Source organism: Rhineura floridana, chromosome 11, assembly GCF_030035675.1.
Source record: "Rhineura floridana isolate rRhiFlo1 chromosome 11, rRhiFlo1.hap2, whole genome shotgun sequence".
Taxonomy (NCBI): Eukaryota; Metazoa; Chordata; class Lepidosauria; order Squamata; family Rhineuridae; genus Rhineura; species Rhineura floridana.
In genome coordinates this window covers 10,179,165-10,281,112 of record NC_084490.1, presented here as the reverse complement: position 1 = coordinate 10,281,112, position 101,948 = coordinate 10,179,165, and the positions used below count along the sequence as shown (strand labels likewise).

At 41.0% G+C, this 101,948-nt stretch overlaps 6 protein-coding genes across 6 annotated transcripts; all 6 read left to right on the top strand.

Annotated features, from left to right (window-relative positions):
- Positions 1 to 5,827: 5,827 nt before the first annotated feature.
- Positions 5,828 to 26,283, top strand: LOC133367316 (vomeronasal type-2 receptor 26-like). The gene is made up of 6 exons (XM_061591416.1): positions 5,828 to 6,045; positions 8,276 to 8,567; positions 10,818 to 11,669; positions 13,351 to 13,578; positions 23,615 to 23,741; positions 25,382 to 26,283. Exons 1-6 carry the CDS (start codon positions 5,828 to 5,830, stop codon positions 26,281 to 26,283), a joined length of 2,619 nt encoding a protein of 872 aa, XP_061447400.1.
- Positions 26,284 to 46,597: 20,314 nt separating this feature from the next.
- On the top strand, positions 46,598 to 57,590 carry LOC133366577 (vomeronasal type-2 receptor 26-like). The gene is made up of 6 exons (XM_061589824.1): positions 46,598 to 46,722; positions 47,885 to 48,062; positions 50,377 to 51,228; positions 53,025 to 53,252; positions 54,923 to 55,049; positions 56,689 to 57,590. The coding sequence occupies exons 1-6, from the start codon at positions 46,661 to 46,663 to the stop codon at positions 57,588 to 57,590; spliced, it is 2,349 nt and encodes a 782-aa protein (XP_061445808.1). The 5' UTR covers positions 46,598 to 46,660.
- An 11,120-nt stretch (positions 57,591 to 68,710) lies between these two features.
- Positions 68,711 to 71,182, top strand: LOC133367315 (vomeronasal type-2 receptor 26-like). The gene is made up of 2 exons (XM_061591415.1): positions 68,711 to 68,854; positions 70,307 to 71,182. The coding sequence occupies exons 1-2, from the start codon at positions 68,711 to 68,713 to the stop codon at positions 71,180 to 71,182; spliced, it is 1,020 nt and encodes a 339-aa protein (XP_061447399.1).
- Positions 71,183 to 73,924: 2,742 nt separating this feature from the next.
- LOC133367314 (vomeronasal type-2 receptor 26-like) lies at positions 73,925 to 75,425 on the top strand. The gene is made up of 2 exons (XM_061591414.1): positions 73,925 to 74,033; positions 74,524 to 75,425. The coding sequence occupies exons 1-2, from the start codon at positions 73,961 to 73,963 to the stop codon at positions 75,423 to 75,425; spliced, it is 975 nt and encodes a 324-aa protein (XP_061447398.1). The 5' UTR covers positions 73,925 to 73,960.
- Positions 75,426 to 83,016: 7,591 nt separating this feature from the next.
- LOC133367313 (vomeronasal type-2 receptor 26-like) lies at positions 83,017 to 86,857 on the top strand. The gene is made up of 4 exons (XM_061591413.1): positions 83,017 to 83,234; positions 84,798 to 85,089; positions 85,815 to 86,669; positions 86,798 to 86,857. The coding sequence occupies exons 1-4, from the start codon at positions 83,017 to 83,019 to the stop codon at positions 86,855 to 86,857; spliced, it is 1,425 nt and encodes a 474-aa protein (XP_061447397.1).
- A 165-nt stretch (positions 86,858 to 87,022) lies between these two features.
- LOC133367312 (vomeronasal type-2 receptor 26-like) lies at positions 87,023 to 92,480 on the top strand. The gene is made up of 4 exons (XM_061591412.1): positions 87,023 to 87,082; positions 87,596 to 87,817; positions 90,563 to 90,689; positions 91,576 to 92,480. The coding sequence occupies exons 1-4, from the start codon at positions 87,023 to 87,025 to the stop codon at positions 92,478 to 92,480; spliced, it is 1,314 nt and encodes a 437-aa protein (XP_061447396.1).
- Positions 92,481 to 101,948: the final 9,468 nt, after the last annotated feature.

The window sequence follows — 101,948 nt, the reverse complement described above, 5'->3', positions numbered from 1 at the left end:
TTATTTTGCTATCTTACAGAAAACCAACAACTTCATCTATTGACCTTACAACTCCTATTCATGACACTCATTTTTGTAAAAAAACCCAACTATATCTACTAGGGTTATGTACAAACAACATTATTTTCCCTTTGGAGACATTAATGACTGTTTCCAATGCCCAGACAATCAATATCCAAATCACTACATGGGTATTTATTTATTTATTTTATTAGATTTATATACCGCCCAACTAGCATTAGCTCTCTGGGCGGTGAACAACAGAATATAAAAATACAAAACATCTCAGGTCCCATAATAAATACAGGATAAACATATATAAAACAATAAATCAAAAACAATTACAACAAAATTTAAAACTAAAATGAGTTACGTATTAAAATGCCATAGCAAAGAGGCAAGTCTTAACCTGGCGCCGAAAGGAGAGCAATGTCGGCACCATACGCACCTCTTCGGGGAGACTGTTCCACAGTTCAGGGGCCACCACTGAGAAGGCCCTAGATCTTGTCACCGTCCTCCGAGCCACCCTATGAGACAGAACTCGGAGGAGGGCCTTCGATGTGGAGCATAGTGTACAAGCAGGTTTATATCAGGAGAGGCGTTCCGATAGGTATTGTGGTCCCATGCCATATAGGGCTTTATAGGTCAAAACCAACACTTTGAATCTAGCCCGGAAGCATATCGGCAGCCAGTGCAAGCGAGCCAGAACAGGTGTTATGTGTTCCGACCGCCTGGTTCCTGTTATTAATCTGGCCGCCGCATTTTGGACAAGCTGTAGTTTCCGAACTGTCTTCAAAGGCAGCCCTACGTAGACCGCATTGCAGTAGTCCAGTCGTGAGGTTACCAGAGCATGTACAACTGATGTTAGGTCCTCCCTGCTCAGATAGGGACGTAGCTGGGCTACCAGCCAAAGCTGGTAGAAAGCATTCCGTGCCACCGATGCCACTTGGGCCTCAAGTGACAGGGAAGGATCTAAAAGAACCCCCAGACTACGAACCCGGTCCTTTAGGGGGAGTGTAACCCCATCCAGGACAGGGTGTATATCCACCATCCGATCCGGAAAACCGTTCACCAGCAGCATCTCAGTCTTGTCTGGATTGAGCCTCAGTTTGTTAGCTCTCATCCAGTCCATTATCGCAGTCAGGCAATGGTTTAGCACATTGACAGCCTCACCTGAGGGGGATGAAAAGGAGAAATAGAGCTGCCTGTCATCAACGTACTGGTGGCAACGCACTCCATAGCTCCTGATGACTGCAATCAACGGCTTCATATAGATGTTGAAAAGCATGGGAGACAGAACCGAACCCTGCGGGACTCCACATTGCAGAGCCCACGGTGTCGAGCAATGTTCCCCAAGCACAAACCTCTGGAGATGACCCGCTAAGTAGGAGCGGAACCACTGCCAAACAGTACCCCCGACTCCCAACTCCGCAAGCCTCTCCAGAAGGATACCATGGTCGATGGTATCAAAAGCCGCCGAGAGATCAAGGAGGATCAACAGAGTTACACTCCCTCCATCCCTCTCCCGACATAGGTCATCGTACAGGGTGACCAAGGCTGTCTCAGTGCCGAAACCGGGCCTAAACCCCGATTGAAACGGATCTAGATAATCAGTTTCATCCAATAGCGCCTGGGTAGTTGTATTGCTAGAAGTATATGCTTACTGTCTTATGAAGAACCTTTGAGCATCAGTTTGGCCATATTTCTGCTCTTCTTTTCTTTCATGACAGATTGGGGATCTTCATTAAGCACAAGGACACTCCCATCATCAAAGCCAACAATCAAAATCACACCTACAGTCTTCTCATTGCCCTCCTGCTATACTTCCTTTGTCCTTTGTTATTTATTAGTTGACTTGTGAAAGTGACATTCCATTTTCAGCAAACTGCTCTGGGTGTGATCTTATCAATGCCAGCTTCTTGTGTGTTAGCCAAAACCACCCTTGTGGTTCTTGCCTTTATGCCAGCTTCTTGTGTGTTAGCCAAAACCACCCTTGTGGTTCTTGCTTTTATGGCCACCATGCCATGGTCCAGCATGTGAAAATGGGTGGGGAAAAGTCTGACAAATCGTCATTGTTCTTTCCTGCTCCCTCGTTCAAGCTGCTATTTGTACTCTGTGGATAGCAACCTTTCCAGCATTCCCAGTTTTTGACATGTGCACATAAGGGAATGCGGCTAACAGGGCTGGAAAAATGTCCCCCAGTCATGTAATAGAAACACCGAAGGAATTTCCTCATCTCAGTTCATGAAGCATGCTATTGGAATAGGCAGGGAGAGCTGAATCTGTCATGGATAAATAGGAATCACCCTAAGACAGCCTGATCAAACTATGAAACCATGGGTTAAAAAAACCCCACACTTGTTGCACACAAAAGCCCTGTTGAGTTTTATTTCCTCCCACATGATCACCAAATGCATGAGAGCAACAGTGGGGATACATTCCCTGGTCCTGCCCTCATTCACTATCAACGTCCCTGCAGCCCTCTACATACTGAGGCAGTGGTTCTCAAACAGTGTGCCGCGGCACACTGGTGCATCGCAAGAGGTGACTAGGTGTGCCGCAAATATTATGAAAGTATATTTTAAAAATGAGAAGAAACCCATTTGTATAGTTATTTTTATTCATACTTTAAAATATATTAATATATTTTTAATTTTGTACACGAAGTGCACCAGAAATTTTTTTATATGTGTTACAGTGCGCCGCGAACCACAAAAGTTTGAGAACCACTGTACTGAGGGCTGAATGGCTACTTTAGGGTGCCTGCACTATTATGGATGCTGCGGATGCCATGTAGGACCCTGGAGGATCTGGGCTTTAAATTGTGCAAGGAACCTACACAATTTGAGAAGGGTCCCTGCCCCAGATGTTCTGTCCCCAGTATATGCAGGGTTGCAGGAGTATCAAAGCTAATGTCTTGGAATAGAGGGGGCAACGAATGCACCCTCTCAGAATGTTAATCACATGAAGGGCAATGCCTTGAGAATGCTAAAATATTTCTCCAAATTATAATCACTTTCATATTACTTTCTCTTTTTTAGAAGTATAAAATTTACACATTGCCCTGTGGAAATCCTTGCCCATAGAAGTCCAGCAGGACTCATTCCTACTTTGTTTTAGACACCTTTTTATTTTTTAAAAAAGGTACTGTTCAAACAGGCATTTGGAACTTTTCTAACTGACCACGTTTACGGATATGCTATTGATTATTTTACTGATGTTACTATTATAGTATGATGTCTTCATGTTATACACCTATGGAAGTGTGGTTTCTATATATTTAAATGATTTCTTCCCCCCCCCTTTTTTTTTTTTGCATGCAGCAAATCCCTGGCATCTCTAGGCAGGACTGGGAATGTCTTTCTATCTGAAATACTGGAGAACTGCTGCTAGTCAGTGAAGGCCGAGCAAGGTGGACCAATGGTCTGACTCAGTTTAATACAGCTTCCTATGCTCCTATGATTTTATCACCCTGAATATTTGGGTATCATTGGCCACCTGACTGTTTCCCACCCATTTACCTGGAACAGATGTTAAGCTACATTAAAAGGAAGAGCTCTCTGCACATAGATGGTGCTGGGTGCTGCAGTGGGGGGAGGGCATGGGTTAACATTAATCAGTGATAAGAGGAAGGGGATAGCAACACAGCAACACAAGCCTCTTAGGTGTATTTGAAAGGCATGAAAGGGCTCCTCTGAAACCCTATTCAAAAATGAATATAAGATCAATAGTATCCCAATCAGTTCTTGATCGTTTCATATGCTACGGTTGCATCCCTCAGCAAACAATGATACAACACTAAGGGACAGCAAAGTTGGTCTTTGCCAGGAGCAGGGAGATACCTTAGCATGCACCTGAGTATAGGCCATAGTAGTATATACTAGGATCTTGAGCCAAAATTGGCTCAGGATTGAATAAATGGTGTTGTTCTATAGACATTTTCCCCCACCCCAGATTGTGCTCATTTGCAAATATTCCTTTTGCAGGACCAATATCTATAAAGACATCAACAACGGAACTAATGATTTTATTTAAGAGGATTTAAAACAATACAGGCTGCACCCTTCTTGTGGTGGAAAGGGAGAATCTTCATATGCTGACGTCTTACAAAGGCCTCATTTTCCTGGATTAAGCAAAGAAAGAAAAAATCCAGAAAACACCCACCATCACCACTACAGGATTTCCAAAGACATTATGAAACAGGAAATAAAGACAACATTTATTCATTAGTGCACGAGGCACAAACTGGATAATTAATATTTGTTCCATATTTATGAAGCAGTTATTGATAAGTGTCCTTGTGATAGGGAATTCTGAGGTCTGCTGGACCGGGGTCCTTGAGGAATTGAAGACACAGGCATGAAGCAAAGATAGGCCTTTATTGGTAACAAGTATAAGCACGCTCAGTCTCCCATGATGTTTGGTGGAGCTCTGCAACATGGCACTGCTGCCTGGATTTTTATACATTCCAGTACAGAGACATTAGCATATCCCAGTCAGGGGGCTACACATAAGTATTACATAGAGGTTACACTGTATACATTATTTTCTAGCTGATCAGGTACTATTCAGTAAAACTTACACCAGCCCATTTCTACTACGACCCAATACATTCCAGAGCTAATTCCTCTCAGGCCTTGGAGGGCACAGAGGAATCTGTACCACTGCTCTGTTCCCCTTATCTTATCTTTTGAGCCAGGCTGTACCTACCATCCCACATACCATGCATACCAGTTACAAACAGGAAGCCAGTACCAAAAAGAGGATTTTTAACCCTTATATTATAAAATATATAATATAATATAATAATATAATATGAATGAATGAATCATTTTATTACAGTCACAGACCACATAATAATATAATATAATATAATATAATGTAATATAATATAATATAATATAATATAATATAATATAAATCCTATAGTTTTCTAAAAGAATATATGTTGCTTACTGTTTGTATTTTAAAAAAACCCATTACGTGTATATTGTCATTGGATGCATATACAATAAAGTTTCGCCAGATGACATAAAATGTCTGTGTGTTTGGGGTTTTTTGCCTTGCAGGAGCCAGATATGTATTATTGATAAGTGTTTTTTCTTAGGGATTCTTACAAAGTATTCATATACTTAATAACATGAATGCATGAAGGATTCAATGTGACCTGTTACACTGTGATAAAAGTTCCAGGTCACCTGGAATATTTAACCCATAACTGCTATATGTATAAAGTCCATCCCCCCCTTTTTTTCACATGTTCATGCTTATACCTTCAGACTGCAGTGCAGTTTTGGAATCATTTGGAACTTGTGCAAACTTGCACGCCAAATCAGAACACACATTGCAATGTGGTTGTTCTCTTCTGTTAGACATTCTTACCAATGCCTCATTTTCCTGATGATGTTTTCTCGCCTGGGATCACTGCAACACAGACAGAAACAGAGAAGCTTTCTGCTGAGATTTGATAAACATGTTTTTCAGCTATGTCACAGACAGCTTAAACTCTGAATAAATTATTACTTACCATGTAATTATCAAATTAACTAAGATTGCATCAACTTCTTTTCCAAAATCCCAAGAGAGTTCTAGTGATCACTAGTAAAACTATGGACTCAGACTGAAGGATGCTATAAATCTTCCCTGCATTATTGATATCTGATGATATTCAGAGACAGGGCTAAGTCAGTATGATGATTTATGCTGCACTAAGCTTTGAAAAAGCTGAATGAGAAGCCATCCAAGCAAGACTGTGTGTACTCAGGAGTTCTCAAGGGGCAATTTGAAATGGGATGAATTATATCTACATGGAAGATGTTTATGCAAGATGGTAGTACTTGCCATATTGGTATTAGTGCTGTTGCTTCAGGTGACATGCAGGGTTCCAGTTGCCAAATGTACCAGCAGTGACCGTCTTCCTATTCTTCACAAATATTATCAGTCAGGAGACTTCATTATTGCTGGCATCATTTCCCAGATCTTCATGTTTTCCAGACCAATAACGTTCCAAAAACGTCCCTCTCATGAACTCTTTGATAACCGTGTGTAAGAATCTGCTTTTTAAAAACAAACCTATATCATAATGTAGATAGTTGGTATAGCACAGTGGGGAGGAGAGCCTGGCTGGGGTCCAAAGTCTGTGAGTTCAAATCCCTCTTTGTGTCTCCTGGGTGTCAAGGGCCAACTGAAGATCACCCCACAGTGAGTGGCTCAGGGGTTACATGTCCTGCCACCTGTGCAGCCGTGGGCAAGCTGCATGGTCCCAAGGAGCCCAGTTGCCCCCCAGCTGGCAGTTGCGGACAAGGAAGGGGCTGGCTTGTGCAGCTGTGGCAAGCTGAGCAGTCCCAAGCCAGCTGGGGAGGACTAGCCTCAGAGGGAGGCAATGGTAACCCCCCTCTGAATACCACTTACCATGAAAACCCTATTCATAGGGTCACCATAAATCGAGATCGACTTGAAGGCAGTCCATTTCCAATTTTCATCATAATGTACCCACGGAGTATTTTCATGCAGGATGGTCTTGTTGACTGGGTTTAATTTCAGTGGGAAGTATCTGTATCTGACATTGCACTTTATCTTTCTTTTCAGAAAGGCAGTCTACTGTTACCTCTCTCACATTTTATTATCATCATTACCCATTTTTTTCTTAATAATTCTTAATAATCTCATTAAATACAAGGTATAATCATTCTTCTCAAGAAATAGGACAGAACTGGAAACATGGCTCATATTTGGATAAGACTGATTCATCCAGTATATCCATCCAGACAAAATAGGATAGGATAGAATTACGATGTCCCATGTTCTGCATAAAACTTCTGATAAAATGGTGGAAATATTGTGCTTCGATTTTTGCCATTTTTGCAGATTTTTAAATCATGTAGAAGTACTTAAACATTTTAAACTTTCAGTGTAATATGTATGTGAATATAAGGAGAGAGCCCTGCAGGACCAGACCAAAGGCATACCTAATCCAAATGTTGGTTCTCACATTGGCAAACCCAATGCCTATGGGAAGCCCACATGGATGAAATAACCCTTTCCTGCCCAGGTATACAGAGCATACTGCCTCTGACTATAGAGCTAATATAGTGTCCTGTGCTCATGGAAACTTCCATGCAATACTGAATCCTGGAAAATTAGGAATCTCCATTATACAGGGAATGTACTAGAATGGAAAAAGCTTCCCATGTCAGACAGTTGCCTTAAAGTCATGGAGTCTGATGGGGATGGGCAGGGTGCAGAGCTAGCACACACATTCACACACACACACACACACACACACACACCCACACACACACACACAGAGAGAGAGAGAGAGAGAGAGAGAATTTCTAGTTTACAATAATAAAACAATAAACACCCTTTATTTCATAGAATCATAGAATTGGAAGGGGCCTATAAGGCCATGGAGCTCAATGTAGGAATCCAACTTAAAACATACCCGACAGAAGGCTGTCCAGCTGCCTCTTGAATGCCTCCATTGTTGGAGAGCCCACTACTTCCCTAGGCAATTGGATCCATTGTTGTGCTGCTCTAACAGTTAGGAAGTTTTTCCTGATGTTCAGCTGAAATCTGGCTTCCTGTAACTTGAGCCTATTATTCTATGTCCTGCACTCTGGAATGATCGAGAAGAGATCCTGACCCACCTCTGTGTGACAACCTTTCAAGCACTTGAAGGGTACTATCATCTCTCCCCTCAGTTTTCTCTTCTCAAGTCTAAACATGCCCAGTTATTTCAGAGTCTCCTCATAGGGCTTTCCCCCCCCCCAGTCCCCTGATCATCCTTGTTGCCCTTCTCTGAACCTGTTGCAGTTTAAGTAAACTAACAGTGCCAAAATATAGGAGATCATTTTTTCTGGCTAGAGTCAATGCCATGCTCTCTATGATGATGGAAGGACACACTCATGGCATACCCTTTGAACATACATTTTGGCAGTGTGGCTCAGGTGCTGTTGAGACTATAGCACATATACTTTTGTACTGAAATTTCTATAAGGATGTGAGGCCAGAGTGTTGCACCCCATTCTGGAACAGTTTCCTGACTGATCTGATACAGCTCTTTTGAAAATATGTTTCAATGGTAATTGTCCTTCTATTATGCTAAATGTTGCCAAATTTTTAAATACTTTTATGACACTTGGGCTAAAATGTCCACAGATTAAGAAATCATGGAGTATTTGGGTTTTCAATGCATGTTTGATTGTTTGCAATGGTTGTTGGATCAATATACATTTCATTTCAAGAATAGGGCTTTCACATGTCTCTTATTCAGGGTACTGCTTCAGAATTACCAGCACATCCTGGCCTTGGTATTTGCAGTAAAGGAAATAAATGAAAACCCCCTGATTTTACCAAATGTTACCCTGGGCTTCTACATCTATAACAGCTATTTCACTGCAAGCTGGACCTATCTTGCCTCAATGGAACTTCTCTCCACGCAGGACATGTTTTTCCCAAACTATAAATGTGACTTCCAGAACAATGTAGTAGCTGTCATCGGGGGACCTAACTTTGATGTCTGTCTCAACATGGCAACCTTCCTGAGCATCTACAAGATTCCCCAGGTTACATATATGTGATGCCAATGTGTCCAGGGAGTATATACAAAAGTTCTCCCTCTTAGTTAATGCTGCTTGATCTGTTGGCATCTCCATAGCTGTTATACAGTAGCTAAGTCCAACAGGCTGTGACCCTCACTGTTAAAATGTTTTGCAACTGGTTGCTCCACTTTTTTAGTTAATATTGCCAATTTGTGGTTTCTGAAGTATGTGAATAGTTTTGCCTGTGTATTGGATACAACATCCTGTTGGTTTTTTTTCTTTTTTTTTTGCATTCAGTGACATAAATTATATTACAGGACATTTTGAAAATGGTTGTCTCCATGAGATACACACAGGTGATAGAGCATTTGGAGTGAAAAGGATGAGATCCAGCGTTACTAATAGGTGTCTTAAGCACAGCTCTCGCTAATAGTTTGCTTAAATTAGGAGGCTGGCAAAATGCTACAACATGAGGCTTGTTGATGGCTCCAGCAAGATGTTCAGAGTTCACTAGCAATGGATAGCTCTCCCTGACTGATAGGTGATAGTTATGAGATGCTGGATGGAAATCTATCACAAATGGAATGTGTTGTTCTATGTCTTCTGAAACTTCATTATAATAGTGGAGGTTTTCTTTTGACAGAATGGAGACTTGGTGGATGTTGCAATGAATTACATGTGGAGGACATCCTTTCAGAAGTTGTCCTTTCAGTACACGGATCCTTCTTTTATATATTTATATATGAATGGAGTATGGAAATTTAACAAACAACTCATGCTACTTTATTATTCTAGATGAGGCTCCATTATTTATTATTATTAGTAGTATTTATTATTTATTATTTATTGAATTTATTAGTCACCCATCTGGCTGGCTGTCCAGCCACTCTGGGCGATGTACAAAATAGGCATACAATACCTAGACATTAAAAATCTAAAAACAATGAAGGTGAAATCTAGTCCACCCCAAAAGCCTTATTTGGATATGGGAACTGTCCTTCTAGAAAGGAAAGAGGCAGATTCCACCATCAAAGAAGAAACAGCTTTAAGACAAGGTTTATGGAAGAAAAGCAAGGGATAAACACATCCAGAACAGACTCTCAAAAAAGGAACATAGTTACTAAAATTACAAATACAATGTTTTTCTGTCACTATAGATGAAGCAGAATTTTATTCAGAATGCATATTAAAGCAAACCAACCTAATTCTCTCATCCTGAAGTTATATGCAGATCAGAAAACAGCTTTCATTCAGATTGTACCCTTCTCCAAATTTTGTGATGCAGTTTTAGTTTTAGGAGGAAAATATGTATTCTAAGGGAAGAATTCATAAAAGATTAATACAAACTGCATACCTTAGGGGGAAACCTGTACAATTCAAATACAAATATGTGTGTGTTTAAAAAAAGAGAAATCTGCACACACACAAAATTCTGTCCATAACTAATGTCATCGAAAGGACCAAAATGTTTTCTTACAGGGTCCAGGCTCATGCCAGATCAGCTAGCTGAGGGGTAGCCAAAGCCCAGATTTTGCTGGGCTCCAATTCCCATCATCCCTAACCATTAGGGATGGGCAAGAAATTTAATTCAGTTCAAATTTCAAGAGGAATCCATCCAATTTGCATTTTCAGAAACAATATGAGAACTGAAACACAACCATCCTTCAAAATTCAGACTTATTCTAATTTTTCAGTATAGTTTGTCATCCAAATAATGTTTACAGACATTCATATATTAGGGCAAAGTGTGCAAAAAAAGGAATATAGTGAAAATAACATAACAATGTATTATATGATTAAAAATCATTTGCAAGAATGCATACATTAGTCAAAACTGTCTATAATACTGTGTTTATTAGGAGAATTTTGCACTGAAATACTAGAGAACTGTCATGAGGATTTTTTTTAAAAAAATCTAATTACTGTGGAAATGTGGAGAACTGAATTTAAGATTGGAAAAAGGAGACACTGAGAGAACCAAAATTTGATGGGAGTTGGAGTCCCACAACCTCTGGAGGGCACCATGTTGGCTATCCCTGAACTAATATCACTCTTACTGTTTCTCTACTACTTGCTAAATGCCAGAGAGGGGAATGTTCTCTTCCCCTCACTCTCTGGGATATTCTTGATGAGGACAACCTCCTTCCTGACAGAGAGCTCCTAATGTCAGTCTTCCAAACCTTCAAGATTATACTTTGTTACAGGAATAAACACAAACTTGACTTATTTTGGAAATCCCTTCCCCCCCTCCTCTTTTGCATTTTCCCCTTTTAGCTCATATATGGTTCTACTCTGAGGATGAACAACAACAATCCAGGTGTTTCCTTCCACCAGATGTTCCCAAATGGGGCTCATCAGTATAGGGGGATTCTCCAGTTACTGCTGCATTTCAGGTGGACATGGATTGGGGTACTTTCTGAGGGAGATGCCAGTTCAAAGAGATTTGTACAATATGCTCTTCCTGAGTTTTCTCAGAGAGGGATCTGCTTTGACTTCATAGAAAGATTCCCCACAATAAGTTTTTCCAGCGAGTTCACTGGAATGATTGCACAGGGCTTTGGAACAGCAAAGATTCTCATGGCAAGCTCTGCCAATGTGGTCGTTATACATGGTGAAATTCAGACAGTGGTTACTTTGAGAATGTTGCTTCATATTTCAGCTTTTGAGGATATACCAATGAAAACAGAAAGTAAAGTCTGGATAATGGCAGCCCAGATGGATTTTATATCAATTGCTATTCAAAGATGCTGGGATGTAAATTTCATCCATGGTGCTATATCCTTTGCAGTTTACTCAAAGCCACTACTAGGATTCCAGGAATTTCTTCAGATGAGAAACCCTTCCTCAGAAAGAGAAGATGGTTTTATTAAGGTATTTTGGGAACAGGCATTTAACTGTGTGTTCCCAAGTTTGGTGGTAGATGAAAATAGTGGAGAAATCTGCACTGGGGAGGAGAAACTGGAGAATCTTCCTCGGTCTGTTTTTGAAATGAGCATGACTGGCCACAGCTACAGCATCTACAATGCTATGTACGCTGTGGCACATGCTTTGCATGACATTCATTTACCCAAATTCAGAAAGGAGGATGGATGGAGATGGAAGATTGTGAATCTACAACAATGGCAGGTAAATGTCTGAGAAGGGTAATGCAGTAAAACTTGCAATTAGTTTGGGAAGTATAACAGCAGTATAATTTGGGATATATACAGTCACCATAATATTCACCTTATATATCTGTCACATTTTGAAGCAGCCAGATTTGTTTTGGATCCACTCTGTATCATTCTGATTTGATTCATTATTTGGGTGTGAACCTCATCTGTTAAACACAAAGCTCCATTTTGCTCTTCTTGACTGTAATGGAGAAACTAAAAATGGATTATAACTTTTTCCTTTAATACAAGTGGATAAAATGTGCAGGCAAATGATCCCCCCCCCAAAATGAGTGAAGTCTGCCACAGGGAACCTTTAAATATTATCTATTTTTATTTATTTTTAAAAGACAGAGCAATCCAACTCAGGGGAAGCTGATGGAAGGGGTGCTGGCAGAAAAGGAGCTGGTGGGAAGCTTTGTGGCATTCATTTGCCATCTGGGAACTGCCAGGCTGGTGGAATGTTGGCTCAGATGAGAGCTGCATGCAGGAACGGAAAAGAAAAAGGCAGCTCTCACAAATACCTCTACCAGTGATAAGAGATCCCCATTGACTTCCATTATAATTATTTTCTTAGACCAACTTTTTTTTGAGGTACCTTTGGCCGAGATCAGGACCTGCAGGAGCTCTCTGAATGGTAGTTGGGTGTTGTATAAGTCCCCCGCTTGGCCCCTCCTCTGACATACACCCCAGAATGCGCCTTTTTTGGCCTTACAATGACTTCTGCCAGCACCCCTTCCACTGAGCTGGGCTTTACCGCCCTGCCATCTCAGCCAGGGGTCCGCTACATCCAATTCCCCTTAGCCCAGTGTAAATATGAGTTGGATTGTGTCCAAAGTTCCTAACTTTTTAATTTTCTGTCAGGATTGGTTGCAAGGATAGTTGCAGCCATTCTCCTCCCAAAGTTGCCATTTGGAGGGATGAAAAATTTAGATAGATAGATAGATAGATAGATAGATAGATAGATAGATAGATAGATAGATAGATAGATAGATAGATAGATAGATAGATAGATAGATAATGTGTGTAAAAATGTATATATTAGGAAAAATGAATACTAAAATGCTGACCAAAATTGTGGAAATGAAGGGAACCAATTTTAAGTCTGGAAAAATGGGAAACTAAGCGAAACTGAAATTGATGGATTTGGCCATTCCTATTTGGAGCAGACTTTCATATTCACATATATTTTTTCTTCTAGAAGAAAAAGAAGGATATAGCTATATATGAAATGAAATGAAAGCTATACATTTTGGATTGCCCTACTTTATGCAATCTTTTTTTCCTTTCAATATATATAATATGAAATTATAGGCCTCCTGCTGGGAGGAAGGGTGTGATATAAATCAATAAAAATAAATATAATATTTAAATATTTTTAAAAGGTGTTTACATGTTTCATTGTTATTTTCTGCAACCACATTTGTTCTGTAGCATTGATCCTTTCTTTTATTCACATTCATTTTTCAATAAATATTAACATTTTTATTGGTTTATAATGCATTCATATAATATGTGGATTATTACAACATTGATTATACATTGATTGATATTTACAGTTCCCTCTGAGGTAAGTATTCTTCTGAAATAAATTGGGCACCAAGTAGTATATTCTCTTTTTATATATATATATTTTAAATTAAAAAAAAAAACAGCTCCACCACTTTCTACAAAGGATCTCATTTAACAACACTGCTGGGGAGGAAATTTCCTTTGACCAAAATGGGGAAATCATAGCTGGATTTGATATTTTGAATTGGGTCACATTCCCAAACCAGTCCTTTCTTAAGATCAAAGTAGGAATAATTGACCCACAGGCTGTCACAGAAAAAGTGTTCACCATTCATGAAGATGCTATTGTGTGGCCCCACAGATTTAACCAGGTAAGGTCCATGCACATTTCAGTATTATGTTATGTTCAATAATTAGTTCTTACTAATAATTACTAGTAATAATTAGTAAGCCCCACTGAATTCAACTTCTTACTTACTTCTGAGTAGATATGGTTAGGATTGTGCTACTGACCATATACTGCTTTCATTTTTTGAGAGGAAAGGTAGAATCATTATTATTAATTATTAATTATTAATTATATAGTGCTTAATTGCCAAGGTGGCTTCTAATAACAAAAAAATATAAACTCATGAAATTAAAATATACATTAAAATAATTTCATCAAAACTAAAATTATGTAAACATCCACAATTAAAAAGTATGACAAAACAAGCCCATTAAAATAGCACAATTAGAAGAGTTAAAACAGCAATTAAAACAGTTAAAGCGGAAGATTCAAGTCAGGAGATCATGGAAGTGTTTCTCTAAATATATGTGTTTGCAAGAGGCATTGGAATGCTACTACTGATGAGGCCTTTCATATTTCATCATATAAAAATGAATACTTAAGGGGCACTGTGAAGCCCTTCCCTGGCTCTCCCTGTCAGGTTCCTACCTGCTCGTGGCTACTGCCTGTCACTAGGCACCACCAGGGACTCCACCAGTCCGGACTGTCCTTTTTTATGGTTTCTCTCTCCGCTCTAGCACAGACCTCACCAGATCCCCCTGCTAGGCAGCACCACCAGTCACGTCCTATAACCAGTATTCCCAGAGACTCTGCCTGAGTCTCTCTCAATCAGGTTACCTCTGTGACTGCGTGCTTAAGCTGTCCCAATCCCTTTGATCTATATAGAATGCATATAATTCTGGTTTGCTCTGGATACTTGTGGTGTTATATTCTTTCCTTCACCGCTGCCACCAATTGTTACAGTTTCCCTTCAGCCTTGGTAAGTATCTTGCCCTCCCCTCTGGTCTGTATATTCCCCAGCCAAGAATCAGGCCTCCGGTAAACCAAAATAGTGTTTATTAAATATTAGAAATAACAAGATTACTTTATAAAGGCACATAAGCATATGGTTTCATCTATTCCTGTGATACTTGTTTTAGTATTAATCCGAACTCCACACTGTCCCCACATCCACCAACTCTCCACACAATCTCCTCTCAAAAACCCCACCAAACACCTCTCAAACAACCCACTAACGTCCACCAACGTCCACCAACGTCCACCCAGATTCAACTGTCATTCTTCCTTTTATACTTTCAGCCATTCAAACACTCAGCCAATCATCCAGCATTCTCCTGCTCATTTACTCCCCCCTCCTCTTTCACTCTACTTACCACATATCTTCTATACAAACAGCACTTACCATATTTACATTAATACAGGAACATCACATTTCCCCACCCTTAAAAATAACGGCAGAGTATTATTCCTGCTCTAGGATTTATACGTCGCGTTACCAGTATATAACAAGTCTCTATGGGGAAAATGTCTTTCTTTGTTCCTCCGTCTGGTCACGTCACTGCAGTCTCAGCCACCTGCCTTGACAGTCCATCGGCCAATACATTGTCCTTGCCTTTGATGAACTGGAAGTCCACTTGATAGTCTTGTAGGGCCCATGACCACCTCTGCAGCATATTATTATGGTTTTTCATAGTCTGTACCCATAACAAGGCCCGATGATCCGTTGTTACCATAAATCTTCATCCCCACACGTACGGGCGCAACTTGTTCAGTCCCCACACGACCGCTAGGCACTCCTTTTGGACCGACGAATAGTTTTTCTCCCTCGGCGTCAGCTTGCGACTCAGATACGCCACTGGATGTCTGGTGCCTTCTCTCTCCTGCAGCAAGACGAGTCCCAGCGTGAGGTCTGACGCATCCGTAGCCACGATGAATGGTTGCTCATAGTCCGGTGCTATTAAAATAGGTCCTTGGCACAAGGCTTGCTTCAGCAGATCAAAAGCCTTCTGACATTCATCCGTCCATACCACACGCTCAGAACACTTTTTCTTTGTCAACTCATGCAAGGGGGTTGCGATTTCCCAAAAATCTTTCACAAACTTTCTATAAAAACCAGCCACACCTAGAAATGCCCTCACTTGTTTTTTGGTTAAGGGGATAGGCCACGATTCTATTGCCTCCACCTTGCTCCATAAGGGGGTGATTTTCCCACTCCCCACCTTATGTCCTAAATAGATTACTTCCTTTAGTCCAAACTGGCATTTCTTAGTTTTTATTGTGAGGCCTGCTTTTCTTAAGGCCTCCAATACTGTTGTCAGGTGTTGCACATGCTCAGGCACCGACTTGCTAAAAATGGCCACGTCATCTATATAGGCCACTGTAAAATCTGACATGCCTCGCAACACAGTATTGATTAGCCTCTGAAATGAACTTGGTGAGTTCCTTAGTCCCATGGGTAAGGTCACAAACTCATATAACCCATCTGGTGTACTGAAGGCAGTTTTGGCTCTGGATTCCTCGTCTAGTTCCATTTGCCAAAATCCTTTACAGAGGTCTAACGTAGATATAATGGTTGCTGCCCCCAACAACTCTAACATTGCGTCCACCCTAGGCATAGGATACGCATCTGGGACAGTAATTTTATTGATTAGCTGATAATCAATGCAAAACCTTGTTGTTCCATCTTTTTTCGGAACCAGGACTATACTTGAGGCCCAGGGACTGATGGATTCCCTGATTACTCCTAGTTCCAGCATATCTTCGACCTCCTTTTTGATCTCACTCAAAACTTTCCCATTCACACGGTACGGAACAGATCTGATTGGGGCATGATTTCCAGTATCAGTGGAATGTTTGGCTATACTGGTTCGGCCAGGTCTATTGCTGAAGAGATTCCCATAGTTTTTCAAAACTCTCAGAATCTCTTCCTTTACTTCCTCCTCCACCTCCTCTGACCATTCCACTTGATCTACCCCTCCTTTGTCTTTGCTTTCCTGTACCAAATCCGGAAGTTCAGGCCCACTTCCCTCAGGGAATGAGGTAACTTGCAACACCTTTGCATCCCTGGTATGGTAAGGCTTTAACATATTTACATGAACCACTTTGTTTTTGTTTAAATGGTCTGTGGTAATTATATACCTCACTGTGTCAAGCTTTTCTCTTATGGTATATGGTCCTTCCCAGTTAGCCTGTAATTTGTCATGTTTCCTGGGTATGAATGTCATAACCATATCTCCCACATCATACACACGTACCCTGGCTGTTCTGTCATACCAGTAACTTTGCTTCTGCTGAGCTTGACTGAGATTCTCTTTCACAACTTCCATCATTGATGTTAATTTATTGCGGAATTCCAATACAAAATCTACTACAGATGTTTTGTACTCTCCCAGGGTTCCTTCCCATGAATTTTTTAACAGTTCCAAAGGTCCCCTCACTTTTCTATTAAACATTAGTTCAAAGGGTGAGAAGCCTGTTGACTCTTGAGGGACTTCTCTGTACGCGAATAAGAAGCACCCCAAACGTTCATCCCATTCTTGTGGGTGATCTTGAACGTAGCTTCTTATCATGCCCTTCAGAACTCCATTAAATCTCTCAGTCAATCCGTTAGTGGCTGGATGGTAAGTGGTGGTCTTTAGATGTTTTAGACCACAACACTTCCACATACATTGCATCACGTCTCCCATGAATACACTGCCTTGATCTGTCAGCACTTCATGAGGGAAATCCAGCCTCATAAAGATTTTTAACAAAGCCTCTGCCACTACAGGGGCTTCTACAGATCTTAGTGCTTCTGCGTCTGGGTACCTGGTGGCAAAATCCACCACCTCCAATAGATATTTCTTGCCATGCCTTGTGGGTTTGGAAAAAGGGCCCACCAAATCTATTCCCACTCTATAAAAGGGTTGTCCTATTATAGGAAGGGGCTTTAAGGGTGCCTTAGTCTTTACTCCACTTTTTCCCACCTTTTGGCATATACCACAAGATAGACAATGTTGTTTTACATCTTTGGAGATATTTGGCCAGTAATAGTGTGCAGCCAATCTCCTCTTGGTCTTTTTTATTCCCAGATGTCCTGCACATGGGACATCGTGGGCTACCTCTAGCAATCTGGTTCTGTATTTGCTAGGTACTATTAATTGCTTCACTGGTTCACATTCATCCTTTCTCTCAGCAGGCATCCACAGTCTATATAAAATCCCATTCTCACACACAATTTGATTCCTCAGTTTGTCAGTGAAAGGAATCTGTTGGGTCAGGGCTTGTTCCTTTATTTGGTTCAAACTTATATCTTTATGCAGCTCTTCCCTGAACTGCTCTGTCTCTTTATTATCAGAGACCACTTGATACAGTTTGTCTCCTGCTAGTGGTTGCTATGGTGACCTGAGGCTCGAAAACAGGCTCCACCCTGTTTTCGTCAGCCTGTCTTAACATGGCTTCTGTTTCTCTGCCAAGTTGCTGTCTGGTCACCACATATATTTTCCCTTGTGCCCCCATAACATCTCTTCCCAGTATCACTGGTTCTTGTTGCTGGGCATTAATACCGACTTTATATTTTCCCTCTTTATTTCTCCATTTCATTTTCACTAGGGCTATGGGTAAGCTTTCTGGTTCTCCCCTCACTCCTTGGATAGTCACTGTTTCCTGAGGTAATATTTCCTCAGATTTTATTAAATCTGGCCTCAGTAATGTCTGGGCTGCACCAGTATCAAGCAATGCCCAATAATTTGCCCCTTGTACACTCACTTCCTCTCTCAGACTTGAATCCAAGTCTTTTACTTCTGTCCAGTTTATCTGGCAGAACTAAACCTTTTTCGTTGTTAGATCTTTGGGTTCTGTTTTTACTGCCCTTGCCTGAGCAGGATTACTAATGGGGTTGGCAACCTCACATTGAAAACGTAGGTGCCCCAGTCTACCACATTTATAGCATAATTTCTCCTCCATTTTAGGGTACACAGATCCACTCTGGGGTGTCCTGTGCCCTTCAGATTTTACTGGAGGACTCACTCACTGTGGTACTACATCCTTTCTGCCAGCATTATATGGTCTGGGTTTAAACTCTCTTGATGTTTTCCCCACCCACCCAGTTCTATTGGAGGCAAAGTGATCCGCCATCTCTGCAGCCTCCAGCACCAATGTAGGGGAACGGTCTTTGACCAGGAGCCTTATTTCTGGTGGTAACTGATGAAATAATTGATCCAGTATCATGAGGCTTTTCACCTCTTCCACTGACTGAGCTTTGGCACTACTCATCCACTTTCCAAATATATCCATCAACTTTGCTCCCAGTTCAACAAAAGACCTCCCTGCTGGGATCTGACAGTTTTGGAATAACCTTCTAAAATAGTCAGGTCCCAGTCTGAATCTCTTGTATACTGCCTCTTTAAACTCAGCATAGGTGACGGGCCTGTCTGAGGGGAAATATTGGTATACCTCTGCCAATTCCCCTTTGATCAGGTTTGATAAACATTGCATATATTTATCCTCTGGTAGCCCCCACAATTGAGCTGCTTTTTCAAAAGTGCTGAGGTAAATTTGTGGATCTTGTCCAGGCTCAAACACTGCAAAGTCTTTTGGTGTAACCTTTATCTTTGTTTCATTTCTGTCCTTTCTTGTTTCATCAGAACGAAACTTCTCTCGTTCAAATTTTAACTTTTCCACCTGTAATTCAGCATCCACTCTCATTCTCTCAAATCCCAACTCCCTCTGCTTATCTTTTTCCTCAGCCTCGCTCCTCAATCTCTCAGTTTCCATCCTCAACTTCTCAGTTTCTAATTCTCGCAGTTTATCTTTCCCATCAGCTTCCATCCTCAATCTCTCAGTTTCCATCCTCATCTTCTCAGTTTCTAATTCTCACTGTTTATCTTTCCCATCAGCTTCCATCCTCAATCTCTTAGTTTCCAACTCATGCTCCCATCTTAACTTCTCTCTCAAATACTCTATATAAGCGGGATTGCTTGAGTATCCTTCTGGGGTCTCTTCTCTGACAGGTTGTTTTTGCTGGGCAGTTGCAAATCCTATTAGTGCTACCCTCAATTCATCTACCCCTTTACCCTCGTGAGGTAAATTGAATGTTATGCACTTCTCCACCAGCTCCTCTCTTTTCATCTTTATATATTCAGCCATGGTGTTTGAGTTCACTCACTCTTTGCCACACACTCTTTGCCAGTCACTCTCACAAGTAATCTTTATTTGTTATTTCTGTTTGCCACACCACTGTTTAGGGACTCTCTATTTTGTATCTGGACTCTCTTGCCAACACCTGTGTTCATATTCTCTGTTGTTCGTATCCCACCGCTACTGCCACCACGTGTGACGCCCTTCCCTGGCTCTCCCTGTCAGGTTCCTACCTGCTCGGGGCTACTGCCTGTTACTAGGCACCACCAGGGACTCCACCAGTCCGGACTGTCCTTTTTTATGGTTTCTCTCTCCGCTCTAGCACAGACCTCACCAGATCCCCCTGCTAGGCAGCACCACCAGTCACGTCCTATAACCAGTATTCCCAGAGACTCTGCCTGAGTCTCTCTCAATCAGGTTACCTCTGTGACTGCGTGCTTAAGCTGTCCCAATCCCTTTGATCTATATAGAATGCATATAATTCTGGTTTGCTCTGGATACTTGTGGTGTTATATTCTTTCCTTCACCGCTGCCACCAATTGTTACAGTTTCCCTTCAGCCTTGGTAAGTACCTTGCCCTCCCCTCTGGTCTGTATATTCCCCAGCCAAGGATCAGGCCTCCGGTAAACCAAAATAGTGTTTATTAAATATTAGAAATAACAAGATTACTTTATAAAGGCACATAAGCATATGGTTTCATCTATTCCTGTGATACTTGTCTTAGTATTAATCCGAACTCCACACTGTCCCCACATCCACCAACTCTCCACACAATCTCCTCTCAAAAACCCCACCAAACACCTCTCAAACAACCCACTAACGTCCACCAACGTCCACCCACATTCAACTGTCATTCTTCCTTTTACACTTTCAGCCATTCAAACACTCAGCCAATCATCCAGCATTCTCTTGCTCATTTACTCCCCCCTCCTCTTTCACTCTACTTACCACATATCTTCTATACAAACAGCACTTACCATATTTACATTAATACAGGAACATCACAGGCACCCCTTTAAGTTCATAGTCTCAGTGACAGGTGAAGGGGCACGTTACCTGTTTGTTGAATTGACCTATGCTATCTGTAAGCCAACTATTGTTATTTTTTCTTCTTACCCAGATTGTAGGAAGGGGTATTTTTCTACACCTATTCTACACTGTTTTTTTTTTTTACAATAATTTTTATTCAAATTTTCATAAAACATAGAAAACAAAATCATAAAACATTCAAAGACAAAAAACAAAACAAAACAAAAATGATTAAACAATAAAATAAAATAAAATAAAATGTTGACTTCCCATTTGTCACATATCAAATCAGTTATAGGTCTACAATATATAACAATCCTGTCTCTTAAATCATATTATAAAATCACTTTCCTCCAGTAGTTATCTTAATTAATCATCAAATCTCATAAACATTACTTTATTCTTTCCACAAAAAGTCAAAGAGAGGTTTCAATTCTTTAAGAAATATATCTATCAATTTTTCTCCTAATAAACATGTCAATTAATCCATCTCATTAATAATTATAATAATCTTATTGTCATAACCATAGTCCAAATAAACATTTCGATTAATCCATCTCATCAGAATCTGTTAGGTCCAATAATTTCAATAGCCATTATTCCATTATCCCTATTAGTTCCATCTTCCATCTTCAATAGTCCTGTTAAGTCCAGTAATTTCAGTGTCCAATCTTCCATTATCAGTATTCCATAATAATCTTGCTGTTGTAGCCATAGTCATATAATAAGAGTCTGATGGGAATTTCCTCTATCCCAAATATTTTCTTGCCATCCATTCTGAATAAGTTGCTGAAATACTGTTGTAAAGTCATATCTGTGTTCTTCTTTTTTACAAAATACACTGGCTCATCTCTTAAGAGTTTTTCCATTGTCACATCGCTGCAGTTAATTCCATAGATTTTCTCTATATCAAGCTCCATCACATCATTCCAGTCCAGAAGATTATCCAAGCCATTGATAACTTTATCTCTAATATCTTCATTAATTTCTTCAGAGATAACGTTAAATTCCAAACAGTAGATTTTATTTCTAAAATCCATAAACTCCAGATCTTTTTCCAATTCCACATTTGTTCCAATCTCCAGGGCTTGTATCTTCCCTTTATTTTTTCTTTTCTCATCTCTGATCTCATTCTCCTCTCTCACAGGGTCCCCTATTTCTTTAAGCTCCTGCGTCATTTTGCTCAGTTCAATTTTCAGCTCCTTACTACCCTGTCGCAGGGTTTGTTTCGTTATCTCAATCTCATCCATTATTTTCTGAAACATAATTACTTCCAGATTCTCAGCCACTTTCTTGATTGCCATTTTTAAAACCACGAAAACAAAGCAAAACAAAAATAAAGAAGAACCACTTCTTATTTCAGCAACTATTGGGTTAATATTCCAGGCTTGATGACATCACAGTATAAACAGAGCAACCTGCCTTATCTCTCTTGTGCAAGAATGCAAAACAAATTTAGTTCCCAGCATCAAAACAGTTAGTGGCGTCGTGAAGAAGCAGATTCGTCAAAATAAAATAGACCAAAAGGAGAATAGTCCCAGACAATATAATATTCCTCGGAATAGAAATCAGGAATAGAAATCCCTCTTCTGTTTATTATCTTTAGAATGCACTTCCAGGACAGCTTTTTGCGACAGAAACAGAGATAAGCTGTTAATTTTGTGAATAACAGAGAAGAGCTATATCTCACCCAGAAGTTGTCCAAAGCCAATCAATCTGACAAATCTCCTTTTGCTGCAACAATTTAAACCAAGTAAAAAAAATAATAGAAAGAAGGGTGCTTGCCTGTTAGTCCGTTCTCTCTTTGAAGAAAAGATAAACGTATCGCTTAAGCAGATAGAGCTTGTTAGAAAGTCCGTCCGGCATTGTTGGCTGGACCTTATCTCATAAATTAATGAAATCCAGTCCTCCCAACAAAAACAGGCTTTGAGGTTGATCTCTACGTTTCTCCCTGCCCGGGAGAAAACCTATTCTACACTGTTGTGTGCTTGTTAGAAATTTGGGAGGACTTTGCATACCATAGTTTGGTGGCAATGAGCAGATACAATGTAGTAAAGGAAGGCATGTGAAGTAAAAAGATGATGATGATTTTATTTCTACATTGCCCTTCTTCCTGTAGGAGCTCAGGGGCAGTAGACAACATGGAAAATACAACCTATGCAATAACATGAACCTCTGAAAATACAAGTCTAACCTCCCCAAAATATACAAAAATAATAATTACCTGCTGAAATTCCAATCAATGTTCTAATATGTTTATACAAAATCGGAGATGAGGATGGGCTTCCTGAGATGGGGAGCCACCACTGAGAAGGCCCTTTCACAATTCTCCACCCCAGAGGTCATAACCATCCGCAGCTGTACTACTATTAATATGCTATGTGAGGCACCACAGTGGTAAAGGGACACTCACACAAATTGAGTCCTCACAGCTTACCAGCTCAAAGAGAACTGGGGTAAGATGCCACCCTTGGACATTAGTGATTTCATTAATTCCAAAAGTTGCATTACTGTGGGCTGGAGTATGCTGTCAGAAGCGTCCTTATAGTGGCTATAAATGAGCTCAACCCTTAGGCCTGTTTCACAATTTTAGCTAGGGAGGAGTCACCCAAAGAAGGCAGAGAGCAAAAGCTGTTCTTCATGACTCTCAATTTAAAAATAAGCACCACACTGAGGAAAAGTGTGGCACTATATCCTGTGCAGAACATACCATTGCAACACTGATTTCAATCCATACATTAGAATAAAGACACTTGGAATAAAGACAATGTGCCCAGTATCTTTTTCCAAGTGTTGAGGCAATTCAATCGCAAGAACCCATTGCATACCTAATTCACCCCTGCAGTGATGCCATCATGCCATGTTAGCCATTTATCAACCACTTCTTAAGAAATTATTGGTCCGTGAGATTCAGATTGCCAAATATATATTTCCTGGATGTTAATACAGTCTCTTCTTTCCTTGGTGGATAGACACAACCTCTTTCACTGTGTAATGATGTTTGTCATCCAGGTTATAGCAAGACAAAGAAGGAAGGGCAGTCATTTTGCTGCTATGATTGTCTTCCATGTCCAGAAGGGATGATCTCAAACAAAACAGGTAAGAGACCCCACATAAAGATGAGGGCTCTGCTGGATCAAACTAAAGGCCTATCTAGGCTAGCATCCTGTTTCTCTCAGTGGCCAATCAGATACCTATGGGAAGCCTGCAACATTTTGAGCCCCAACCAGAAACAAATGGTCATCCAAATTCACAGTCTAAGAATGGCATGGTGAATTGGGATGCCTGTTTCATTCCCATAGATACTCATTTTCCTAATTGTTTTTAAAAAAATCAGTTTAGTGGTGATGTCAGCTGCTGAGGAAACAGACAGATACAGCCATTTGTTTATATACACTCACATACATACTACCTCAACAACCTGGATCAACAATCAGTAATAGCAACAACAAAACCAGGCAAGATGCAGTTTGTAATATTTCCCATTCATTGCCCCTTCTCCAGTGAGGGAGGACACCTTGCTCATATCCTCCAGGCCAGGGATAGCCAAAGACTGCCTGCCCCTTTATAGACCTAAAATATCATTTAGATCTAGTGTGGGAAAACTTTGCCCTCCAGATGTTGCTGACCTACAACTCCCATCATCCCTCACCATGCTTGCTGGAGCTGATGTGAGTTCAGCAAAATAAGGAGGGCCAAAGGCTCCCCACACCTGTTCTGCCTAATGGCAGGGCTGGCCCTGGGAGAGGAGAGATCTAGATCATCTGGGTAAATTCTACCCATGGCACCACACCTTACAAAATATCATAGGGCAGTGAACCGAAATGGGCACTTTCTGCTACAGCCCCTTATTATGGAATGTCCTCCCTTCCGACATGTGAAGCTATCAGTTGCTTCAGATATCTTGTAAAGACATATCTTTTTGTGCAGGCTTTTCCTGACTCATAACTTCAGAACCTGCTTTATGTGTTTGAGTTCTGTTTTTTGTGCTTTTATATGACTATTTTGTTGGTTTTAAGTTGTATCTTTTTAATTGTTCATTTTGTTTTGCTATTTACACTACTTAGAGATTTTTAAAAATATTCATTGGTTTATAAATGCTTTTAAGTAATAAAATAAAAAGGTGGAGTCCTCCAGATATTGTTGGATTCAAAATCCCATCAGTATGGGAAATCCCATTAGCCATAATAGCCAAAGTTGAATGATGATGAGAGTTGTAGTCCAGCCATTTCAGGAACAATGGATCTCACTTGGCTCAGAGATTAATGGAGTTTAGTTAGCCAATCTATGGGGTTCACTCACACCTTCACTTAGACCTAATGAGAGCCAGAACAATAACCCGCCCACCCATCGGGCTGCTGGCAATCTTGAACTAGCTAATAACTATTTACATGGCTAAATTGGATTTTCCGTTTCCTCTCTGGATTGGCTATGGAAAAGGTTCTATGGTTGGCCTGTTAGTCTTCTTGAAACACATGAGGGAGATCAAGTGTGAGTAGTTATGACAGTCAGGACTTCATAGTTTAATTACAGTGAGGGGACTGAGATACCTTTTTGTTACTATTGAACCATCTGTTAATATGGCTTCTTGCAAACATAATTGCATGAGAAGGGGACAAATGGTCTTTCAGATTTTGATCTAGCAGCCATCATCCATGGCCTTGTAATATTAAGGTTAGAATACTTCTAGGTACCGAATACAGGGTACACATGGATAGAAACTACATTTTCTTTTTCAGATACGGATGTCTGTTTTCAATGCCCTGAAGAACAGTACCCAAACAATTACCAGGATGTATGCATCCCTAAGAACATAAGCTTCTTGTCTTATAAAGAGCCTTTGGGGATGAGCATGGCCAGTTCTGCTCTTTCCTTCTCTTTCCTCACAGCTTTGGTGTTTTGGATCTTCATTAAGCATCGGGACGTTCCCATAGTCAAAGCCAGCAACCGGAACCTCACTTACACTCTCCTCATCTCCCTGCTTTTCTCCTTCCTTTGCACTTTGCTATTTATTGGCCAGCCTGGGAAATTGACATGTCTTCTTCGACAAACTGCTTTTGGCATCATCTTCTCGGTGGCAGTTTCTTGTGTGTTGGCCAAGACCATAGTTGTTGTTCTAGCATTCACTGCTACCAATCCAGGGTCAGTAATGAGAAGATGTGTTGGGAATCAACTGTCTTACTCCATTATTCTTTCAAGCTCCTTTATTCAAGTCATTATTTGTACCATATGGCTGGCAACATCTCCCCCATTCCCAGATTTTGACATGTACTCGATAGATGAAGAAATTGTTCTGGAATGTAATGAAGGTTCAACTCTCATGTTTTATTGTGTCTTGGGCTTTATGGGCTTCCTGGCCATTGTTAGCTTCACTGTGGCTTTCCTAGCCAGGAATCTGCCTGACAGTTTTAATGAGGCCAAGTTTATCACCTTCAGCATGTTAGTATTCTGCAGTGTTTGGTTGTCCTTTGTTCCAACCTACTTGAGCACAAAAGGGAAATATATGGTGGCTGTGGAGGTCTTCTCTATCTTGGCCTCCAGTGCTGGGTTATTGGGCTTCATATTTTTCCCCAAATGTTACATCATTTTGCTGAAGCCTGAACTGAACAACCAGAGGCTGTTAGGAAAAAGGAAGAATTAGAGAATCTCAACATCTATGGCTATAATCCAACTAAAGTTACCCTTGATTAAGTTCCATTCAGAAATCAATAGGCCTGGCTTTTCCTAGTGATGTGTGACCTTTTCAGCAACTTGCTGGAAAATCAACCAGACTTTTCAGGCATTCCAATCAACTGTCTACCCCCCAAAAAAAACACATTGATGTTTTTCAAGAATTTGATGGGATTACTTTGAATGCCAAGTAAATTCAACCTCATATTTTCCCCTTCCCTGCCAATTCCTCACCTTCCCCACTCCCGTGAAAAACCAAATCCTTGTTATAGAGAAGTGGTGGAGTAACAGCTATCCCTTCCCCAATGTAAGACTTTTTGACCCTCTCCTTTTCTGCAAATGATGCACAGATAATCATTTGTGCTCATGATCATGAGAATAATGCTACAATCTCCATGATCCTCAGCAGGAAATAATGTTTTCAGATACAATATGCCACTAAAGATAGGATTTACTGTCTTGCCTCCTATGCTTGATACCTTCCCTCTTGAGGGAACACACTTTGAGGGAGGTGGGGGGAGTGATGGGACATGAACCACATTATGAGTCAGGACAGGGACAGCCAACATGGTTCCCTCCAGATGTATAACTCCCATAATCTCTGATAATTGGTCATGCTGGCTGAGGCTAATGAGAGCTCTAGTCCACATCAGGGCAAGCTCCAAGGGTGTGGAATTATCAAAGCTCAATATCAGGCTACACTATTCAAGTGAAGGTGGTAGGTTGTTGCATTTCACCCCCTTCAACATCTGTTAATTAATTAAGTTGTTGCTTGCCTAATATAAAAGTTTCTCTAGGCAACTTACACACAAATAGTCAACAACAGGCATCAAAATATAAATAAATAAAATATGTTCAGATGTGGCCTAAGTCTCTTGGTGAAGGGAATCCTGAAGGGGAGGAGCAGCCACCAAGAATGCCTATCTTCACACTCAAAACTGGTATATGGATGGTGTTGTGAAATGGACTCAGATTTTATATTGCTGGTCAAAAACAAGAACAAAAAAGTTGGTTTGTCCTCCCACATATTTTATTTATTTATTTATTTCGTTTCATTTTTAGACCGCCCATAGCTAATAGCTCTCTGGGCGGTGTACAAACAGGATTAAAATACAATAGTATAATAAAATCAATAACACATAACAGCAAGTTAACTAACAACGTTAAACATGAAAACATTAAACATTAAACATTAAAATGCCTGGGAGTATAGCCAGGTCTTAAACTGGCGCCTAAAAGAAAGTACCGTAGGCGCCAGGCGTATCTCCTCAGGTAAGCTGTTCCAGAGTTCGGGGGCCACCACAGAAAAGGCCCTAGATCTAACAACAATCCTCCGGGCTTCCTGATGAGTTGGTACCCGGAGGAGGGCCTTAGATACTGAACAAAGTGGACGGGTAGGTTCATAGCGGGAGAGGCGTTCCACAAGGTATTGCGGTCCCACATTGTATAAGGCTTTATAGGTCAAAACCAGCACCTTGAATCTAGCTTGGAAACAGATGGGTAGCCAGTGCAGGCAGGCCAGGACAGGTGTTATATGCGCAGACCGATGGGTCCTCGTCAACAGCCTGCCTGCCACATTTTGCACTAGCTGGAGTTTCCGAACAGTCTTCAAGGGCAGCCCTACGTAGAGCGCATTACAGTAGTCCAATCTAGAAGTTACCAGAGCGTGAACAACTGAGGCGAGATCGTCACTGTCCAGATAGGGGCATAGTTGGGCTACTAGACGAAGATGGTAAAACGCATTCCGTGCCACCAAGGCCACCTTAATTGTCTCTTTTCCTCACTCTTAGAAGGCCATTTCCAGGGTATACCTTTTGAATCACGTCTATGCCCTTGTAGGAATGTAGATGTCGAATCACTGTCCCACGTTTTCTTTCTTTGTTCCTACTATAATGCTGAACGCCTTAGGTACCTAAATCCTATTATAAAAAAATTCCCGGACAGGCCAGCAGACCGATTACTGAAACATATGCTGGCTGGCACCAACAAGTTAACCACTCTATCTGTTGCTAAATTTGTCTCTGCCGCCCAAAGCATACGTAAGAAGATCTCTTTTAGTCGGTAATGTGTATTTTAACGTTGTACCAATTTGAGCTCTGTTAGCTCTATTTTATAACCTATGTTCCTTTTCTCTTTTTTACCCTTTGTTAAATCAATTGTATATCGGGTCTATGACCACATAATAAAATTTGATTGATTGATACTAGTGGGAAAGCTTTATAGCTTGGTTCTTTTTGCTCATGTTTTCATAAGTATGGCATAACCTTCCTTGTTTTGGTTATGAATAATTTATAGATGACATAGACTCTGTGAACAAATACTCTGTGAACATGACTAATTTTTACTTAATTTCAATTTGACATTGCAGAATGTGAAAAATCCATGCTGGCTATAGTGTACAGCCAGTCTTGTGGCTGTATAATACATGAAGTAATACATGGTATAATGCTTGCCAAACTAAACTGATGATTGGGAAAATGAGAGACGGAATCTTCCCTATTTACTAGTTTGAGGTACATGCTTTCATGTCAGGAATTCATCCAAATTCAAACACAGCTGAAAGTAGGATATGGCAAACTGTGAAGCAACAACCATGGAGCATAGTGTTTGGAGAAGGATAATGCAGGAGAACTTGTAATATCTGTGAATTCACAGACAATCAGCTGTCAAAAGCAGTTTCTTTGCCAAGGCGGTAGTCCAGGAGTGAGGAACCCATTTTCCAGTCCAAGGACCATATTCCCATATAGGTAACCTTCCAGGTGCCATGAGGCAATGGTGGGTGGGACCAGAGACAAAAGTGGCTGGAGCAAAAACACTAAAGTCAGGAACATTCAGACCATGGTATTCCCATCTCTATGTATGGATGTGAAAGTTGGACAGTGAAAAAAGCAAATAAGAGAAAAATCAACTCATTTGAAATGTGGTGTTGGAGGAGCGCTTTGCGCATACCATGGACTGTGAAAAAGACAAATAATTGGACACATAATGGGAAGACATGATTCATTAGAAAAAGGCAATAATGCTGGGAAAAACAGAAGGCAGTTGAAAAAGAGGAAGGCCAAACAAGAGATGGATTGATTCCATCAAGGAAGCCACAGACCTGAACTTACAAGATCTGAACAGGGTGGTTCATGACAGATGCTCTTGGAGGTTGATGATTCATTGGGTTGCCATAAGTCGTAATCAGCTTGAAGGCACATAACAACAACAACAACAATACAAATTCTATACACACTCACACTCCTCTCTCCCTCCTCCGTCCAGGCCAGCGAAAGGCATTAACAGACTTCAAGGGCACATTCCAGCCAGAGGGGGGAAATGACACTCATGGAAGGTGTGAAGCAGGAGCTGTAGCGTTTTGTCTGGGGGAGAGAGAGTGGCCTGGGGGAATTCTGAAGGGCCAAATAGAGAGGCTGCAGGGGTACATTTGTCCCCTGAACCTGAGGGTCCTCATCCCTGAGCTTTCTTTAAGCAGGGAATGCATTTGGGGAAGGTTTGGTTGCACACTGACAGTTGAAGTGTCCCCATTTTGGAAAACAAATATGCCCCCCTTTGGAACCTGGGCAGAACTTTATTTCCAGCAGTATAATATTATATTTATATCTGTATCCAGTGCTTTTTATGTGTGGTACAACTCATCGGTATGGAGTACTCGCACCTCTGTTTTGGCCCATGGCAACCATTGTGTGCCGGCACCCACAGTAAGATATGAGTATTGGCACCACATTTAAAAAAAAAAAACGAAACAACAACAATGACAACAACACTGTTTATATCTATATATCTTGCAAGATACGTTTACTTTTTGGATGTATTTTCTATTAAGGTCTCCAGGTACTGGGACACCCCCCCCCCCGGTGGCTCCTTATAACCATTATCACTGTTTTGCTCTCTCATGGAGGAGGACCAGAGAGGAATTCAGCTTCAGCTGAGATGTGATAAACATATTTTATTTTGCTATCTTACAGAAAACCAACAACTTCATCTATTGACCTTACATCTCCTATTCATGACACTCATTTTTGTAAAAAAACCCAACTATATCTACTAGGGTTATGTACAAACAACATTATTTTCCCTTTGCAGACATTAATGACTGTTTCCAATGCCCAGACAATTAATATCCAAATCACTACATGGGTAGTTGTATTGCTAGAAGTATAAGCTTACTGTCTTATGAAGAACCTTTGAGCATCAGTTTGGCCATATTTCTGCTCTTCTTTTCTTTCATGACAGATTGGGGATCTTCATTAAGCACAAGGACACTCCCATCATCAAAGCCAACAATCAAAATCACACCTACAGTCTTCTCATTGCCCTCCTGCTATACTTCCTTTGTCCTTTGTTATTTATTAGTTGACTTGTGAAAGTGACATTCCATTTTCAGCAAACTGCTCTGGGTGTCATCTTATCAATGCCAGCTTCTTGTGTGTTAGCCAAAACCACCCTTGTGGTTCTTGCTTTTATGGCCACCATGCCATGGTCCAGCATGTGAAAATGGGTGGGGAAAAGCCTGACAAATCGTCATTGTTCTTTCCTGCTCCCTCATTCAAGCTGCTATTTGTACTCTGTGGATAGCAACCTTTCCAGCATTCCCAGTTTTTGACATGCACACAATGACTAGAGAAATTGCACTAAAATGTAATGAAGGGTCCACTATTATGTTCTACTGTGTCTTGAGTGTTATGGGTTTCCTGGTACTTGTGAGCTTCACTATGGCTTTCCTAGCCAGGAAGTTACCTGATAATTTTAATGAAGCTATATTCATCACCTTCAGCATGTTGGCCTTTTGAGCAGTTTGGGTGTCCTTTGTTCCAATGTACCTCAGGATCAAGGGGAAATACATAGTGGCTGTGAAGATCTTCACCTTGGCATCCACTTTTGGACTACTGGGTTGTATCTTTTTTTCTGAAATGCTACAGCATTATTGGGAGACCTGACTTGAAAAACAGTGGATATCTTATGAGAAGAAATATTAAATAATCAAAAGACTACAACCCTTGTCCAATTTAAATCAGCAGCAAGCCCCAGTGATTGCAATGAGCCTTGCTAACCATGATTTAGATTGTGATCTGTTTCTTAATTTTCACCGCTAGTTCAGACCCCATGAGCGTATATGTGAAATTAAGATTTTTTGCTCCAATATGCATAATTTTACACTTGTTTATATTGAATTGCATTTGCCATTTTTCTGCCCATTCACTCAGTTTGGAGAGGTCTTTTTGGAGCTCTTCGCAATCCCTTTTTGTTTTAACAACCCTGAACAATTTCTTGTCATCAGCAAACTTGGCCACTTCACTGCTCACTCCTAATTCTAGGTCATTAATGAACAAGTTGAAAAGTACAGGTCCCAATACCGATCCTTGAGGGACTCCACTTTCTACAGCCCTCCATTGGGAGAACTGTCCGTTTATTCCTACTCTCTGCTTTCTGCTTCTTAACCAATTTCTTATCCAGAAGAGGACCTCTCCTCTTATTCCATGACTGCTAAGCTTCCTGAGAAGCCTTTGGTGAGGTACCTTGTCAAACGCTTTTTGAAAGTCTAAGTACACTATGTCCACGGGATCACCTCTATCTATATGCTTGTTGACACTCTCAAAGAATTCTAATAGGTTACTGAGACAGGACTTTCCCTTGCAGAAGCCATGCTGGCTCTGCTTCAGCAAGGCTTGTTCTTCTATGTGCTTAGTTAATCTAGCTTTAATCATACTTTCTACCAGTTTTCCAGGGACAGAAGTTAAGCTAACTGGCCTGTAATTTCCGGGATCCCCTCTGGATCCCTTTTTGAAGATTGGCGTTACATTTGCCACTTTCCAGTCCTCAGGCACGGAGGAGGACCCGAGGGACAAGTTACATGTTTTAGTTAGCAGATCAGCAATTTCACCTTTGAGTTCTTTGAGAACTCTCGGGTGGATGCCATCCGGGCCCGGTGATTTGTCAGTTTTTATATTGTCCATTAAGCTCAGAACTTCCTCTCTCGTTACCACTATTTGTCTTAGTTCCTCAGAATCCCTTCCTGCAAATGTTAGTTCAGGTTCAGGGATCTGCCCTATATCTTCCACTGTGAAGACAGATGCAAAGAATTCATTTAGCTTCTCTGCAATCTCCTTATCGTTCTTTAGTACACCTTTGACTCCCTTATCATCCAAGGGTCCAATTGTCTCCCTAGATGGTCTCCTGCTTTGAATGTATTTATAGAATTTTTTGTTGTTGGTTTTTATGTTCTTAGCAATGTGCTCCTCAAATTCTTTTTTAGCATCCCTTATTGTCTTCTTGCATTTCTTTTGCCAGAGTTTGTGTTCTTTTTTATTTTCTTCATTCGGACAAGACTTCCATTTTCTGAAGGAAGACTTTTTGCCTCTAAGAGCTTCCTTGACTTTGCTTGTTAACCATGCTGGCATCTTCTTGGCCCTGGAGGTACCTTTTCTTATCTCTGCATAGCCTGAGCACCCCTTGAAATTGGTGCCTTGCGAGGGAAGATCCGTCCTTATGAATAAAGAACTGCCCTGAGCTTGGAGGCCAAAGGTGGAGCTAAGCCTGGGTGTCATGAAGTGGGCAAAGCTCCCCTTTTGGAGATGGCATGAGTGAAAAGGAAGAACCTTCTGCCACTTGGTCTGTTTTTGATTTCCAAGTGGTCACTGACAGCTTGGACTAGGAAACCTTCATCCCATTGAAGGGATACAGCTGAGGTATCTCCCTTAGCTGGCACCGTTAACTCCCCAACACTCAGGGCCCCGAAAAAAGCTAGTGTAAAAGCTACCCTGAACAGCACTGCTTCATTGCTGGACCAGCATATCCCATGTAATTGTTTCAGTATGGGAGAGAGAATGTCATATGTGGTGGGGTGTCAGGACTCCTTCCTTGATGGATCCCTCCTTCGCCATCCTTCAATGGCTCTCTGTGCCCTGGCTGAGTTGCAGGGGTCTGGATTACACAGTGCAGTAGAAAAGAGGGAAATGGCAGCTGAATAAGGCCCGTCCTTGATCTGTGTCAGCCAAGGGGGCAAGGGCTCAAATCTGTCTTCCTGAGAGTGAGACAAGGCTTCTGCAATGTTGTTGCCCACACCTGGAACATGACGTGCAGAGAAAGATATGTTAGCCTCCAGGCACAGGAAGACAAATTCTCGAACCAAGGTTATTATGTGCTCAGAGAGAGCTTATTAATGACCCTGACCACTGCCTGACTGTCACACCAAAATCTGACCCTCTGAAGTGTTCTTTCCACAGGGACATGGCTACCATGATGGGAAAGAGTTCAAGAAATGTGAGATCCCTGGTAAATCCTGCAGCCATCCAATCATTAGGCCAGCACTTGGCACACCAATGGCCTTTGAAGTACACCCTGAAACCCAAACTCCCTGACACATCAGATTGAACCTGTAGGTCTGTGCCTGCCTCCAGGCTGTCCTGCAAAAATGTCCTGCATTGCATTGCTTGAGGAAGCAGACCCAGACCCGCAAGTCTTGCTTTATGGGTTTTGTGAGGCATCTGTAGTGATGCGGTGATGGGACCCCGGCTGTGGCATGGGCAAGCCTTGCACATGTTCATGGGGGAAGCCCTCCCTTCTCTGCCTGAAGAGGCCTGGAGTGCATTTGGTGCATTCTGTATGTATAGGATGCTCCAGATAAAGCCACAAGGGGAGGCGGGGATGGCTGCCTAAAAGAAGGGGGGGATTGGGTGCTGAGCATTGCTGCTTCCCACTTCCCAGTATCCCACAGAAAAAGCCCATCCAGGGTGTGTGTAATGGTGTCTCCCTGCCCCCATTCAGTGTCTGGATCCATGCAACCTTCCCCTGACTTTGTTGATTGTTCCATCAACAATCCCCTCCTCACCTGCAAATAGGCCTTTCCCTGGCTTGATAGAGCTCCTGGAGGGAGAAAGCCATAGAGCGGCAGCCAGAGAGCCCCTTATCATACCGACCTTGCCTTCCATGTGGCTGTTCGATGGTCTGATCCAGCAATGTTCTTCCTCCAAAGTTGGCACACAACAAAAGAGGCCAGGTCTCGGCAGAATGGGGCCTTTTAAAGACCTGGGTCCAGCTTTGCCTCTTGGCTGCTCTTGCGAGAGTGCCCAGGATTGCGGACGATCTCCTGAGACCTGCAGCATGGATGGGAGGATACTAACCCCTCCCTCCCATCACTGTCTGGGGCATGCTGCACCCCACAATTGGTGCCCCAAGTTGAAGCTTGGCATAATGAAAATGTGTTGTTTTCAGTGGTGTTCTGGGTGTGAGTGTGGGGGTGTGAGGTAGGAGAAAAACAGTTTTTGCCAACAGGCAATAAAGTTGTATTATTATTATTATTATTATTAAATTTATTTATATCCCGCCTTTTGGCCAAAGGCCCTCAAGGCAGCTTACAAAGAAAAATGAACACAAGTATAAAATACATCAATGAAAGCAGTACAATTTACAAAAAATAAACTAACTAACAAATACCATTATTAAGGGAAAAAAAATGTCCAGGAAAGAAACTCAGAGTTGAAGACCTTGTCTTAAAAAGACATCCATCCTTTTTTCTGCAGTGTTTTGCATCTCAATGTCACAATTCCCTGAAGCCTGTTCAAACTGAAGGCAGTGGCTGCTCCGTGGTCTTTTCGGTGGCATTAGCTCCCGCAGCTTGAGTTCCGATGCCTGCCAGTGATGTGTCGTGGGAGCCGACGAGGATGAAGCTGCGGCTGGGGGAGGACGCGGGGCTGCCGGGGGAGGAAAGCAGCGCCATGGGTGCAGGCCACACCGCTGAGGAAGAGAAGGTGGTGTTAGTGGGGGCAGCAGCTCCCAAGAGGCAGAAGGGCAACTCTGAGCACTCATATGACACTTTATTTTCTTGTTTAGTTTACAGCAGAATCGATACACCAGAGCCAAGTTTAAAGGTCCAAAATCTGCAGATTGATCTCTGCTTCATAGAACGTTAGGCAAGAGCAGTAGTGCCGTTCAGAGTTTATATCTGTCAAAACCACCACAAAAAAAGTTCAAGATTCCAGAGGCGATGAGCACACAAGTGGAGAAAAAGTTACAATGCTTTATTTGAAAATTTTAGTGTGTTATTGCTGGCAAGGACTTAACAGATAAAAGCATCTAATGATCACATTTGTTATCTTAAATCTCCTTTCAGTCATTGGAAGCCCCAGACAAGCAATGACGGAGAGATCCCAGCTGGCCCACACAACACCTCCAACTGGCCTGGGTCTGTGCTGAGGCTCCCCAAGCAGGAGTTAGGAACCCTTATTTATACCCCAAAAGCCCTGTCCCTGGGTGCAGGTTTGCACCTGTGACTTTAAATAGATATACCCGTGAGAATGTTTTTTTTTTTTTACTTGGGTCTCACATTTCTGTCTTTTGTTTATCCCTTCTTTGGAGTCACTGTCCTTGAGCTCTGCAGCAGCCTGCCTTATAACATGGCTTTGAAGGCAGCATTCCCAGCCCTTGGTAGTGTATGTGCAAACATCTTCCCTGATGATCTCATTGGCATCCACTGTCTATTTTGGCTAATTAACAGCCTCTTCGCAGCCTTCTGTACTGTTGTATACTATATGGGTAAGGAGACAAAGCCTGCAAAACAAGCCCACCTGGCTGGGATGCAGCAGAGGCATGAGACAGGAGCATACCTTTCCTAATTATCACTAGCATGGAATTTGCCTTTTTCACAGCTGCCGCACACTGGGTCGACATTTTCATCGTGCTGTCCACTACAACCCCGAGGTCTCTCTCCTGGTCGGTCACCGCCAGTTCAGACCCCATGAGCATATATGTGAAATTAAGATTTTTTGCTCCAATATGCATAATTTTACACTTGTTTATATTGAATTGCATTTGCCATTTTTCCGCCCATTCACTCAGTTTGGAGAGGTCTTTTTGGAGCTCTTCGCAATCCCTTTTTGTTTTAACAACCCTGAACAATTTAGTGTCATCAGCAAACTTGGCCACTTCACTGCTCACTCCTAATTCTAGGTCATTAATGAACAAGTTGAAAAGTACAGGTCCCAATACCGATCCTTGAGGGACTCCACTTTCTACAGCCCTCCATTGGGAGAACTGTCCGTTTATTCCTACTCTCTGCTTTCTGCTTCTTAACCAATTCCTTATCCACAAGAGGACCTCTCCTCTTATTCCATGACTGCTAAGCTTCCTCAGAAGTGTTTGGTGAGGTACCTTGTCAAACGCTTTTTGAAAGTCTAAGTACACTATGTCCACTGGATCACCTCTATCTATATGCCTGTTGACACTCTCAAAAAATTCTAATAGGTTACTGAGACAGGACTTTCCCCTGCAGAAGCCATGCTGGCTCTGCCTCAGCAAGGCTTGTTCTTCTATGTGCTTAGTTAATCTAGCTTTAATAATACTTTCTACCAGTTTTCCAGTTTTCCAGGGACAGAAGTTAAGCTAACTGGCCTGTAATTTCCGGGATCCCCTCTGGATCCCTTTTTGAATATTGGTGTTACATTTGCCACTTTCCAGTCCTCAGGCACGGAGGGGGACCCGAGGCACAAGTTACATATTTTAGTTAGCAGATCAGCAATTTCACATTTGAATTCTTTGAGAACTCTCGGGTGGATATTGTACAGGAATGGTTGTTTCATTAATTTTATTATTACATTTATATTCCATCTTTCCGCCAAGGAGCTCAAGGTAACATACAAACAGAAGGTTTTCCCCCTTCTGATTTTATATTAACACTGGGGAGGGGCTCAGGCAAGCCCTAATTCTAGTAAGAGGCTTCATACAAAGAAGCATAAATGGGGGACCTGAGGCCTGGGGCGCAGATGAGGTCCTTTTCTCCTTTCTATGTGGCTTTCAGGACTTGGACTCTCTTCAGGCTACACACCCCTCCCTAATCCACACTCCTCACTCACTCTCTCAGGGATTATTATTGTTGTTAGCATAGCTGGAATATTTCCTTGAACTGTGATAATGCCTCCAAATTGCCTGGATGAAGAATGGAGAGAGAGAGAGAGAGAGAGAGAGAGAGAGAGAGAGAACTTCTGCTTGGCTGTAGCCTGCTGTACAAAGAGTCACATTCATTGCTCTATCAATTTTTTCCCTTTTCCCTATTCACCACTGGCATGTGCACATAAGGGAATGCGGCTAACAGGGCTGGAAAAATGTCCCCCAGTCATGTAATAGAAACACCGAAGGAATTTCCTCATCTCAGTTCATGAAGCATGCTATTGGAATAGGCAGGGAGAGCTGAATCTGTCATGGATAAATAGGAATCACCCTAAGACAGCCTGATCAAACTATGAAACCATGGGTTAAAAAAACCCCACACTTGTTGCACACAAAAGCCCTGTTGAGTTTTATTTCCTCCCACATGATCACCAAATGCATGAGAGCAACAGTGGGGATACATTCCCTGGTCCTGCCCTCATTCACTATCAACGTCCCTGCAGCCCTCTACATACTGAGGCAGTGGTTCTCAAACAGTGTGCCGCGGCACACTGGTGCATCGCAAGAGGTGACTAGGTGTGCCGCAAATATTATGAAAGTATATTTTAAAAATGAGAAGAAACCCATTTGTATAGTTATTTTTATTCATACTTTAAAATATATTAATATATTTTTAATTTTGTACACGAAGTGCACCAGAAATTTTTTTATATGTGTTACAGTGCGCCGCGAACCACAAAAGTTTGAGAACCACTGTTGCAGGAGTATCAAAGCTAATGTCTTGGAATAGAGGGGGCAACGAATGCACCCTCTCAGAATGTTAATCACATGAAGGGCAATGCCTTGAGAATGCTAAAATATTTCTCCAAATTATAATCACTTTCATATTACTTTCTCTTTTTTAGAAGTATCACATTTACACATTGCCCTGTGGAAATCCTTGCCCATAGAAGTCCAGCAGGACTCATTCCTACTTTGTTTTAGACACCTTTTTATTTTTTAAAAAAGGTACTGTTCAAACAGGCATTTGGAACTTTTCTAACTGACCACGTTTACGGATATGCTATTGATTATTTTACTGATGTTACTATTATAGTATGATGTCTTCATGTTATACACCTATGGAAGTGTGGTTTCTATATATTTAAATGATTTCTCCCCCCCCCTTTTTTTTTTTTTGCATGCAGCAAATCCCTGGCATCTCTAGGCAGGACTGGGAATGTCTTTCTATCTGAAATACTGGAGAACTGCTGCTAGTCAGTGAATATAAGAGAATATAAGGAATATAATGAATATAAGATCAATAGTATCCCAATCAGTTCTTGATCGTTTCATATGCTACGGTTGCATCCCTCAGCAAACAATGATACAACACTAAGGGACAGCAAAGTTGGTCTTTGCCAGGAGCAGGGAGATACCTTAGCATGCACCTGAGTATAGGCCATAGTAGTATATACTAGGATCTTGGGCCAAAATTGGCTCAGGATTGAATAAATGGTGTTGTTCTATAGACATTTTCCCCCACCCCAGATTGTGCTCATTTGCAAATATTCCTTTTGCAGGACCAATATCTATAAAGACATCAACAACGGAACTAATGATTTTATTTAAGAGGATTTAAAGCAATACAGGCTGCACCCTTCTTGTGGTGGAAAGGGAGAATCTTCATATGCTGACGTCTTACAAAGGCCTCATTTTCCTGGATTAAGCAAAGAAAGAAAAAATCCAGAAAACACCCACCATCACCACTACAGGATTTCCAAAGACATTATGAAACAGGAAATAAAGACAACATTTATTCATTAGTGCACGAGGCACAAACTGGATAATTAATATTTGTTCCATATTTATGAAGCAGTTATTGATAAGTGTCCTTGTGATAGGGAATTCTGAGGTCTGCTGGACCGGGGTCCTTGAGGAATTGAAGACACAGGCATGAAGCAAAGATAGGCCTTTATTGGTAACAAGTATAAGCACGCTCAGTCTCCCATGATGTTTGGTGGAGCTCTGCAACATGGCACTGCTGCCTGGATTTTTATACATTCCAGTACAGAGACATTAGCATATCCCAGTCAGGGGGCTACACATAAGTATTATAGGGTTGCCAGGTCGGAACCATCCAAAAACCTGAGAAAATGGGGCGGGCCCTAGTGACATCACGGGGCAGGCCCTAGTGATGTCACGGGGCAGGCCCTAGTGACATCATGGGGCGGGCCCTAGTGACATCATTAAACATGATACATTGTATCAACCACAGTTGCTTGGAGCATACCATTCAAAAAAAAATTCTCTGGAGATTAAAATAGAAATCTTACCTAAAATAGGGTGTTCCTAGGTCCATCTGAAGTGACAAGGTCATTCTTTCTCACAAGCTTAGGATGATGGAAAATGGAAATGGACTGCCTTCAAGTTGATCCCAGATAGGATCAACCAGATAGGTTGATCCCAGATAGGTCTTCATGGTAAGCAGTATTCAGACAGAGGTGGTTTACTATTGCCTTCCTCTGAGTCTGAGAGGAAGTGACTGGCCCAAGGTCACCCGGTGAGCTTCATGGCTGTGTGGGGATTCCAACCCTGGTCTGCCAGGTCACAGTTCAACGCCTTTAGGGAACATTTAATCTAGCTTACTTGCTTCTGGCAAGAAGGGTTTACGTGCCCTCAGGCCAGGCCATTATTGGAAGAAAGGAGCTTAGTGTTGCAGAGATGTTAGATGGGAGCGCAGATGGATGCCCCTGAAGGCAGCAACTGTAAACATGCTTATTAAGGAACTAAGCCCCATAGAACTCAATAGGACTTACTTCTGAGTAGATATGGTTGCAGCCATGTTAAGGACAAGGGAGGGCATTCTAGGCAAAACAGACAAATAATTGGGTGTCAGAACAAATGAAACCAGAACTATCACTAGAAGCTGAAATGATGAAACTGAGGTTATCATACTTTGGACACATCATGAGAAGACATGATTCACTAGAAAAGACAATAATGCTGGGAAAAACAGAAGGGAGTAGAAAAAGAGGAAGGCCAAACAAGAGATGGATTGATTCCATCAAGGAAGCCACTCACCTGAACTTGAAAGATCTGAACAGGGTGGCTCATGACAGATGCTCTTGGAGGTCACTGATTCATAGGGTAGCCGTAAGTTATAATCGACTTGAAGGCACATAACAACAACAACAAACCTCCCTGATAGACTGTGGGAATGCTGTGGACAATATATTTCAACTTCAGCAAAGCTTTTGACAAAATGCCACATGATATTCTGATTAGCAAGCTAGCTGAATGTGTACTGGGTGGAACAGCTATTGGGTGGATCCACAGTTGGCTACACAATCATATTCAGAGTGCTAATCAATGGTTTCTTCTCAACCTGGGAGGGGGGTAACTAGCGGGCTACTATAGGGCTTGGTCTTGGACCCAGTGCTCTTCAACATTTTTATTAATGACTTGGATGAGGAGGGTCAGGAAATGCTTATCAAACTTGTAAATGATGCAAAATTGGGAGGAATACCTAATTCCCTGGAAGACAGAAACAAAATTCAAAGGGATCTTAATAGGCTGGAGCATTGGGCTAAAAACAGCAGAATGAAATTTAACAGGGATAAGTGCAAAGTTCTACACCTAGGAAAAAGAAACCAAATGCAGTTATTAAGATGGGGGATACTTGGCTCAGCAATACTACATGCAAGAAGGATCTTGGGATTGTTGTTGATCACAAACTGAATATGAGCCAACAGTGTGATGTGGCTGCAAAAAAAGCAAATGCTATTTTAGGCTGCATTAACAAAGTGAGTGAAGTACTAGTTCTCCTTTATTCAGCACTGGTTAGGCTTCATCTTGAGTACTGCGTCCAGTTCTTGACACCACACTTTTAGAAAGATACAGCAAACTAGAATGGGTTCAGAGGAGGGTAACGAGGATAATCAGGAGACAGGAAACGAAGTCCTATGAGGAGAGACTGAAAGAACTGGGCATGTTTAGCCTTAAGAAGAGAAGACTGAGGGGAGATATAATGTACCCTTCAAGTACATGAAAGGTTGCCAAGACAGAGGATGGCCAGGATCTCTTCTTGATTGTCCCAGAGTGCAGGACAAGGAATTATGGGCTCAAGTTACAGGAAGCCAGATTTCGACTGGACAGCAGGAAAAACCTCCTGTTAGAGCCATGTGACTATGGAACCAATGACCTAGAGAGGTAGTGGGCTCTCCTACACTGGAGGCATTCAAGAGGCAGCTGGACAGCCATCTGTCAGGAATGTTTTGATTTGGATTCCTGCATTGAGCAGGGGGTTGGACTTGATGGCCTTACAGGCCCCTTCCAACTCTACTATTCTATGATTCTATGAAATTATGCCCACTAAGAACAGCAGCTAGGGGGACTGTCACAAAAGGTAATGGGGCTAGGCCCCCTCTGGAATTTGAATACTGCTATGATTTGTTTGCACTGTGGTTTTTCCCCTTCTCTGTAAAGGAGCAGCACTGGTCTCTGATTTTGATTGGAGGGGATGATTAACACTTTTCTCTTTTCCCCCACCCCATTTATGATTCCTTGGGGGAAGTCATGCTTTAAATCTGCATTGGGGGTTCTTTAAATATATGGTGTGGACCTGCCCTTGGTGAACTTCAGAAGGGATAGTGACTGTCACATTCCCCTGTGGGTTCCACTACAGCGTCAATGGTAAAAATGAGGATGAGAGAGCTGCCTTTTCCCTGCTGTACCCAATGGGGGAGATCAGGGAGCTAATAAAAATGAATGGCTTCCTACAGAAGCTCTCTTTCTTCATCTGAGAATGTCAAAAACTCTGTTGCCTGCAGAAGTGATTGCAGCAAACAACGGAGTGTTTCTGTTCATGCCCTGATGCTCAAGGCATAAACAGTGTGGCAAGCACTATTAATCATCCTAAGGTGATGTTGTGACAATTAGGTTGCCCCCACTCCTGTGAGAGTGAGAGGGGCCAACATTCTGATAGGGCTTGGATAGTTCCATTCCCTGCCAGATGTTCGTCTGTGTAAGGCTAAGCGTCAAACTAGATATGACAACAGCAATCACGCTTGTTAAATCATGTACCTGCCACATATAAAGTAGAGAGGTGGGTGTTTAATGTTAACTTCAAAAGGTCCAAAAGGAACTAAATACTCCCATACTTACTCTCCCCCAAGGTGAGTTGCCTAAACTCTCCCCCAACCCACCCCCAAAAGCAAGTGAGCTAGGCTAAGAGAGGAATTTATTGGTATCAGTCATCAGCCACTACGGTTTATGTACAAAATACAAACATAAAAACTTAACTGAGCAGATAAAATTGCCGAAGTAAGTTAAAAATTATACAAATTAAAACTCAAGAGAGCACCATGGTGACTCAGCCCTGTAGCCAGCCTTCCTTGTTAGGTGGGGCACACATATTTCTCGGTGGGGCATTTGGCAGGGAGAGGTGCATAGTGCCAGCCAATCCCCCCCACCTCACTGGTGGAGTGGATGTGAGGGCCAGGCCAGGGGAAGGGAAAGGCAGTGACCTCCCCCCCTCTACTCCTCCAGAGTGTGTGTTAACTTACATAAATGAAGTTTAATCTGTTGAATTGTCTCAGCCTTTTTTGAGAGAGCCCCAGGAATACCAGACTTCTAAACTTGACTTTGCCAATAGCTACAGTGCACTTTCACCTGTTGTCTGTCCCTGTGTTCTGTTTCTTCAAGAAATAAACTTCTTTGGTAATGACAGTGAGTTCCCAAGCTTATATTTGATGCTGCAATAAGAATTACTTTTTGTCCAATGCAAACACTGCGGCTTTAATACCAAGCCTTACCTCCTGCTTTGCACAACATCCAGCATGATGAAGAATTCTAGTAGATTCAAAAGGGTTTTTAATGTATGTACATAAACATAATACAAAATACCAGTGTATCAAAATATACTCAGTACAAAATAAACTGAAAGCAACAGCTACAGGCCAGCTACTGGAAAGCCCCTCACATTGCTCACTATTTTGTAGCATTTTGATTGACTAAAAAAAACCCTCTAGGGGACGACTCGTCCCATGACCCCTGGTAGAAATCTGGTGTGTCTTCCCGCGTCCTAATGGAGTCATCAGCAGTAAACTGCAGGGCCAGCAAAAACCAGGAGACAGAAAGGAAGAGCGAACCACAGACATGTGAAAACCAATGTCAGCTTGCAGAACCAGGCCGCAAAATCTTACAGAAGAGAAAAATAAATAAGAGTGTGTCCAGATCAGCACAATGTCTTATAGCAAATCTGTCCCTCTTGAAGCCTCCAGAGAAATGTGGAGCGAGACAAGCAATGCATACTCTTCCAGAATGCAAGGGGGGGGGTCTTTGCCTAAAGCTAGCATCACAGACAGGGAGCCCAGCACAAGGGAGGGGGGTCATTTATAGAAAGCCAAATCAGCCACACACACCCAACCTTTGCCACCTCTCCCTGAACACCCGCTGTAATACCTTTAGCCTGGGAAAAGGCACCTTGTTATTTCGAGATCAGGAAAGGTAACTGGGAGGGCAGCTGGGAGCACAAAACCATCTTTGGACACACCTGGGGAAGAGTGACTGCATCTCTTGGGGACAGGGGAGGCACAATTCTTTTAAAAGAGCAGTAGAGGGGGTGACAGGCATTGCCAAGGCAGGGAATCAAGCAGGATATTTGCTTTTTACACCCCATTGAAAATCCTATTCATAGGGTCGCCATAAGTCGGGATCGACTTGAAGGCAGTCCCTTTCCATTTTTCCAGAGAGCAACACGATTGAGCAGGGAAATGTGCATCAAAAAGCATCCCATGCCCCTGACACACCTCCATTCAACGCAATCAGATTTCTTTTTTTAAGGAGGTTGGCTCTCCAAGTTGTGCATGGGACATGGAATTAGAAATGCGCCTGATGGATGAGACCCCAAATGCTTCCATGGGGGGGGCAGGGGAGAATAAAGAGGATTACTCTGTACAGTAAACAGCCCCGATTCCAGCTGCAGAAGAACCAGAGGGGTGGGGGCGGGAAGACAGGTGAAAGATGCATGCAAAGGGCTTTTGGAGAAAGCCGGCAGGTAGAAGAAGGTGGCTGCCCCCCAGGGCGCGCATTTATACTTGGGGGGTCTGGGAAACGTTTCCTAGTGCGACTGAAGTGGGATGTGCGGTGGGTTGTGGCATGGGCAGGGGAAGCGATTCATAAGAAGGAGGCATTAGGAAAGAGGAAATGCAGATTGCACCGGGGAGGGGGTGTCAAGCCGCACAAGAAAGCGCTTTTTTGCAGCATGATTTTCACGCGCCGCAGAGAAGCACTCGCGGCTCGTGCCGCCGCCACCGCAGGAACCTGCTGCTTTCTGTTGGAAGGTGATGCGGGATTAAGGGGCACTCCTCAGGGAGACAGAGGCGGCCGGCCAGCCCGTGGCCAAGTCATGCTAGGGAAGGTGGGGGGCGGCAGGCGCCCTACATCCAAACCGCAGGGAAGGCGCGAGAAAGCGAGCGGCGGCTCTTACGTGCAGCCAAAGTTGCAAACGCAGGGCTTGCAAGCGGCACCCTGGAGAGGCAGAGGTCCTCACGGGGAAGGGGCCGCCGGTTTGATGGCACGGGGATGGGCGCACGCCGTGAGAAAGAGAGCCTTGCAAAGCAAAAAAAAAAAGTCTCACCAGTGAGAGCTTTTTGGAAGGCAGGAAGGCAGGCAGGGGCAAAGTTGCAAAAGGCAAGCCAGGCTTCCATAAAAGCGCGTTGAAAAGTTGCCAGCAGGTTTCCTCAAAAGCCGCGCCGCACCGCACCCCCCCGCCAGTGCTTTGCTCGTGAGGAAATGCGGACAGGGGCTGCCGCCGGAGCCGGCCACCCCTGCTCCCCAATACTGGCCTGGGCGATGCCTTGCTTCCGAGCTAGCCAGCACCAAACCACTGCGGCCTCGCTTCCACGCGGCTCAGCCTCAAGACCTCCTCCTGTCTCAGTGATCCCTGCCTCAATGACAAAGGGCGGGAAGGCGGCCAGCCACAGCCATCACGCATGCATGTGTCAATCACGCATGCGTGGCTGAGGGGGCCAATGAAAAGCCGGAGCTCCACCAGTTTAGCTGAAGTATTGCCGGAGGCCGGAGACGGCCCCCTTTTGCCGGAGACTCCGGCAGAAAACCGGAGACCTGGCAACCCTAAAGTATTACATAGAGGTTACACTGTATACATTATTTTCTAGCCAATCAGGTACTATTCAGTAAAACTTATACCAGCCCATTTCTACTATGACCCAATACATTCCAGAGCTAATTCCTCTCAGGCCTTGGAGGGCACAGAGAAATAATAATATAATATAATATGAATGAATGAATGATTTTATTACGGTCACAGACCACATAATAATATAATATAATATAATATAATATAATATAATATAATATAATATAATATAATATAATATAATATAATATAATATAAATCCTATAGTTTTCTAAAAGAATATATGTTGCTTACTGTTTGTATTTTAAAAAAACCCATTACGTGTATATTGTCATTGGATGCATATACAATAAAGTTTCGCCAGATGACATAAAATGTCTGTGTGTTTGGGGTTTTTTGCCTTGCAGGAGCCAGATATGTATTATTGATAAGTGTTTTTTCTTAGGGATTCTTACAAAGTATTCATATACTTAATAACATGAATGCATGAAGGATTCAATGTGACCTGTTACACTGTGATAAAAGTTCCAGGTCACCTGGAATATTTAACCCATAACTGCTATATGTATAAAGTCCATCCCCCCCTTTTTTTCACATGTTCATGCTTATACCTTCAGACTGCAGTGCAGTTTTGGAATCATTTGGAACTTGTGCAAACTTGCACGCCAAATCAGAACACACATTGCAATGTGGTTGTTCTCTTCTGTTAGACATTCTTACCAATGCCTCATTTTCCTGATGATGTTTTCTCGCCTGGGATCACTGCAACACAGACAGAAACAGAGAAGCTTTCTGCTGAGATTTGATAAACATGTTTTTCAGCTATGTCACAGACAGCTTAAACTCTGAATAAATTATTACTTACCATGTAATTATCAAATTAACTAAGATTGCATCAACTTCTTTTCCAAAATTCCAAGAGAGTTCTAGTGATCACTAGTAAAACTATGGACTCAGACTGAAGGATGCTATAAATCTTCCCTGCATTATTGATATCTGATGATATTCAGAGACAGGGCTAAGTCAGTATGATGATTTATGCTGCACTAAGCTTTGAAAAAGCTGAATGAGAAGCCCTCCAAGCAAGACTGTGTGTACTCAGGAGTTCTCAAGGGGCAATTTGAAATGGGATGAATTATATCTACATGGAAGATGTTTATGCAAGATGGTAGTACTTGCCATGTTGGTATTAGTGCTGTTGCTTCAGGTGACATGCAGGGTTCCAGTTGCCAAATGTACCAGCAGTGACCGTCTTCCTATTCTTCACAAATATTATCAGTCAGGAGACTTCATTATTGCTGGCATCATTTCCCAGATCTACATGTTTTCCAGACCAATAACGTTCCAAAAACGTCCCTCTCATGAACTCTTTGATAACCGTGTGTAAGAATCTGCTTTTTAAAAACAAACCTATATCATAATGTAGATAGTTGGTATAGTACAGTGGGGAGGAGAGCCTGGCTGGGGTCCAAAGTCTGTGAGTTCAAATCCCTCTTTGTGTCTCCTGGGTGTCAAGGGCCAACTGAAGATCACCCCACAGTGAGTGGCTCAGGGGTTACATGTCCTGCCACCTGTGCAGCCGTGGGCAAGCTGCATGGTCCCAAGGAGCCCAGTTGCCCCCCAGCTGGCAGTTGCGGACAAGGAAGGGGCTGGCTTGTGCAGCTGTGGCAAGCTGAGCAGTCCCAAGCCAGCTGGGGAGGACTAGCCTCAGAGGGAGGCAATGGTAACCCCCCTCTGAATACCACTTACCATGAAAACCCTATTCATAGGGTCACCATAAATCGAGATCGACTTGAAGGCAGTCCATTTCCAATTTTCATCATAATGTACCCACGGAGTATTTTCATGCAGGATGGTCTTGTTGACTGGGTTTAATTTCAGTGGGAAGTATCTGTATCTGACATTGCACTTTATCTTTCTTTTCAGAAAGGCAGTCTACTGTTACCTCTCTCACATTTTATTATCATCATTACCCATTACCCTAACTGTGCCAAAATATAGGAGCTCATTTTTTCTGGCTAGAGTCAATGCCATGCTCTCTATGATGATGGAAGGTCACACTCATGGCATACCCTTTGAACATACATTTTGTCAGTGTGGCTCAGGTGCTGTTGAGACTATAGCACATATACTTTTGTACTGAAATTTCTATAAGGATGTGAGGCCAGAGTGTTGCACCCCATTCTGGAACAGTTTCCTGACTGATCTGATACAGCTCTTTTGAAAATATGTTTCAATGGTAATAGTCCCTCTATTATGCTAAATGTTGCCAAATTTTTAAATATTTTTATGACACTTGGGCTAAAATGTCCACAGATTAAGAAATCATGGAGTATTTGGGTTTTCAATGCATGTTTGATTGTTTGCAATGGTTGTTGGATCAATATACATTTCATTTCAAGAATAGGGCTTTCACATGTCTCTTATTCAGGGTACTGCTTCAGAATTACCAGCACATCCTGGCCTTGGTATTTGCAGTAAAGGAAATAAATGAAAACCCCCTGATTTTACCAAATGTTACCCTGGGCTTCCACATCTATAACAGCTATTTCATTGCAAGCTGGACCTATCTTGCCTCAATGGAACTTCTCTCCTCGCAGGACAAGTTTTTCCCAAACTATAAATGTGACTTCCAGAACAATGTAGTAGCTGTCATCGGGGGACCTAACTCTGATGTCTGTCTCAACATGGCAACCTTCCTGAGCATCTACAAGATTCCCCAGGTTACATATATGTGATGCCAATGTGTCCAGGGAGTATATACAAAAGTTCTCCCTCTTAGTTAATGCTGCTTGATCTGTTGGCATCTCCATAGCTGTTATACAGTAGCTAAGTCCAACAGGCTGTGACCCTCACTGTTAAAATGTTTTGCAACTGGTTGCTCCACTTTTTTAGTTAATATTGCCAATTTGTGGTTTCTGAAGTATGTGAATAGTTTTGCCTGTGTATTGGATACAACATCCTGTTGGTTTTTTTTCTTTTTTTTTTGCATTCAGTGACATAAATTATATTACAGGACATTTTGAAAAAGGTTGTCTCCATGAGATACACACAGGTGATAGAGCATTTGGAGTGAAAAGGATGAGATCCAGGATTACTAATAGGTGTCTTAAGCACAGCTCTCGCTAATAGTTTGCTTAAATTAGGAGGCTGGCAAAATGCTACAGCATGAGGCTTGTTGATGGCTCCAGCAAGACGTTCAGAGTTCACTAGCAATGGATAGCTCTCCCTGACTGATAGGTGATAGTTATGAGATGCTGGATGGAAATCTATCACAAATGGAATGTGTTGTTCTATGTCTTCTGAAACGTCATTATAATAGTGGAGGTTTTCTTTTGACAGAATGGAGACTTGGTGGATGTTGCAATGAATTACATGTGGAGGACATCCTTTCAGAAGTCGTCCTTTCAGTACACGGATCCTTCTTTTGTATATTTTGTATATATTCTAGATGAGGTTTCATTATTTATTATTATTATTATTATTTATCATTTATTGAATTTATTAGTCACCCATCTGGCTGGCTGTCCAGCCACTCTGGGCGACGTACAATATAGGCATACAATACCTAGACATTAAAAATCTAAAAATAATGAAGATAAAATCTAGTCCACCCCAAAAGCTTTATTTGGATATGGGAACTGTCCTTCTAGAAAGGAAAGAGGCAGATTCCACCATCAAAGAAGAAACAGCTTTAAGACAAGGTTTATGGAAGAAAAGCAAGGGATAAACACATCCAGAACAGACTCTCAAAAAAGGAACATAGTTACTAAAATTACAAATACAATGTTTTTCTGTCACTATAGATGAAGCAGAATTTTATTCAGAATGCATATTAAAGCAAACCAACCTAATTCTCTCATCCTGAAGTTATATGCAGATCAGAAAACAGCTTTCATTCAGACTGTACCCTTCTCCAAATTTTGTGATGCAGTTTTAGTTTTAGGAGGAAAATATGTATTCTAAGGGAAGAATTCATAAAAGATGCCCTAGTCAGAGGCAGCATGCTTCTGAAAACCAGTTGCCGGAAGCCTCAGGAGGGGAGAGTGTTCTTGCACTCGGGTCCTGCTTGCGGGCTTCCCCCAGGCACCTGGTTGGCCACTGTGAGAACAGGATGCTGGACTAGATGGGCCACTGGCCTGATCCAGCAGGCTCTTCTTATGTTCTTATGTTCTTAATACAAACCGCATACCTTAGGGGGAAACGTGTACAATTCAAATACAAATACGTGTGTGTTTAAAACAAGAGAAATCTGCACACACACAAAGTTCTGTCCATAACTAATGATTTTGCTGGGCTCCAACTCCCATCATCCCTAACCATTAGGGATAGGCAAGAAATTTAATTCAGTTCAAATTTCAAGTGGAATCCATCCAATTTGCATTTTCAGAAACAATATGAGAACTGAAACACAACCATCCTTCAAAATTCAGACTTATTCTAATTTCTCAGTATAGTTTGTCATCCAAATAATGTTTACAGACATTCATATATTAGGGCAAAGTGTGCATAAAAATGAATATATGAGTGAAAATAACATCAAAATGTATTCTATGATTAAAAATCATTTGCAAGAATGCATACATTAGTCAAAACTGTCTATAATACTGTGTTTATTAGGAGAAATTTACACTAAAATACTAGAGAACTGTCATGAGGATTTTTTTTAAAAAAAATCTAATTGCTGTGGAAATGTGGAGAACTGAATTTAAGATTGGAAAAAGGAGACACTGAGGGAACCAAAATTTGATGGGAGTTGGAGTCCTACAACCTCTGGAGGGCACCATGTTGGCTATCCCTGAACTAATATCACTCTTACTGTTTCTCTACTACTTGCTAAATGCCAGAGAGGGGAATGTTCTCTTCCCCTCACTCTCTGGGATATGCTTGATGAGGACAACCTCCTTCCTGACAGAGAGCTCCTAATGTCAGTCTTCCAAACCTTCAAGATTATACTTTGTTACAGGAATAAACACAAACTTGACTTATTTTGGAAATCCCTTCCCCCCTCTCCTCTTTTGCGTTTTCCCCTTTTAGCTCATATATGGTTCTACTCTGAGGATGAACAACAACAATCCAGGTGTTTCCTTCCACCAGATGTTCCCAAATGGGGCTCATCAGTATAGGGGGATTCTCCAGTTACTGCTGCATTTCAGGTGGACATGGATTGGGGTACTTTCTCAGGAAGATGACAATTCAGAGAGATTTGTACAAAATGCTCTTCCTGAGTTTTCTCAGAGAGGGATCTGCTTTGACTTCATAGAAAGATTCCCCACATTAAGTTTTTCCAGCGAGTTCACTGGAATGATTGCACAGGGCTTTGGAACAGCAAAGATTCTCATGGCAAGCTCTGCCAATGTGGTCGTTATACATGGTGAAATTCAGACAGTGGTTACTTTGAGAATGATGCTTCATATTTTAGCTTTTGAGGATATACCAATGAAAACAGAAAGTAAAGTCTGGATAATGGCAGCCCAGATGGATTTTGCATCAGTTGCTATTCAAAGATGCTGGGATGTAAATTTCATCCATGGTGCTATATCCTTTGCAGTTTACTCAAAGCCACTACTAGGATTCCAGGAATTTCTTCAGATGAGAAACCCTTCCTCAGAAAGAGAAGATGGTTTTATTAAGGTATTTTGGGAACAGGCATTTAACTGTGTGTTCCCAAGTTTGGTGGTAGATGAAAATAGTGGAGAAATCTGCACTGGGGAGGAGAAACTGGAGAATCTTCCTCGGTCTGTTTTTGAAATGAGCATGACTGGCCACAGCTACAGCATCTACAATGCTATGTACGCTGTGGCACATGCTTTGCATGACATTCATTCACCCAAATTCAGAAAGGAGGATGGATGGAGATGGAAGATTGTGAATCTACAACAATGGCAGGTAAATGTCTGGGAAGGGTAATGCAGTAAAACTTGCAATTAGTTTGGGAAGTATAACAGCAGTATAATTTGGGATATATACAGTGACCATAATATTCACCTTATATGTCTGTCACATTTTGAAGCAGCCAGATCTGTTTTGGATCCACTCTGTATCATTCTGATTTGATTCATTATTTGGGTGTGAACCTCATCTGTTAAACACAAAGCTCCATTTGCTCTTCTTGACTGTAATGGAGAAACTAAAAATGGATTATAACTTTTCCCTTTAATACAAGTGGATAAAATGTGCAGGCAAATGATCCCCCCCCCCCAAATGAGTGAAGTCTGCCACAGGGAACCTTTAAATATTATCTATTTTTATTTATTTTTAAAAGACAGAGCAATCCAACTCAGGGGAAGCTGATGGAAGGGGTGCTGGCAGAAAAGGAGCTGGTGGGAAGCTTTGTGGCATTCATTTGCTATTTGGGAACTGCAGGCTGGTGGAATGTTGGCTCAGATGAGAGCTGCATGCAGGAACGGCAAAGAAAAAGGTAGCTCTCACAAATACCTCTACCAGCGATAAGAGATCCCCATTGACTTCCATTATAATTATTTTCTTAGACCAACCTTTTTTTTGAGGTACCTTTGGCTGAGATCAGGACCTGCAGGAGCTCTCTGAATGGTAGTTGGATGTTGTATAAGTCCCCCGCTTGGCTCCTCCTCTGACATACACCCCCAGAATGCGCTTTTTTTGGCCGTACAATGACTTCTGCCAGCACCCCTTCCACTGGGCTGGGCTTTACCGCCCTGCCATCTCAGCCAGGGGTCCGCTACATCCAATTCCCCTTAGCCCAGTGTAAATATGAGTTGGATTGTGTCCAAAGTTCCTAACTTTTTAATTTTGTGTCAGGATTGGTTGCAAGGATAGTTGCAGCCATTCTCCTCCCAAAGTTGCCATTTGGAGTGATGGAAAATTTAGATAGATAGATAGATAGATAGATAGATAGATAGATAGATAGATAGATAGATAGATAGATAGATAGATAGATAGATAGATAGATAGATAGATAGATAGATAGATAGATAGATAGATAGATAGATAGATAGATAGATAGATAGAATGCATATATTAGTGAACCTACAAAATGCATCATATTTGCAAAATGTGTGTTAAGCAAAATTGTGTGTAAAAATGTATATATTAGGAAAAATGCATACTAAAATGCTGAGCAAAATTGTGGAAATGAAGGGAACCAATTTTAAGACTGGAAAAATGGGAAACTAAGAGAAACTGAAATTGATGGATTTGGCCATTCCTATTTGGAGCAGACTTTCATATTCACATATATTTTTTCTTTTAGAAGAAAAAGAAGGATATAGCTATATATGAAATGAAATGAAAGCTATACATTTTGGATTGCCCTACTTTATGCAATCTTTTTTTCCTTTCAATATCTATAATATGAAATTATAGGGCTCCTGCTGGGAGGAAGGGTGTGATATAAATCAATAAAAAATAAATATAATATTTAAATATTTTTAAAAGGTGTTTACATGTTTCATTGTTATTTTGTTCAACCACTTTTGTTCTGTAGCATTGATCCTTTCTTTTATTCACATTCATTTTTCAATAAATATTAACATATTTATTGGTTTATAATGCATTCATATAATATGTGGATTATTACAACATTGATTATACATTGATTGATATTTACAGTTCCCTCTGAGGTAAGTATTCTTCTGAAATAAATTGGGCACCAAGTAGTATATTCTCTTTTTATATATATATATTTTAAATTAAAAAAAAAACAGCTCCACCACTTTCTACAAAGGATCTCATTTAACAACACTGCTGGGGAGGAAATTTCCTTTGACCAAAATGGGGAAATCATAGCTGGATTTGATATTTTGAATTGGGTCACATTCCCAAACCAGTCCTTCCTTAAGATCAAAGTAGGAATAATTGACCCACAGGCTGTCACAGAAAAAGTGTTCACCATTCATGAAGATGCTATTGTGTGGCCCCACAGATTTAACCAGGTAAGGTCCATGCACATTTCAGTATTATGTTATGTTCAATAATTAGTTCTTACTAATAATTACTAGTAATAATTAGTAAGCCCCGCTGAATTCAACTTCTTACTTACTTCTGAGTAGATATGGTTAGGATTGTGCTACTGACCATATACTGCTTTCAGCTTTTGAGAGGAAAGGTAGAATCATTATTATTAATTATTAATTATTAATTATATAGTGCTTGATTGCCAAGGTGGCTTCTAATAACAAAAAAATATATAAACTCATGAAATTAAAATATACATTAAAATAATTTCATCAAAACTAAAATTATATAAACATCCACAATTAAAATGTATGACAAAACAAGCCCATTAAAATAGCACAATTACAAGAGTTAAAACAGCAATTAAAACAGTTAAAGCGGAAGATTCAAGTCAGAAGATCATGGAAGTGCTTCTCTAAATATATGTGTTTGCAAGAGGCATTGGAATGCTACTACTGATGAGGCCTTTCATATTTCATCATATAAAGATGAATATGTAAGGGGCACCCCTTTAAGTTCATAGTCTCAGTGACAGGTGAAAGGGCACGTTACCTGTTTGTTGAATTGATCTATGCTATCTGTAAGCCAACTATTGTTATTTTTTCTTCTTACCCAGATTGTAGGAAGGGGTATTTTTCTACACCTATTCTACACTGTTGTGTCCTTGTTAGAAATTTGGGAGGACTTTGCATACCATAGTTTGGTGGCAATGAGCAGATACAATGTAGTAAAGGAAGGCATGTGAAGTAAAAATATGATGATGATTTTATTTCTACATTGCCCTTCCTCCTGTAGGAGCTCAGGGGCAGTAGAAAACATGGACAATACAACCTATGCAATAACATGAACCTCTGAAAATACAAGTCTAACCTCCCCAAAATATACAAAAATAATAATTACCTGCTGAAATTCCAATCAATGTTCTAATATGTTTATACAAAATCGGAGATGAGGATGGGCTTCCTGAGATGGGGAGCCACCACTGAGAAGGCCCTTTCACAATTCTCCACGCCAGAGGTCATAACCATCCGCAGCTGTACTACTATTAATATGCTATGTGAGGCACCACAGTGGTAAAGGGACACTCACACAAATTGAGTCCTCACAGCTTACCAGCTCAAAGAGAACTGGGGTAAGATGCCACCCTTGGACATTAGTGATTTCATTAATTCCAAAAGTTGCATTACTGTGGGCTGGAGTATGCTGTCAGAAGCGTCCTTATAGTGGCTATAAATGAGCTCAACCCTTAGGCCTGTTTCACAATTTTAGCTAGGGAGGAGTCACCCAAAGAAGGCAGAGAGCAAAAGCTGTTCTTCATGACTCTCAATTTAAAAATAAGCACCACACTGAGGAAAAGTGTGGCACTATATCCTGTGCAGAACATACCATTGCAACACTGATTTCAATCCATACATTAGAATAAAGACACTTGGAATAAAGACAATGTGCCCAGTATCTTTTTCCAAGTGTTGAGGCAATTCAATCGCAAGAACCCATTGCATACCTAATTCACCCCTGCAGTGATGCCATCATGCCATGTTAGCCATTTATCAACCACTTCTTAAGAAATTATTGGTCCGTGAGATTCAGATTGCCAAATATATATTTCCTGGATGTTAATACAGTCTCTTCTTTCCTTGGTGGATAGACACAACCTCTTTCACTGTGTAATGATGTTTGTCATCCAGGTTATAGCAAGACAAAGAAGGAAGGGCAGTCATTTTGCTGCTATGATTGTCTTCCATGTCCAGAAGGGATGATCTCAAACAAAACAGGTAAGAGACCCCACATAAAGATGAGGGCTCTGCTGGATCAAACTAAAGGCCTATCTAGGCTAGCATCCTGTTTCTCTCAGTGGCCAATCAGATACCTATGGGAAGCCTGCAACATTTTGAGCCCCAACCAGAAACAAATGGTCATCCAAATTCACAGTCTAAGAATGGCATGGTGAATTGGGATGCCTGTTTCATTCCCATAGATACTCATTTTCCTAATTGTTTTTAAAAAAATCAGTTTAGTGGTGATGTCAGCTGCTGAAGAAACAGACAGATACAGCCATTTGTTTATATACACTCACATACATACTACCTCAACAACCTGGATCAACAATCAGTAATAGCAACAACAAAACCAGGCAAGATGCAGTTAGTAATATTTCCCATTCATTGCCCCTTCTCCAGTGAGGGAGGACACCTTGCTCATATCCTCTAGGCCAGGGATAGCCAAAGACTGCCTGCCCCTTTATAGACCTAAAATATCATTTAGATCTAGTGTGGGAAAACTTTGCCCTCCAGATGTTGCTGACCTACAACTCCCATCATCCCTCACCATGCTTGCTGGAGCTGATGTGAGTTCAGCAAAATAAGGAGGGCCAAAGGCTCCCCACACCTGTTCTGCCTAATGGCAGGGCTGGCCCTGGGAGAGGAGAGATCTAGATCATCTGGGTAAATTCTACCCATGGCACCACACCTTACAAAATATCATAGGGCAGTGAACCGAAATGGGCACTTTCTGCTACAGCCCCTTATTATGGAATGTCCTCCCTTCCGACATGTGAAACTATCAGTTGCTTCAGATATCTTGTAAAGACATATCTTTTTGTGCAGGCTTTTCCTGACTCATAACTTCAGAACCTGCTTTATGTGTTTGAGTTCTGTTTTTTGTGCTTTTATATGACTATTTTGTTGGTTTTAAGTTGTATCTTTTTAATTGTTCATTTTGTTTTGCTATTTACACTACTTAGAGATTTTTAAAAATATTCATTGGTTTATAAATGCTTTTAAGTAATAAAATAAAAAGGTGGAGTCCTCCAGATATTGTTGGATTCAAAATCCCATCAGTATGGGAAATCCCATCAGCCATAATAGCCAAAGTTGAATGATGATGAGAGTTGTAGTCCAGCCATTTCAGGAACAATGGATCTCACTTGGCTCAGAGATTAATGGAGTTTAGTTAGCCAATCTATGGGGTTCACTCACACCTTCACTTAGACCTAATGAGAGCCAGAACAATAACCCGCCCACCCATCTGGCTGCTGGCAATCTTGAACTAGCTAATAACTATTTACATGGCTAAGTTGGATTTTCCCTTCCCTCTCTGGATTGGCTATGGAAAAGGTTCTATGGTTGGCCTGTTAGTCTTCTTGAAACACATGAGGGAGATCAAGTGTGAGTAGTTATGACAGCCAGGACTTCATAGTTTAATTACAGTGAGGGGACTGAGATACCTTTTGTTACTATTGAACCATCTGTTAATATGGCTTCTTGCAAACATAATTGCATGAGAAGGGGACAAATGGTCTTTCAGGTTTTGATCTAGCAGCCATCATCCATGGCCTTGTAATATTAAGGTTAGAATACTTCTAGGTACTGAATACAGGGTACACATGGATAGAAACTACATTTTCTTTTTCAGATACGGATGACTGTTTTCAGTGCCCTGAAGAACAGTACCCAAACAATTACCAGGATGTATGCATCCCTAAGAACATAAGCTTCTTGTCTTATAAAGAGCCTTTGGGGATGAGTATGGCCAGTTCTGCTCTTTCCTTCTCTTTCCTCACAGCTTTGGTGTTTTGGATCTTCATTAAGCATCGGGACGCTCCCATAGTCAAAGCCAGCAACCGGAACCTCACTTACACTCTCCTCATCTCCCTGCTTTTCTCCTTCCTTTGCACTTTGCTATTTATTGGCCAGCCTGGGAAATTGACATGTCTTCTTCGACAAACTGCTTTTGGCATCATCTTCTCGGTGGCAGTTTCTTGTGTGTTGGCCAAGACCATAGTTGTTGTTCTAGCATTCACTGCTACCAATCCAGGGTCAGTAATGAGAAGATGTGTTGGGAATCAACTGTCTTACTCCATTATTCTTTCAAGCTCCTTTATTCAAGTCATTATTTGTACCATATGGCTGGCAACATCTCCCCCATTCCCAGATTTTGACATGTACTCGATAGATGAAGAAATTGTTCTGGAATGTAATGAAGGTTCAACTCTCATGTTTTATTGTGTCTTGGGCTTTATGGGCTTCCTGGCCATTGTTAGCTTCACTGTGGCTTTCCTAGCCAGGAATCTGCCTGACAGTTTTAATGAGGCCAAGTTTATCACCTTCAGCATGTTAGTATTCTGCAGTGTTTGGTTGTCCTTTGTTCCAACCTACTTGAGCACAAAAGGGAAATATATGGTGGCTGTGGAGGTCTTCCCTATCTTGGCCTCCAGTGCTGGGTTATTGGGCTTCATATTTTTCCCCAAATGTTACATCATTTTGCTGAAGCCTGAACTGAACAACCAGAGGCTGTTAGGAAAAAGGAAGAATTAGAGAATCTCAACATCTATGGCTATAATCCAACTAAAGTTACCCTTGATTAAGTTCCATTCAGAAATCAATAGGCCTGGCTTTTCCTAGTGATGTGTGACCTTTTCAGCAACTTGCTGGAAAATCAACCAGACTTTTCAGGCATTCCAATCAACTGTCTACCCCCCAAAAAAAACACATTGATGTTTTTCAAGAATTTGATGGGATTACTTTGAATGCCAAGTAAATTCAACCTCATATTTTCCCCTTCCCTGCCAATTCCTCACCTTCCCCACTCCCGTGAAAAACCAAATCCTTGTTATAGAGAAGTGGTGGAGTAACAGCTATCCCTTCCCCAATGTAAGACTTTTTGACCCTCTCCTTTTCTGCAAATGATGCACAGATAATCATTTGTGCTCATGATCATGAGAATAATGCTGCAATCTCCATGATTCTCAGCAGGAAATAATATTTTCAGATACAATATGCCACTAAAGATAGGATTTACTGTCTTGCCTCCTATGCTTGATACCTTCCCTCTTGAGGGAACACACTTTGAGGGAGGTGGGGGGAGTGATGGGACATGAACCACATTATGAGTCAGGACAGGGACAGCCAACATGGTTCCCTCCAGATGTATAACTCCCATAATCTCTGATAATTGGTCATGCTGGCTGAGGCTAATGAGAGCTTTAGTCCACATCAGGGCAAGCTCCAAGGGTGTGGAATTATCAAAGCTCAATATCAGGCTACACTATTCAAGTGAAGGTGGTAGGTTGTTGCATTTCACCCCCTTCAACATCTGTTAATTAATTAAGTTGTTGCTTGCCTAATATAAAAGTTTCTCTAGGCAACTTACACACAAATAGTCAACAACAGGCATCAAAATATAAATAAATAAAATATGTTCAGATGTGGCCTAAGTCTCTTGGTGAAGGGAATTCTGAAGGTGAGGAGCAGCCACCAAGAATGCCTATCTTCACACTCAAAACTGGTATATGGATGGTGTTGTGAAATGGACTCAGATTTTATATTGCTGGTCAAAAACAAGAACAAAAAATTGGTTTGTCCTCCCACATATGTTGTATTGAACAAGAATGTGAAGTCCAATTGTTCCATGGTGAGTGGGGCTTGCATTCAGTACCTTTTAAGTTTGATGTTAAATGCAAGACCCAGTGGATTTGGTCCTGATCAGAGCTATCAAGCAAAATCAGTCCCTTCCAAATGTAGGGTTTGCAGTCAGTGCTGATCAAATGATTGGCACTGACTGCAAGCCTTGCTGGGACTGAGAGTTCCTGATATTAAGCACTCAAGCGCAGCTGATCCCTGCAGAAAACAGGGCTCTCAGTTTTCTCTGATCAGCTGATTGGTGCTGACTCCAAGCCCAGCTGGGATGAGTTTGGGAGCTGTAAGCCACACTTGCAAAGGAAAAAAAAAGAAAAGAATTAGAAACATACTTGGCCCACAGGGGATTTGAGAGTTCTGGATGTGGCTTCCTAGCCAGATCCTTTACCCTACCCCTGACATAAGAGAAGATAGTTCTTCAAGTAGCTTGGTCACAAACTGCTTAGTTAGGGAAAGAAAAGGAATTTGTTGAGTTCACTTTTGACAGCAGAACAATACAAATGATACAACGATCCCAATCATGCTTGTGGATTGGAATGCAACTCTCAGTCAGATTTATGCACTTCTTTGGATTTGGCAATGCATTTGTGCATACGAATGTTGCTGGTGGATGCATTTAGTAGTATAGAGAAGTGTGCACTATTGACAGTGTATAGCAGTTCATGCAGAACATACATACCATCATACACACACACACAGGCATTTGTTCTGACTTCATAGAAAGATTATTCATGAGTGTGCATTCCCAACATAGATCCATGCAGTGGTTTACTGGTGGGAAATTGGATTTTTTAGAAGACTTTGAGGTAATTCTTCTGCAGGAAACATGGTCTACTAAAAAATTGTACCTGGACGGCTGAACGTCAATTGATCTACCGGCTGAGCCCCCTGTCAGGAAAGGCAGACCTAAAGCAGGTTTGGGGATATTGTTCTCAACCTCCCTCCTCACAAAAACCAAAAACATAACCCATGAGGGAACCTGGCAATAGCTGCCCTAATGGACTTTACATCTACGTCCCTCCTGCTGATCAACATCTACATTCCTCCCTTTCCTTCCCAGAAAGATATGCACTCAGCCTGGGAGACTCTGGAACAAGATATAATGGACCTTGAGTCTCTATACCCCAGAGCCCATCTTATAATAATGGGAGATTTCAACACAAGGAGAGGCCCCAACAATACCACACTCTTTTCGTCTGGCCTTTGGGAGGCAACTGACACTGAAAATCTCACCTGTAAGCACAATTGGTCTTCTAAAGACCCTATGGTGAATTACGGAGGAATCTGTCTGACCCGAATGGTGGGCTGCTTTAATTTAATAATTTTGAATGGTCTTACCCCAACAGATAATAGAGCGGAATTTACTTATGTATCGGGTCAAGGAAGCAGTGTTGTGGATTATGTCCTGATCCCTCAATATTTGCTTAACAGGATTATCAACTTCACTGTGGGAGATAGACTAGGCAGCGACCACCTTCCGCTCTATCTCTCCATCATGCCCCCAGTGAAAGGCTACATCGATGCCAAATATAACTCTGAGGACAAAATACCTTCCCTTAAACATCAGAGAACCAAATGGTCTATAGGAGCCTCGAACAAGATCTCCTTCTTTCTTGACTCCCCTCAGGGGTTGGCCCTTAAAAATCAAATTGTGGATGCTACTGAACCTCTCCCCACCCTAAATGACTACTCTTTACTGATCTCTGCCCTAAGTTCAATTTTAAAAGCCAAATCGACATCTATTAGACCGCAAACCAAACAGGGCCTTCCCAGGTGGTTCGACAAAGCCTGTCTCGAAGCTAAGGAAAATTTGAGAAAGGTATACCATCAGTACAGGAAGGATAACTCCAACGCACTCACTCCAGAATATTATATCATCAAAAACCAATACAAACTTTTGATAACTGCCAAAAAGAGACAGGCAATCCAGGATGGATGGAAGGGCTTGATAAATGCTTCCAGAATTAAAAACTCTAAAATCTTTTGGTCCTTAGTTACTGATGCCTTAACATCTCCTAATCCTACCCCCTGCAACATTCCCTGGAACATCCGGGAGCAGTATTTTGCAGAGCTGTTTGAAGCCTCAAGTAACCACTTTTCAAACTGTGCTTCTATGGTGGACCCTGCTGCCCTTCCACCCTGGCCGTCTGTTGCACAGAATGAGATAAAATCTCTGATTAGCACCCTGAAACCCGGCAAGGCTCTGGGTCAGGACACTATCCCTCCGGAACTGCTGAAATCACATCAAGCCTGGTGGGCCCCCATCTTGGCTAGCCTATTTACCAAGATCAATAACTCTGGTCGCCTCCCCGTGGCCTGGCTCGAGGTCATTGTCATACCAATCTTCAAGAACTGAAATGCACTCTGCTGCTGTAAGCAGATGATGCCGCCCTTCTGTCCCTTTCCAAAATTGGTCTGAAACGGCTCTTCCGTGCTTTTATGTCCAATTGTACTACAAACTCCCTAACTATAAACTTTAATAAGACCAAAATCCTAGTCTTCTCTCGACGACCGTCAATGCCCGTTTGGACAATCAATGGTCGGAAGATATCCCAGGTCAGGCAATATAAATATCTCGGGGTCTTGTTTCACTTTTCTCCTTCTTGGTCTGCTCACATATGCTTTGCTGTTCAAACTGCCCAAAACACACTAAAAGCCATTCTCCGCTTTTTTTACACTAGGGGCGGGCAGTATATACCCGCTGCCATCCAGATTCTTAAATCTAAGATCTTTCCTCAACTTCTCTATGGTGTTCCACTTTGGGCCCAGAGTTTTGATCCTAAGGTTGAATCAATCTTATCAACCTTTTTAAGATCAATTTTTAGTGTACCTCAATGTGTCCCTGCCGCCTCCCGCCGCCTAGAGTCTGGACTGCCTTCACTTGAATCCCTTGCTGGGTCCTTATCCTTCAGATATTGGACTCAGTTAGCTTATGCAAACCACGCCTCAGGACATTTACATCTTCTCTGGAAGGACGTCTTTTCCAGCTCATGGTCAAAAACATTACCCCTCCAAATTGGCCACACTAGGCTTCTCAGTGACTTTCTATCCTCACTAGAGCCTGGACTAGCCAAACAGACCATTGAGACTTGGATCAAGGATGTCTATTTCCAAAGTTCAATGTCAGATGCTGCTAGAACCTGTTCCCTGACACACTCCGATTTAAATTTCACATTCCCAAACCCGGCCACTTACCTGGACACTTTGATTATTCCTAAATATCGTTTAGCCTTCTCTAGGGCTCATTTTAATTGTCTCTTTTCCTCACTCTTAGAAGGCCGTTTCCAGGGTATACCTTTTGAATCACGTCTATGCCCTTGTAGGAATGTAGATGTCGAATCACTGTCCCACATTTTCTTTGTTTGTTCCTACTATAACGCTGAACGCCTTAGGTACCTAAATCCTATTATAAAAAATTTCCCAGACAGGACAGCAGACCGATTACTGAAACATATGCTGGCTGGCACCGACAAGTTAACCACTCTATCTGTTGCTAAATTTGTCTCTGCCGCCCAAAGCATACGTAAGAAGATCTCTTTTAGTCGGTAATGTGTATTTTAACGTTGTACCAATTTGAGCTCTGTTAGCTCTATTTTATAACCTATGTTCCTTTTCTCTTTTTTACCCTTTGTTAAATCAATTGTATATCGGGTCTATGACCACATAATAAAATTTGATTGATTGATACTAGTGGGAAGGCTTTATAGCTTGGTTCTTTTTGCTCATGTTTTCATGAGTATGGCATAACCTTCCTTGTTTTGGTTATGAAAAATTTATAGATGACATAGAGGACTGGTGAATTTGACAGTGTCCTTCCCTGCTGGCTTTCTCTGAAAATACAGTAGGGTCCATCAGAATAAAACTATGCTAAAATCAAGAAAATGGCAAAATTTGGAGACAGGTGGGAACTGTTTCAGCTGATACAAGTAGGCAGAAAATGAATGGGTTTTCTCCAGCGTTATCCATATGTTCAGCACCCTTTCCCACCACCAATATGCTGTACCCGCCATCATGGAGGAGGAGGAGGCAGGAGAAAAGGGTGAAAGGACAGAGCAGCAGCTGTGGCAAAAGCCATAGAGGAGGAAGAACTGGGAGGCAAATATCCACTTAATTCTGACCCCCACAGTTGTAACTATAAGGATTTCTGTCCCACTCAAGCCTGCAGCCTATTGCTTACCCTGTGGTGTAGTACCTTCTCTTCCTGTTCCTCCTTCGCAGTCTGGATTTTCTGAGAGGTTTTTGCTACAGTAGATGATCTATTCTTCCACCCATGGAGGGGTCTTTCTCTCTTGCTTCTCCATGATGCCGAGGGTGAGATGAGGTGAGCAGGGCAGAGTTTAGGGGGCAAATCACATCCCTTGTCTTTGTTCTTATGTGCCTTCAGGTCGATTATGACTTATGGCGACCTCCAAGAGCATCTGTCATGAACTACCCTGTTAAGATCTTATAAGTTCAGGTCTGTGGCTTCCTTTATGGAATCAATCCATCTCTTGTTTGGCCTTCCTCTTTTTCTACTCCCTTCTGTTTTCCCAGGATTATTGTCTTTTCTACTGAATCATGTCTTCTCATGATGTGTCCAAAGTATGATAGCCTCAGTTTCATCATTTCAGCTTCTAGTGACAGTTCTGGTTTAGTTTGCTCTAACACCCAATTATTTGTCTTTTTCACAGTCCATGGGATGAGCAAAGTTCTCCTCCAACACCACATTTCAAATGAGTTGATTTTTCTCCTATCTGCTTTTTTCACTGTCCAACTTTCACAGAACCCAACCATTAAACATGATTTGATTACTTGTACAGCAAGTGGGCCTTCAGGGTTTCCCCAAGAGCCCTCCCCACAACACAGCATGAGCTTGAGCCATTTATTTATTTAAGAAGATAATACTGCTTAAGCAACAACAAAAAACTCTAAAAGGGTTAATATAAAACAGTACAAAATATTCAGTAAAAATTTCACTTACCATGACAGTGTGTTTTTTGGAACAGATAAGTTTTCTACATCCCAGAGGATAATTGTCAGGGAGAATTCAAACATCAGTACATACACACAAGGTTTTTTGCAGTTGGATATTTACTCCAATTCAATAAATAGTAATATGCATGTTGTTTTAAGTCTTTCACTATTTTTTAAAATTGTGATTTCCTTCTCTTCCCCATCAAGTAAATGACAGCTGAAATTTAAGTGATATGGGATAAGCCACCAAGGGACTAGAATTCCTATGCTAGAAACAGCCACAAGAAATGCTTATCTTCATACTAAGGGTGTGCCTTAGAGTCATACAAATCCTGAGCCCAATTGGACCAATTTGGAGAGATTTGCAAGTTATCCAACATGAAGCAAGCTCCCTCCCAAATTTCCCAAATGTTGCAGGCCACCCAAAGCCTTGTGAGTTTTTCATGGGGAAAAAATGAAACATTTATCCCAACCTTTACCATATCATGAATGCACCAAAGGGGAGAGAGGGAAGAGACAGAGCTAGGGGAGCAGTTTTGTGACTGATAGCTCTAGTTTCAAAACAGGGTGAATTATTTTACCAAGGCAGAAGAATCACAATGTTTTCTGGAGAGGAATGTTTAAGCAGAAAAAAACTTGTCCTTTTCTGTGCTGTGCTGTTACTTCAGAGCAGGAATGGATTGTGGTTGTGTTGGAGGTTTTCTTGTGCTAGATTTACATCTTATAGTTATATTCATCCTATTACTAACCAGTCCTTGTGCCTTAAAAACATAAGAGTACAGTTTTATTATTTTTATTATTTATTATTTTTTATTATTGTATCTTTTGAGTTTGTTCTCTGTTGTTTATGTCAGTTCCAATAACATTTTCTTAAAAAAGAAAAAGAAAAGCACTGCTGGCTCAGGCCAGTGGCCCAACTAGCCCATCATCCTGTTCTCACAAGTAGCCAATGAGATGTCTATGGGAATGTTGCAAGCATCAATTCCTAAAACCAAACCAACACCATCATTTCCTTAAACCTAATTCTCAGTTAGTATGGGGGATGGAAAATTCTGTCAATTTCAGTTCTTTCCGTTTCTAATTTTCCAGTCTTAGATGCAGACATTTCTGCAGCAATTTGCATTTTTTTTTAAAAAAGGATCCTTATGAAAATTTTCCAGCATTTTAGTGCAAATTTATCCTTATAGACACATTTTTGTAGGCAGTTTTGCAAGTAATTTCTCATCCTATAATGCATTTTTGTATGTTAGTTTCACTCATATATTCATTTTTATGTATATACATTTTGTAAACATTGTTTAGTTGGGGAACTGAATTATAAAATTTGAATAAGTGTAAATTTCTAAGGATTGTTGTGTTTCAGTAAGCATATTGTTTTGAACAGTGCAAATTTGATAGATTCAGCTTGAAATGTGAACTGAATCACATTTCTCACCCATCCCTAGTTAGTAGTCTTTTATTTATTCTTTCAGTAAGAGTTTTGTTGGCCAGTTCTGCAGAAATAGCTTAGGCTATCCTGATTACAAGTTAGAGTGATGTTATATTAAAATTAATAAATATAATGCTGTATATGCATACATATATACTTATTTCCTCTATAATATTATTGATGAAATACATAGGTGATTGAAACACCATTTATTTGGGATGCTTTTCTTGTTCTGGATCAATGTCATTGGCCATCAGTCTGGAAGAATATCAACAAGTGTATTTTACCTTACTGGAATTGAACAAAAGTTTGTAGACTTCTAGAGATAGCAATGGGAAACATTTCATTACACTGGAGATTTTCATTCGCGTTATGAAAATCTAGTCCAATTTGGAGTATTTTATTTTATTTCTTGAGCACCATGATCTTTTTGTGGCCTTCTTGTGGCTGTGGGACTTTTGCTGTCCCATTAAGGAGGACAAAAATAGAACATTTGTTGGGATGTAATAAACATGTTTTCAATGTCTCAGAGAATCTGTAATGCTGAGTAGCTTATTATCTTTCCTGTGATAGTGAAAATAACTATGATTATTTCTCCAGTTCCACAGAGAGTCCTAGTGCGTAGTAGCAAAACAACAAAGCAAGCCGGAAGCTTTTAATATCATCTGTATCATTCAAAGCAGAGACCTGAGAAACACAGGGCTTCATCAGCCTGATCACTAAAACCATATAGTCCTGGCTTCTGGCTTCTGAGTGGGTGACCATTCAAGTGAGACTGCACTGTTCAGAGGCATCCCAATGCCAATGTAGGAACAAGTTATTTGGTTTGTAGAAATGAGGTTTTCGTGCAATATGGTGGTCTTTGTGGTGTTGCTATTAATGCTGCTTCCTCAGGCTGTATGCAAAGTTCTTATTTCTAGATGTAATATTAGTCAACCTCTTCCTATTCAGCACAAGTATTACCAGCCTGGAGACCTCATAATTGGTGGCATTATTTCTCAGCTCTTCCACTTTTTAAGTCCAATCACCTTCACAAACCGCCCCTCTCCTGAACTCTTTGAAGACCACATGTAAGGAGTTGGGTTTTCTGAAACATAACATATATCTGTCCTCATAATATTCTATGGTGGGCCCATTTCGGGGCTTCATTGAATTCATGGGAAATAATTTGTTCTGTTGCTTTCTCTTTTACAATAGCTGTATGTACTACATTATCTTTATAATTAATGTTATTTTTATAATTACACTCTTTCTTCTCATTTGTTTCCATAACAACTGAGCATGAGATCTCTTGAAGTTGGTTTGTGTAAGGAATATCTGTTGCTTTTTAAGCATTTTCTGGACTTTCTGCATTGTATATTACTTTACCAATGCCATTCCTACTTTCTGTGGGGGCGTCTTTGCTTCTATCCCCCTTTTTTCAAGGAAGATGCAAGTGGTTTGATCCAAGGAGGAGGGAGGTTGTGTGACCTCTGATCCATTGGTGGAGGGGTGGCAAGCAAGGCTTTTAAGCTTGCTCCACCCTCTGATCTCTCTCTTTCTTTGCTTGTGGCTCCTGCCCTCCCACCATTTCAGTATGAGTTCAGCTAGTCTCTGTTTAGGGGCTGAGTAGGACTTGGGGGGGAGTGTGCTTAGCCTCCCCATTGGTTTGCCTACTCCATATTGCAGGGCTCGATTCAATTGGCTTCTTGAGTGGCGGGGCTGCTGCCAGTTGACATGGAGTTTGGGCAGGTGAGGAGGTTATAGGGTTAGTATGAGGTATACTGAGGCAGTTATGGGATTAGGGGCACCCTTTGGGGAACTCCCAGTGTTTAAGGCCTGGGGTGTACCTGGGGGGTGCCTCTGGGGGTCTATCTTGCACGCTCTGGTGAACACTGGTAAAACATGGCCCAGATGCACAGTGTGGGTGACCACCCAGGGCTCGTCTCACAAGGAGGGATGTATTTATCCACATCCTTGCTTGAGGGGCTGCAGCCTATGGCTGTTGACATGCCCAGGGGTCTTGGGGGAGGATGTTCTCCTGCCAGAGGTAGCTTTAGCCTCACCTGCCTGAACAGGTTTAATTTGGTTAATTTGGTTGATCTGGTCTGCAGGTTCTCCAAAATTTGTTATATTTTAATAAATATAACCTATTCCCAATCTTCATGTGTCAAGTCTTTCTTGGTAATGTGGGGGCAATGGCATTTGTACTAGTTATCAGTTTCACATCAGTGTATTTGGAATTGCTACTGTACAGACCACTAAAAGAATTGTCTTGAGGTTAAAGACCTTGTCACTCTTAGGCTAGATGGTGGTATTTCTTAAAGGTGTGCAAACAATCATATAAATCTTGAACAATGAGCCAAGATGTTGTGCCACAGAGGAATTTGGTGCTCCTGCAAGGTGAGACAAAATTCCTATGAGGCAGGAACAAGTCAAAGCAGAAACCCCTGAAGAGTTTTTTTGTGCTTCAGCAAACCAGACTTTAAAAAAGAAAAAAAACATGCACAGATAAGTTTGTGTGAAAAGCAAAACTATGTTAAGTGTTAATGCCAGGATGTGGGGGAAGGGGAAGAAGAAGAACCTTTCCAACATCCCTAGCTTAAGGACAACATCAGCATTAGGAATTAGGAGCACAGCATTTGCTAAGATGAACAGAGGAGAGGTTGGCAGGAGAGCTTTGATGTGACTAGTGGATCAAGCTTTTTAGTGCCCAACATGAAAGACTTAAGACCAATTTGTCTGCCATTTGGCAGGTTTCTTAACTAGGAGCTCTTCTCTCATGTACACCATTTTCATGCATATTGTTCATAAAACAATAATAGAAGTTAAGTAATTTGTATTTTACCTACCACCAAACTGTAAAAGAAACACACCACAAAACTAACTGGATATATTTGCCTGTTATTTAGTAGGCACAATTCAGTCTGGAGGGTCTAGCAAGACTGCAAATTACATCTAATTCTATTAAAAAGAAAAGATATAGCCTTTTTCAAAATTCCTAATAATGAACAGGAGGAATTGAGCAGATCCCTGAAACTGTAACTGTTGCTCTTTTGGGAAAACCAATGCATTTATCCTTCAAATATTTGCCAACATTAATGCCCTCAGAAAGGGTGACTTTGCCTGCAAATTTCATCCAGTTTCATCTTAAAAGTCCTCAGACCTATTTGGCTATAATTTGACAGGTTTCATCCAAATTTCATCCACTTAAGTCAAAAGGAAAAATGTTATAGCTTCTATAAAGAAATCAACAATAAATGAGAGGTTACAAATCATTTAAAGAAAACAGTAAACATAAGATAAAGCTACCAAAAGAGGGAAGTTGTTAGAAGTCGAAAGTCCAGGAAGTCCTTTCATGGAAGTCAAAAGTCCAGGGGTAAATGCCAGTACCATTCGCTCTTGGACCTTGGTCATATATTATAAGTTAGTGCAGAATGTTGAGTAATCAAGTATTAGTTTGAAATCTATAGCACATTTATTTCAAGGCAGCAATTTCTTTCATTTTAGAGTACTTACGCAGCACTACCAACACCTCCTGGCCATGCTTTTTGCTTTAAAAGAAATAAGTGAAAACACCCAGATCTTACCGAACATCAGTCTGGGGTCCCATGTCTATAACAGTGATTTTAATGCAAGGTCTGTATATCTTGCCTCCATGGAACTTCTCTCCACAAATGGCAAATTCTTCCCTAACTACAAGTGTGATTCCCGGGAAAATCTGATAGCAGTCATTGGGGGACCTAATTCTGATGTTGATCTCAACATGTCAATCATACTGTGTATCTACAAGATTCCTCAGGTAAGTTGTCCAAGCAAAGGTTGGGAACTTAGGAAGCCATATTCTCTCCTACCTTTTTCAATGTGGTATTTTTGGTATGGAGATTAAAAAGTGGGTTTGAAATAAATAGAAACACTTTCCATTCAACTTAAATATACAATTCTGTCAAAAAGAGAATGAAATACTTATGGTTGATTTTGAGTTGACTATCCCTTTATTTATGTACATAACCACTCATATGAAATTCGAGAAACTCTCTACATTCTTGCAGATTTTTGCAGCTCTATAAACTTCATATGTAGGGTATGATCTAAAGGAGTCAGCAACTAGTTCCTGATGGACCAAAAATTAATTTATTTTCCCACCACCACCAGTTTTTACATTTGAGGGGACTTTCAGAAACAACTTGTGAAACAGTATATTTGTTGGATATGGGCATCAGATGGAAAGAGAAACAGCTTAAGATTTTTTTTTTAAAAAAGAAATCACACAGAGCATCTAAAATAGCTCTTTGGAACTTGGCTGTACTTTAGTTATAGATGAAAAAAGAGGTAGCTTTCATTATGAAATTTCATAAAATATTTTGACTCATAAATCCATGTCATTTTAACTTCTAGACAAAACAAAACAAAAAACCCCAAAGGAATATAAATAAAGTTACAGAGAATAACCTGTTCCTAAACAAAAGCTGCGGACCAATGTTTTGGACCAGTGTATCATAAGCCAAGTTCAAAGCATTTGGCTGTCCACATCTTGATGAGCTTTTTGCTTCCAGTATGTTGGGAAGGGAGAAGTAGGACTGAGGAGATAGACAGGATATAAGCCCACTTCATTACCCTATCCAGACCCATTGGCCTCCCAGCTCCTGTCTCAGGAATACATCTATATCATTGTGTCTGAACTGGAACACTTGTAGAATTGCTGCCACAGGCTGCCCATGGAATAAGTAAATATTCTGCATTGATATATAAATGTAACATCCAGTAATGGTTGTTGGCTGATGGAGAGGGATCTTTCAGCACAGAAGGGAGGAAGGGCATTTTTTGTATCCTTCTTCCCCTCTGGAGCACCCCATGCCCCCTTATGTTCCACATGTTTGGGGCACTCTCTGGAACAGATTTTGGTTTGTGTGGTATACTGCAGTAGTGAGAGGAAACACCAGAAATGATATCCTTCCCTATTCTGCTGATAGATTCCCTTCAGACAGTGGACAGTCAGCACTGGATGGTCCCCAGTGTCTATGCCTATGTACATCTATCACATCTATAAAAATTGAGAATATGTTGAATCCTCCTGGTTCATAGTTATCCACTTGAGTAAGAAAATGAAATCTGGATTAGATTGATTTTGGAGGGAAGCATAATCATTTTTGATCACACTCATGACACACTCAAACACAGAAACTTGTTTTCTTTTGGAAATATTTATCTTGGAGATATCTATTTTCATTTCCTCTTTTAAAATGTTATTTAGCTCCCATATGGCTCTGCTGTTGTGATGGATGACAAAAACCAAGGAGTTTTCTTCCACCAGATGTTCCCAAATGTGGATCACCAATATAGGGGGATGCTGCAATTACTGCTTCATTTCAGCTGGACATGGATTGGAGTGCTTTATCTGGATGATGGCAATGGAAAGAGATTTCTGCAGAATGTGCTTCCAAAGTTTTTTCTGAATGGCATCTGCTTTGACTTCATAGAAAATATCCCAGAACCAACTTTTTCCAGTGGAGCCCATGCAATGGTGGAAGATGTTATTGAAACGTTAAAGGTTATTATGATTAGCACTGCCAATGCATTGATTGTACATGGTGAAATTCAGACCATGGTTTATGTGAGAACATCAATCTGCTTCTCAGCATATCTAAATATACCAATGAAAACAAAGGTCTGGATTATGACAGCCCAGATGGATTTCACGTCATCTTCCATTCCAATAAATTGTGATATAGAGTTCATCCATGGAGCTATATCATTTGCAATGAATTCAAAAGAGCTGCTGGGATTCCAGAAATTCCTTCAAATAAGAAATCCAACCTTGACCAAAGGAAATTACTTTATTAGAGCCTTCTGGGAACATGCATTTAACTGTTCATTCTCAAGCCCTGCGGTAGGCAACATAGCTAGGAAAATCTGCACTGGGGAGGAGAAGCTGGAGACTCTCCCTGCATCAGTTTTTGAAATGAGCATGACTGGCCACAGCTATAGTATTTACAATGCTGTCTATGCTGTGGCACATGCTCTACATGCCATTGATTTATTCAAATCCAAGCACAGAGGAAGGGCAAATGAAGGGAGATGGACATTTCTGAATCAACAACCATGGCAGGTAATGTCCTCAGTAGATTAATGCACGATAGTTCTCTACATCTGTAGATGAAACAACAGCTCTTAGACCAGCCTTTCCCAACTAGTGGGCCACCAGACGTTGTTGGACCACAATCCCCATCTTTCCTGAGCATTGGCAATGCTGGCTGGGGCTGATGGGAGTTGTAGTTCAAAAAAGTAACTTTTCCAAGCTCTGGGTCCAACATCAGCTGGTGGCCCACTAGCTGGGAAAGGCTGTCTTAGACTGTGTAGGAAACTGTCCTTTTAAAGTGCTTGGGCTGCTATAGCATCTATTTTACAGGAAATTCATATTACCAGTCTTGTAGCATTATTTCTTTGTGTGCACACATGTATAACTGTCCTTCATCAAAGGATTATTTTTCCCATCCCTCCTTTCTCTCTGTTCTTGGGCAAAAGTCAGGATGTGATGATGGATAGAAGGTTTAGCATGAGGGGAAATCCATGGATTCATCCTTTTTCACTGCAACAGGCCTATTAAAGATGAGTTCTCCAAGCTCTCTCTGGGCAATTGTAGCTAGGAAAGAATTATACAAGGAAAGTTAGAAAGCACTTGTATCTCTGGTCAGAGAGCAGTGGGGAAAATATAAGAGTGGAGTTACCTCTGCATGTTCACATTCTAGCCAGGGCAGAAGATTGGGGTGATTGGTCTTCATATTTTTAGTGCAACTGTTCCAGGCTGGTGCAGAAGAGTGGCCCATACTGGGACCTTCACCAGGAAGTTGGACAGCTTTGGATCCATCACTGGAAATTTCTCCAAATTTGGATCCATCCCCTCCTCTGTTTCCATAATGCCCTGCATCCACTCATCTAGTATTAAGCCCCACCAAACTCAATGGAACTTACTTCGGAGTACAAAGATATAGGATTGTGCAGTGTCATTCATCCATTACCATCCTATGAATGCAATGAGTAAAGAAGTGCGTGGTCTATTTTTCCTTCTTAAATTGAGCTTGATGTTCACCTTACCTTGCAGGCAGCTCATCATCTTAGTTTTCTTTTCCTAGTTCTGTTTATGGTGGTCTATGAAATGTCATGCTCATGGATTGGATTTGTTGTTATTGTAATAACAACAGGGATGGCTGGTGGCTCCATGTCAGTGGGGAAGTGGAATCATATCTGGGTTTTAATCTGAACTTTCAGGGAGCTATCCAAGGTCCTGACTCCTTGAAAGTCTGGACTAAAACCCAGAGCGGATTCATCTGTCCCACTGATATGGAGCCACCAGCCGTCACTGAACAACTTATTTACTTTTCTTTAATATTTAGACATTTTAATATTATTAGCCTGCTTAAAGCTTCTAAACAGTCCATTAACCATAGCCCTCCACTATGAAAGATTGCCATCATGCAGTCTTAACATACTATTGAATATTCTTTACATTGATATTTCTCTTTGTCTTTTCTTCTCCATTTGAGCTCCACCACCACCTGAGAAGTGTTTTGTTTAACAACAGTGCTGGGGAAAAGATTTCCTTTGATGAAAATGGGACATTAGCAGCTGGATTTGATATTATTAATTGGATCACATTCCCAAACCAATCCTTTCTTAGAGTCAAAATTGGAGAAATAGACCCATGGGCTCCCCCTAACAAAGTTTTCGCCATCTCCGAAGAAGGCATTGTATGGCCCAGGAATTTCTGCCAGGTTGGATTTCTGCTCATTTCAGGATGTAGCAATTCATTTTTTTTCCAATGCTGAAAATGTGGAATACTGTTTAGATACTGTTCCTTGTCAGCCTTATCAGGGTTCCTGATTGAAGAAGGTTTGTGTTTGTTCAGGCAAATACACTTAGAAGCCCCCTTCAGACTTTGCATTAAACATTTGAAGGTTGGCTGTGAAATATGGATGGAAGAGAAATTGGTCTTTCTTTGTATTTTAATGATAAATTAATTTGCACTCCATGAACCAATACACAAATTGAAGCACAATTATTCTTCAAAATGTCCTCTGAATTTTGTAATGCATTTCTCCAACCAAACAATATGTACAAAATGCATATTAGGAGGATGTGTACAAAAAAATGCACACGTTAGTGGAAATAACATTAAGCATGCATCTCATCAGCAATAATTGTTTGCAAAAATGTATATATCAGTCAGGTGTATATTAGGCAGTACTTTTTTGTGTGATGGTAATCACAGGTACAGAAAACTGGCACCTCTTTTTTTGGATCCCCATAGCAACCATTATGTGCCGGCATCCACAGCACCTTTATCAAGGTATGAGTACTGGCACCTCATCTTTTTTTTTTTATTAAAAATGCAAAAGAAATGTAGAAAACTGAATATGAGACATATTCATCCATCCCTGCAGTGATAATGGCCCCATCCTATCCTTCACATTTTTGCCCCTACTGAAGAGGGCTTGCAAAATAATGCTATCTCTGTTATTTGAATTAGATCAGATCCATTCAAACCATGAGTTTTATTGTAAGTTCTTACCTGGCTTTGTTTTGAAGTTACATTGCTTTGCAGTGTTTACTGCTTTAATCAAACTCATGGAGACTCCCTGTGTGATTTAGAATATTGGAAGAGCTCTTGGAGGGCAAGAGAGATTAGTGCTTTTCTGATCAAATGTTGGCTTTACACATGAATATAATGTCTGAAAAGGGTTTATGTCATTCAGGCATAAACAAGTTTCTTAAATGAATAATGACCCATGATATTCAAAGTCCCAAAATGTATTTTCTGAATGGTAAATGCTTTTCCTCCTTCAATTCCGGACAGGCACAGCCCCGTTCATTGTGTAATGACAATTGTCATCAGGGTTATAGGAGGGTCATGAAGGAAGGGTGGCCATTTTGCTGCTATGATTGTTTTCCTTGTCCAGAAGGGAAGATCTCAAACAAGTCAGGTACGATATGCATATAGACAGGTGTGTTGTTGTTTTTTTAAAAAAATCAGATATATGGTTGGTATCTGTAATATCCTCAAATTGTTCAATGTTCCATGGAGATAGATGGGTAGAAGAATTAATAATAATATAGTGACTGATTGCCAGTTATGGTATGTAGGACTTCATTGTGTGTACCACCAATATATTGCCCCCAAAACTGAGGTAAGACTAACTCCAAGTTTGTGACATGCCGGGAGAGAAGATAACTTCAATAATAGGATTAAAATGCCTGTTGTTTGAAGCTTCTTTTAATACCAGAGGTTTAAAGAACAATATTTCTCTGGACCATTCCAGGAGCTTCTGACAAATATTATTACATGATTTAGGCTGCAAACATAGATTTCAAAGGACTAGTCCTCATACAGGGCTTTTGAATATTTAGGAATGATTAGTGTATTGCCCAATACATGAGACTGCCATATATCGAAAACCATGTTTTCTTTTCCAGACATGGATGACTGTATGCAATGTCAAGAAGATCAATATCCAAACCATGGCCAGTATTTATGCTTTCCAAAAGAGATAAGCTTCTTGTCTTATGAAGAACCTTTGGGGATCACTTTGGCCATTTTTGCTCTTTTCTTCTCTTTCCTCACAGTTTTGGTGCTTGGAGTCTTCATTAAGCACAAGGACACTCCCCTCATCAAAGCTAACAACAGAAGCCTCACCTACACTCTCCTTGTCTCCCTCCTGCTCTGCTTTCTTTGTGTATTCCTGTTCATCGGCCAACCTGAAAAGATATCATGCCTCTTTCGCCAAACTGCTTTTGGCATCATCTTCTCAGCAGCTGTTTCTTGTGTGCTTGCCAAAACCATCACTGTGATTGTTGCTTTCATGGCTACCAAGTCTGGGTCCGGAATGCGGAAAAGGGTGGGGAAAAGACTGGCCATTTCTATTATCCTATCCTGCTCCCTTATTCAAACCAGTATTTGCACTGTGTGGCTGGCAATCTTTCCCCCATTCCCAGACTTTGGCATGCACTCAATGAATGCAGAAATTGTTCTAGAATGTAATGAAGGTTCAGATATCATGTTTTATAGTGTCTTGGGCTTCATGGGTGTCCTTGCCATTGTCAGCTTCACTGTGGCTTTCCTTGCCAAGAAGTTACCAAACAATTTTAATGAAGCCAAGTTTATTACCTTCAGTATGCTTTTGTTTTGCAGTGTTTGGCTGTCCTTTGTTCCCACCTACCAGAGCACTCAGGGGAAATACATGGTGGCTGTGGAGATCTTTTCTATCTTAGCATCCAGTGCTGGGTTATTGATTTGTATATTTTTCCCTAAATGCTACATCATTGTGTTGAGGCCTGAGTTGAACACCAGAGGGCAGCTGAGAAGGAGAAATGATTAAAGTTTCTAAATTGCTGTGTTGCTTATCCTGCTACAATAAATTGTCACTCTATTCCATTTTAAGGAACTGGATAGAGCCATGAACATTTTCTTCCACTGGGATAAAGTATTCAATCAGGAGAAATTCTAGCTGGATAAGGAGCTATATTTTCTGGTTTTGTGTCTATTCTCATACTAGAGCATAGTGTATAACCCAGATCAGGGTTATGCTTTTAAATTGCTTTTTAAAAATGTGGTTTTTAAATTTGTATATTTGTTTTTAATGTTTTTAATTTTTGTAAACTGCCCAGAGAGCTTCAGCTACGGGGTGGTATATAAATGCAATTAACAACAACAACAACAACAACAACAATGATGATGATGGTGGTGGTGGTGGTGGTGGTGGTGGTGGTGGTGGTGATGATGATGATGATATGCTTGACCATAAAATATCAACCCATGTCAGAAGCATGTGGTCACAGCTGGTGGCCCCAAATCCACAATATTTGTTTATTTCTATGTTGAGCATAGGAACAAAGGTAGGAACATAGGAAGCTACCTTATACTGAGTCAGACCATTGTTCTATCTAGTTCAGTATTGTCTGCACTGACTGACAGTAGCTCTCCAGGGTTTCAGGCAAGTGTCTCTCCCATCCAGCCCTGTAGTCAGCTTTCCTTGTTAGGTGGCATTGTTCTTGTTCCTGACCTTTAGATTTTCCTTCCTGTTTGACAAGCAATTGGAAACTAATTGTGGAAAGCAGGTTTTTTGGGGGGGGGTTACTTGTTGCTGGGTGGAATTTTTTGTACAGAGTGAGAAAGCCAGCAAATTGAGCTACTGGCCTAAACAGAGCTTCTCAGACTATGCAAGAAGTCTGAGAAAGCAATAAACAAACCCACCTGGGTGAGAAGCAGGGGTGTGAGACAGGGGTATAGAACAGGGGAATGGAGCATGCCACACTACACTTCCTTGGCCCTTCCATTGAGATGTCTTCCTGAAATATGTTCCAATAGATACGCCTGTATGTCTGAAGCATGTCTATCCAGCATAAGGCTCAAAACATAGGACATTGCAGAACCTTTTACAGGAGTCAAAACCAGTGTGTTGCTCTGAATATGTATAAACTTTTACCTTATCTCCCAATAAAGAACATACAACAAAGATTTGAAAAAAAGATTGGTTTCATACAAGGAACAAAAGATTCGTTTATTACAAGGTAAAGGGAAAGTGTAACATCAAGTTTACATGTGAAAATATGGGCATCATCTAACTAATATAACCACACACTAGACTTACAAGAATATAGAGCTTCACACACCCATTTGTATCTATTTTTTGTTCTCATACCTTTCACACATATGGATAATTGTGATTACACAAATAATCATTCCCATTAACAGTGAACTCAGAGAGTTGTGTGGCAACATGATTGGAGCAAAATAAGCCCTGTTTAGAAACAAGATGGGGGTAACAGTATCTTGACTGAGGCCCAAGTATGCTATAATACTAAACATGTTTTTTAACAAGGAAGATCCTTACACATTTTTATTTTTACTTTTCCATTTAACTCCATCACGTTCCAAGAAATGTTTCATTTAACAACAGTGCTGGGGAGAAGGTTTCATTTGAGCAAAATGGGGCATTTGTAGCTAGATTCAATATTATTAATTGGGTCACATTCCCAAACAAGTATTTCCTTATATTCAAAGTTGGAAAGATAGACCCAGAGGCTCCTGAGGCACTCACCACTTATGAGGAAGCCATTGTATGGCCGAACATGTGTTCCCAGGTAAGGATCCACACACATATTTAGATGCTTCCAATTATTTCCCCAAAGATGAAAAAGAGGTTTACTGTTCAGACTCTGAAATCAACTCTGCTTCTTTATCATGCCAATTAGGTAAGGCTAATTCAGCTCATGAGTATCTACTCTATGGAAGTACCCTAAGCTCCTGGAGAAGGATGGCTGGGAGGCTCTTGCATGATGATGTATATCACACCTTTCCTTCAAGGAGCTCAAGGTGGTGCACATGGTTCTCTTTCATTTCCATTTTATCCTCACAGCAACCCTGTGAGGTAGATTAGAGTCTGTGACTGGCCCAAACTCACCCAGCAAGCTTCTTAGCTGTGTTGGGATTTGATCCTCGCCTCCCAGGTCCTAGTCCAACACTCTAACCACTACACCAACTTGATAATTATTTTGTTGTACGCATAGACATTTATAGTCCAACACTCTAACCACTACACCAACTTGATAATTATTTTGTTGCACGCATAGACATTTATAGTCCAACACTCTAACCACTACACCAACTTGATAATTATTTTGTTGTACGCATAGACATTTATAGTCCAACACTCTAACCACTACACCAACTTGATAATTATTTTGTTGTACGCATAGACATTTATAGTATCAGCATGTGGTCTCTGCACTTGTTACATACAGTTTAATGCAACAAATAAAGCATGTAATACATAAACATGGTATAGGCAAGTCTGGAAGATAAGCACTGCTGAAGAACTTGCACAAGAAGTGAAATGAATGAGAGACGTAGTTAGAACAAGCAATGTTTATGCAACCGGGCACCCTTGTATTTCACACAGAAATCAACGTGACATTCAGTCATGCCCAGCGTCGACACCTTTGAAAATATGGAAATCATAAAAGTCAATTTGAGTCATCCCTGCAATGTTAATGCCAACTTTGTCCTCTATATGATTTTCTCCAGAAACTGCTTGGAAAAGAAAGGGAAATAGATATAGACATTAACTCTGTAACCAAGACTGTTAAAATAGAAACTTATGCACTATTGTAGTATAGCCCAAGTGTGATTTATAATTGCTTGTATTTTCATCATTTCTGTATCATTTGTTGAAATGTTTTATTCTTGCATATAAACCTTTTAAAAACAATAACACCCACATTGTTTAGCCATAAATTAAGCAGCAACTGAAAACAGCCACAACACTCAATTGGAGGCATATAGTGATGTCAAAACATTGAGGTCAGACCCACCATGGGGAAAAAGGCATGCAACAATTCTGGGGGCAACCACAGGCAAGGCTTTCTTGTCCACATCATTTTGGTGCAACTCTTAAAGCGATGCCACAATCACTCTTCCACCATTTGTACTCTGACAGTGATATGGCTTGAAAGGGAGTGTTTTGGAGCAGATTAGGTGAGGTCTTGGAATCTCTGGATTCAAAGCCCTCCTGTTCCCCCAGCATACACCTCAACAAGATAGAAAAACTATCCCATACATGGTAGAGTTTAAGTGGTGGGGATTCCTTTCCACTGATCCCCCTCCCCCGTCCCACAACCATTATAGGATTATTCTGTACATTTTAACTTGGCAATACTTTAAAGCTATTTTTATGCTAGTGCTGTGCTGCAATCTGTCTTCTACTACTTTCATGTTTTTCTTGCTTTGCAAAAGATGCTTCCAACTTTCTGCCTCGTTCTCAGGGCACTTTCTAGGGATGTTCATTAGAATTTTACTGGGTTCGGCTTTTGAGCTCCCTTTATCACTGTGAAGTGGCTGAGATTATCTTTCCAGCTGTCCATGGTTCCTCATCTGAAAAAGCCCCATGGTTTCTTCCCATGGACTTTGATTGGAGCGCAGACTTCCAAAAAGCTACAGAATGAAGACCACTGGTGAGATGATTTTTGTGTGTATTTTCTTCCCAGTAAATGTTCTCCAGCAGACTCCCTGGCTATGCATGCTTCCTGATCTGAAAAAATCCTCATGGGAGGAGTTATTTCATCTTGTCTTTCCATGGGATGTAATTGGTGTGCAAGCTCCTGAGAAATCAGTGATGAAATGATTTGTACAATGAGAAGGGACATTTGGAAGCACCTGCTGCCACTTCAGAACTAAGGAAAGCAAAACACAAACACTGCCCCCTACCTATGAGGATTTCACTAAAATTTCCTCTTCCCTTTGATAATGTTCAGATGCAATTTCTTTTCTCACTAATTGATGGAGAATAGTCAAAATAAACTGCAGGGGAAATTTTCAGCATGGTGCTAGTTTGTGTCTTTCAGTTATCAGCATTCTGGGTCTGTCTTCACAACACCAAAAATTCCAAATAAATATGGTGGACAATTGACAGCTCCAAGCCACAGCAAAAAACAAATTTAATAATACAGCTGAAGAAGATGATGAAAATAAAATACTGTATATCCAAAGACCGTTAAGGGATTGCATCGAAGACCAGACATTTCTGACAGCCTACACTTTATGATATTTGTTCTAGTTGATGAGACACTGATCAAAGCCATATTTTCCTGAAACATTTACCATAAGGCCAACCAAGGTGGAATTTCAAAGAATCCACTGCATAAAATGTGAAGTCCTAATAGCAGTTGTATTATGCCATGCTGGCATCAATCAAGTTCTTAATTGTAGCTCAAACTATATTATACAAACTATCTATGTATATTTTCTGAATGTTAAAAGATTCTACTCTTTCTTTCATCCATAGTCACATCCCATTTCTTTGTGTAATGACAATTGTCATTCAGGTTATAGGAAAGTCAAGAAGAAAGGGAAGCAATTTTGCTGCTTTGATTGCATTAAATGTCCAGAAGGGAAAAAATCTCCAACCAAAAGGGTAAAAGTTGTCACTTTTATTATTATCAACTATAATGTATAGAGAAATGTATCAACCTCGCTAGATCGTCACCTTGTAGTGGTGAGTGGGCTTGCATATTCCAATGAAACCTGTGAGCGATGCCGTCGGGAGTCATGTACTTCCAGCAGGGTCACCCATGGCGGTAAGGTCAAGGGAGAGGAACCAGACAAAAAACGATCCAAGCAAGTCCTCAACAGCAGAACAGGTGGAGGATAACAATGTGTACATTACAATGGCTATGAAGGCGGATGAAGGCTGCAGCAGCTAAAAGACTTCCAGTCATTGTGGTATCCCATGCCATTGGATCAAAGCCTTTTTCTGTCAAGATTGTGTGTTGATCGTCGTGCATCGCTCTCCCCACAAATTCATGCACAGGCGTCTTCCAAGCAAACTGGAAACCTATGTCCTCACTGTGGGAGGCTGTGTGGATCCAGAATTGGCCTCCACAGTCACTTATGGACCCACTGTTAAAGACCTTATCTTGGAAGACAATCTTACTTGTCCATGAGTGATCGCCAATGAAAAATAGAATAATGTATATATTGTACATACGTATAGGGCAGCCTTTCCCAACCAGTGTGCCTCCAGATGTTGTTGGACCACAACTCCCATCAGCCTCAGCCAGCATTGCCAATGGTCAGGAAAGATGGGAATTGTGGTCCAACAACATCTGGAGGCACACTGGTTGGGAAAGGCTGGTATAGGGTATAAAATCATCAAAGGTATTGGATGCGATCCAGAGAATGCATATAAGGATGTACAGGCATTCACTCAATGTGTATTTGAAAATTCATTTGTAGTTCAATTTGAGACGGACAAATCTGTCAATCTCAGTTTCTGAATATAAGTCTGCAATATAAACTTTGTGTGTGCTTTCCCCTAATTTTTATGCATTTTTTATTGGTTGGAAAAGTGAATTTTGGACGATAGATGTGCTTTGGTTCTTGTTTTGCTTTAAGAACTGCAAATAGGTAGAGTTGCATTCACAAGCAAAAAGAATACTCCCCATCCATAAGTTCAATTTTGTTAGTGATTCTGGATAAGAGGATACAGGTTGATATAACCATCAATATACTATAAGCATTGATCATAGAGACATTGCTCCCAGTTTGGACACAGAATTTAACCATTGTAGCTTCTAGCCATTGTTGCCTTATCCTCCATAAATTTGTATAATTCACTTTTAAAACTGGCCCCCATGTTACAGAGGCTTGACTCAGCCAGAGGTTGAGTATTCAGTGTTGCCTAAATGCTGTGGAATATTCTTTTGACAGTGATTCAGCAGGCATCCTTGCTTTTGTCTTTCAGGCATCTCTTGAAGACCTTTTTGTGCTGACAGGCCTATGCAGCTGTTTAAAATGTTTATTGAGCAGCCAGTCAATGTAATGATGGTTTTGTATCACTTCTAAATGTTTTTATGTTGCTGTTTGCTGTCCTGATGTTTTGCAAAACGGGTGGTATACAACTACATTTATAAATAGATGAAGTCATCCAATTAGTGGCCATTGCTATCTCTTGTGGGAGTGAATTCCATATTTTAACTATATGCTGTGAGAAAAAATACTTTATTTTGTCTATTCTGAATCTTCCAACATTCATTTACTTGTTGAATGTTCCTGAGTTCTAATAGTATGAGTGAGGAAGAAAGAGAAATATCTGCATCCACTTTCTCAATACTCTGTCTAATTTTATACAAGTCTATCAAGCCACCTCTAAGTTGTCATTCATCTAAACTGAAAGGTCCCAAGTGTTGTAACATTTCCTCACAAAAAATTAAGCTGAGAAAATGACCAGTCTACTGTAAAGCATATCAATATGCTACAATACATGGCAGCAAATTTTATTTGGTATGATACTGCAAGTCCTTATGTTGGCCTGTAATATACCATACGTGTAGCTCGATATACATTGTGGTTGGGTGAAACAAACTCTCTCTGCACACCTTTATGGAATTCTTTTTGTCTGTTTTGCATTGATTTAGTGGAGCTTGTTTTGGACAATAAATTCAACTGTTAATCTGGAAGAATATATATATATTAATATATTACTTCTGAAGGTAGCAATAGGAAAGTTTTGCTTTGGAATATCTGGCCCGATTTGGAATGCAAAATTTAAAAAGTGTTTTACCACAACTCTGCGTATAAATATCTTGCAAACTGGCTCTTCTTTGGAAGACTTTTCTTTTCTTTTTGAAGCACTCCATTTTCTTGTAGTCAGCTTTTACTGAAATAAACACGTTTTCACTTTCAATGTCTTACAGAACCTATACATCTGAGTAGGTGATTTCCAGAGTATTTTCTCTGTAATTACCAGATTCACTATAATTACTTCTTCTCTGGTTCCCTGGAGACATCTAGTGCCACTAGCAAAAAAAACACAAAACTGAACAATGAAATATATTTCTGCTATCCCCTGTGCCACTCAGAGCTGTGGCTAGATAGAGAGAGACAACATCATTCTGTTCGCTGAAAGTTTAAACTGGTCAGTCTTGTTTTGGATCTGAATGAATGGCCATACAAAGTGTTGCATCCAAACCAAGTGAGCTGAATTTAGGTCCCAGTGAAATCAAACTTAGTCAAGATTTATGTCTTGTTGATTTCAATGGACACTAAGTTTAACTAACTTAATCTGGATCCAGCATGATTATTTCAACATCATTCAGAACCTGCAGTTCTGAGTAATTGACTTATCTCCCCTATAATTATCAAAATAACTATGATTAATTCTACTTGGTCTCAGAGTCACTGGGGAGTGTCCTCGACCAGTAGCAAAAGCATCCATCAGGACTGAAGGAATAATATTGCTTGCATCATTCAGAAATCGGACAGAGACAGGCAGGGGTCCATCAGTCTGACATTCAAAGAATCACATCTGCTGAATGTGCAGCCACACAATTCAAATTGTAGTGCTCAAAGCTACTTGAATACCAGTGTAGGAATAGGTGCAATTATTTCTAGAAAGTAGATTTTAATAGAAGATGATGGTGTTAGTTGTGTTGCTGTTAGTGCTATTGCCTCAAGCAGTGAGCAAGTTTCCAGGTGCTGAATGTAGTATCAGTGATCCTCTTCCTATTCTTTACAAGTATTATCAGTTAGGAGATCTCAACATTGCTGGCATTACTTCTCAGAACTTCGTGTTTTTAAGTTCGATAAATTTTGAAAAACCTCCCTGTCCTGAGCTGTTTGATGACACCATGTAAGAAATTGAGGTTTTTCAAACATAGCACGTCCTGATAATATTCTTGCAGTTTCATTACAGTCTCCTTCAGGACCGTGGGAAGTACTCCTTACCTTAGAGAAACATTTACTAGTTCTAAGACCACCCAGAGAACTTTAAGCAGCTACGAACTTGTAAGTGGAAAAACATGAGAAAGTCGGAGAAATCAAAATTGACAGATTTATCCATTCCTAGTAAGGATTATTAATTGAAATTTCAGCATTTCCTGGTTATATAACAAATACGGTGAACATTTTCTGCACTGCATGTTTCAGGGATGATTGCAGATATGATTTCTCTCAACACCCTCTTCCTGTTCTGTTTCAGGGTGCTTGAAAAAAACTCCTGGATTATTATATGAATTATTTTCATTTTTGAGACACCCTTTATTTCTAAGGCTAGATTTTTGTATTATTAATATTTTTAATTCTCAGGGTTCCTCTCCCAATAAATTATAACGATGATTGCATTTTCATTCCATATGGTTATTATGTCTGATGTGCTATAGTGATTTCTTTATTTGCTATGATAGGGTTCCCTCATACAAGACATGGTAATTATCATACTCACTATGTCAGGGCTATATATGAAGTTCTGAACAGATTGCTTGGAACAGCATACAAAATTGGAGGTGAATTATTTTTGCAATCTGATTGTGTATTAGATATCCTTGACTGGATAACTCTTGGCAACAAATATTTACCAATCATATTGCTTTAATTTATCTTGATAATTTCTGCATGTGTCAGCATCTTTTCCTTTGTTATATACATTTGATAATATTCAAAATCTGAATAGTAATCCTCCATTTTTTATTCTGATTTGGTCTTTATGCATTTCAGTGATGAGGAGATGGTGTTCCATCTACATGTCACCTTCTCAAGCCTTCTAGATATGTTCAGTGCAAGACTTTTGCATTTCCTTGTTGCAGCATGGTAACATTAGTGGTGGTCGTCATTGCAATAGCAGTGACAAGCAAGCATTCTAAATGCATAGGTGAAAAACTCTACTGTAAATTCCCATCCTGGTTAATTTAGGTGTGTGCAGTGCTGTTCCAAGATGTCTTGCTACCTCGTTTGAGATGTTGTGAGATGCTTTTGGTATTCACTCTGGAATTCTCTTTGAATTAATGAGAGAGTGGGGCCTGAACATATTTGTATATTTTTATTTTATTTATTTAGTAGACTTTTTTGGGACACAATGAATATGAATAGAGTTCTTTGTCTTCACTGAACACATAGGCATAAGAGAGGTTGCAAATAAAAACTCACAGAAGTACACACATACATTTGAATCTGGTTTCCAACATACCTGTATTATTTAGTGTGTGTACTAACAACAGGGCTGTTGTTGGGCTCATATTGGGAAGAGTACAAGATGCCAATGTATCCATTGCCATGGTCCATTCACACTTTCCTGGATAGGAGCCATACAATATATTTTGGTGCAATATCTCAGTTAAGTCTATATTGCACTGAAATACAGTAAATATCATAATATGAAGCAGATTCACTATGATGTAGCATGTGACTTTTGTTTCAGGGTACTGACCCAGCTCTACCAGCATATCCTGGCCTTGGCATTTGCTGTGAAGGAGGTCAATGAAAATCCACAGATTCTACCCAATGTCACTTTGGGCTTCCAGATCTATAATAGCCAGTTCAGTGCAAGCTCAACCTATCAAGCTTCAATGGAACTTCTTTCTACTCAGGAAAGATTCATCCCAAACTACAAGTGTGGCATTCACAACAATCCAGTAGTAGTCATTGGGGGCCCTAATTATAATGTTTTTCTCCATATGACAGCCATCTTGAGCAACTACAAGATGCCACAGGTAAGCTATGTTCATGAAGCTGGGGAGATAAACAAACCACTGACACTTCCCTTGCCTTTTAGATGTGATTCATGGTTTGAAGGTTAAAATGGAAGTAGCTGAAATCTAGAGACAAGCATTGTGGGCTGCTTACTGTAAATTAAGCCTTGACTATCTACATTGTCTCATATTCATTTCATGTAAAGATATATTTCCATTTCCGAGCCTATACAGTATATACATTTATTTTATTTGTTAAAGTCAAGTAATAAAGATAATCCTGGTCTTCAGACTGCAGTGAGTGTTTGCACATTTGAGCAGTTTACCCCAAGCAACAGCACATTTCTCCAAGTTAGGTCAATGCAACAGGTGTGTGTCTTCCCAGAGATGTCAGATCTGACTGCATCCATGTCTTTGCTACAATGTAGTTGCATTCTCACATATTTCTGAAGCACACCCAGCAGGAATGTGACAGGGGCATCTTGGCAAAATCACAGGTGCATGCAGAGGACTGTAGAAGGTAGGAGAGTTATGTCCAGTTATGTGAGCAGAAATCTGCTTGGGCAACATTAGATGTTACCATGAGATTTTAACATAAATTTAGGCTGACTAAAGGTTCAAAAGGAAAGCTGGATTGCTTCTTAGTTAATATTTTGGTAGAAGCATCATGCTTTGGCAGTTATATTATTGAAGACACACAATTACAGGAACATATTTTTATTTTCTTTATTTTAATATCTCTTTAGCTGGCTTATGGCTCTGCTCCAGTGCTGGAAAATGAAAAAGAAGGTGCTTTCATCACACAGATGTTCCCAAATGGGATCCACCAGTACATGGGGATTCTCCAGTTACTGCTTCATTTCAGGTGGACATGGATTGGGGTGGTTTATCTGGATGATGACAATGGAGACAGGTTTGTGCAGAAAGTGCTTCCCATCTTTTCTCAAAGAGGCATTTGCTTTGACTTCATAGAAAGATTACCCAAACAAGGATCTTCCAGTGCTAATAATCTAATTGTGGAGAAGGGGATTAATATGATAAAGAAAATCATGACACACACTGCCAATGTGGTGATTGTGCATGGTGAAATTCAGACCATGCTAGTTTTGAGAACATTGTTCCAGTATTTGAAATTCAGCAATGAACCAAAGAAGGCAAAACTCCTGATCATGACAGCTCAGATGGATTTCACATCATTTCCTCTTCAAAGACTTTGGGATGTAGACTTCATCCACGGTGCTCTATCTTTTGCAGTTCACTCGAAAGAGGTGGTAGGATTCCAGGAATTTATTCAGATCAGAAACCCTATTTCAGAAAAAGAAGACAAATTTATGAGAGTCTTCTGGGAACACACCTTTGACTGTCTTCTCCCTGTCTCGATGGTAGATATGATGGACAAGGAATTCTGCACAGGGGAGGAGAAGCTGGAATCTCTTCCTGGGTCTATTTTTGAAATGAGCATGACAGCCCATAGCTACAACATCTACAATGCTGTCTATGCTGTGGTCCATGCACTGCAAACCATGCATCCATCCAACTCCAAACAGAGAACAATTGCAGGAGGACAGGGAAAGAAGCTCCTCAGTCAAGTGCCCTCACAGGTAAAACACAAAGGGAAGAGTGGTCACTCTATGTGCCAATGTTTTTTTTGTGTGTGTGTGGCTAAAGTCTCGTTTTTTCACAGTTTCCATTTTGCAACTAGTTTTCTGGTGTTTCTTTTTAAATACAGACTATTTCTTTGGAAATAGCTAAGCACATCAACATATCTTGCCATCTGATATATTTGTGAGGGCTGTGCAAGACCTCCCCAATCTGATTTGGGGCCTGATTCAGTTATCTGTATCCAGTCCTGATTTGGTTCAGATCAACCTAGATCTGACACGATCCGGACCTGGACATATATCCAGGTAAATCCAAATCTTGCACTCCCAAACATCATCATTTACACGGGTGCATGATATTTGGAGACAGGATAGCTCCTCAAGAGGGGATTAACCCTGAAAACAATGGGCAGGTAGCTTCAGAGGTTTTCATGCTAGCCACCTTTACATTTCTATTTTTTTTTTTAAAGGAAAATGGCCCAAACCTTTTTGTTTTTTCACATAGGTGCATAATATTTGGCGACATGGTAGTCCCTCAAGAGGGGATTAAACTTGTCAAATCTGAGACAGGTATTTCCAGTGTGTGTGTAATATTACACTACATGGAACTGTGTACAATGTACTACAAGACTTACTGACACACACATACACACACACACAATAGGTACTGATAAAGACAGACACAGAAGAGAACACAACAGAAAGTGATATGTGGCTAACCCTAAGACAAATATTTTATTTCTAAAAGTAAAGGCAGGATTGGGATTGATTGGGAAAGGATGGGAAACAAACAGGGATAAGTACAAATAGAAGGATGTGTCAATTTCAGTTCTCTCAGTTTCTCTTTTTCCTGTCAAAAATTCAGGTCTCCTCACTGTTGCAGCAATTAGTGTATCTGTTTGTTTGTTTTTACTCTTCCATTTTAGCTCCACCACTTTCTAAGAAGTGTTTCATTTAACAACAGTGCTGGTGGGAAAATTTCCTTTGACCAAAATGGGGCATTAGTAGCTGGATTTGATATAATAAATTGGGTTGCATTCCCAAATCAGTCTTTCCTCAGAGTCAAAGTTGGAAAGACAGACCCAGATGCTCTGGATGCAATCACCATTTATGAGGACACCATTGTATGGCCTAACATGTCTAACAAGGTAAGGATTTACACACACATTTTTAGCTGTTTCCACTTATTTCTCCAAAGTTGAAAAAGTGGTTTCCTCCGCAGACTTTGAATCAGCTCTGCCTCTTTGTCATGTCAATTAGGTGAGGCTCAAACTATGTTTTTTTTCTATTCCATGGGAAGAATTTTAACCTCCTAGAGACTGAGAGGCTGTTGGATGTGTATGCAATAATTAATTTATTCTTTTATACTTATTTATAGCCTGCCCTTCACCATGGAGTCCCAGAGCTGGTTACATGCAGTTTATTGTAGCATGTAGATAATAAACTTTACTTGACCATAAATTAAACAGCAGTCAGACATAGCAACAACACTGCAATGGGAGGTATATTCTGATCTCATTCTCCACCCCAAATGCCTATACAAAAATGTTCACCTCAAACATCCTGGTGTGAAGGGCATTCCAAAATTTGGAGATCCCCACAAAGAAGGCCCTCTAATATACCACACATTGATATGTTCTGGACCTTCCTTTCCACTGGCAGAAAGGGGGTCCTCAAGCGGAGCTGCGGAGAAGATCTGCCACTGGAGGCCTCCTTGTTGCAGCAATTAGGAAACTCTACCACCATCAATTTCCCATCATTTGGAGTGATATGACCTTCTTCTGAGGCCCTTCTCCAGCCTCCCTTTGAAGGAGGCTCGAAGGGTGGTGACAAGGGAGAAAGCCTTTTCAGTTGTGGTTCCCCATCTGTGGAATACAGTCCCCAGTGCTGTCTGCCTGGCACCATCATTGACATCTTTTTGGCACCAGAGAAAGACTGATCTTTTTCCCCAGGCATTTGATAGCCTAAGATATGATTTTTGTATTAGTGTGCTGGCAAAGCTTTCTGTGGCTCTATGGGGGTGGTTACTATTATTATATTATTTTGTTTTATGGTATGATATATTATTTTAGTTTCTGATAATGTTGTAAATCACTTGGAGACCTTTGAATAGCAAGCAACTATTACTATTATTTACTATTTATTTACTTATTATTTATTTATTATTTACTATTATTTACTATTATAACAATAATAGCTTGCAAGGTTGGGTGTTGGTGGAGGTGTTGGGCAGATCAGGGAAGTCTTGGATTCTCAGGATCCAAAGCCACTTTATTCCCCCATCACATGGCCTAATTATGGAGAAAAACTATGCCAGCCCTAGTAGGCTTTAAGAAATGATGGTTCCTCCATCACAGGCTTTGTCACATACACCTTTGACTCAATTGCTCCATAAATTTTCACCTAACAATATTGTAGAGCACATTTTTGCTACTGCTGTGCAGAAACCTCTCTCCCAATTTTGTAAATGTTTAATTCCTCAGAAAAGAGGCCCCTGTTTGTTTGTGGGTTTTGTTGTTGTTATTTTACACATTCTCAGGACGCTTGAGATATTTACATTTTTTTCAGGCTTTTGGTAAGTATGGGGTTTTGTGCTTGCTTTATCAATGTGCAATGGTTAGGGTGGTGCTTGTGAGAGTTTTCAGTGTAAACAAGTGTAAAGTTGTGCAAATTGGAGGGGGAAAATCTTAACTTTACATATATGCTCATTGTGTCTGATCTGGTGGTGACTGACCAGGAACCTTGGGATCATAATGGATAGCTTGATGAAGATGTTGACCCAGTGTGCATCAGCTGTGAAAAAGGCAAATTCCATACTAGGGATCATTAGGAAAGGTATTGAAAATAAAACTGCTGATATCATAACACCCTTATACAAATCTATGGTGTGGCCACATTTGGAATACCTTGTACAGTTCTTGTCACCTCACCTCACCTCAAAAAGGATATTATACAGTTGGAAAAAGTTCAGAAAAGGGCAACCAGAATAATCAAGGGGATATAGTGACTCCCCTATGAGGACAGGTTGCAACATTTGGGGATTTTAGTTTAGAGAATAGGTGAGTCAGAGGCGACATTATAGAAGTGTATAAAATTATGCATGACATGGAAAAAGTGGATAGAGAAGAGTTTTTTCTCTCTGTGTCATAACACTAGAACTCATGGACATTCAGTGAAGCTGAAGACAAAAGAAAGTACTTCTTCCTGCAGCATATAGTTAAACTATGGAATTCACTCTCTTTCCCAGAGGCAGTGATGGGCAGCAGTTTGGATTGATTTAAAAGAAGATTAAACAAATTCATGGAGGATAAGGCTATCAGTGGCTACTAGCCATGAGGCTATGCTCTGCCACCATAGTCAGATGCAGTATGCTTCTGAAAACCAGTTGCTGGTAGCCGCAGGAGGGGAGAATGCTCTTTCACTCAGGTCCTGTTTGTGGGCTTCCAATGGGCATCTGTTTGGCCACTGTGAGAACAGGATGCTAGAGTAGATGGGCCACTGGCCTGATCCAGTGCTCTTCTTATGTCCTTAAATTTGGAAAGTTCAAGATCTATTGAATCTAAACACTCTCATTCTAGTGGATCTTGAGTTTGGATCATGCAGTAACAGATTGCATGGAAGGACATAAATTTATAGTAGCCTACACGTCATGGTGTTTTTTCTAGTGGATAAAACACTGAGGAAAGCCATATTTTCCTGAGACATTTATGTTTAGTTCAGCCACGATGGAAGTCCTAACAGCCCCACTGCATCTAACATGAAATCTTAATAGCAATTTTATTATGCCATGCTGGCATCAATCCAGTTCTTAACTGTAGATTAAACTGAATTATGCAAACTAATTAAACCTATTTTCTGAGTGCTAAAAGATTCTATTTTTCTTTTGTGTATAGCCACATCCCATTTCTCTGTGTAATGATAATTGTCATCCAGGTTATAGAAAAGCCAAGAAAGAAGGGGAGCCATTTTGCTGCTATGATTGCCTTCCATGTCCAGAAGGGAAGATCTCCAACCAGAAGGGTAAGAAGTGTAATGTATAAAGTTCTCAGAAGTGTTGAATGTGGTCCACATGTGCAAAGCAGACTATACAGCTGCTCCTTTCTCTAGGGTATAAAAGTTGTTTGTAGTTCAACTAGAGTTTTTATTTATTTGTCTCAGTTACTAATTTTCTTCAGTTCACCCACACTTTAAAAAAAGTATTTCTGTTCATATGCATTTCTCTTAATATATGGATTTTTATGTATTTTTGCCCAATATATACATTTCTTGCAACCAATGTTCACTAGTATAATGTACTTACATGCATTGTTTTAATTAACATAGATTTTTGTGTACATCTCATAAAGTTTTTTTTACACTTTTTTGGTCTTTTTGTTTGTTTTCTGGTTGAAACCACGTATAGCAAAATTCAGAGAAGGATGACCTTTGAAGGATAGCTATGTATTTTGTTCTTTTATTGGTTCAGGAAGTGTGGAACAGGTAAGTTTGCATTAAAATGCAAATAGAATGAATTCTTGCACCACTAATAATTTCAGCTTAATAGTGATGAGGATACAGTGTGATGTCCATTGATGTGTAAAAGTGTTTTGCACACAGCATGTCACTTGACTAGAACAATACAAATATTTCAACATATATATAGATGAGATGAAAGGAGAGATGTTGCTGCCATTTTGTGAAATGACAAAACACATTATTGATTATGATATTGCAATTTCCTTGTCTATTGGGATTTTAAAACCTGGATTACTCTTGGACCTAACCTGAGTATGGCTTCTTGTAAGTACGGTTACATTAAATAGCCGCAAATTTACGTTTGAGATTTGACCATCATTCTGGGCCTTGGAATATCAGGGCATAAGCACTGAAATGAACAATGTTTTGGAAACTACATTTTTCTTTTCAGACATGGATGACTGTTTCCAGTGCCCAGGAGGACAATATCCAAACAAGAACCAGAATTTATGCATTCCAAAATATATAACCTTCTTGTCTTATGAAGAAACATTGGGCATCAGTTTGGCTACTCTTGCTCTTTCCTTGTCTTTTATCACAGTTTTGGTACTTTGGATCTTCATTAATCACAGGGGCACTCCCATTGTCAAAGCTAACAACTGCAACCTCACCTATACTCTCCTCATCTCCCTCTTGTCCTCCTTCCTTTGTGCTTTGCTATTCATTGGCCAACCTGAGAAGGTGACATGCTTCATCCGACAACCTGCTTTTGGCATCATTTTTACTGTGGCCACAGCATGTGTGTTGGCCAAAACCATCATTGTTGTTCTAGCTTTCAAGTCCACTGAGCCAGGTTCCAAAATGAGAAAATGGGTAGGGAAAAACCTGGCCAACTCCATTGTTCTTGCCTGCTCCCTTATTCAAGCCATTATTTGCACTGTATGGTTGTCAACCTCTCCCCCATTCCCAGATTTGGACATGACCTTAATGGCCGACAAAATCATACTGCAATGTAATGAAGGTTCCACTGTTATGTTCTATTCTGTGTTGAGTTTTATGGGTTTCCTTGCCATTGTCAGTTTCACAGTGGCTTTCCTAGCCAGGAAGTTGCCTGACCTTTTTAATGAAGCAAAGTTTATCACTTTCAGTATGTTGGTGTTCTGTAGTGTTTGGTTGTCCTTTCTCCCAACCTACCTCAGTGCTAAGGGAAAATACATGGTGGCTGTGGAGATCTTCTCAATTCTGTCCTCCAGTGCTGGGTTACTGGTTTGTATCTTTTCTCCCAAAACCTATATCATTATGATGAGGCCTGAGCTGAACAATAAAGAGCAACTAAGAAGCAGAAAAAATAAATAATCTTAATTAGGCCCTCAACCCATTTAATCTTATTCATCACTTTATCCCATTATAAGCAATGGGGGTTTACTTAGGCATAGCTAAACTACTTCCTCATCTTTGAGGAAAATAACAGTGCCATCCTAATGACATGTTCTTAGAAATGAGTCCTTTTGAATTTATTTGAGCTTATTTCCAACTTGCATAACATAATTGCTGCTTCAATTATGTCTAAGTATTTCTGGTTAGTGTTATCCCCCCCAGTATACTCTGCTTATAAATTAACCTAAATTAATTTGTCATATTTACATTCACATTTCCAGATTCCTCAAAACAAAAGGAAAATGCATGTAACAAATAAATACATTCTTTCAGTTTAGGAGTTGCACACCTTTATTTCTGCCACTGGCATAATTTGCTTCATCCCCCCCGTGGCACAGAGTGGTAAGCGGCAGTAACGCAGCCGAAGCTCTGCTCACGGCCGGAGTTCGATTCCAACGGAAGGAGGAAGTCGAAACTCCGGTAAAAGGGGTCCACTCAGCCTTGCATCCATCCATGGTCAGTAAATGAGTACCCGGCATATGCTGGGGGGTAAAGAAAGGCCGGGGAAGGAACTGGCAATCCCACCCCATATATATGGTCTGCCTAGTAAACGTCGCAAGACATTACCCTAAGAGTCGGAAGCAGCTCGCACTACAAGTGCGGGGACACCTTTACCTTTTACCCCCCAAACATTTATTTGTCTGTGTCTGTGTACCTTAAATAAGATGAATGGTGACTGCACTGGTTGTAAATTATGCTTATAATGCCAGGGTGTGTATAAATTGTGGGTGCAACTTCTATTTTTTTAATATCATTTAGTTGTTAATTATGCCCCAAAGGGGTTTTCATCAATAAGAACATAATGAGAGTCCTGCTGGATCAGGCCAAAGGCCCATCTAGTCCCACACCCAATTCTAATAGTGGCCAAAGAGATGCCTATGGAAAGCCCTCAAGGAGGACCTAGCTCCACGAGCTAGAGGGAGCCCCAGCTGACAAAGCATCAAGGCCCCAGCTGACAAAGCATCAAGGCGAGTTAAGCAGCAGAGCGAGTTTGGCAGCAGGGCGAGGAGGCCAGGCCCCCCCACTCTGCCCGTCTGTTCCCTGACCTCAACTAAACTGCAGTCTCCAACCCATTGACGTAATAAACCTTAAACAAAACTATGCAGCTAAGAAGCCAGCAGGGGTGGGGGGGCTTTCCAGTGTTTTGCACCACCTGCAGCATGTACGACTATCTGCCTGTTGGACAGAAGTCGTGGGTGTGCTCTCGGTGCAATGAGCTCCTGGCTCTCCGGGAATGACTTCATTTCCTTGAGGCCAAGGTGGCGGACCTGGAAAAGCTGAGAGAGGCAGAGAGGTGTGTGGAGGAGGCCTTCAGGGACGTTATAGCTGTGTCCCACTCCAACGATGATAGCTCTCCTGCTATCATGGACAACGATGGTCTCGGGGAAGGAGAGCATCCAGCTGAGGAAGAGGGAAACGATCCCTTAGAAGGGACCCATTCCTTGGGGAATGAGCAGCTATCCTCTCGTGCCGAGGATATATCTCCAGGGGATGGAGGGATCCTTGTAGTGGGTGATTCGATCATTAGGAACATAGACAGTGGGGTGTGTGATGGGCGTGTAGACCGCAAGGTGTTTTGCCTGCCTGGTGCGAAGGATGCGGATATCGCCCATCGTTTAGATAGTTTGGTAGACAGTGCTGGGAAGGAGTCAGTGGTCGTGGTGCACGTTGGCACCAACGACATGGGGAAATGCAGCCGTGAGGTCCTGGAAGCAAAATTTAGGTTGCTAGGTAGGATGCTGAAAGCCAGGACCTCCAAGATGGCTTTCTCTGAAATGCTACCGGTTCCACGTGCAGGACCAGCCAGACAGGCCCAGCTTCGCAGTCTCAATGCGTGGATGAGACGATGGTGTTGGGTGGAAGGGTTTAGATTTGTTAGGCACTGGGGAACATTTTGGGACAAGCCGGGCCTGTACAAAAGGGATGGGCTCCACTTGAACCAGAATGGAACCAGACTGCTGGCACTTAAAATTAAAAAGGTGGCAGAGCAGCTTTTAAACTGACTGAAGGGGGAAACCCGACAGGAGCTGAGAAAGGTCCGGAATAAACCTCCCCCCTGGGATAAAAACCAAAGAAATGATGAAATTTTAAAAGGGGTAGGCCTAGAAGTAGGCATTGTGAGAGCAGGGGCACAGGATATAAATTCAGAAGAGCAAAATTACCACAGGCCTAACCACAAGTGCCAAAGACACTTGAAGAGAGACACTGCTTACAAGTGCCTGTACGCTAATGCTAGGAGCCTCCGAACCAAGATGGGAGAACTGGAGTGCTTGGTCTTAGAGAAGAGCATTGATATAGTGAGCATAACCGAGACCTGGTGGAATGGAGAAAACCAGTGGGATACGGTTATCCCTGGATATAAACTATATCGGAAGGACAGGGAAGGACGTATTGGTGGCGGAGTCGCTCTATACGTGAAAGAAGGCATTGAATCCAGCAAGCTCGAAACCCCAAAAGAGGCAGACTCCTCCACAGAATCGTTGTGGGTGGTGATACCGTGCCCCAGGAGGGACTTAATACTGGGAACGATCTATCGTCCCCCTGATCAAAATGCTCAGGGAGACCTTGAGATGAGATATGAAATTGAGGAAGCATCCAAACTAGGAAATGTGGTAGTAATGGGTGACTTCAACTACCCGGACATAGACTGGCTGCATATGTGTTCCAGTCATGACAAAGAAGCAAAGTTTCTAGATATTCTAAATGACTATTCCCTAGATCAGTTGGTCATGGAACCGACCAGAGGGACGGCAACCCTGGACTTAATCCTCAGTGGGGACCGGGACCTGGTGCGAGATGTAAGTGTTGTTGAACCGATTGGGAGCAGTGACCACAGTGCTATTAAATTAAACATACATGTAACTGGCCAATTGCCAAGAAAATCCAACACGGTCACATTTGACTTCAAAAGAGGAAACTTCACAAAAATGAGGGGATTGGTAAAAAGAAAGCTGAAAAACAAAGTCCAGAGGGTCACATCACTCGAAAATGCTTGGAAGTTGTTTAAAAACACTATATTAGAAGCTCAACTGGAGTGCATACCACAGATCAGAAAAGGTACCGCCAGGGCCAAGAAGATGCCAGCATGGTTAACGAGCAAAGTCAAGGAAGCTCTTAGAGGCAAAAAGTCTTCCTTCAGAAAATGGAAGTCTTGTCCGAATGAAGAAAATAAAAAAGAACACAAACTCTGGCAAAAGAAATGCAAGAAGACAATAAGGGATGCTAAAAAAGAATTTGAGGAGCACATTGCTAAGAACATAAAAACCAACAACAAAAAATTCTATAAATACATTCAAAGCAGGAGACCATCTAGGGAGACAATTGGACCCTTGGATGATAAGGGAGTCAAAGGTGTACTAAAGAACGATAAGGAGATTGCAGAGAAGCTAAATGAATTATTTGCATCTGTCTTCACAGTGGAAGATATAGAGCAGATCCCTGAACCTGAACTAACATTTGCAGGAAGGGATTCTGAGGAACTAAGACAAATAGTGGTAACGAGAGAGGAAGTTCTAAGCTTAATGGACAATATAAAAACTGACAAATCACCGGGCCCGGATGGCATCCACCCGAGAGTTCTCAAAGAACTCAAAGGTGAAATTGCTGATCTGCTAACTAAAATATGTAACTTGTCCCTCGGGTCCTCCTCCGTGCCTGAGGACTGGAAAGTGGCAAATGTAACGCCAATCTTCAAAAAGGGATCCAGAGGGGATCCCGGAAATTACAGGCCAGTTAGCTTAACTTCTGTCCCTGGAAAACTGGTAGAAAGTATTATTAAAGCTAGATTAATTAAGCACATAGAAGAACAAGCCTTGCTGAAGCAGAGCCAGCATGGCTTCTGCAAGGGAAAGTCCTGTCTCAGTAACCTATTAGAATTCTTGGAGAGTGTCAACAAGCATATAGATAGAGGTGATCCAGTGGACATAGTGTACTTAGACTTTCAAAAAGCGTTTGACAAGGTACCTCACCAAAGGCTTCTGAGGAAGCTTAGCAGTCATGGAATAAGAGGAGAGGTCCTCTTGTGGATAAGGAATTGGTTAAGAAGCAGAAAGCAGAGAGTAGGAATAAACAGACAGTTCTCCCAATGGAGGGCTGTAGAAAGTGGAGTCCCTCAAGGATCGGTATTGGGACCTGTACTTTTCAACTTGTTCATTAATGACCTAGAATTAGGAGTGAGCAGTGAAGTGGCCAAGTTTGCTGACGACACTAAATTGTTCAGGGTTGTTAAAACAAAAAGGGATTGCGAAGAGCTCCAAAAAGACCTCTCCAAACTGAGTGAATGGGCGGAAAAATGGCAAATGCAATTCAATATAAACAAGTGTAAAATTATGCATATTGGAGCAAAAAATCTTAATTTCACATATATGCTCATGGGGTCTGAACTGGCGGTGACCGACCAGGAGAGAGACCTCGGGGTTGTAGTGGACAGCACGATGAAAATGTCGACCCAGTGTGCGGCAGCTGTGAAAAAGGCAAAGTCCATGCTAGCAATAATTAGGAAAGGTATTGAAAATAAAACAGCCGATATCATAATGCCGTTGTATAAATCTATGGTGCGGCCGCATTTGGAATACTGTGTACAGTTCTGGTCGCCTTATCTCAAAAAGGATATTACAGAGTTGGAAAAGGTTCAGAAGAGGGCAACCAGAATGATCAAGGGGATGGAATGACTCCCTTACGAGGAAAGGTTGCAGCATTTGGGGCTTTTTAGTTTAGAGAAAAGGCGGGTCAGAGGAGACATGATAGAAGTGTATAAAATTATGCATGGCATTGAGAAAGTGGATAGAGAAAAGTTCTTCTCCCTCTCTCACAATACTAGAACTCGTGGACATTCAAAGAAGCTGAATGTTGGAAGATTCAGGACAGACAAAAGGAAGTACTTCTTTACTCAGCGCATAGTTAAACTATGGAATTTGCTCCCACAAGATGCAGTAATGGCCACCAGCTTGGATGGCTTTAAAAGAAGATTAGACCAATTCATGGAGGACAGGGCTATCAATGGCTACTAGCCATGATGGCTGTGCTCTGCCACCCTAGTCAGAGGCAGCATGCTTCTGAAAACCAGTTGCCGGAAGCCTCAGGAGGGGAGAGTGTTCTTGCACTCGGGTCCTGCTTGCGGGCTTCCCCCAGGCACGTGGTTGGCCACTGTGAGAACGGGATGCTGGACTAGATGGGCCACTGGCCTGATCCAGCAGGCTCTTCTTATGTTCTTATGACCTGAAAGCAGCATCACTCTCACCACTTGCCATTCCCAGCAACTGGAATTCAGGGGCCTATTGTCTCAGATTGTGGAGGAACAGCATAGACATAATGGCTAGTAGCCATTAATAGTTATCTTGGTACTCCACAAATTTGTCTAAACCTTGATTTAATTCCCTTTCATTCCTGACCTTCTTGTATCCCAAAGGAGTTCTCCAGTATGCCAATGGTACTGGAATAGAGAATTTGCTCCCATTGATCACAATGAGAGTGGGGGAATGGGGAAAATAGCAAAACAAAACAAAAGCTCAGAGGGACATTGTGATAGCTCTTCCAGAATCTTACCACTGCCGCTATAAGATTGCTGCTCTTACCTCTTCAAACAGACAACAATAGCTGTGTGACACATTCATTAAAACAAGTTTGATAGCCATGGAGGCTTACTTCTGCTACCTCCAGATTGGGAGTGGAATGATTTAGGTCCAAATTCCCATCCAGCCAGTGAAATTCACTAGGCAACCTTGTGCACAATCACTATCATTCAACCTAATCTGCTTTGCAGGCTTGTTGGGAGGATAAAAAGTGAGGAACAATGTGTCACTTTGAGCTCCCTGGAGCAATGGCAGCCTATAAATCTAATAAAGTAAAGTGGAATAAAAGCAGTACATGTTTCTCTTAATGTCAAGAGTAATTCCCACAGTCCTGAAAGACACTATTGTGAAAACCCTCCAAAAGAAATCAGATTAGGACCCCAACAGTATTAATACGTATTGTCCTTATTTGGGCAATATATTTGAGTGAATGGTTGTGTTTCACTTCCAAGGTTTTCTGGATGAAGTTGATTATTACTGTCCATTCCAATCGGATTTCTAGCTTTAGTTTTGCCTTGATTCTCTGGTGAACGATTTGTTCTGGAAGATGAATGGGTAGACTGCTGATTGTCCTGGATTTCCCAGTTGATTTCTATTCTGTTCTTTTCTGGGCTGCCTGGTGAAGATGAGCATATGGGTCACTATTTTGCAGATTTTTGGTCATTTCTAGTCACATTTAGAACCTGTGTAAGATAGCATTCCACCTTTACAAATAAAAACATATACATTCCTATTAAAAATTGGGTTCTCCTTTTGTCTTTTTTTAAAAAATATATATTTATGAAAGGCTGTTTCAGTCTTCCCCAACCAAGTGCATTTCTGTGGCTTACGAGAAGAGAGGGGGGGATGAGGTGGCAGGGACCTTGACAGTGTTCGGATGCGCCAAAGTATCCAATCTCACTCTTTGCCTTCCCAGGAAGCCACAGTGACACCACTGAAAGGAGGCCAGGCATGCAGTGACATCCCTCCTCACTGTATACTAATGCTTGAACTGAAAATTACCAGGACAAGACTTGGTTATGCATCTTATAGGTCTTAGCCTTAGCAGTGGTCTGATCTGTTTCAGGACATTAGACAAGGGTGAAACAAAGATCAATTTTACTTGCAACATGTGTTCTTGTCCTCTCAGAACGAAAGGAAGGAAGGTTGGGGCATGAATATAATAAAAAAACAGAGCAGGCTTAACAATTGCCTACAATTTCAAGTTTAGTTTTTGTTCTTGGTAGCAGTTTCAATGATATATTGCTGTATACAGTATAGAGAGAAAGAAGAAATGTTTAAAAAGAACCCATAATAATAACAAATAAAGGAAATAACAAAGCAATATCCCAGGCATGTGTCTACTATCAAATAATCACTTACACAGAATGCAACATATTTGGAGTGACACAGGGGGAAAAATACACATACAATTAGATTATCCAGACCAAGTTTTACAAAGTAAAGTTTTAAAAAAAACCCAGGAAAAACAGAATGCAGTTTCTTGACCTTGCAGAAATTTCATTTGGTAAATGATTCCCCTCCCCATTATAGATATGTTTGATGTTTCACTTTTCATAGTGTGTTATAATCAGATAAACAGGTAAAGTTTGGGAAGGGTCTATATTTGAGAAAATGGATTGTGGAGAGAGGGGAGGTCGGGCAAATAAGCTAGAATGTTGAGGAATGTTGTGTACTGATTGGCAGAATGAATATCAGATCATGAATATATCTGGGAGAAAGTTGAGGGTTGTGAGTAAATGTGTGGCTAGATGTGGAATTAGAGAGGTAGAGCAGGCAGGCTTGTATTTTTATTCTCTGAGAAGATTTTGCAAAGAGTAAATGAAGCCAATAATTTATTTTGTACCTACACACTTCCAGAACCTGATTGTGGAGTAAATTTGTTTATATTTGTTACATCTGGTAAGTAAAATTCATTTGATTTTAACGAGCCCTGATTCTTGGCCTGGTTACCAAACAGAACAAGGTTAACTGTTACTAGTGACAATGCTGCAAAATAGACTGACATAAGGCAAACAAGGGCAGAAATAGTCATTAGTGGTGGCAGTGAGATTCTCAGAAGAGAGAAGCAGTTACTAGTAGCAGGAGAACAACCCATAGCTGGGATTTTTAGAGACTATAACATATCCAGAGGGCTGAAGCTTTCTGTTGACAAGACTGTTTGTAAGCAAAGGCTGGGCAGCGGGGAAGAAAACAAGGACCCTCGCAACAGCTTTGTAGGGAATTGTGCTAGGCAGAGTGAGATTCTGGTAGTGTGTGGGATAAGAAAATCTAAAGAAAACATAATTTCCTCCTGAACAGTTTTTTTTCAGGGAGTGATACGACAATATGTTTATTTTTATTTATTTATTGGATTTATATTCTGCCCTTTCTCCCAGTAGGAGCCCCAGGGAGGCATAGGGTTTGTTCCATAGCGTTTGGTATCATCAATCTAAATAAAGGTCCTGCACAGTTTTCCATTAATTCAATATAACAAAGCATGCAGCTAAAGCCATATAACTGACCAGTTCCTTCAACAGGATTTTTACATTCTCATCTTCAAAAATATTCCAATCTCAAGTTTAGATGGAGTAAATATTGTCTCCTTTTATTGGATCATTCATCTCCTACAAAGCTGGGAAGGGATATTCAGTGAATTTCTCTTTTTTAAAAAAAGTTTTAACTTGGAATTTTTTACAGGGCAGTTGAAGTATTTTTCTTTTTCTTTCTTAAAAAAGAAGAAACCTCCTCACCATTTAAAGCAGTGCTTTTGTGACTTTAGCTGCCTTCCTGAACAGAACAATGCTACATGACAATGTAACACCATTCCTAGGGGTATTTTGCCCAAAATGTGGCAGCTGTCTGTATGGGAAATTATACCTGGAAGACATTTCGATGTACAAGGAGGCTTAGGGTGGCATGCCCAATTCTTCAGTCCCATGCTCCTGTCTCATGCCTCTGCTGCATCCCAGCCAGGTGGGCTTGTTTTGCAGGCTTTGTCTCCTTACCCATATAGTATACAACAGTACAGAAGGCTGCGAAGAGGCTGTTAATTAGCCAAAATAGACAGTGGATGCCAATGAGATCATCAGGGAAGATGTTTTCACATACACTACCAAGGGCTGGGAATGCTGCCTTCAAAGCCATGTTATAAGGCAGGCTGCTGCAGAGCTCAAGGACAGTGACTCCAAAGAAGGGATAAACAAAAGACAGAAATGTGAGACCCAAGTAAAAAAAAAAAAACAGCCTCACGGGTATATCTATTTAAAGTCACAGGTGCAAACCTGCACCCAGGGACAGGGCTTTTGGGGTATAAATAAGGGTTCCTAACTCCTGCTTGGGGAGCCTCAGCACAGACCCAGGTCAGTTGGAGGTGTTGTGTGGGCCAGCTGGGATCTCTCCGTCATTGCTTGTCTGGGGCTTCCAATGACTGAAAGGAGATTTAAGATAACAAATGTGATCATTAGATGCTTTTATCTGTTAAGTCCTTGCCAGCAATAACACACTAAAATTTTCAAATAAAGCATTGTAACTTTTTCTCCACTTGTGTGCTCATCGCCTCTGGAATCTTGAACTTTTTTTGTGGTGGTTTTGACAGATATAAACTCTGAACGGCACTACTGCTCTTGCCTAACGTTCTATGAAGTAGAGATCAATCTGCAGATTTTGGACCTTTAAACTTGGCTCTGGTGTATCGATTCTGCTGTAAACTAAACAAGAAAATAAAGTGTCATATGAGTGCTCAGAGTTGCCCTTCTGCCTCTTGGGAGCTGCTGCCCCCACTAACACCACCTTCTCTTCCTCAGCGGTGTGGCCTGCACCCATGGCGCTGCTTTCC

What these genes read in the sequence shown, in the direction of transcription:
- LOC133367312 (XM_061591412.1), top strand. Translation starts at nt 87,023, where the DNA reads ATGATATTTGGAGACAGGATAGCTCCTCAAGAGGGGATTAACCCTGAA. An exon ending in ACCCTGAAAACAATGGGCAG is followed by an intron (nt 87,083 to 87,595) that starts GTAGCTTCAGAG and finishes CTTCCATTTTAG; the next exon opens with CTCCACCACTTTCTAAGAAG. An exon ending in GAAGATCTCCAACCAGAAGG is followed by an intron (nt 90,690 to 91,575) that starts GTAAGAAGTGTA and finishes TTTTCTTTTCAG; the next exon opens with ACATGGATGACTGTTTCCAG.
- LOC133366577 (XM_061589824.1), top strand. Translation starts at nt 46,661, where the DNA reads ATGTTTTCCAGACCAATAACGTTCCAAAAACGTCCCTCTCATGAACTC. An exon ending in GCATCTACAAGATTCCCCAG is followed by an intron (nt 48,063 to 50,376) that starts GTTACATATATG and finishes TTCCCCTTTTAG; the next exon opens with CTCATATATGGTTCTACTCT. An exon ending in TGAATCTACAACAATGGCAG is followed by an intron (nt 51,229 to 53,024) that starts GTAAATGTCTGG and finishes AAAAAAAAACAG; the next exon opens with CTCCACCACTTTCTACAAAG.
- LOC133367315 (XM_061591415.1), top strand. Translation starts at nt 68,711, where the DNA reads ATGGAACTTCTCTCCACAAATGGCAAATTCTTCCCTAACTACAAGTGT. An exon ending in GTATCTACAAGATTCCTCAG is followed by an intron (nt 68,855 to 70,306) that starts GTAAGTTGTCCA and finishes AATGTTATTTAG; the next exon opens with CTCCCATATGGCTCTGCTGT.
- LOC133367316 (XM_061591416.1), top strand. Translation starts at nt 5,828, where the DNA reads ATGGTAGTACTTGCCATATTGGTATTAGTGCTGTTGCTTCAGGTGACA. An exon ending in GAACTCTTTGATAACCGTGT is followed by an intron (nt 6,046 to 8,275) that starts GTAAGAATCTGC and finishes TCTCTTATTCAG; the next exon opens with GGTACTGCTTCAGAATTACC. An exon ending in TGAATCTACAACAATGGCAG is followed by an intron (nt 11,670 to 13,350) that starts GTAAATGTCTGA and finishes AAAAAAAAACAG; the next exon opens with CTCCACCACTTTCTACAAAG.
- LOC133367314 (XM_061591414.1), top strand. Translation starts at nt 73,961, where the DNA reads ATGAAGGAAGGGTGGCCATTTTGCTGCTATGATTGTTTTCCTTGTCCA. An exon ending in GAAGATCTCAAACAAGTCAG is followed by an intron (nt 74,034 to 74,523) that starts GTACGATATGCA and finishes TTTCTTTTCCAG; the next exon opens with ACATGGATGACTGTATGCAA.
- LOC133367313 (XM_061591413.1), top strand. Translation starts at nt 83,017, where the DNA reads ATGATGGTGTTAGTTGTGTTGCTGTTAGTGCTATTGCCTCAAGCAGTG. An exon ending in GCAACTACAAGATGCCACAG is followed by an intron (nt 85,090 to 85,814) that starts GTAAGCTATGTT and finishes ATATCTCTTTAG; the next exon opens with CTGGCTTATGGCTCTGCTCC. An exon ending in TCAGTCAAGTGCCCTCACAG is followed by an intron (nt 86,670 to 86,797) that starts GTAAAACACAAA and finishes TTTTAAATACAG; the next exon opens with ACTATTTCTTTGGAAATAGC.